The sequence below is a fragment of the Ixodes scapularis genome, unplaced genomic scaffold, assembly GCF_016920785.2.
Source record: "Ixodes scapularis isolate PalLabHiFi unplaced genomic scaffold, ASM1692078v2 PGA_scaffold13__105_contigs__length_92229423, whole genome shotgun sequence".
Taxonomy (NCBI): domain Eukaryota; kingdom Metazoa; phylum Arthropoda; class Arachnida; order Ixodida; family Ixodidae; genus Ixodes; species Ixodes scapularis.
In genome coordinates, this window is record NW_024609839.1 from 1,441,808 (window position 1) to 1,556,752 (window position 114,945).

The 114,945-nt window shown below is 47.2% G+C and overlaps 1 protein-coding gene across 3 annotated transcripts; it reads left to right on the forward strand.

The window, feature by feature from the left end:
• Positions 1 to 16,036: 16,036 nt before the first annotated feature.
• On the forward strand, positions 16,037 to 85,692 carry LOC115318171 (kinetochore protein NDC80 homolog). 3 transcript variants are annotated; one of them, XM_040217306.3, is made up of 15 exons: positions 16,037 to 16,414; positions 40,801 to 41,001; positions 44,187 to 44,295; positions 45,764 to 45,850; positions 49,400 to 49,579; positions 54,301 to 54,372; positions 63,832 to 63,919; positions 67,184 to 67,272; positions 69,833 to 69,977; positions 72,169 to 72,374; positions 72,973 to 73,221; positions 75,693 to 75,785; positions 76,780 to 76,910; positions 82,363 to 82,464; positions 85,494 to 85,692. In XM_040217306.3, exons 2-14 carry the CDS (start codon positions 40,811 to 40,813, stop codon positions 82,418 to 82,420), a joined length of 1,698 nt encoding a protein of 565 aa, XP_040073240.2. In that variant the 5' UTR covers positions 16,037 to 16,414; positions 40,801 to 40,810; the 3' UTR covers positions 82,421 to 82,464; positions 85,494 to 85,692. The 3 variants fall into 3 exon arrangements, with proteins under 3 accessions (XP_040073240.2, XP_040073241.2, XP_040073242.2); XM_040217307.3 differs by having other exon boundaries at positions 16,331 to 16,414; positions 67,187 to 67,272; XM_040217308.3 differs by lacking the exon at positions 40,801 to 41,001 and having other exon boundaries at positions 16,333 to 16,414.
• The last annotated feature ends 29,253 nt before the right edge of the window (positions 85,693 to 114,945 follow it).

Below are 114,945 nucleotides of genomic sequence, written 5' to 3' on the forward strand. Positions count from 1 at the left end.
GCAAACGTCTCGCAAGATGAAGTAATCGGATAACACTAACACTGACGTTATGTCAAACTTATAACCTGTATCTCCCTAGGTTTACCCCTAAAATTTACAAAACGTCCTAGTACTTACACAAGATAATGACTTCGGAAGGCATTTTAGGTGTGTTTTGCTACTTTTCTTTTACTTTACGAGCTACCTTGCGGATGTTAGTTTGGAACAATACAGAGGCGTGAACTTCAAAACACCAAGTAATCAAATGACTAATGCCGAACGTATAAATGCCGGAAAATTAGATAGAAGTATGTCGTGCTAAATAAAATAAAACAAAAAAAACTCGTTCGTCCACAGGTAACTTAAATCGATACATGGGGATTTAATTCCCCATGTGTAATTTGTTCGGGAAATTCATAATCTCGCGAGGGGAGTTTTTGCGCAATAAGAAGAATTGTTTTTTCATTTCCGCAGTTCAATATCGTAGCTTATCATCATGTATGTCAGCACAAATGACATTCACCAACCAAAACAAAATCACACTTTCTTCGGACTCATTGCTACATATTAAAAAATAATAATAATAAAAGCCAAAAGAGCAAATAATAATAGGCCTCGTGAACAATTATAGCAAACAACGAAGACATGATTTATTTTGTTTAATCTACGCGCTTCGATATACTTTGCACAATTCGGAAGGTGCATCTGGTGTTTCAGAGAAGAACGGTCGACCATATCCGGTGACCATTTTCAATTCTGACTAGAAAAAGCATCTTGCTGCGACAATGCCCAGGAAAACGGAACCGGTCGTTGTTGTTGTTGTTTTCTTTTTGTTTTCTTTAGGGGGGGGGGGGGGGGGGGGTTGCCTCCAAGAAAAAAAAAGTCAGAAAGACCTGGTCAATCTGAAGCGTTGTTTGCGGATTTCGCAACATTGACATTTCAAGCAACTTTCCCCCAAAATGTGTTGTGACTACTGGCCCAGAAATATTTACCGACAAAGTAAGTATGGGAATGATTGACCCGAATTATTTATCACGAAGTATCGACGTCGTTATTTTTAAATAAAAAATCGCGCAGACGACTGCACAATGAGCCGTACAACTTAAGTTTTATCTTTTTTTTCTCCGCATTTATTCAAGCCAGGATTTTCAAAATTTGTCAGCGTGTTGTCCTCTATTTGGCTAATCTTCGTGACAAATATTGTTGTCCTTGTTAGCGGGAAAAGTTCACGAAAAACGCTCAAATAAAGGCATTTCCGTAAATGTGCATAATTTTGAAAATCAATTTAAAAAGAAAGGCCATCTTCGATTTTTTCAAACTCTTCCAAGTTAGCGCCAGTGATATGTACTAACAGGATGTGCAAAAACATGTTGCATTATTTGTGTGTCTTTAAAGTTACAAAGCAAGAAAATCTGGCCAAATGGAGGCTACCGCGGTTGCCATGAATGAGGCTTGTGCGTACTCCTATTTGACAATTTCATTATTTTTACACAGCGTAAAACTTCTCCAGGGTAGTCAGATTGACAGCACAGAGGTGGAGGGTACTTTTGAAGTGATGATTCTTGATACGTCTTTTTTTGTCCTTATTATTTGTACAAGAGTCACAAAAATGCGCAGAAGCTGGAGCAATCGCGAGACGCTAGCCTGTCGCACGCTTCGCAGGGCCCGTTTTCCATAGCGGGCCCTGTTATCGGTGCGGCTCCGATAACAGGCGTTTAGGTAACACGATATAGGGCTCTAACACGATATTGAGGATAGGGCGCCGTACAACGGGGGCACCTTCGTGCGGCCTCGGCCGTGATGGGCCGCACACCGCAAAAAAAAAAAAAAAAAAAAGAAGAGGAAGAAAGATTTTTGTTTGTTTATAATGCAATTAAATGAAAAGGTGCAAGCGAGCTGGACAGTTCGTTTGTTTGAGACTTTTTATGCTCCCTTTTCATCACATTTTTGTCTTAGACTCATTGTAGCCGCTTCGCACTAGCCTGCCAGCAGGCCTGGGTGGAATCGAGCCTTTATTGACCGAGTGGCTTGTTTGTAGACGCTATCGTTCGTGCTACGAGCAATTCGTGTCGCAGTGAGTTGACGCATGTCTATACTGTCAGCAGTGCCAGGGTTGAATTCCAGGCACGGGATGGAGGGAATCCCAGGCTGTCGTTTTCATTTCAACTGAACTCCTAAAAGTCAGCCCTTGCTAATCAATGCCACGTTGGGTAATTTGGTGCTGAGGACGTCCACCATATCTGATGCACATTTCATATCTGATGTAGCCGGCCCTCGAAGGTTGTAAACAGTTGCATCATGGTGCTTGACGAGGCCTCCAATCCCATCGCAGGCGTTCTTGCCACCCAGTAGCGGAAACTAGCCACTTGGCCTACAGGTACTCGGTCTTAGCGAGCTCATGAAGTTGGTGCCTATTCCTGAAGTAGCTTGCTCCGCCGTCACTGACCCACATAAAATGTGCGTAGAAAGGGGCAACGTCCTCAAGCCACTCGTGAATGTTCCCAAGGCCGTAGTATGCGCGGGCGGAATCGTGGCTGGTGTCATCACTGATTGGAGCGCAGCTACAAGTCCCTTTTTTTGGTTGTCACTATGCATGACGTCGCATGTGAATATCTTCTCTAATAATATATGGCAACCGAAGAGGTTGTGCCCTCTAATGGTTTCGCCTCCCCTCCTTTTCCTTCAATCAACGCACCCATTTTTGTGACGTGGTCCTTCGGGTGACCAATTAATCAAAAACACGAAAGATGCAGCTACACTGCCTAAAACGTGGACGGGAAGGAAAATACGACGTTTCGGGCGAACGTCCTTCTTGAAGTGATAGATACGAAACACGGCGAGAAACAAAGAAAGGGTCGTATACCTCACAAGAAAAGGGGGCTATACATTTGTTACTCACCGATTTTTTGTTCACGAAGATGGGCGTCCGCCCGAAACTTCGTGTATTCCTTCCCGTCCACGTCCTATTTATTGTAGCACAATAATATTTCTTTTGTGATTACGTGCCGAAGATGATTGTTCTCGGCAGCCCCATTATCTTACACGCGGAGATAAACATCTGCTATCGGAACCACTTCTGTTGATTCCTTTGCTTGGCGTACACAGAGACGCTACACGCCGACTACCGAAAACGTACCCTGCGAAGCGTGCGACAGGCTAGCGTCTCTCGATTGCTCCGGCTCATGCGTACTTTTTTTTTTTTTTTTTTTTTTTAAATCTTGTACGAAGAAAAAATAACTTGCTAAACATTATGACTTAGAAACTATCGCCCACCCCTGCGCTGCCAATCTGACCACCCCGAAGCACTCTTACGGGCTGTAAAAATTATGAACTTGTCAACTACGGGTATGTATAAGACACAGAAACAATGGAATAATATTTTTGCAGATCATGCTCATAGATACTATTGGCGTTATTTTGGAAGAGTTAAAATATCAAAGATAGCATTTTTTAAAATTGATTTTCAAAAGTATGCATATTTAGTAAAATGCCTCGATTTGAGCGTTTCTCGTCAACTTTTCCTGCTAATCACACTCCCAAGAAAAAAGGGTGTTAAAGGGTGTATCGTTACACCCTTTGCCCCATATAATACACCCCAAAACTTCATTTCGACTTACAGAGCCCTATAGTCAAACAGACGGCCCCACATTTTACGAGGGGCTTGATAACGGTGCGATATAACTTTTTAAATAGCTAAAGTACGTATCAAAGACCACACAAAGAAAACACCGAGTTTTTACAGTAGGGCCGAGAAAACTCCGATTACTTTTTTTGTAGTCAGTAAAACGTACATTAGCCATTTTAATATGTTGTACCACAAGGCTATCAAGCCCCTTGTAAAATTTCGGGCCGTCTGTTCGACTCTAGGGCGCTCTACGTCGAATTGAACTTTTGGGGTGTATTATGTGGGACAAAGGGTGTAATGATACACCCTTTTACACCCTTTTTTCTTGAGAGTGCAGGACAACAATATTTATAGCCAAATAGAGGACAACACGCTGGCAAAGTTTGAAAACGGGCTTGAATAAATGTGGACAAAAAAAAAAGTTAAAACTTTGGCAGTATTGCTCAATGTGCCGTCGTCTCAGCGATTTTTTTATTTCAAAATAACGACGTCGATACGTAGTGATAAATAATTTGGGTCAACCATCCCGATACGGGCCAGCAGCCACAACACATTTTCGGGGAGAGCTGCCTGAAATGCCAATTTTGCTAAATCCACAGACAACGCTTCAGATTGAGCAGGTGTTTCTGACTTGTTTTCTTGAAGGTAACTTTGTTTTTTTTCCTAAAACAAAGACACGCGGTTCCGTTTTTCTGGGCATTGAGGCAGCGAGATGCATTTTTCTGGTCAAAATTAAAAACTGTCACCGGACACGGTCGGCCGTTCTTATCTAAAGACAGAGTCGTCCTAGAGAAAACTGCCGCGGCATAACATAACAGAACTGCATGTATATTTGACGCACAAATATCAGTAAGCTAGGTGGCCTCTTTACGTTTTATTTATGTAGAATACGCTTGCAACATCACATTTTAATGCTTTCGTTCAGTGGGTAGAGGAAAATCGGACCCTTCACGTAACATATTTTTGTAGATTTACTTTTTCGAGTACAAAAGAGGGATTTTAGTAGTGGAGGAGAAGTAACCAAACTTAGGAACGACTATAGAGACACGACAAGAAATGTAGAAACGAAAACTGGTGGTCAGTCAAGTGCAAAACAAGCACCCAGGAGATTTTATTCACATTGCGTGGTCGGATTTTAATATTGCAATTATGAAATTCGTCTAAATTTGGAAAATAGACGCAAGTGGAAACGTTCTCAATTGAAAGAACGCATGTTGTTCCTTTCCTCACTCAGAATACTGTAGCGGGACTTCGTTCTTCCTCCACAACCCCAACACAGTGAAGACGATGACGAGTTAATGTTTCAAAGGCCTGCGCATAGAATGATAACATCATGTCCCTTGATTGCAGATTAGCGCAGTCTTCAGGCACGGGTCCGCCCAAGTTGAAGGACTGGAGGCGGTCACAAACTGGAGTCGATAAGACTGTTTGCCGAGCCGACCAAGTCTTGCGCTAGAACGTATAAATAGCAGATTGGTTAAAAGCAGAGTCAATAATTATGTTCAATGCAGGACACCAAGTAACAGTTGCGAGCTTTCATGAAAATTTCAAACTAGGTAATGATAGCGACGTACTTCGTCCCTCGAACACATCCGAATCTGGAAGCAATCTGTTTACAATAGAAGCTATACGTTTATTTAGTGTGTGGTTCGCACCAACCTGAAGTACACAAAGTGATTCTCAATCGATCGTGGCAATCGCACCATTCTGATAAAGGGAAAATGTACATCACTTGCGACAGAAATCATTACTGAATGGGGACGTCATAAAAAAAATTCTTACCTCTTGATTTCGGTTTTCTTCGGGAAGGCTAGCCGACTGACATATCGCGACTGGAAAGTCTAGGCCTCCTAAACCAATAATGACCACAACGGAGCGGTTGTGCGCGAACAGCCGTCACCGCCGGACGGACAACATATCGGCGTTCAGAGTTCTCCGAATCCTCCGGAGAAGTCACTCCCCGCGAACACTTACGTACCGCACGCGGCACTCCGCACCCCTCTAGCCCCTCGGGGCGACTGCCGGCCGCGGCCCGCCGCCGCCGCTGCCGTGGGCGACTCGGCACGAGCCTCACAAACCCGCGAATCCGCTGCGAGCATCGAATGCGACGTCATCACGTGTCATTTACGTCACCCTACCTAAGGAGAAGTGAAGCGCCGTCCGCGAATTTCTCGGGGCACGGAAGCACTGTGAAGGCTGTCACTAGCGGCGTTTTGGTTGCGTTTCGACTACACTGAAGGAAATGCAACTGTAACGAACCAAAATGTGGTTTACGTTCTTTCCCGACGAGTTTTAAGGAACACGAGCTCTCATTTCGCTGCTAGACCCAGATACGTTACGCACTCATTCGCCTCGGAGGGAGAGCGCCTTTTCACGCCTTCGACGCGCGCGCCATCTGGATTCTTGAAAAGTTCCTATCGGAGATGAAAATCGAGGAGCGCTCCCTCTTAACATTTTCGAAGTTGTGAGCGGTGGGGTGGACCGTGGACCGTGGTGCGGGGGAATGTGTTCGGTGCTAGCCGGTCGTGGCTTCGTTGGTGGCAGGTTCTCTTTATTTATTTATTTATTTATTTTAGTAGTAAACGTTACAGGTCGAGCTGGCGCAGGTACTCTGCCCCCTCCACGGTAGTGCGTTGGCTACGCAATCAAGCTCACGGCGTCTCTATCGGCCTTCGAATTCTCTAAATAACCGAATAGCCCCGCCAGCTGACTTACCACGGTTCCGCCATTTGTAAACATATATGCGTACTCTTGAACCGGAGCGCGAGGTGGCAGCGATTTTTGGTCCATGTCATGGATGGCATGGGTTTGCCTTACTATCCTAATAAATAGTAATTAAAACAAATTTCAAACAAGTGCAAGTATATAACACAAGCGACCCATTTGTATTTTAAATTAATCTAAAGCCGGATATGACATCAGAGTAACAATATTATTTTGTTGAACAACTAATGGGTTCTTGATGACTTAATAATATATTGACATTAAAACAGTTTATTAGCAATATAGTACGTAAACGTTTTGCGGCCCATGCGTTATAAAAAACCGGATATGACGTTTTGGGTCGACGCAACGTTTAGCGTTGCGTCGACCGGGTCGACCCAACGCCGGCCTTTTGAAATTGCTTGTATGGCTCTCCGGCGTGTCGCATTGAAATACAATTTTGATATCTGTTAATCTAAAGGCCAAATGAACGCAATTCAAGCGTTTTTTCTCAAATGTAGAAGTGCCCCATCTTCCTTTTAAGTTAACGCGCTCGAGCGCGCTCCAGCGGTCAGAGTACGACATCGTCTCACTTCCGGTGCACGGTGGCGGAGCGCGCTCCGCGAGCTCCGCCGTCGGAGATGGTGCGCGGCTAGTGCGCGGGAGCGCGAACAGGTCGGTTTCCGGTGAGATGACGGCGTTTCCGCTCTCGCGGCCAGTCTCGCGGTTACTCGCGGTGACAGTGCTTTGCACGGTGGTCGTGGTTTCACCGGTTTCACCGGTTTCACACGGTGGTGCGGTGGTCTCGCACGAGACGGAAGAATCATCAAAACCCTCGCGTTTTGGGCTCCGGACACTCCGGACCGGGCCGCCGGGCCACTCTGGACCAGAGGCGTCGGGTGTGCGCAATCCGTGGCGAGCGAGTTCGCTTCCGAACGCTCCGATGATGCCACCGCGCTCGCCTTGCCGTGGCCTCGCCAAACTTCGCCGACTGCGACCGCACCAACCGAACCCCGCGGCCGAAAGGCTCCGGCCTAGCCAGGAACGGCACCGAGGTAGGCCGGTCGTGGGTAGGAGCTGCTCGTTCTGCGCTACGATGCAGTGCTCGGAGCTCTCGGCGTCGTTCGTACTTGCGCCGAAGTCTTTAGGGACTCCGTCGGACGCGCAAGTCGCGCCTGCTTGGATGCGTGGATACTTCGACGGCGATCGCTTGGCAGCTCGTGTAGTCGTTCCGTCATCGTGGAAAATAAAAAAAAAAGCATGGTGCTGGTGTAGAAAGGTATGCATACATCCTTCAAATGCTTGTCGAAGTTCTTCATGTCATTCTTTAAGGCTTTTGGTAATTCTGAAGGCGTTCGGCGTACCTTTAATCGCCGCACCAACAGCGTGCAGCATAAATACAAGCTCTCGCTGTTGCCGCCGTCTCCGCGCACTTATTTCATCGAAGTCGTCGTCGACCAAACACTTTTTCGATGTTTCGACGGGACGGGAGCCATGTGCAAGCGCGCGCCGGAAAGCCGGAACCGGAAACGTTAAAAAAGCAGGCGTCAGATGGCGCCTCGGTACCAAAGTGCGCCGTTAAGCTACGCTCCGAACCCGCGCGCTCCAGAGCCGTTTATGGCTCTGGCGCGCTCGAGCGCAGATGTCCGGAGTCTGGAGTAGACCTGTGCGCCGGTCAGAAATCGCCGGCGGCGGCGCGCCGGTGTTTGTACCTCCGGCGGCGGCGTGTTGACGGCGCGGGGATCAACGGATCGGCGGCGGCGCGGCGCGGAAGAGGGAGGGGAGGGGGGTGTGAATTAGGGTGTGAGGGGGAAAGAGGAAGGAGTCGTTTGAGTTTAGAAAACAAGATACAAATACCACAAAAAGGAACACGCTTTTTCTTTTTTTTTCTTGAGAGTTACGTTGCTTTCGCTGTGAAGAGTGCGTCCGTTAGAAGAATCAGGTACTCCGGCGTCTTGTTTATTCTCTTTTGTAAGAGAATATGCCGCCGGCCGCAGCCGAGGCGCAAGATCCTCCGCAAGACTACACTGTAGCAAGACGAGGAGTGACGACAACAGGTACTTTATTACCGCGTTCGACCTCACCACTCGCTTGTCGCGCGCCCCGTGCCTGACAAGTCGACCGAGCACGTCTTCCGATTTTTAGAACTCGTACTCTCATTCGGTACGCCGCAAGCCGTCATCGCCGAAAATGACAGGGTCCTAACCTCACGTTTGGCTTCGCGGTACTTCACTGACAGGCACATTCAGAACATCCTAACAGTACCTTACGCTCCCGAAGTTAACGGCTTTGTCGAACGCGCCAACGGAGAAATCCTTTCATGTCTGCGAAAGAACGTCTACGGCGACATCGACCATTGGAGCGCCTATAACCAGCTTTCAAGTGAACGAGCAGCCGCACGCCGGACTCCAGACGTACTGTTCGACTTTGTCCCACGTCGACCAATGGAATTTTCCCGGCTTCCCGACCAGGTCGGCGACGTCCACGCGAACCACGACGCTGCAGACGCGAACCTCGCTTACTACCTTCACGGCATGAAGCGTCCTACGATGCTAAACATCGACCAGCTCCATACAACGTCGAGGATAGGGTATGGTACACGAACGGCCTTCGTACCTTGAAACTTGGCCCGCCTTTCCACGGACCGTACGTTATCACCACCAACGTGGACAAGCAAACCTACACCAATTTCCAGGTTTAACCCGCATGGCACACCGGACTGCCGCCAAACTGCCGCGCGACAACTTTTTTTTTTTTTTTCCCCTATGAACAACCAGCGATTGACGTCGATTTCAGCGCAACTCGCTTTGCGCCGCGCAGATCCTCCGGTTACACGCGCTTCACGCCGACGGCGCCCTCCACGATGGCTAGACGCATAACAGAGGATCACAACAACATTAACAAAAATATGCGAGGACGCAAAGATTATGAGCTCGGGAGTGTAAGCTAATACGCTGGCGGCAAAGACCCGTAAGGAGAGCCTCCCCGCCTCGACCGGATGGGAGCCCGACTGCAGCTCGACTTCGACCCCCGATGCTGCATCCCGGCGTGGGAAAAAGCAAGGAGAACCCTTAGGTGCACAAGATACGGAGCGATAAAAATAACGGACAAGACAAGATGTCTCAAACACAGCTTCTATACCCGTTTTCACGTCAAGAACCCTAGTAAAAAAAAATAAAAAAAAAGTCCGACTTCTCGCGAACCATTACTATTTTTCACCTTTATGTGAAGAATTAAGATATATGTAGGTGAATTCTACTATATATATTATCCAGACGTACACGTTTCAGCGCCAAAATCATCGCTTTTTTCCTCCGACAACCAAATCTCGTAAGACTTCGCGTCGTGTATACGAACAATGCTCAAAACTTTCTTTTTTTCTTGAAAAAACGGGTATAGTTTATTTGAACAACGAACGCTCTTACATATACCTCAAGATGCTCGCCACAAAAATAAAAAAAAAACAGCAAAAAACTCCACTACAACCTAAAAAAAAAGTGTATCACCTTACACCCTTTTGTCCCATATAATGCACCCCAAAACTTTAGTTCGACGTACAGCGCACTATAGTCGAACAGACGGCCTCAAATTTTACGAGGGGCTTGATAACGGTGTCATATAACTTATTGAATAACCAAAGTACGTATCAAAGACCACACAACAAAAACACTGAGGTTTTGCAGTAAAGCCAAAAAAAAAACCCCGAGGTTTCTTTTTTTTTTTTGTAGTCAGTAACACGTACATTAGCTATTTTAATAAGTTGTACGCCACGGCTATCGAGCCTCTCGTGAAAGTTAGTACCCAAATCGACGTCAGTGCGCTGTACGTCGAACTGAAGTTTTGGGGTGCATTCTATGGGACACCTTTTTTTTTCCAATGTAGGTCACTGAAAGCCGGACACTCAGACACATACAAATGATTCATGGTCACATCAACCAGCCACCCTGACGACCTCGCTTGATGAGTGACCAGACACATGCGATAACAGGCAACTCCGTCACAACCCTTACTATAATATGAATATGATACACGCGTGACGAGATGTCCCTACAGCGTGCAATTCGCTTAACGAGTGTCGATGAAACGATCGTGTCGACAAAACGTGTTTCCGGGAAACGTCTGCCCATGAAAAGTTGTCCACGATACGTAATTCCACGAAACGAGTTTCGACGAAATGAGAGGGTCCCGTACACCACTCCTGCCTGAAAAGTTACATCTGGGTTCTTATGTTTATTTCTGGGAGCCCTGAGGACCACCAGAAAGGGGGTTAACCTTTCTAATTTGTGATAAGCTTTGAAAAATAAATTTACACCGAACCTCTTTGCCGCTGATATAAAGTTATGAGAGATTCCATGGTTGTAAGGCACACACACAGCATTCTTCACAACCGTTTTTTCCACAGGAGCCGGATTAAACTCTCAGCACCTTGAGCACGACTCTAACAATTACATCGTGGTGGTGGCCCGCTTCCAAACGACGCATCTTTTGCAACTCAACTAGCTCTCCAACCTAAAGTACACGAGATTTTTTACAGGCGTTATCTTTCGCGGACGCAATTACACCACTCTTAACTATTTTTAAGTGACAGCTGTCAACTTCTAACATAGACGCTGCCAACAGAGGTTTTGCTGATTCCTTGCCCCACCTCCAGCACAGGTCCTTTTCCGTGTGAAACAGGAGGCCTATAAGCACTCAATTCGACTGTTGCAACCGCAGGGTTATGCGGTCCAGTCAGTCTACAAGGACGGCACAACCGTGTCAACGTGAACATCAATCTCGTTTTAAAAAATCTCGGACAACATTGGAGCAATTCACGACCCGATGCACACTCCCTCTTTGTGAATAAAAAGAGAACCATCAAAGTCTACGGCAGTGGACTCTAAATAAAACTCTATAATGCTCATAAAACTATCTATACCAATCCCAGAGACAGACTGCAACTTCACTAGATTATCATCACACCACCTCCTGACCCTTATTAACAGCTCCGACTTATCCATAGAGTAATGGCATTGATGTCTACAGGTGTCCCATCACACCTTCTCCCATGATGCGGATTCAATATTTCAATCAATTGCTCAGAGTTTTTGAGTGACAATTGACTGTTGCTCCGCTCCTATCAGGCATTTCTGGATAAAAATCGACGACACCTTCTGCCAAGCTCCATTTTGTTTCACAACTATTCTAACAATTACACGAGGATATATGATTGTTAGAGTTGTGCTCAAGGTGTTAGGAACGTTTAATCCGGCTCCTGTGGAAAAACCGGTTGTAAAGAATGGTGTGTGTGTGCCTTACTATACCTTGGAATCTAGCTCTCTTAACTTTATATCAGTGGCAGAGAGGTTCGGTGTAAATTTAGTTTCCAAAGCTCAGCACAAATTAGAAAGGTTAACCTCCTTTTCGGGTGGTCCTCAGGGGTGCCACAAAAACACGTTACAACACGTGCCGGAACTATTGATGGCGTCCGCCTAAGTGCCTAGCGAGAACAGTGGAAGAAGCAAATAATGGTTTGCACACGCAGTCATGCGTGGCTTCAATTGACTTGGCATAAAAAGAGACAGTGTATTTGCGGCCTACGGCGGGGCCACGGATTGGTTGAGATGTGGTGCGGTAACGCAGTGTGTATCTACACTGAGGATCTTGGGTTAAATCAGTTGAAAGTAAGCGCTCCGTGGTGTTCTTCCTCTGTCTATGTCTTAAAGCGCAATAATGTTTTCTCACGTACAATACCAACTCGCCCAACAATCAGCAATGGTAGGAGAGTTCTAAGGGAGACCATGCGTATTTCGACCTCTGGTAATTGTGTAAGCACATTGTCCTTGGCATTGGACGGTGATATGAAGCGTATTTTGTGTCTCTAAGGTCTTGTTTTGTGGGTTTTCCGAAAATTGTAAGGGCTCTGCTAGAGCTGGAGTTGCCTGTTATCGCATGTAGCTGGTCAGCCCGCAAGCGAGGTCATCAGGGTAGCTGGTTGGTGTGAATCATTTGGATCTGTCTGAATCATGAACCATATGGGTTCTGTGAGTGTCCGGTTCTCGTTGCCCTAGTTAAGAGGAGGTGTTTCTTTATTGGTGGTGAGGGTCTTGAGGTATATATAAGAGCGTTCGTTGTTTAAATAAACTAGCAACTGTGTTCGAGACGTTGTTTTGTCCATTTCTTTTATCGTTCCGTGTAAAGGAGTAAAAATGAAAGGGAAAAAACATACGGACACCGGTGTATTTATTCATTTTTTATGCATAATATAGTAGGTGAGACTGATACAGAAGCAGAAAAAAAGAAACACCAATGCTACGCACCCCCCCCCCCCCCCCTTAAAAAAAAAAAAAAAAAAAATTGGCGGCGCCGGCGGCGCGCCGGATTTTTTGCCCGGCGGCGGCAGCGGCGTGCTGGCTCTGGGGATTCCGGCGGCGGCGCAGGGCGGCGAGAGCAAAACAGGCGGCGGCGGCGGCGCGGCGAGGCGGCGCACAGGTCCAGTCTGGAGCTCACTAATAGCGAGTTCGTTTCACACGCACTGGCACCGTTCGAGTTCTCTCCCAGAATGCATCGCACTCACAGAGTGTTGCACGGAAAACTGGACTAAAACGAACTCGCCAAATGCACCGAGTGCAGAAGACTGATGTTGCCGCCATCTATGTTGTAGAAAAGGTACCGACTTCAAACCGAAACTAGCGCCTTTCTGTTCGGAGTGATGCGTGGGAATGCGAGAATGCAGTCTGCTACCAACGTTTATCTACAAACGTTGGTCGCTGCAACCTGTAGTTTATAGTTGCGATGACTTCAAGCAGCTCGGCTGCCGTAGAGATAGTTACAGACGGCGTAAATTTCCGCACCCAGTTGTGTACGAAGCAGCTGGTTGCGATCTTTCAATTCTTATAACCGTTTACACTGAAGAAAACTGATGATGCTGTCCGAGCAGAAGCTTGATCCGTTTGAGCATGGTATTATGCGTGAACCACTGAAAGAGTACGGCTTAAAACTAGCCTGTTGGAATATCCAGCTGGGACTTTCGATTTGGATCGTCATTATAGGTGGATCAGATATTAGCCTTGGTGAGGGCGTCAAGAACGAGAGCTTTCTCGAACAAAATACGACGGGGCAAGTTAGCTGACGTAGGTAAATGTTAAACATGATGATGTTGCCCAATCCTCGGGTAAAGTTACCATCTTTAGCTTTCTCTGATGCTTATTGGGCAGTCAGAGGTTTCTGCTGGGGGAGTTTTGCCGACAAATGTTAAATTTTTCACCCGCACACGGATGATGATAGACATCTCGGGGGCCGCTGTTACGTTTGTTCTGAGCATTTCTTTACACACTGGTATATTTCAGCGTTTGTACGGCAACAGAGCGATTTAAAACCTGCAAATAAATCACGGGTTGTCAATTGCTTCCTTCGGGAAATAGCAGACGCCCACAATTCAAGCTCGCGTTTGATTTCGTGGCCCGCGGGACGCGATTTCTATCAGAAAATCTACTTTTTGTTCCGTTCGGTTCCGCGACGCATCGTAGCAGACGAACCCTCGTCGTCTGCTCCCGCTCCTCGCCGGCCCCGCCGGAGCGAGGCATGACGGGATTGCATTTTGGCGCACTCCCGATTTTCTCGGTGCAGCGAGTGCATGCACGCGTGGGGTATTAGCGCTGAAACGAACTCGGAGAGTGCAACCCCTCGTGGAGTGCCGGCCGAAACGAACCCGTTCCACGCTGCGAGTGGGCACGCGTGGGCACGAGTGCCGTGAAACGAACTGCCTTATTTTTGTAGGGTGGTTCGGGTGGTTCTCGTATGGATCGCTTCGGGGTCGCGCTGGAGCCTGGATCACCTGGATCCAGGCTCCTGAGCATCACGCCCGGTCCCGGTAGTGCAATAATAGGGACTTTTAACAAACCGTGTTCCGCGTATCGCACTATCGGAGCCTTTGAAGCATGCTTTTAAGTGCGCGCCCCGCTGTCACGGTATCACTCCGGGTGCGCGCCTATAAAGCATGTTTCAAAGGCTCCGATAGTGCAGTACGCGGAACACGGTAACAGTTCGCTAAAAGCCCCTAACGTAATATACGATGTGCGATTTCGCTTTCAGCTGTATAAGGTGCGTAGTCATGTGTGTTCGTTGTTCTTCTGTTTCGAGGCGTCCCGCCGTCCAGTAAGGAATCCACAGCTGCGACCGAAATATTTCGAGGCACATTTATTGCACAGATGCTAAAACGGAATTAAGTACAGCACTGCACCTGCATACGCGCAAAAATAAAACATTGGCAAAATCATTTCGTCAACTTCGCCCACAGCTGCAGTTGCACATCGCCAGCACCTCTCTGTCATCTGTGCACGATCTCATCACTTCATTATTACATGCTTGGCCGCACACCTTCTTGGGAACGGGCTTTATCACTAACTTTATCACTATCACTTCTTGGGAATGGTCACTAACATATATCTTTACAAGTGTACACATTGACCCACATAATTACGCATTCAACATGCCAAGTTGGATCAGCTGTTCACTGAAAGTAAAGTTGTTCACTGATTTAAGAAATATAAGCTACTTAGGTGGCCCCCAGCAATCATTACCTTCATTTTTACATATTCAAAGCTTCTCACGCAAGCAAGATGAAAATGTGAAATAAAGCTTCGAAAAATGTTGGCACTCAACAGGCTGGATAACTTGTTGGGAACCACGAAGTGTCCGAAGCTTTCTTCCTCCTTGAGACGACGTTCAAATGCTCGTTCTATATGTCCCAGCATCTGTAATGACAATGTGGTCATGATGTTTAAAATTTTAAACTGATTTAAAACAAAACAAATGTCCATGCATCTACAGCGAACAAACTAATGACATAATGCCATTGTCGCACCCGGAACCATGCAGAAATAAATGAAACTTCAAATTAATATATAGGAAGCCTCATTCTTTTGTTTTATTATCCTCCGTCTGTTCGAGGACCGCCAAAGACCATTTTCAAGATTAAACCCAATTGTTACACTTTAAATAAGCAGTTGTGCACAAATCGAAGTGGAACTAGGTGTATACCATTAACTTCATTAAAACCGTACTTGTTCGGGGGAAAGCATATGTTTTTACTGCGAGAACGAGCCTGCAAACTAACAGCTATGGGCAGCAGAAGTTTAATGGTAAGTTCGCTGAGCAAATAAAACTGAGTACGGGAGATACATACTCACCTGCCTTATCTTGAAAAAAAAAATGAACAAACAAAAACTTGTGGTCTTGGCATTTGCGCTGTTCGTGCACCATCGGGATATGGCCACGTAAAATGCACCTCTCAACAGTCTCTGAAAGTTCGCACCAAAATATCCATCGAGTTCGACAGGCGCGCGGAACGCCGGAGCGCGAAACTACGCTCGCACGACCCTTGGGTAAACAAAACCACGCGACGCCGCCGTCCGCCGTTACGAAGTTTCAAATTTGGGCGAGGGTAGAGCGAAGGGGGGGGGGGGGGCAGCGGCGCCTTTCAGGGCACCGGCGAGGCCAGCGGGTCGGTTTAGAGTTTTGGTTTTAGACCGAAAACAGAAAGAACAGAAAGAATTATATAAAATAAATTGCATTTTATTTTCATGGTGCGGTGAAGACGTTTTGTTGAAATTACTGTTAGCGGACAAAGTTTTATATTTGTATTTTTGTATTAATGAGAGCCCACCACCTAAGCGCTGCTGCCGGTGGCGACGCTATGCACAGCGCCGCTGATGGTGGCGACGCTAATGCCAGCGCCGCGAAACCAGCGAAACTGGGACCCTGGGACTGTGACCGGGGGTTGCCGCAGAAGTCAACGGACAGGGTAAAGAAGGACACAGACAGAGCGCTGACTCGCAACTAATTTTTTAGTTGCGAGTCAGCGCTCTGTCTGTGTCCTTCTTTACCCTGTCCGTACCGCAGAAGTCAACGGACACGGTAAAGAAGGACACAGACAGAGCGCTGACTCGCAACTAAAAATTTAGTTGCGAGTCGGCGCTCTGTCTGTGTCCTTCTTTACCCTGTTCGTTGTCTTTCGCGCTGTTTTAACCTTTTATTTTCTTTTTTGTTATTTTAACCTTTTTTTTAATCTTTTAACTGAGTGCAACATCTCTGGAGGCCGTGGGACGCCGAAAACCCGGCCAACATGTAAGTACACCCTTCGCCTCGACGGATGTTTCTCGCGTGCTCTAGCGCGCTTTTCCTCGCGCCGAAGCGAACCCTTGCAGCGTAACGATCCGAGCGAAAGACCACGGAGCCCGCTGTGACAGGGGCTCCAAAACCGGGGGGGGGGGGGGGGGGGGGGGGGGGGGCAGGGCAGGGCAGGGCAGGGCAGGGATGCGTGCGTTGGCAGCGTTCGTTGCCAACGAACGCTGCCAACGAGCGAGCATACGGCACCGAGAGTCAGCGTCTTTAGCAGACAATCTTTTCGACTCAAAAGCGGCGCACGTTCCGCAGGCGGCTACAGTCGCAGAAACAAAAACAGGCGCAGTAACAACAAGGAACTGCAGTTCCTTGTCTGCTAATGGGCCAGCTCTCGGCGTCGTCTGCTCGTTCGTTGGCGGCAGTTGGCGTCGCGACCGCTTGCGCCATCTCTTGTCTCCCGTGCGAAACGGCGCCGTGTTGTTTGAAGACCGGTGGCTTCGCTGTGTTTCCATAGGAGCTAAGCCTTTTTCTTTCTTTACTTTTTCCTCAGGTAAGTTCGCTCTTTGCAAATTTTACAAAAAAAATGCACCATCTGTGGGCAATGCTGCACAAAGTCGTAGCGTGATAGGTTAAGAAACCGAATTTTGCAGTCGATTTAAAGAGTCTGCCGTCACCTTGTTTCCCCCTGTAGTTCAGCAAGTCGCCGATGTCATCGGTAGACTTCTCACTGATATAGGTTAGTTCTTCGGATACAAGTTCTGATGGAAGGAGCGCCAGCCTATCTAAACTTCCGCACAGCTTTCTAAATTGGTCATCTGTCTTGTACTTGTCCAAAAGGTCCAACTCCCGTCCCATAAACATATTTTTAAAAATTTGCGATTCAATAATTTGTATATTACTGTCTTGCTCCAGTTTCCCTTTCGTACACCCTGATCAAATCCTCCATTTCAAATACATTTACGATGCACAATGATGTAAATAATTTAATTTTCCTTTCAATTCACTTGAACTGTTACCCTGAACCCCAAAAAACCTATGCATCAGTAATGAAGAGACATTGCGCCTAACCTTTATGTGCGCGTTTAGCGTGGCATAAGGCATAAGCACAATAGAAAAGCGAGGTCATGGAAGTGTGACTTCGCTTCTTTGGTCACTCCTCGGGTTCAAAAAATTTGGTTCACGAGGTTTCTCGGGTGTGGCACAAGGTGCCCCGGCATACCTTTAATAGCAGACTGTAAAATAAATAAAAAGCATTCATTTGTTTGAGCTGTACTGCACACTATGCGGCACAAATAATGAAACGCACTTCCCATCGTTTCAAAAGTTGTGCACCAGATGGCGCCACGTTTGAGGGGCAAACTTCAGTGCTAGTTTCGGTTTGACGTTGGTACTTTTTCTACAACATAGTTTGCGGCAGCATCAGTCTTCTGCACTCGGTGCATTTGGCGAGTTCGTTTGAGTCCAGTTCTCCATGCAACACTCTACCTCGCTGAACACTCTGCGAGTGCGATGCATTCTGGGAAAGAACTCGAACGGTGCCAGTGCGTGTGAAACGAACTCGCTATCCCATGGCAAGGGGGTTTTATAGCCTCACTTTCTTTGCACTGTGGAGCGAGTATAGTTTTCACATTTAAACATTCTAAGCTTGGGGGAGAAAATTTTGGCTTAAAAAGGCGGAAAGAATCAAATGTTTGTCTTTTTTAGACTTAAGCTAGGTGACGCAAGCTACCGCCCGCTACTAAGGGTATAGCCAGTAACATTGAGAGGTACATATATGGGTCTGAGTAAAATATATCCATCCATCCATCTATGCACTCAGGAATCGTATATAAACAACTTTCCGTCGTTTCGGCGGTGCATTCAAAACATGGCGCTAAAGGTGTCGCTCCTCCTGCTTTGGTTATTTCTCCTCTTGTGCGACGGAGCTGACGGAGCCAGACTCAACGTCCCGCGCGTCTTGCTGCCGTATCGTCAAGAGGTGGCCACCAACTACAGCCTGGAACTCATCGACGCCAGCCCAGGCGCTTGCTACCACTGGAGGGCTATGTTGCGCTTTTTGCACTCCCAGGAGACTTGGAAGAGGGAAGTGACGTCAACGACACAGCAAACGCAGATTGGATGTTGACAGAAGAAAACGAAATCAACACCCAATCTGCATTTGCTGTGTCGTTGACGTCACTTCCCTCTCCCTAGTCTCCTGGGAGTGCAAAAAGCGCAACATAGCCCCCCTGGTATGTGGGCCACGGCTGCCCGGGCGTTCCTTCCCGTTGCGGCTTTCTCGACTCTAGCACTCGGTGCGGGGGGACGGTCGGGTCAGTTCGTGCGCGCAGGCACACTGATCGCTTGTCGCGTATCGGATAAGGCAGCATCGCTCGTATTTCACCATGCAAACAAGGCTATGCCGGTACCGTCCATCCACGTGATCGGCTGTCATCGAGGGTTCCTCCCACGCGCTGGCCGAAAGGCAGTCCTGGCCGTCCTGGCCGTCCTGGCCCTTCCGAAGTTTCGAGGCTCCTGGCGCGCCGACTCGAGTTCGGTTTAACCGCCATAGCCACTGACAGAATGAGAAGGGCAGGGCGCGTCTTGAACGCCCGGCCTCTAACACGCGCTCTACGCCTTCCGCCTTCCTTGATTTGGCAAACGCCAGTGTTGTCGAAGGTGGGAAGCTTGCGCTGGAAAGGCGGGGCAACTGAAGCTTTTCCCTGCCGTTCTCACATTGTGAGCGAAATTTGAAAGCGCAACTGCCCCATGTTGCGGAAGGACTGGAAGTCGCGCGGCAGCGTTTGACTACCTACGTTACTGTGTGTGACACGACCGCAAGCCACTGGGCTGCCCATGTTTCATATGTTTCGTGCAAAGCTACTCCCTCGCCATGCTTTATACGAACCGCGTATGTCCTCGTGACTCGCGGTCGTAACTCGACGAAGCCCTCGTAGCGTGGTCTGCCGTATGGATGGGCCTTTATTATTCAAAGGTTGTGGACCGAAAGCGTAGAGCGAGAGCGTGCGGGGCACGGAGCACCCGCGGAAATTCCCTACCGCGTGCAGGACCTTGCACTCCTACTCGAGGGAACATCCCCGCAGGGGGCACCTGTGTTAGGTGCTTGGTGCGTGGCGTCACCACGAACCAGGATCCATGTGGGTTGATACACCCACGCCTGGCTGTACGTGGCTTAGCCCCCCCCCCCGGGCAAGGCAATATACAACTTTGGCCCCTGCTCCCCGTAGACGAGTGTCCTGGCTTCGCCCAACCAGGGTGGTGCAGTCAGTAGCCTCCTCTACCTTCTTCTCCCTCCTTCGACTTCTTTCGACTACGGTCTCTTCTCTCCTTTTCACATTCTTAGGTGGCAAGGGCCAACCTTAGTTGGAACCAGGTCCTGCACCTTCAACTACACTTGGGTATCGTACCTGGGCAGCACTGGTATAGTAATTGCGTCAGCTAAGCCATTCTTGCTATGGCATATTACAACCTCTTGATCGGGCTCTGAAAGGAGGTGGCACCAAAGTTCTCGCTGTAGCCACAAAGAACCTCCTATCTTTTCACATTCCCAGATTTTCTTGTTCTGCACTCTGGGGGCAAAAAGCCACTTGTTAAACTTCCCTCCTTTTTAGTGTCCAAAGTGCTCGAAGGGGGTGTCGGTGCAAACTTCAGCGCCAAAACAATCGCATCGGGCAACTTTCTCATTGGGATAAAAACAAGAAAGCAAAGGGAATCACTTCTAGACCTGAACTTTGCTCAGTAATGTCATTTTGACCATCGACTCTGATTTTTCCAACTATTGTAAAGGCAGGCTACCTTCAATATTGTGCCCTATGTGCCAAACCCTCAGCGGTTCCTTAAGTTCAGAAAATTTGGCCATGTGTTCGCTAAACTGTCGGGGTAGGAACACCTGCTCCAAGTGCCCTAGTAAGGAGCATTGCACTGATATATGTATGAATGAAGCTTGATGTGCCAACAGTAAGCATCCAGCATATTCCCGATCCTGCCCTTTATGGAAACAAGAAAAAAAATCCTTGAAGGCTACTGAAAACATTTCTTGCATTCATGCAAAGAAGCGCTTCGCCTTTGTTTCCAAAGGCTCTTATGCCCAGGCCGTGCTCAGGGCATCGATTCGGCCAGTGGTTTCGACTGAAACACGGACATCTCCGGACGATCTGTCTCCCATCGCGGTCTCCTTCAGTGTCCTCCGGAGTGGTGCCAGTGTCACAGTTTCGGAATTGCAAGGTGGATGCTGCGTCGTCAGCATTCACCCCGGAGAAGGGGATGACACCTTCTGCTCCACCTACCACTTCGACCCCTCAATCCTCTGCTCCCCAGAGGAAGCCCGGGAAGTTGCCGAAGCAGTCTATCTCTAAGGGTCAGCTACCGGCGGCAACAGTAGAGCCCATGACTGAAATTGGGCTCGGGTCTGTTGAGGATGCTCCCCTCTTAGCATATGAGTCCTCTCTTTCTGTTGCCAGAGACCCCAATTGGAGGCAAAAAGATCCTCCTAGAAAACGGAGCACCCTGTGTGTAAAGATAGATTTTAAACCTTAACAAGCATCTTTTTTATGTCGCTATCATAGCATATATATTTTTTCTTCTCTAAATTGTAAAGAACTATAGTATCATGCAATTAAATTGTTGCGGCCTTTTTTCTAAATTTTTTCTCAACGAGTTTGCCCTGTCTTCATATGCATACCTGCCAAGTCTCCTTTATTACCCGGGAAATTTCAGTTTTGACCAGTTTGTATGGCTGTACGTTGACAGAAAAATCTCTCGGAAGACTCAAATTACGCCCCCCTCACGATCGTTTTTATAGTTTTCCTTCCTGTGCATAGAAAAAAACAACAATTTTTAGGCAGAATTTTTTTTTTTTTTTTTGTTTTCAATTCCATTACATTATCTTTTAGTATAGAAAATGCACCAACTAAAGACACCTTTATGAAAAGTTTAATTGTACTTGGTTCATTGGCCGCGGGTGGCGCTTGCAGCGCCATCGTTCCGGCTATGGCTCCGGCTTGGCCGCTTGGTCAGCTTGGCTCCGGCCGGTTCGCAGCTGTCGCCTGCTAGTTACACATTTTGTATTCACCTTCAAACACAAATCATGTCGTTGGAAGTTCGCTGGAAACAAATAATTGTTTTTGATGTATTTATATTAGTTATGAAGCGTGTTGGGGTGCCTCTATCTGCCGGCCGATTGAGGCACCCAACGGAGCTGCGGATCTAAGCGCCACCTACATCGTCTTCTAAGGAGTGGTTGTTCCCAATGCATGGTGGAGGCTACGCGATAACCACGCTACCCCCTTTAAGCCACTGTAGTGGGGCGGAGGCGCGAAGGAATGAAAAGAAACAAAGCAAAATGATAATAATGATGATTACATGCAGCTAAATGAGCTAAATGGAAAAAAAGGGCTAGCATAGCGTCATCTAGCGGTAGGACTCGGGAATATTCAAGTAGCGCTGCCAAACCAAGCCAATCCATTTGCAGCCAACATAGAATTCAAAATGGCCGCTGTTCAAAGGTGTTTCCCGCTGCTCGCTAGCGATGATTTTGTCCGAATAATCAAACTTTCTCACTTCAAGCTGTCCGAAACATTGGTCGTGAATATGCACTATTTCTATGGGATAAGTTACGGTTCCTCCTTTAGGTCCGAAATATCGAACATGTCTGAATTGTCGGAGTCCGAAAAAACGGTCGGCGACTGTATATGAACTTTTCACGCCCAAATATTGCTCGGAAACACCCTGTAGAGGGTGCGGTGTCAGATCTTTCACAGCAGAACTGAAGCAATTGCAGGTGTCGGCAGGATTGCAGCTCCTTACATTGGCCGAAATTGAGGCCGCCTCGATCACCATTCGCCACGCCTTCTTGGGACGCCTGCGGGCAATGCTGAATGTGTCACTTGAACTGGGCCGGATCCGACTGAGTAACAAGGAGTTGTAAGCCGGCACAATGTCGCCGCTACTCACACCATTTCACCCCACCTCCCGCCTGCTCTGTCCCCAGCCCATCCACAACTTCTCTCCTGAAGACCACCGATCACTGTTCTGCGACTGCACAACCCCAAGAAAACTGAGGACATCGGCTACGTCATTTTTGCCCGGGAACAACCAGAAGCAAGACGGAGCTGTCGGTTGAGAATCCACTTCTGTAGCGCACCACATGGAGGGCCCCTCGCAGAAGCGTGCCGCAAAGCTCAATCCTGCCTACCACCAAGAAGCTTGAAAAGAAAAAAAAGCAGTGCACAGTCTAGAGAACAGTGTTGCGGAATGGGCACCCCCATTCCATTCCAATTCCATTCTGGGGAATTAGAGTTTTCGATAATTCCATTCCTTTCAACTCCTAGGAATGGGGACACTGGGCCCATTCCCACTCCTGGAATGGCTGAGTCGCTCCATTCCATTCCTCCAATTCCTAAACGTTAAAAGTGTCACTTGACAGCCGCATTACGTTGCAGGGTTGGGCAGAAATATTCATAAATGTATTTGGAAATACAAATACTGGGATAGATGGAAATAGTTGCTGAGATACTGATACTCAAGTCTCAAATATATCCATAAAAATGTATCGTGATACGTGTCAGAAATACATTTTAAAAAGAGGCAAAAAGTCTTTGGAAATACAAATACAAGAATACATTTTAGGGAGGGAAGAAATATAAATACTGATAATACAATACATTTTTTCAAATTTCTTTGAGACGCCAACTGAGATGAGGCTTAAGTTTGAAGTGGGAGTTTCTTTTTTTTTTTTTGGTCCCGAAATTACTTTTTCGCAGGCTTGACCCTTCGCCTTGAAGGTAGTGGTTCCGGACAAAGAGTCCTAAATGGGTTTAAAAAACGTTCCATCAAGGATTGACCGCGGTCCCTTCCCTGTCATCCTGTCTGACTGACCAGTGATGCGAAAAGACCGACCTCTAAAATAAATTCCATCAAAAAATCACCACTTCCCTGTCCAATAAGGGCCCCCTGTCAGCACTGCATCACGTCACGGTGGGATGAACCAGTATTCTTGAATCTGTAGGTGTTGCCTAGAACATGAAACTTTACCCACGCTGCTGTATGAAAGGACAATACGTACTTTCGTTGTAGCTGACCTCGTTGAAGACCATGCAGGCAGTTGCATTTAGAATTTTCGAGAAAACTGGACCACCTGAAGCATCCTGAAGCGCATGTATTATCTTCTGTTACGGTTGAAAAGTCGATACGGTGGCATCCCTGTTGTGACGGTCCTTCCTGCCCGAAACATTGGTCGTGAATATGCACTATTTCTATGGGATAAGTCACGGTTCCTCCTTTAGGTCCGAAATATCGAACATGTCTGAATTATCGGAGTCCGAAAAAACGGTCGGCGACTGTATATGAACTTTTCACGCCCAAATATTGCTCGGAAACACCCTGTAGAGGGTGCGGTGTCAGATCTTTCACAGCAGAACTGAAGCAATTGCAGGTGTCGGCAGGATTGCAGCTCCTTACATTGGCCGAAATTGAGGCCGCCTCGATCACCATTCGCCACGCCTTCTTGGGACGCCTGCGGGCAATGCTGAATGTGTCACTTGAACTGGGCCGGATCCGACTGAGTAACAAGGAGTTGTAAGCCGGCACAATGTCGCCGCTACTCGCACCATTTCACCCCACCTCCCGCCTGCTCTGTCCCCAGCCCATCCACCACTTCTCTCCTGAAGACCACCGATCACTGTTCTGCGACTGCACAACCCCAAGAAAACTGAGGACATCGGCTACGTCATTTTTGCCCGGGAACAACCAGAAGCAAGACGGAGCTGTCGGTTGAGAATCCACTTCTGTAGCGCACCACATGGAGGGCCCCTCGCAGAAGCGTGCCGCAAAGCTCAATCCTGCCTACCACCAAGAAGCTTGAAAAGAAAAAAAAAGCAGTGCACAGTCTAGAGAAGCCTTAGCGGGACCAAAGCCGCTTTATGCGGCGACCTGAGCACGTTCGCATTCAGGTTTAGATGGCCGTCTGTTAACAGGGTATCAAGGTGCCACCTTTGATGAACCAGTTTCAACAACGCCTGGAAAAGCGGATCACCCGGGGCCTGTGCAAGCTGCTGGGCAGGGGCAAGTCGGGGTCCGAGGCCGCCATCAAGAAACGTCTGCTCCTGCAAGCAGACCAGAATAAAGGGGCAAGAAGAATGTGACCACAAGTTGTCTATTGGTATTGTGGCCAGTGGTGTGGCACTATTGGGGATGGTCACTTCCCCCCCCCCCCCCCCCCCCACAGGGGGAATGATGTGGGATTTCTGAGAAAATAAAGACGTTCCAAGACACGAGAGGGTTTGCATTTGGAGCATCTGGTTAGAATGTGCTAGTGCTGCAAGTGTGCCGTTGATTCATTGTCTCTACAGTACTGATTGGGACAGCACACTGTAGGCTCAGTGTGATGTGCCATTAGCTTTACTTTGTACAAGGCAGGATAACGAGCGAGTTCCTTGGAGGAGGCTCGGAGTTAAGTGCATGGTCCTGCGTGGGCATGCAAAGGTGAGTTTGCAGATGCCCTCATGCCTCATGCGCTCCTCACACAGCACTTCAGTACACAACCCACCTCCCCCCTAAAGGTAGTCGCGCAAGTACTGAGGACGACGGACCTCTCACTTGGGGCATCGTGAAGGAGCAGTGCTCGTAGCTAAACCTGAGAAGTGTGAAAGCGGTGTTGATTGCTCCCTCTGGAGGTTCTGTTCCGCACTCAACACGGCATGTGGCTTGACTATTTGCTCTGTAACTGTTGTGATGCATCGGTCGGCTTCTGGGTATGCGTCACTTCGGATGTGATCAACAGGCTGCTGCTGGTAATGCCTTGTACGTTAGGTAGAGGTCAATGGCTGATACTAAAGCACTGGCTAAGTTGCGGAAGCCGCTACCCAATTGAAAGGGCTTGACCTTTTTCATCCATCCATCGATGTTGCACCGTGCTATAGAACACCTGAATTCAAACCCACTTCATGTTGATGATAGGACTCGGTCCAGCAGTGAGATTTTCGGACAGGGTTCCCAGGGGCCTAGGTGTTTCTAAATTCGAGTAAGGCGCTTTTGGTTGTTCATGGATGCACACAAATGAGCCAGGCACTCGCTAGCGTGCGAATTCTTGCCAACAGCCTTTAGGCTTCCGCAATGCTCTGTTGTAACAATGCCAAGAGGGAAGAAGCCCTTTGGCTGTCATACGAGGAAGGTTGGTGTTCCCTGGGATGGACAAACTAGTGACACAGCCTAGGCGGTGGGTGTTTTTGTGGGAATGTTGCACAATGAAGTGTTGCTTGGACAATATCAGGGGTGGAACAACTGTGCCATTTTGCACCAGACGCATTTGTCTGCGCCATATTGCAGAAACTGCGCCCCAGCCAATACCTTGCGCCATTATGCACCAAATCGCAAAATGTGCTCCAAAAGTTTTGTCTTGGTCTCGGTTTCTATTGACTTGATTGGCAACAATGCGCGCGTTTAGCTTGGTCGACCTTGCAATCCTTTGTTCTGTTTATTCTCCCTGTATATCCAGAGTCAGAAGCGTGCGAAAAAAAACTCGGGTATCTCATTCTAAGCGCTACAACACCTGCTAGTGAATTGTTATTCTTCAACCATAGGCGATAAGCAAGTCGGCCGAGGTGAGGTTGAGTCGTTAAGCGTCAGATTGTCGAATCCCGGAGAAAAGCCCACCACAAAACCAGCGGATGCGGAGAAAAGCTCACCGGCCATTGAGCGTTTGCAAAGAAAAGCTCAGATTTTTTCTTCCTTTTTATGAAGGCTGTGGGATCATGCGTAACATATATCAGTTTATTATCAATAAAATTCGTCAGCTTTGTAAAAAAAGAAAATGTACTTTTTTGCAATATTTATTCAGCTTATTGGGTATATTGCTCCCAAATTAATAATTGTGGGCGAATTTTTTTTGTGGTATACTCTCCAGGCAGCGAAAGCCTAACTGAAAACTTTATGAACTCGAAGAACAGGAAAACGTTTGAAAACTTAATGTCTGCCTAAAACCGAAAAAGCAAAACTGTAAATGCCGAAAATCCGAAAGCGCATGCGCAGCAACGCGGTGCTTGAAATTCTCTTTGTAGCTTTTGCTAACCTTTGAAGACAAGATAGGACGATCAGTAGGATGCTGAAAATTCTTTCTTCCACAGACATGCACGTTTTCTAGCCGTTCGTGCTGGTGTTTTCATAGGTTTCCTTTGTGTGGTAATGCCCTTCTACGGCGAGCCACCCATGGCCTTCAGAGCTGCACACTGTCACCGTTGTTACTTGTGGCCTATACAAGAACTAGTCTTCTGTAAGGTAGCATACTGGGCGAGTTGGTAAATGTTATACATGATGAAAACCGTTCAAACGACGAAAACGGTGCAAAGCTGTTCTCACAACTAATGTTTTATTAATTAAAATAACAGAAAGAAAACAGCTTGGCCGACGCTGATTACATCGACAAACACCTACTTATTAATGGGGCACCAGACAAGCTTCGGAGCTGGAATGGTTCACACACCGCTATTCATATTAGCTCGCAAAAAACAAACCTCTTCATCTGACAGCCGACGGCGCACTGTCAAGCAGTAAATTGTTTTTTTTTTACGGGTGTTCGATGTTCGGATTTTATTCTTGCGGAGTCATTAATATGCAGAATGGGTGATTACTAATATCTGAGGAATTAGTAAATATGCCCAATGAACTTCAAGAATATTACAAAAAAGAGGACAAATATTTTTGATGAACTGACAAATTCTAATTTATTAAATTGCCACTTGTGATGCACAATTCGCTAAGCTAAGAAAAAAAAATTGGTGAGCTTTTCTCCGCATTTCCTCAAAGGCTGGTGAGCTTTTCTCCGCATCTGCCGGTTTTGTGGTGAGCTTTTCTCCGCCGCCCCAGATTGTCTGAGGCTCTGCGACGCGGGATTCGGACGTCAGCCGGTTGAAAACAAATGCGCAAAATATTCCTTTTAGTACTTCATCATTAGAAGTTGGAACCACATTCCCACAAGATAAATCATGATGTGATAGAACTGAAACGCGGTCCGAACCGAAACCTTGCCGGCCAGCAGCTCTCACGCGAGCGGTAGATCTGCTCGGCGTACTTTAACCTTTGTTTCTGCTTATCGCTTCGAATACGATAACTCCGTTAGTCATAGTCGGCTGCCTCGATATTGAGTTGCACAATAGGATAAACTCACAATTTGTTGCCCTGTTCCTCCGCGCAACTGCACGTCTGTTGCTTACGCACGTCACATGGTTCGCACATATAATTACTATGTCGAGCACATGTGGGTTGTGCACTAGGCAGCAGCTGAAAGCCACTCAGAAAAGATTAAGAACACTATGTTCAGAAACAAATGGTACTTACTTTTTGGTTCTCATTAAACTTCACGATGTTTCAAGTTTTCGCATCTGTTGCACTGTTATCTTGTCTACCTAGATCCCTAACCACGCATGTTCAACTGTGCTGCTAAGCACCATTAAAATTGCTCCTGTGCTTGTCTAAGACACAAGCTGAAGTGCAATGAAAACTGATCTGAGCTGCTCCTAGCCTGCTCCAGAACGTAGGCTCCCGTGGCTGCTCCCAAGTACACTTCATGAGTTCCACCCCTGCAATATGCTTAGAGTTACAAATAGCTATGCCTTAGCCTCATTCTTCCTGGTCTTGAAAGGACACCTGTGGACTCGTAAAGAATAGAAGACTCTGCAGACGGACAACCAATCGGTGTTCAAGAATGGCGTTGTGAAATGGTATTTGGTTTGAGTGTTGTATACTTTACATCAGCATACTAACGCAAATGGGAAGCAAGAGAAGACTGTAGGCGTAGAGAAGCAACGGTCCAGCAGTCATGGAGGCGTTCGTAGGCCAACATGTCTCCTCAATTGGCTTAGATCTAGCCTGTTGCTCAGCTGGAGTACTTTTGCCTTCACTTTTTTTGGATTGAACCTCTCCAAGCAATTAAAATTCTTGTCTATGGAGACGTGTCTCCATAGACATGTCTCCATGTCCATGTCTGCTGGACCTCCTGCTTCAATGTCTGCAGTTAAGTATTGTAGGAAATCGCGTATTGCCGCCGATTCGCCATTTCCCACGTGGTCCGTCAACAAACCGAGTCCAGCCTGGTTCTTTCACGGGAGCGGGATTCCGCTCCCCGTTTATTCGTACAATAAAACACAACGCTACAAAACACTTAATCTAAACTACAAATACACACGACATTACACAAATATTTATAAATGCATGTTAAGCCCAACGCTAAACACAAAGAAAGCCCTTAGGCCTCGCGTCCCACGATATCGTAGATCCGGTCGCCACCTGCCTGCCTGCGACTCGGTCTCGTCCGCAGTTCTCGGAGGCCTCTTGCCCCCTGCCCCACCGAGTATATATCCATCGATGGGCGAGGAGGTTTCTCCTCACCCGCCACGGGGGTGCCTGCAGCGCCCTCCAGTGGCTAGGAGAGAAAGCGGCGCGTCGGGAGCCGAACTCGAGATCCCGATCGACCCCGCGGCGACACGACCCCGTGATCGTGTCTGAGGCGAGGCGGCTACGCAGCTGCCTGGCGGCCAAGGATTGGCAGAATGGTTTGATGGGCGCCCTCGTGAATGCATGGTGCGCCATAGTGTGCCTAAGAGCTAGAGAAGACATGTTGGCCTGGAAAAGCAATGACTTCTACAGTTTAACAACTTTTTATTCATGTAAACCTCGCCATACTAGAAAGAGAACGGCTTAAGTATTTTTGTGCACTTGATGTTGATGAACCTACCCCCTCGCACCTCTGCTCCCCAGAGGAAGCCCGGGGAGTCGCCGAAGCAGACGACCTCCAAGGGTCAGCTGCCGGCAGCAACAGACGAGCCCATGGACGAAAGTGGGCCCAGGGCCGAGGAGGACGCTCCCCTCTCGGGATCGGAGTCGTCTCTTTCTGTTGCCAGTGACCCCACTTGGAAACAGAAAGATCCTCCTAAAAAGCAGAGTAGCCCACGTGTAAAAATAGATTTTAAACCTTAACGCATCTCCCTTTTAGGTCACTTTTATATATATATATCTATGTTGTTTTTTTTTCGCTTAAATGGCAAAAAACTATAGTATTATGCAGTGGAATTGCCGTGGTCTTTTCCCTAATATTGATGACATAAATTTTTTTCTTGATGAGCTTCGACCTGTCGCTATATGCCTACAGGAGACTCATTTCAAGGACACACAAACAAATGTTCTACGTCGTCATCAGGTTTTTAGAAAGGACCGTGCATCCCATAGCAACTCCTCTGGTGGACTAGCTGTGGTTGTGCAGAGTGGTATTGCCTGTGCTTCTGTTCCTCTCACAACCTCTCCAGAAGCAGTGGCAGTTCGTATTCTTCTTGACCGCCTTATTACGCTTGTTTCACTTGCCACCAAATATTCCACTGCATTTACATGACCTGCATAGACTTGTAGCGCAGCTTCCGCAACCTTTTTTAATCTTGGGGGATTTTAACGCCCACCACCCCATGTGGGGTAGTGCTTGCCAAGACTCCCGTGGTGGTTTCATTGAAAGATTTTTATTGTCATCCGGCCTTTGCCTTTTAAATGGACATGATCCTACATTTTTTAGTGCAGCACATAATACTTTCACTTCCATCGATTTGTCTCTTTCATCCCCAACTTTACTTCCCTGTTTTTCTTGGAAGGTTTTTAGATAACCCTTTTGGGAGTGACCATTTTCCTGTCTTTTTAGAAAGTACTGTAGCACCTCCATCACTTTCAACACGTATCCCCTGGTGGAAATTAGACAAAGCTGACTGGGCTCTTTTTGCATTGGAAGCAGTGCTTGACCCAGCCGAACTTTTAGCTATGACTCCGGAAAATGCCACCTTGTACGTTACTGACCGTACCATAAATGCTGCTTCTGCCTCTATTCCACAAACATCTGAAAATCTTCCTAAGCGCTGCAAGCCTTGGTGGACCAAAGACTGTTCTGTTACGCTTAAACGTCAGAACAGGGCCTGGGGCACTTTCTGCCGCTACCCAACGGTCTGGAACAAGATCGAGTTTAAAAAATGTAAAGCAAAGGCTCGTTGGACAAGGAAACGAGCTAAGAAAAGCTCATGGATGAAATATGTTTCCAAGGTGAACAGTTTTGTCACTACTAAAGAGGTGTGGGACCGAATGAGGAAAATTCGGGGTAACTACCTCCCTTTTAGATCGCCTCTTTTTCCCTCGGCTTCGCCAACCATGAAAGACCAGGCAAATGTTCTTGCGGAACATTTTTGTGAAGCGTCTAGCTCATCTAATTATTCGGCAAAATTTAAGAAGTTCAAAGCTGTCGCAGAAAAGCAGCCAATTGCTATGTCAGGATCAGACACTCTTGTATACAACCAGCCTTTCACAATGTGCGAACTCGAGGTGGCCCTTGGGTCAAAAAAGCAGTCGGCACCTGGTCCTGACAAAATCCACTATGAAATGTTGCGGCACTTGTCTCCTGAATCTCTAGGCCATTTGTTAACCTTTTTCAATCATTTGTGGATGGCTTCTGCCTTTCCTCAGTGCTGGAAGCGGGCACATATAATTCCTCTCCTAAAACCCGGTAAAGACTCTACTCTACCAGCAAGTTATCGTCCCATTGCAATGACCAGTTACCGTTTAACTCTAGCGACGCTAAAACGGCTTGAATTAGTCGTGTCACAAATTTAGAGTTCACGACCACCGCTAGGGGCTGTTTCGCGGCCTGTGGTTGGCCCCGAGATGCTCGCCTATTCAAACCAATGTATGGCGAACGGCTCTGCGCTACTCTGCTCCGAAAGGTCCACCGACTTCCCGGCAGGGAGGAAGTGGCCGAGTGGGCTAACGCATCAGTTGGCTAACGCGTCTCAGCTCGGAGCGTGGAGCGAAAGCTTGCGCTGGGAACTTCGTGGGTTCGATCCCCGCCGCCCCCGCCCGTCTCGATCTGGATGAGTTTCGTACCGGCACGCGTTCGTGTAATCACTACTGCGTGATGCACGTTAAAAATCCCAGGTTAGCGGTTGTACCGCACTGGTTAAATTTCTCATCTACAGCTAAGGGACCGATTACCCGTTGAGGCGCATCTCCACCAAGGCTGTATAAACATAAAGAGCAAGCCAATTTTTTTTTTACTTCCCGGCGCCAGCGGCCAGCGCATGTCGAGGAGCGAGGCCCGGGTTCGGAGAGAGGGAAAGCGCGCCCAGACACGTTGAAAGAGTGAAAGAGAAAGTTACGATAACAAGCTTCAAAGCCATTCACACCTTCAAAATAACTTCACCTTTATTTCGCTTTATTAAATATATGACTCATATTTATTTAAAATAAAATAACAAGTGCCAACAGCCGCTGGGAATGCGGCAATCGGAAGCAGTTCGCCGGACCGGACAAACGTCATAAGTATACGCAGCGGGACGGAAGTAGCCGAGAGCTTCACCCCACTGGGGGCGCTGCGAGCGCTCCGGGCAGTTTCATTCTGCTTCAAGGGGAGGACGCTCACTCGAGGCTCAGCTAAAGCGCGCTCCTATCAGTTTGTGCTGAGCTTGAGTGAGCGTCCTCCCCTCGAAGCAGAATGGAATTGCCCGCAGCGCTCGCAGCGCCCCCGCCAGCCACCGCCTCGGCCACGCGCTCCCAGTTGGTCTTTCATATCGCCGGAGACTGTACTTTTGGCCAGTTCGGGCAGCAGCTAACACCTGAGCGGCGTTGTCAGTGTCCGTGTCAGCGGTGTCAGTATCCTGGTAAGTGTTGAGACCACTGATTTCTAATTGTCATAAAGACCAGTTCAGTGGTTGAGACCACGTTGAGGCCGTAATTAGCGCAGGCCTTGGGGAACAAAGCAGCTCGGTAAAGCGTTTTTGTTTGTGCGCGTGCGACTCACGGCTAGCACGGCCTCAAGCGGTAGGCCACGTTCGCTGCCGTAAAGTCGGTGAACCCCCCCCCCCCCCCCCCCCCCCCTTTTCTTCTTCTTTAGGTATGGTTTTAGAGGTTTGGGTATGCAAACGCATGTTCGCGTTCGGTTCCATGGATTCACAAGCCACCGTGACTGGCTTGACAGGCCTGTCACAGTGGCTCTCATTCCTCGTGGAGTCGTGATGTGCATTCGCGTTTCCTGCCCATACACCTCGAATTGACCATTTACCCCCGCCCCCCCCCCCCCCCCAAAAAAAAAAAAAAAAAAAGGTTGATTTGTTTTTGAGTTAGCGAGAAGGAAGAAACCGTAGCGGCCGTGTTACGATTGAACTTTGTCGTTTTCATTCAGCAACTGACAAGACGCGCAGCCTCACCTCTGGCCACGCTAGTGACATGTTCGGAGGGCTCATAGCTCACCACCAATCGCTTGCAGTCTTTTCTTGTAAATATTATGTAAATAGACCACCACTTAGCACTGGTGAAGAGGATGGACTTGAAATGATCGGGAACCAACCTGGCGGAGCACCTTAGCTTCTATCCATTTCGGTTGTCCCGCGAATCTCTTAATAAAGGCGGCTTGTGAATTTGCAGCCTTCTTCACCTTCCTTACCCCGCAGACATCAATTCTGCTGGTGTTTTCCCAGTTGTTGAGCTTGTTGTATGATGCTTAAACAAGAACCGTGCCAAGCTCAACAACTGAGAAACACCAGCAGAGTTGATGTTTGGAAGCATCTGCGGGGTAAGGAAGGTAGAAGGCTGCAAAGATGCTAAGTTGAGCAATTCACAAGCCGTCTTTATTAAGGGTTTCGCGGGATAACCGAAATGAATAGAAGCTAAGGTGCTCCACCAGGTTGGTTCCCAATCATTTGAAGTAACAACTTCAGATGGAAGAATACAAAGAAGGCACATCAACGACATGCGAAGTCGGTTAGCCCAACATTCGGAACAATGCAGTTCAACATCGTCTTTCAAGTTATCCAGTTTTCGACTCGGATCCCGATGGGAAAAAAGATGTATGTGCTCCAGGCCAGGCATCTTCAGAGACGAAATCCTCTACGGCGAACATTTCTGGTGCGTTTTCCCTTCCAGAGCCTTCACCCATCATCAGGGGGCTCTGCAATGCCGAATACTTAACCGACATCATAAAGTGCTCCTGAACTATCCTCCTCGTCTGTTCCGGCTCCTCTGCCCAGAACACACCCCAAGTAAAGAAACTAATTAGTTTTATCGGGGCAAGTGTTACGATGGGACTTCATCGTCTTCATTTAGTAACTGCCAAGACGCGCGGCCTCAGCTCGCTCCAAAAACACACATGTGAGCCCAAAGCGTTTTCCATCCACAGTGGCCAGCTCTCAATGTGTTCGGGTGCTTGCAAATGTCTGTAGGTCCCGAAAGTCGTGAGTACAAACCTGTTTGTCGCCATTGGTTTATGAGCCTGCTCCCAAGTGACTTGCTGAATGCAAAAACGCTCAAAACCAATAGCAGAGGCTGGCAATGAGCAAGATAATTGCGATAGTTAATACTTTTAGGAAAATACATTAACAATGACCGGAACAAGCTCACACACCAGTGTGCATGACGTCAAACGTCCGGTCTAGTGCATAGGAAATGCACAGCCTCCGATTTTGTTTAATTTTGAATATTTCGATCACTACCTCAGAATTGAGCTCTGAAAAAAAATGGCAAAATCGGCAAAACTATGTTCGCGTGCCCAATTTCAAGTATGTACGTTTGGAATTGAAATTTTCCAAGGCCTGCCAAATGTTTTGATTCTTACGTCCACACCCTCTTTACAGCTTGCAAGGGTCGCCATTGCTGGGTACTGACGATTATTTCTACTTACTGGCTTCTTTGAATTACAACTTCTGTGTAGTGAAACTTGCACACCGAACGCTGGCGGCGCACACAAAACTGGCATGGCCGCGAATGACGTGACATGCAAGTTATGTATATCCACTTTTAATATATTTAGGTTGCATTTCTATTATACATTCTTCCGGTCTTTCACATTGCTGAAAGGCGTTTACAATGCCGCCTTTATGGTCGCACCTTGCAGGCGCTACCATGAAGGCCATGTTAGATCGGTCTGTCCGAGTACCTTGAATTTCTGTCATCCTCAATTCATTTGTCATTGAGGGCCTATAACTTGTGGCCTTCTAGTTTGGATACAACCTTGTCAGGTGCAGTGTTCGGAAACCTGCTTGGTTGCAGCATAACCTGGCATTTCCACTTTGTGTTATGTTAATGCTGCTGCCTTCTGTAGAGGGTGTCTGTTGAGGTAGTCGATTATTTGTTAGTTCTTTTCGATTGGGCCACATATTTTTCTGGTTGTCAGTAACTCCCGGGAACCAAATGAAATCATACTGCTGCCTTGATCTTACAAAATAAGATGGTACAAAAAACTGAGGCACAAGAAACGGGAAAGGCACAGACAAAGTGCTGTATCTGTGCCTTTTTGTTGTACCTGAATTTTTTGTTTTTGCGCTGTTTTACCTTGTAAGATGATCACCCAACTCTCCCAACCCTCTGCCTTACCTTGAGTGTCTCGTCACTTACCATAGGCCCCGCAGGGGGCACCTGTGAAAGCAGGTGTTTGGAGAGTGGCGTCTCCACGTACCCCGAGCCCCGCAGGGGGCGCCTGCACCTTAGGTGCTAGGTGCTTGGTGAGTAGCGTCACCACGGACCCCAGCCACGTGGGCCACCATACCCGCACGCAGGGGGCACCTACTTTAGTAGGTGCTTGGTGAGTGGCGTCACTACGAACCCCGAGCCATGTGGGTTCGCCCACCCACGTCTGGCTGTGCGTGGCGTACCCGTGTCCGGGGAAAAGGGGACCCTGGTGGTTGAGCTGAGCCCGGGGTATGTTTGGACCCTTCGGGGCCCCCCGGGCGAGGCAATACACCGCTTCGGCCTCTGCTTCTCGTAGACTGGTGTCCTGGCTTGGCCCGACCAGGATGATTCAGTCAGTCGCCTCTTCTACCCTCTTCTTCCTTCTTTCACTTTTCCTCCCACCTCTTTCTCTTTTCTTCTACATTCTCTTCCTTCCTTTTTCACCTTCTTAGGCGGCAAGGGCCAACCTTGAGTGGAAACAGGACCTGTCCCTGCAACCACACTAGGGTATAGTGCCCGGGCAGCACTGGTAGTGTAATTGTGTCAGCCAAGCCTTTCTTGCTATGGCACATTACCTACCCCCTTGTTGGGCTCCGTGGTGGGTGGTGCACCCGGGCACTGAACTTTCTTTCCCATCTTTATGGGTCTGCAAAACAAAACTTTCCTCGATCGGGCTCCGAAAAGAGTCCGCACCGAAGCACGTACACTTGAAGTTCCATTAGTAGCTACTCCGCAGTATCCAAAGTTTTTGGTGCTGCACTCAGAGACTGAGAAACCACTAAGTAAACTGTCCCCTTTTCTTGTCGCAAAAACTCTAGAGGGTGTTGTGGGAAAGACCTTTCAGGCTAAGAAGATGATATCAGGTGACCTTCTCGTAGAGGTTCACACCAAGATCCAGAGTGATGCTCTACTAGCATTGAACTCAATCTCTGATTACAAAGTCACCGTAACCCCCCACTGCACACTAAATACAGTACAAGGCGTAATTTCTGAAGACGACTTATTAGAAACTCCAGAAATGGAAATCGTAGAGGGCCTCTCCAGCCAGGGTGTGATCGCCGCACGGCGCATCACACTTCGACGCGACGGCGTGGAACACAAAACAAAACACATCGTACTGACCTTTGCAATGACCACCCTTCCACAAGCTGTCAAGGCAGGTTACCTGCATTGCCGCGTTCGGCCATACGTACCGAACCCGCTGCGCTGCTTCAAGTGCCAGCGGTTCGGCCACGGCTCACGGAGCTGCCGCGGATCTGACACGTGTGCGAGGTGCTCTAGCAAAGAGCATCTCGCAGATCACTGTGAGAACGAACCAAAGTGCACCAATTGCGAAGGGAAGCACGCTGCATATTCTCGGTCTTGTTCTCTCTGGAAGCAAAAAAAAGAAATACTTACATTGAAAGTCCAAGAGAACATTCCATACCATGAGGCAAAGAAGCGTGTCTTGTTTGCCTCACGTGGTTCATATGCAGAGGCTGTGCACAGGGGACCTGCACGGCCGATGGTGTCCACGGGGACGCAGACATCTTCTGATGACCTGCGTGTCCCGTCGGGGTCCCCCTCCACCTCGGGAGTGGTGCGGCAAACACCACCTCGGAGCACTAGGAAAGATGTGGGCGTGCCCACACCCAGTAAAGAGCAAGGCTTGGCGACCCTTGCTCCTCGCACTGCTCTGCCCCCCAAAGGACGGGGTATGGCACCCCGCCCTTCTGGTACCCAGACGATCCCTGGCCTGCCAACCAAGCCAGCGACATCCAAGGGTCAGCCATTGGCGACAACCACCGACGAGCCAATGGATCAAAGTGGGCTCAAGTCCGACGAGGACAGGTCCATGTCAGGGTCGGAGTGTTCCCTTCCCGGCACTGGTGGATCCACCAGTGAGCAGAAGGGTGCCACTAAAAAGAAAAACACACCTCGTATAAAGATTGATTTTAAGACCTGAAAATATATTCCTTGTCTGTATTTGATCTTTTCTTCATTTTTACGTTTTTAGCTTTTTAGATTTCACTCTTTTAAATTATGGCCTGCTTTATGCAATGAAACTGCAGAGGTCTTTTTTGTAATTTAGATGATGTGAAGCTCTTGTTGCAGAGGCATGAACCCTCTGCATTTTGCCTCCAAGAGACTTACCTCAAACCACCCAACAGCAACTTTCTTAGATCATATCAAGTCTACAGGAAGGACCGCGTGACTGCCTCTGGCGCTGCCGGTGGAGTTGCTATTGTCGTAGACAATGGCACTCCTGCATATGAGGTCCCCCTTGACACGCCCCTGGAGGCCGTTGCGGTGAGGTTACTACAGCAACGCCGTATTACAATTTGCTCCATTTACATCCCCCCTTCATTTGCCCTGGAGCTCGCCCAACTTGAAACTTTAGTCGATCAGCTCCCTGAACCTTTTATTTTAATGGGCGACTTTAATGCACACAATCCCCTCTGGGGTAGTGTCCGAACTGACACTCGAGGGGCTGTTGTGGCGCGGTTTTTATCTCTCGGAGAAGTATGTGTACTAAATACAGGCGAACCAACATATTTCAGTTCTGCTAATCACTCCTTTTCTTGCATTGACCTCACTATTTGTTCCGCTGCACTTTTTACAGATTTTATTTGGAATGTATTGGATAACCCTTATGGAAGCGACCATTTTCCGGTGAATCTTACTGCCTTAGAAGTCCTGCCCAGGCTGCCTTGTCGTTCCCCCTGTTGGAAGATCTCTTCAGGAGATTGGAACCTTTTTCAGTCAAATATCCCCTCTTCCCTGGATCTTTCGCAAGCGGCCTCCGTGGACGAAAAAAATGCTCTCATAACAACAGCAATTGTTGAGGCAGCCCGTCTGTCCATCCCACAGACATCCGGCAAGCTGCCGAGACGTCCTAAACCGTGGTGGGATAATGAGTGTAAAGAATCCCGAAACCGCAAAAACTGTTCTTGGGCAAGATTTAGGAGGTATCCCACTTCCATAAACCTCCTGGCATTTAAGCAATTACGTGCAAAAGCCCGCTATATTAGGAAACGGGCGAAAAAGAGATCCTTTTGCTCATATGCATCTTCTATTAATAGTTTCACACCAGCGAAGATTGTCTGGGACAGAGTAAATAGAATGGATGGTGACTACCATCCTTTCTCAATCCCCTTGCTGTTAGACGAGAAGGGAGAAGCATTTTCATCATTATATGAACAAGCCAACACACTGGGTAGACACTTTGCACAAGTCTCTAGTTCTGAAAACTACACTGCAGAGTTTCTGCTGTTTAAGTTCAAGCGCGAGAGAATTCCAATTCGTAGGTCAGAAGATTGCACTGAAAAATATAATTGTCCTTTTTCCCTCGTCGAGCTTCGTCGAGCCCTTGCTGCTGCAAAGCCTACATCCCCTGGGCTTGATGCAATTCACCCTAGCATGCTTTCTCATCTACCTGAAACATTTCTAGTCATTCTCCTCCAGTTTTTTAACATCATCTGGGCTAAAGGAAAGTTTCCTAGCACCTGGAAACAGGCTATTGTTATCCCCATCTTAAAACAAGGAAAGGACAGAAGTAAAGCCACGAGCTACAGGCCAATTTCCCTTAGTAGCTGTTTGGGAAAAACTTTTGAGCGGCTGGTTAACAACAGGCTAATCTACATACTAGAAGAAAAGAATTTACTAAGCAATTTCCAGTGTGGTTTCCGCACTTCCAGGTCTACTGTTGACCACCTTGTACGTCTTGAGACGACGGTCCGCGAGGCTTTCATAAATAGGCAATTTTGTCTGTCTGTATTTTTCGACCTTGAAAAAGCTTACGACACCGCCTGGCGATACGGCATACTCCAGGACCTTATGTCGATGAACATAAAAGGGAGAATGTTCAACTGCATTGCTGACTTTCTGCAGGATCGTAGCTTTCAGGTACGCCTGGGAGCTACAATCTCCGACCCTTTCCCCCAGGAGAATGGCGTGCCGCAGGGCTGTGTCTTAAGCGTCACTTTGTTTATTATAAAGATAAATTCTCTATCTCAAGTAATTCCGCCCACAATCACTCATTCTCTTTACGTCGACGATGTCCAGATTTGTTTTTCTTCATGTAACTTAGCCATCTGTGAGCGACAAGTTCAACTTACAGTAAACAGGATGAGTAAGTGGGCTGACCAGAATGGCTTCCGGTTTTCTGCCGCGAAGACTGTGGCTGTTTGTTTTTCTCAAAAACGAGGAATGTCTCCGGAGCCATCATTGTATATTAAATGTACACCCATTCCGGTTAAATCGGAGCATAAGTTTTTAGGCCTAATATTCGATAGTAAATTAACTTTTGGCTCACCTATAAAGGAACTAAGATTAAAATGTCAGCGAAAGTCGAATCTTCTTAAGGTCCTTGCACACCGTTCTTGGGGTTCCGACCGTGTCTGCCTTTTGCGAATCTACAGGGCCTGTGTTTGCTCAGTTTTGGATTCTGGAAGTATTGTTTATGGTTCTGCCAAACCCTCTACACTTAAAATGTTAGACCCAATTCATCACCAGGGAATCAGACTGGCAACCGGAGCCTTTCGAACATCCCCCGTGCCCAGCTTGTATGCCGAGTCAAGTGAGTGGTCGCTTGACAAACGTAGATTTTATCTTAGCATGCAGTACTATTTAAGACTCCGTACTCTTCCACAGCACCCAAATTTTTCTTTGATTGAAAGCATAAAATATGAGCAGGCCTTTCAAAACAAGCCATCCGTAACGCGTCCCTTTGCACTTCGTGTGAATGATGCTGCAGCGACTTATAGTTTTGACATATCTTCTTCTGTCATGGAAACTGAACAAAGACTTGCTCCTTGGGATGACCTTACTATAACATGCGACCTCTCTTTGACAAAATACAACAAGAAAGTGTCCACCGCTAGTGTTATAAAACAAGAATTTTTTGAGATTGCTAGTCGTTACGAGACGGACAAAAGCTTTTTTACTGATGCGACGAAAGGTGCTGGCTATGCTGGCTGCGTACCAACGTGTTATTCGAATTAACGCGAATGCATCTGTGTTTACAGCTGAGCTTCATGGACTCCTAGTGATTGTAGATGAAATAATCAAACAAAAATACAGATTATCTGTGATATTTACAGACTCGCTCAGTTCCCTTCTTGCCCTTAACTCTGCAAGATCCTGGAAGCATCCCCTGGTTTGTCTGCTTCGTGTTAAATTAATGAATGCGATAAAGCAAAACATCACTATTCACTTTTGCTGGGTTCCTAGCCATATAGGAATACACGGCAATGAGGAAGCCGACCGAGCCGCAGGTGCATGTGTAAACAGGTCCATTGAAATTCACACCCTCCCAGTGACAGACTATAGAACCACACTACGAAATAAAATCAAAGATTCTTGGCAATAGAGTGGGACTCTGACCCTCACAATAAGCTATATAAAGTTAAACCTGTTTTGAGTGAATGGCGCAGCGCCAGACATCGAGAAAGGTTCTATGAGGTCATCTTATGTCGACTGAGGATAGGCCACACACACCTGACTGACAGCTACCTTCTAAGAAACGACGACCCACCGATGTGTGACTACTGCTCAGAAACTTTAAGTGTACTTCACATCCTTTTGGTGTGCCCACAATTTGATAACGAACGTCGCTCTTGCTTTTCAATCTTTTTCAGAAAACAAATCCCTTTCCACTTGGCACTTTTGCTTGGAGACGAGCCTGTTACTCCGTACAGACAAGTTTTTAACTTTTTAGAAAAGTTTAATATTTTACATCGACTTTAAACTACAGTTTTGTTTAAGTGATATTTGATATTTTGACCCGCTGCAATAATAAACTTTTAGCGTTGTGATATTTCCTTACCCAGTGTTTGGTGCACTATGGCCTATGTTGCTGCTGCGCCAGAAAACTCTAAATTCATTCATTCATTCATTCACTTACCATAGGGGGACGCCTCTTCCTTCAAAGTATGCGTGCTGTTGCTTTGCAGAGAGTGCAGGATGAACCAAAAGTCTGGGTTTGGTTTACGCGGCAGGCGCAGCAGATCCGCAAATGCCTTGCTACCTCGCTCATTCATACCAAGGCGATCATCGTCTTTTGGGGATCTCCAACCCTCCGGTGGCGCTTCCCTAGCGCCGGGCCCAGGAAGTAGGCACTATAATTTGCGTGGGAACCGTGGCACCATCGGGAGGTACATCGAAACTTTGTCCTTTCATAAATGTTCCTCTACTAATTTGTGCCAGGACAGTACTGAAACCACAGGGTTGATTGGAGCATCAGTGTGACAGTGCATTGCCAGCATGTTTTCTTGTGGGCCACTTTTGCTTGCATTGTCATGCCACAGAGTCATTGCTTTACAGTACAGTTGGGGGATTCTTTCTAGCTCGCAGCTCTGCTTATGGACATTACTTAGTCGAGGGAAAGCCCCTCCCCCCCCCCTTGCAGCTACACCACTGATACAAAGGGAACAAACGAAATAAGCCGACAGATTAAAAGACAAACAAGAATCTACAACAGTAAAACAATCTTCACCTGGAACGTCGAATTTGACATATTTCCCTTCGACAAGTTGCCCTTTCCCTCCTTGATAGACATTTTTCAGTTCGACGAGTTCACTTTCGAATTGGTTTTTAACAAGTTGGCTGGATCTCAAGAAGAAATACAAGCTGTGCAGGTTTCCTAATTTTGGGAAATGTTTTTGGGCAGATTTTTTCATTATGCCTTCATATAAAAAGATCAAGTGTGCAGAGTATGACACTTAGCATGAACAAGCCATCTGTAGTTTCTTCTGTGTTTCCACCCCAAATGAAATGCTCTCCTTCGAATTGTGAAAAGTGCTCACCTGGGGCACTATCTTGGGTGCCCCAAACGTTGGCTTTCATGTTGTCTGATTGTACACGGCCGCTTTGGAACGGCACTTTCATTATATAAAGTAGTGGTTCTCAAATGGGGCTTCGCAGAACCTTTGGGGTCCATGAAGGCATTCCAGGAGTCCGCAAAGCCCTGCCTTATCACTCAAGCCCCGCAATAAAGGTTGGCTTTTTTTCAGATTGAGAAGAAACATTGCAATTTTCGGGGAGTTTTCTCGTGTGTACGTCAATGAGAGAAGTCTGCTTCACACTAGCCCATAGTTATATACATTTATTAAATCATATCATAATTAACCTATACCTTTAACTTCCCCTCACCACGAACGGGGTCCTCCTTCATCTCCGTCGATCCACATGGGGTTTGCAAAACATCAGTGGTCGAGAACCACTGATATAAAGATGCAGTTGCACGTGACTCAGCGGCACACACAATGTCCGAAGGTTGAAGATGCTTCCTGCCCATTGGACTTGAGTGTAAAACCTACATTTGACGGACACTGAGTGAAAAAAAATATGTCCCACCCCAAACCCAGACCTCCGCATGGCCACTTCCACGCAAGTGCTGTAGTCAAATTTGGCACGTGACCCCTTTTCTACTAATGAGGAATTGGCAGCGAAAGGAAAGGGAAGGCGATACTCCAAGTTACTCCATGGTGGTCGACCCCTAAACACCTCCTTTTTGATGCTTGAAGCGTATGCTCCGATTTGATTGTTCTTTGAATGCATTTTATAGAATCTGTCCCCTCAAAAAACATTTAGTTTTTAATGTGAAAGCATTAACTGGTGTCATGGAGCGGGCCGACGTTATCGGCTTTGAAACCACGCCAAACGGCACCTTAAATCCTTTCTCCAAGTGAAGCCAGCTCCCAGCTATGAAACCATGTGAAAAGCCTAAACTACGGCACCTTGTTTCCCGATCTCAAAGGAGAAAAGTAAGGCAGACGGATTTTGGCTTCAGTCCCATTGGCTGGTGTGCGTCGATAAGGCCCCATTGGCCGCTGCGTGTCAGTTTCAGCTGCCGCTACCCCACGGTGCTGCGTGTCCGCGGGGCAGCGGCTCCACAGCTCCACGCCCGAGGACAGCGCGCGCGCGCGACCGTCGACAAAAGAAGGGAGCGGAAGAGCGGCGTGCATGCTTTCGCATTTACAACTCATTAGAAGTGCTTAGGTGTACCTCAAGCCTTTTTTGTTTGTTTCCTATTGAAAAAAAAAAATTGCGTTACCGAATGCTCAATATTTGCCCAGATGTACCTAGCGCTGTCAAACTTGACCAGATGCAAAAGTTTCAGAACTATCTGTTATTTTAATATAAAGCTTAGGCATTATTTTAAAACTTTAAATTGGAAAATGGGGCACTTTAGAAGTTTGGTGCACTTTTCAAACTAAAAGGTGTCTGAAATACCCAGACTCAATCCGAAATAAGCCATCAAATTCTGTTCTTGCGCAAGGCAATCTAAACTTTTCATAATTGCTGTATTTTACAGGTCAGTTTTATCATGCAAAATTACAGTGTAGCTCCCTTGCTGTAAAAAAAAATGGGCCAATGAATTTGCCAAAATGAACGGGAACACAGACGACAGAGTCGAGTGGCGGGGCACATATGGCGCACTTATTGACATATGGCATTGGGAGCAGCACTGGAAGGTTTAGCCCGCCGGCGAAAGAAAGGAGACAACATGCAGACGAAATCCATTAACAGCAAGAGCGCTGTTGTCGCTCTCAATATCCAGCCGCATTTTTTAAAATTTTTTGTTACTTCTACTTTTGCTGTTAATGTCCGCATTTAACCAAAGGTACATTACAAAAATATTATGTTCAGCTTGATAGACCACGGTCGTCGTGAGCAGATAAGGAGGTAGCGTCATCTATCAATACGTGCACCAAACGCACCCCGCTACACGACTTGGTTGTTTGCATTGCTGTCCTCCGTTGACCCTGGCAAGATTTTTGCCCTATATTTTACAGGAAGGGGGCTACGCTTATTAATTTTACAAGGTAAAACCGACCTGTGATATATACCTTTGACAAAAAGTTTCGATTGCTAGATGCAGGTGCCAATTTTTATGGCCCATTTTAGATTGAGTCTGGGTATTTCAAACACTTTATAACCCGTGGTTCTCAGCCACTGATGTTTCAAAGACCCCTTGTGGATGGGGGGAGATAATGGAGAACCCCGTTCGTGGTGAGGGGAAGGGAAAGATATAGGTTAATTGTGATTGTGAGTTAATAAATGGATAAAACTGAGGGCTAGTGTGAAATAGACTTTTCTTATTGACATATACACGAGAAAACTCGCCCGAAAATCTGAACATTTCTTCTCAATCTGAGAAAAGAACTTTTATTGCTGGGCTTGACTGATGAGGCTGTGCTTCGCAGACCCCTAGTATGCCTTCGCGGATTGCAAAGGGTCCACGGCCCCATTTGAGAAACACTGCCCTATACTATAGATGTAATACTTGTCTTAATCACAAACTTTGACCTTCACAATTTCACAATTTTTTTGTCAGCGCGGCTTCGAGTGGCCGCTTCAGTCGTGGTCCCCGGAAGAGCGTGAAAGATGAGAGGCCACTTGCAGACAAAACTTACCAGGCAGAGTGTGCAGCGAAGCTCTCCGAGGTAAGAATTTTAATGCAGCATTCTGTCATGGAAGTTTGGGTGGTTAATGGGGTTTGAGCGCACATACCTGGTGGAAACAATTTTCCTAATCAGCCACTATTCGAATTTGGCAGGATTCATACCTTTTTGTTCTGAGAGCAAAGTTTGAGAGAAGGAAAGCACGGGAATGGTCGACTCTTGCACGCATCAAGATTTCTTCATCCTAATCAGGTGGAGCATACATCTGGTTTAGTACAGGTTGTCGTGATTTTAGATTTGTTGGCACTAGGTAATTCCTCATCTTTAACTGAAAATTGTGATTGGAAATTCTAGTGGCATCCTAGACCAGGGGTTCTTGATCTTGAGGAATGCCTATCTGTTTTGAATGACTCTACCAAGCAGCTCCTCCTTCCTTTGGCATCTTTAGGCAGTGCAGGAGCCTACAGACTTTGATAACAGTAGTGCACACACTGGGGACTGTTTGGCTCATAGTTGTACCTTATTGCATGGCTCAGGAACACTAAAATACTGCCTAAATTGGGTAAACACTTTATTTAGGGCAAGTTGTAATCGAGAATTTGGGGTGCTCCCGGGGTGCACATTGGGGCACCCATAGGTTAATCCAGTTCAGAAAGTTCTTTAGGCCTACATTTGGTGTCTACAGGGAGTGTCTAGTACACTGCGTTTTGACGGGCCAAGTTCAGGCGAGCCTTTTATTTTTGGCGTCAATTCTTGGCTTTTGAGACACTTTTCGTTACCAATAGATCAAAGGAGGCAAGAAAACTGAACGTTCCCTTCCGACAGCCGGGCTTCCCGTTGATGTCTAGGGTTGAGGTTCTATGGCACGCGTTGTTGTTATCCAAACAACTGCTGTACCTATTCTCGGTGTCATCTCTTCTCTTGAGGCATCCTGCTTGTGAAATCCACCGAAGAGGGTAAGAAAAAGCATCAAGTAGCTTACTGTTCTGTACAAACAGTTGCTTGCTTCTCCACAGTGTGACGATTTTAACCTAGCTTATATTATGCTGGCAGCCCACACACGAAAGTCATAAACACTCCCAGAGAGCTCTGGGAGTGTTGAATTGGTCTGGAGCAACATTATGTAATGTTGCACTTTTTCACAAGGCCATCACTGGAGGACCCCCGCAGCACCACCTAGCTAACGTCTTGGTGCAAGTCCTTGCACCATCTTGACAATGCTGGTGCATTGCAGTACCAAGATACCTGCTGCTTTGCCACATTCTTTAGTTGGACTTTGGCATATTTGCCGCTTGGGACAGGTTGTGGGATCTACTAACTATAATGTAATGGGCAAGCTTCGTCTGTTAGGTGCCTCAAATGGGAAGGACAGCCATATCAAAGTTGGACTGCCGAACTTCGGGCGGCCCATCCAAGTGTTGCAACCAGCAAGGATTGTGCAGGAACTCCTCTTTGCTTTTGCATCCTCCACCTCACAAAGAAAGTTTTATTTTATTTTTGTATTTCGCAGTTTCTGCAGGTTCACGGGTACGCCAATCGGTGTACTTCGAAGCAGCTGCTGAGGATGTCCACCAAGGATTTTGAACGAATATTTCGAGTAAGTCTGGCTGTTTTTAGGCTTTGTTTTCTTTTTTGTCATTTGTAGTGATTTGAAGTGCGTCCTCCCTCGACCTCGACCCGACCTCTGCTTTATAAGCATGCTGCGACTCACGTAAGATGCTCCATCATTGAGAACATGCCACTGGGGGCCTGAGATAGGAACTAGAATTGTCTTTCGACTCTGCAAGCAGCAGGGCAACATGTCTCTGACATCTCCATGTTGGCAAGCAATAATGGGAATCTCTGAGAGTGATTTGATGAATGCAACTGGGAATTGTAATAATGAGGTAATGGTTGACAGCCCAATGGGCAAATGTGCGTTTAATGCTGTTTTCTTATAATTTTTTCTTTGTTGTGTTGTGGCTAGTTTCATATAGGCACCTTGCACTGATGTCCCATTGCATACTTTTGAACACCATAGAAAAGGAAGCTGCTTTTGTAAGACTTTTAAATGGCAGATTAACCTTCTGTAATCTCCTGGGAGGAGAATAGCGAGGCCTGTGCAAATCCGGGAGGCTCCTGATAAGAGGGGAGCACCTTTTCTTTGGAGGTCATCGGAAATGACGTCAGGTGCCACGTATAGGCTCCTTGCATTGACGTCACATCGCACACATTTGCACACCAAGTAAAAGGAGGAGAGGGAAGCTGCTTTTGTAAGAATTTTGAGTGACGGGTTAATCTTCTATAATCTTCTGGGAGGAGAATAGCGACACCTGTGCAAATCCGGAAGGCACAAAGGAGGGTCCTGATAAGAGGGGAGCTCCTTCTCCCCCTCTTCTCTGGAGGGTATCGGAAATGACGTCATGTGCAAGGGGCCTATTGTACAGTAAACCCCCTTTAACTCGAACACGGATATCTCGAAAGATCGGTTAAGTTGAAACTTCTGTGCGTTGCGAAATGAATCCCCATTGGCACCATGTATTTTGACTTGGCTTATCTCGAAAAGTTTTCGGGACGGGCATCGGATATCTCGAAACTTCGCCTGCAAAAATAAAAAGAAAAATTCCTGAAATGACACTGAGGCCCGACAGAGAAAGTTTATCTCCATCGCGGACGAAGCGACCGCAACTTAAAAATAACGCTAACAAAGAGAGAGAGAGAGGGTCTTGGGAGAAAAATAAACAAAAGAAGGAAGCGCCGGAGAAACATAATCAAAAGAAAGCGCTGGAGAAAAATAAACAAAAGAAGGAAGCGCCGCGAACGCGTTCCGGGCGCACTGAACGCGACGAGCGTTCAAGGACGTTTGTTTTCTTGCTTTTTGCTCTCTGCCCATCTCCCGAGACTTTTCTTTCTCTTTTTTTCTCTACGCTTGAGCTGGCTTGTGGCGTTCTATCAACTCTCCCGATCTCGTGGTCGCCGTAGTCGCCAGGCCATTGTCGCGTCGCCTTCGTTCAACCCTGTCCACATGGATGACGGCGGCGCTCTTTGAGGAATATGTGCGTGCGCTGGACCGCTGGACGCTTGTTTCTAATTCATTTTTTCTCGTTTTAGTAAGTGATTTCTTGCTTAAAACGAAGCTGATTGATACGATTTTCGGAAGCGCTGGATTTTCGAAATCCGCGGTCGGTACATCGGTATACATCGGAAATTTCGGTACTCCGCTTACCTCGAAATTTCGCTTATCTCGAAATTTTTCCCAGTTTTTATGACTTCGAGTTAAAGGGGGTTTACTGTATAGTACTTGTTTTCACATCAAGAATTGTCGTAAAAAAATTCTCGTGGGCTGGTTCCAGTTTCCACCTTTATGTCATAAATAGGTCAACTCGTACTCAAATTTAAAGTGCAATCCCACTCAGTTCTTAAAATGTTGTAACATTGCTTGATTTTAACACATAAAATTTTTTTCGTACAATTTCGCTTTAGACACTATCACAGAACCGAAGCTGTAACAGCAATGTTGACTCCGTGTTGTGAAATGGCACGCTCATGTTATGTAAGTGCAGAGTGCAAGTTTGTGTTGTAAGCAGTGATGGAGTGCAGGCGAGCTGGTAATGAATCAACATCTTGTAAACCCTGAGATAGGGAACGAATAAAAAATGCACAAACACAACGAAAATTCAAACACAGCTGCGTTTGAGATTTTGTTGTGTTTGTCCGTTTTTTTTTCTTCGTTCCCCATCTCGGGGTTTACAAGGTGAAGTTCTTTTGCAGGGGTTGTGGTGACATCAGAACACTGAGCTCTGATTGGCTCTGATTGAAGGATAGTGAGTAGACCTCAAAACACTATCCTGGCTACATGCCTGGCTGACACCATCTGCGGAGTTTAAATAGTGACGCCTTTGACACAGTTGAGATCACACATGCCCTCTACCAGCAGGGTTTGCTGACTTGGTACCTGTGCAAAATTTGTTGGCAATTTGAATTAACATATAGATGGAATTACGTCCTAGTATGCGACTCGTGCACTTTCTAGGTGACATTAAAGACAACTGCAGTGTTTGCTGAATGACAAAAATTGAGTGGAGTTGCCTATAAGATTGGTTATTTGTTATTTTATTAGCCTGGGCACATTTCAGACACATGGAGTCTGTTTCCCTCTGAAAACCCAATCTTTTAAGCACCACCTTGCACAGCTCATGAACTACTATGCATAAAGCTTGCTTTTTTGTTTTGTTTGGGTGACGATTATATTTGCTCACATGAAAATCAGACCACTCTGGTTACGACATGTTTGTCCAAATCTGGTGGAAAACACTTCTAAACAATACCTTTGTGCCAAGTATGTCTTTTTCCTACCTGCGTCCTCCTCGCTACCTACCACATTATGGAAAGGCTGCCACTAGCAGGTGTTCAAGAGCACTTAGATATTTCCTTGAGTTTTTGTAGCAAGCGGCACACATGCACTCGTTTAGAGCACAAACATTGGCACTTGTGCCGGACACAAACCCTTTAGGAGGGTTTATATTTTTGCAATTTTTTCCGCTGTGATAGCCTATCGTTCTTTGTGTAATGCTTGCGGTGTCCTTGGAGACCTTGCTCTTTTACTAAGTGTTCTTTTTGCCTTCCTTTTTGTATCTCACCCATGCCTGGGCTACCAAGTGATGGCTGGCAGTGTTTCTAAATTAACACAAACGGCTATGGCTGTTATAGAGACTTCCCAGCTGCATTATGAAAATAAGAAGCGCAAAAGACGAGGACAAGAGGGAGACTACACGGGACAAGCGGTTACTCGTAACTGACGTTTTAATTCGGAAGATGAGGAAGACAAAGACAATTAAGACTTTGTCGACTTTGTCTTTCATGGTTGGCAGGGGATGCCATCGCCTGTTCCTCACCGTAAAACTCAATTTGCATCTACTATCGAATGTAAAGCAGCACTCGTAACGGTCTCGATTTAGTCTTGGGCAGTAACGTTGGCTCGTATGCAGTGTGTTCTCTTTCCCACTTTCTTTAGTGACCCCAAGACTGCGTTTCGTGTGATCGAGTAAATAAAGGGACGTGTGTGAAAGTGGGCATCATTATGCGCAATAGCAGCTATCGCCGTCACTTCTTTGCGCACTGTCGTAAAAAGCTGCAGATTTTTTTTTCCTTTTTCCTGTTGTGGCAGTTTTTGGTGACACTCTTGGACCCCAACTTCAAGATAGTCGGCAAGTTGGAGGACGCAGCGTTGCAGTGCCTCAAGCGCCTGGGATACCCATACACCCTGTCCAAGAGCATGCTCATGGGGATTGGGTCCCGCCTCCCCCAAGCGTTGGCAGTCATCATGTGGCTGTACGACATCGTCAGTGTAAGTCATTTCTACGCAGAGTTTGCAATGTGAGATGGGATGTAGGCAACCTGCCCTGCCGGATTAGTAGTAAACTTCTATTGCTCTGTCACGGTTATAAAAGATTACCCTTGCAACTCGGTGACACTCGGTCAAATGAGCGTCACCTTAAAAATCGGTGGACGGGACGTGCCAACAAAAGACTCCAAGGAGACTAATCTATCCAACAGCGACAGTTGGGCGGGCAAGGTTGGGGCCAAGGCGCGACTCCAAACTGGTGTGTACAATACAAGGGTTTTTTCAAGCTCCCGATGGAGTGTCACCGTAGAAAGGCTGAATGCCTTTCAAAGGAGTCTAAGTGACCCCTTCAGGTCACTTAGTGCCAGACTTCATCTTGGGTTTCAGTTTGTATTTACTGCTAAAGCATTGAAATGGCAGATTGACGCGGGTAACAACTTGAGGCAGAATCGGCATATTATTTCTAAGCAATTTCTTGGGCACAAAAGGTCGTTAATCCCCCTTTAAAAGTCTTTTTTATATAACTAGGAATTATGAGAGACGTCAAATAAGGTCTAAACGTTTGCTGATCTTATAGTACAGGCCAGGATGACGGGACTTTTCTTGCCGTTCATGGAAATTTGTCAGATTGTTTCTAATACTCTTCAATTTACTTTGTTAAACCATTGGCTACCGTGCATGTCGCGGGCTGCCGGGCTGTCCGTATTGCGCATATTTTCCCCTAAAACGGGGCCACTGTAGGCGTGACTGTTTTGCTTGTGTAATAAGCTTTTACAGTAAAACTCTGTGCAAGAAACAAGAGAACATGTTTATTTACATGCTTAAGTGGTTAGTTAGTCTACAAATTACTAGGCACTCACAGATTTTTCCTCGTATGAAAGATCTTGAAGCACTTGGGCATGTACAGCACTGCACCGCACTTCTCGCACTCCCATCGACTTTCACTTTCCCTACCTTGTGCCTTGCACACTTGGCACTGTCTGGATGGGTTTTACTTTACGGGATTCGGCAGAATCTGACGGGGAAGTATGCCCACTCTGCGGCATCAAGGCACCTCGTCTCCGGCATGCGGGAAAAGCTGTCTCCTCGATAATTACTTTGGTGAGGTCCACTTTCCAGTCAGTTTAGCTTTCCCTCCTATTTTCTGCGCACGAAGAATGTAGGCATTATACACAGCCATGTCAAGGACATAGAAGCGACGCATGATTGGAAAGGATGCAAGCTTTTGGTCTTGCAGCTCGACATTTTCCATCCCTCTGTTGTACTCTTGCATGGTTAGAGGCTTCAGTGCTGGTTCCTTTCTTCTGTGTCATCTTTTTACAGTGTCAGTGATGTCAGCAGCACCGTGGCATGTCGAAAACATGGCAAGAAGCTTTCGATCCTGCCACTGAATAGTAGCCATGATGGCATATGTGAGAATGAAGTTTTACATTCGCCCTTGGCCAGCTTCAGTGCTTTGAGATATTTTGGCATGTTTTTTCTGTTCGTTCTGACTGATCCGACAGCGTTGGAACCAGGAAGAGACACGGTGATGAGTACCAATTGACTAAAATGGTTTGTCCACCACCAAAAAGTTCTCTAAGGAGGTCGATAACAACTGCTTTGCTGCATAGCATTGAAGCGGTTCCGTCTGACTTTGTCTTCTTGCCCGTGTAAATAGATGGAGAGGTTGAGGCAGTAGCCGTTGTAAGATTCACAAAGCATGTAAAATTTGATTCCGAAACGAGCACGCTCGGAAAGGTTGAACTGGACGTACCCCAGGCGTCCACGGAACTTCATGAAGCTCTTGTCCACGGCAAGGTTTATATCAGCAGAGTAATTGCGAATTCGGGTGGTCAGTTGCCGGCGAGACCGAGCAAGACCAAGCCGCCGGCACCGGCAACCATAAATGCGCCAGCTGCACACTACGTGACCCTCAGGATCCGAACATGAAACTCCAGGTGGTGGCAGTTTACTTTGCCGCTTGCCCTCAAGACACTCCTAGCAAGAGGCTGTCGCCGCCGTCACCCGTGTCCCCCATTTTTTTTTGTGGTATTGTCCTAGTGGCTTGTACTGACTTGAGTATTGGCTGCTGAAGTGATTTCAGATCAGTTTTGTTTTTTGCTCGTTTTTTCTCACTCGCCACGTTTCCCATTTCGGAGGTGACGACACCGGATACAGTCTGTCGTCCGGCCGGTTGGAGCTCGGGCTTAAAAAGCGCTGTTGCCAGTGCTTGCTGGAGAACCACCGCTCGAACGGTGCGCGCCGGCTGGAAACGCGCAAACACCTGCCAGATTTTCGGGCAAGATAAGTTGCCGACGATTGACGACCCCGAAATCGCCATAAGCACTTGCATATGCTTTCAGCATGTGGTCGATGATTGGATGCAGCTTACAAAGCCTGTTGTCAGTCCTTGTTGCCTCCACATTACACAAATGAAGGTACCTCGATAGCATCCAAAAGCGCTCTTTCGGCATCACTGATTTGAAGAAACGGGGTGCTGATCACTCCTTTGTGACCGGTAGGCGTTTATGGAACTTTTCTTCACTTGGCTCATCAAGATGCCCGACGCAATGTAGATTTTGATCTCTCCTGGTGTCGTAGGGCACCACGCAGGGTTTGGTTCAATCCGCTGCTCCTTCCTTGCAAAGGCATTTGTGTAGTTCGTCACCAGTTCCCAAACATCTTATCCAAAGAGCGCATTCAGCGTTTCCAGAGGCGAGCAGCTGTCATCTAGGACTGCGCTCATTTGCCGCTTGAATCCGGCAGATCCAGAAAAGGGAATTTTACCAACTTTTTCAGCAGTGTTGTCATCAGCCCAGGTCCATTCCTGCTTTCTCGGTTGCTTAGGCGTCGCACAACCAGGGCTATTTTGTCGTGATTCTGACTCAGAAGTGCTGTCGGAATCGCTCCCGTCACTAGACGTCCCGTCGTCATCGCTGCCAAAGAGGATATTTACGATTGCATCGTCAGAAAGGCCACGCCAACTGCTTGAAGCTGCCATCTTCTCCAAGCAAACAGCGATCGAGCGGGAAAGACGACACATCCAAGGAACAAGGTCAAACCAACACAGCGAACAGAACGACTCTTGCCATCTGTTGGCAGTGTATCTAACTACACTAAACAAAGTCTACATTGCACGCTGTCTATTAATAGGTTTTAGGGCCCAAGCTCCTTAGGGGCTAGCCATGTCCCTCTGTATGTCCGTCCAATGTCCGGCGTCGGGTGCTCGTACTCCTGTGCCCGTAAAAAAAAAACCGCATCTCCACGTAGTGAATGATGTTGATCGGGGCAAAGCTCTTGTAGTGCTTGTCTGCGTAGACGGTGAGCCGCAGCGTGCCGAGCCTTTCGTTCGTTTTCATCCATGTCAGAAAGAGAATGTGTGGTATGGAACAAGGTTATATACGCATTTGAGCACTTGACCGCAGCGTGACATGGATGAAAACGAACGAAAGGCTCCGCATGCTGCGGCTCAGCGTCTACGCAGACAAGCACCACCAGAACTTCGCCCCAATTAACGTCATTCACCACATGGAGATGCGGTTTTTTAAAACAGAAATATATGGAGCCTGGCAAATCGCCAGCTTTGGCAATATAGCTTCTGACGGCTCGCCCGGCGATTCGCCGGCTTTGGTAGCGAATGAGTTAACTTAACCTTTCTCTCCCAAGTTATATAAGTAGGGTTTGTGGTTTATTCTTTTTCCACGGATTAACCTGACATCTGTCTGGCAAGAAATTGGGGTCCATCTTTCCAACCTCCAGGAATCGGGAGGCAAACACTTGGAGAATGCCCTGATACCGATAAAGGAAGGAAATGAGACATTGGGTCTGCTTTTAAAAAAAGAAGGTGCTTTGCAGACAGTTCTGTGGGGGCCGTGTTTCGGGTTAATGCAAAATACAGCTGTAGATAAAGATTTTCTTCCTGTGAAGCTTGACTTTTTCTTCTTTGGGAAAATCTCTAATTTGGGGTCTTTCAGCTTTGCTCGATTTCAATAAAACCGGCCCAAGAGTCACTTATTGGGGCGTATCAGAATTTACTAAAAACACTGAGCACTAGTTATAAAGCATTGTTTAATGTTTGTCTGTGTGAGGCTTTTTGTATGTCTTCACTTTTCTAAGTGATCCTTTAGGCACCTCGAGAAGTGATTGTCCTTATCTCCACAAAACTTTTATCTCTCTCAGAAACAGGTTCTGAAGGACAGTGAGCCACTACCCTAAGGACATTTCTACAGCGTTGTGTAGGGGTAGTGGGGTACTTCTGGGGGTGGCAGGTTCTCGAATTGGAAGAAAATGCCCTAGGGTGGCTAGTGGAGATTGTGTGGTTACGAGCACTGTATTCTTCAAACGCGTCTCTTGGCTACTATAATGCAACAATTTTCATAACCATGCAGTAACTAGATGAGTGAAGTAGAGCCGAGCCGTGTGTTTTCGTACCTCGGTTTTAGAGCGCAGCTCTTAGGCGCCCGTTTCCGGCCTGAGCGGCGTCGGCGTTGCCGTCGTCATAACCGCGCGGTGCATTATGTGTAAATTTCCACGCTAAATTTAGCAGGAAAATTTCCCTGCTAAATTTAGCATTAAAGTTTCCCTTATATGGGAGGAGAGGAGGAGGTGGCATAGCCTCCTCTCCGTACCTTCCCCTCCTCCTCCTCAAGAGCTACGCTCTAATTTGGAGTTACAGGGGATTGTAAACTTCGTTCATTTTGTTTTCTGCTAGTCTTTTATGTGGTTTTTTATTTGTTTGGCAGTACTATGCGGAGGTGGACGTCATAGATCATCTTTTTGGAAGGCAGCCAGGCTCTGGAAATGATGATGCCCCGGTAAGTTGCTACTGTGGTTTGCACAGTGGGGTTTCCTGCTCTTGTTGTAGCAACTGCCATCTTTTTCATTTTCTAAAAGGCCAATACAGCATTTTTAATGCTTTATTTTTTGGTCAAGATTGCCACTGATTGCGGTTCTTCTAGGATTTTGAAATACTGTGTGGTGGCAGAGTGCAATTCTGAATTTTCAGCTACAAATCTTTTTTTTGTTTTTTTCGACATTAGTTTTTTTGTATTTTTGCAAACACGGAAATGTAATTTGCTGTATGAAAGTTTTGGGCACTGGGAAGTTAATAGAGTACAGTATGCAGGTAGCCTAAATATGACGAAGCTTTCTGGGAACAGTGGCTAAAGGCCCTATCCGCGATTCCGCGAAAAAACCCAGAATTGATGTGTTTTTTTTTCAGAAGTGCGAAAAAAATGTTAAAAACCTACAGAGAAACTCTTGCTTCCAAAAGGTGGTGCTACACGTCCCCAAAACGAAATATTAAATGAAAGGTGGCAAAACGTGACGGTAAATTAGTATTGTCTTATTAGTTAATGGCAAAAGGGTTTCTATTGGCTCATCATCTTTTGCTGTTGAAGAAATTAAATTTTATATTCTAAACCTTATCAAATAAAAAAAGGATTGCTAGGTGGCACAGCCGCCATCGGAATCGAAGGGCTCCAGCCGTAGCCGTAGTCATCTATCCATCCAACGTTTGCGTAACAGGACGCAACAGAAAGTGCGCCATTTTTTTGTTTGTCTTTGTTTTCTGAGTTGGTGATTGAGATTGCTCCCTCGGGATCTTGTTTAAGCAAAAAGATAGTCAAAGAATGCGCTCGAGAATACAGGCACGCCAGCTTTTACGAAGTTGGAGGAGTCCTCTTTTGCCGAGCTTGCGCGAGAGCTGTTGACTATCGGCGGAAGTCAACTATTGACAAACACTTTGAGAGCAACCGGCATCTTAAAATGCCGAAACAAGAGATTCCAGGCAAAAAAGGGGCAAAGAACCATCAGCAGACGGCATTGGTGGTTCAGAAACGCTGAGAAAGCAAGGTCAATTGCAAATGCTGGAATCCGCAATGACCGCTGGTGAAGCAAGGCACGACATTGTGCTCGAATGCCTGGATGCGTTGAGATCTGCAAATATTCCCCTAGAGAAGGGGGACAATCTGAAACTGAGAATGTTTCTGCAGACACATGTTCGGAATGGCGGGATGGTGCCTGGTTCGAGAAGCATGAGACAGATTTGGAAGCTGTGTTTTAAGGTATTACGGTGTTGGTAATTACTGATGAAACCACAGATGACCAATCAAAATCGGTTGTCAACGTGTTGTTCATCCAGTGAGCTAGTGAGCCAGAAGATTTAACTTCCACAAGTACAGTCACAACCTGTACTTGTGGAAGTTAAATTCGTGGATGAAGTGAACTCGTCCGTGATAGGCCGCATTGTAACGAGAACACTGACGAGGTATGAAATTGAGTTTGAGGACGTAACAGACCTTGTAAGCGATAACGCTGCTTATATGGTGAAGTCTTTTAAGGAGTGCATAAAGCGACTTTGCGAGGGTGCTGTTGACATTACATGTGTAGCCCATAGAGTAAACATTGTAGGCAGTACATTGCAGGTATCTTTCCCCTTAATGGACAAATTTGTCGCTTGTATCCAGAAGGCCTTCCGTCTGTCAAGTAGAAAGAGCTTTCTACAAATCTCATCTGAAAAGTGTGGGGTTTAATGTGCCAAAACACCTCCAGCACCGGTCAAAAGTAGGTGGAATTCGTGGATTGAAGCTGTTAAACAGCGTTCCGCTTACTTTGAGTACTAATCTTCTTTGCTAAGGCAGACCTATGAAAAGTATGGAGAAGCAGCATGTGTTGATTTTCTTGCATTGCATTGCAGTATCTGGAAAAAAATTTGCAAGCCTGCTGAAAGCAGCAGAGAATCCTCATGTAGCCTGTCATAAAGCGTACAATGTTTCGTTTACACTGTGGGGATATTTGGAAGCAGCTGCACAAGAAGGGATTTTGAAACACAGCTGACGAAAGAAAACATTGCACACGACGGGGCCCATCGAATTGCAAACAAAATGAAGGCTGCAATGAGTAAAGCGGCTAGCGAAGCGCTAATGTATTTGGAGAGATCTGACACTTGGAAGTTCTTCAAGAGTGTGAGGTGCTTGAATCTTCTGCAAGTCGGGTGTCTTTCAGAGAAGAGCTCAGAGTTTGCAAGTGTGCCTGGACTTGGGGAAGGATCACTAGCCCTAGGTGCTGAATGGCAAGTCTACCTGAAGTCTGCCCAAGAACTCAAATCTAGTGGCAGGGTCTTAGTGCCATTTCTTTCTAAACAAGAAAAGCCAGGTGTAGATTTTGATATACTGGCTTTATGGGCAGGGATGGAACACCTCATTCCAATACTTTCTTCAATTGCCCTTAAATACCTGTCAATGCCAATCAACTCTGTTGACGCAGAAAGATCATTCAGTCGCTATGGTGACATTGTGTCCCCTAACCGTCATTCTCTTAGTGAAGAGAGTACATATTGAAATCGACAGGTGCAAATGTGGAAAGGGAAACTGGGTTACCATATTTGCGTGAATATAACGCAACCACGAGTATAACGCGAGGGCAAATTTTGATGCCTTTGAAAAAAAAAAAAAATGTTACTGTTATACCGCTAGCCGAGGCCGCGTCAATTTCCCGCGTGGGCATAGCAGAAGTGAAAAGTCAATGGAAATGGAAGAAATATCAGTTTATGTTTTGACTTCACTCATCCTCACTGCTTTGGTTCTTCCTTTTGCAATCCACTTGGCCGCTACGCAGATAAGCAAGCAGCTCGGCACCGCTTGTCTGGTAGTTCCTTTTTCTTCAGAGTGAGCTCCTCGGCAGCCCACAATCCAAGCAAGGCATGAAGCAGAACCACCAACACAGGAACACCAGACCACTCTGGAGCAGAAACTAAAAGATGCGCAGGCAGAAAAAATACTGCTGAACCGATACATAATCACACTTCTCTTTCTGGTTCCTCCGCATAAACAAACACCTCACGATTGCATAAACCACTGATCTCTATGTTTTTTTGCTGGGTCGTTTTTGACCAGCTCCGCCTATGGACGCGAATGCGGCCACGGTCGGCCATCTTTTTGGTAGAGTTATATTATCTCTAGCCATCATAGTAATATGGCGGAGAGCGCAATGGCGGCAGGCTGCCATGAAATAGCTGTGGATCTAGTACACTGTACCGTGGGTGATATTTCGTGCTTGATTGAAGTTGCTCGACGAAGCAGATTCTTGAAACCCGGCGTGAACGGTCGCCCCATCTTTGAGGACACGGTGAAAGTTATACGAAAGCGCAGCACCGGGGGAAGGCAGCGCAGCTCGCATCGAAAGCACACTCCGTACCAGCGTCTGCTTTTGATGCTTCTTTGGATACAACTTCTGATGCGTGCTGCGCTGCTTTTCCCCGGTGCTGCGATTTCGTGAAATTTTCATAGTCCCCAGAGATCGGGCTACCGTTCACGCCGGGTTTCAAAAATATGTTTCGTCAAACAATTTCAATCGAGCACGAAATATCACCCACGCTATTTTGAAAAAGTACAACGTAGACTCTAACCAATTTCTTCAATGTGCCCGACGTTTCGAAGCCAGCTCGGCTCCTTGTTCACGGGTGACTGTATATGGGCCCAAAGCTAGCAACCTGTCGTTGTTTTCTTCTCTCTTAGCTTTGTTTTCTTCTTCTGTTTCTGTGTGTGGCGTATTTTAGCCCGTGTATATAGCTGCTTGGAAGCGTTCCGGCGGATCTGTGCAGGTTGTTGCTTGTATTTTGTATGTGCCAAGATTCTATTAAGAGTCGCTTTCTCCAGTTTCTTTCTGTGTCGAAAATGGAGCTGCTTTCAAAGACAATGACGTGGCCGGTCTTCTGAGCATGTTCCGCCAGCGCGCTGCCTTGGATGTCATTCTTCTTTACGTCATACTTATGTCTATGCAGACATTCGGGAAAGTTCTTCGTTTCCCCTACATAAGAGGCGTCGCATTCGGCGCAAGGAATTTGGTAAACCAGGCCTTGAGCTTTTTCTTTTGGTGGACGATCCTTTGGAAGAGGAAGAAAATGGCCCAAAGTTGAGACAGGTTTATGCGTAACTGCAATGCCGTACGGTCCCAAACGCGGGCTAGGACCTCGCTCGTGCCATGGAGGTACGGGACGCACATGCGGCTGGAGGTGTTTTTGTTCTTGGATGTAGGAGGGTGACGAAGTTGTTTGTATATTTTGTTGACAAATCTCGTGGGGTAGTTGTTTTTCCGAACGTCTCGCTTTATAATATCGACTTCCATCTTGAGTGACTTCTTTGTTGAGCAGACCGTGAGGGCGCGTCGAAAGAGCGCCGACGCTACAGTGGATTTGTGAGTTGTAGGGTGGTCTGACGAGAAGTTTAGGTAGCGACCGGTGTGCGTTGCTTTCCTGTATACTTGGAAGGATAAATGGTTCCCTCTTTTTTCTACTGCCACATCCAGAAATGGAAGGCACCCGTTAGACTCATGTTCAACCGTGAACTGAATGTCTGGATGGATGGAATTGAGATGTTTGTGAAGGCGATCGACTTCGCTGGACTTGGCAACACAGAAGCAATCATCCACGTAACGTAGAAACAGAGTCGGTGTGGGAGAAAATGTGCTTAAGGCTTTTTGCTCTATGGCTTCTATTGTGAGGTTGGCGACAGTGACGGACCTCATTCACCGAGAGGTGTGTTCTTTCAGGTAGTCGTGTCGGCCTTGAGTGCCGTTCTGACAACAGGCACCGCGAGTCGAATGGCAATACTCGTGAAGAGAGATACCACATCAAATGAAACAAGGCACTCGTCGTCGTTCAATCGCAGGTCCGAAGCGAGTTCGATGAAGTGGGCAGTGTTCTCGACATGTGTATTGGTCTTTCCCATCAGTGGAGGAAACAGACGATGGAGGCTTTGAAAGCAGCTCCATCCTCGACACAGAAAGAAACTGGAGAAAGCGACTCTTTATGGAATCTTCGCACATACAAAATACAAGCAACAACCTGAACCGATCCACCGGAACGCTTCCAAGCAGCTATATACACTGGCTAAAATACGCCACACACAGAAACAAAGGAAGAAAACAAAGCTGAGAGAAGAAAACGTCGACAGGTTGCTACCTTTGGGCCCATATACAGTCACCCGTGAAAGAGGAGCCGAGCTGGCTTCGAAACGTCGGGCACATTGAAGAAATTGGTTAGAGTCTACGTTGTACTTTTTCTTATTACTTACCTAACCAGGCAGAGTTCCGCCGAAATGTTTACATTTAAGACGCTATTTTGATGGCAGCCTGCCACCACAACTGCCACAACGCTGTCTGCCATTGATGGATGATAGTGGCTGCAGCAGCTGTACCTTGGCTAGAGGTAATATAACTCTACCAAAGAGATGGCCACCAGTGGCCGCGTACACGGAGCGGGCAAACGTGATCCAGCAATTGTCATAGAGATCAGTGGCATAAACGCGGTCGGTGGTCTTGGCTTCTGTTGACTTGACTTGGCCTGGCTTGGCTCGAATTGGCCAGTGCCCGCATGGCACGCATGCTGAGTTTCTGTGGCGTGCGTGTGTTGTACAAGCACAAAAGCAATAAAAATGCTCTTTTATGTTTCCTATTCGCCCCTTCAGGTGGCCCAGTAGCTAACAAATTACCTTTCACAGCCCCTCTTCTTTTTCCACCCGATCGCCTGCATTGAGCAAGAGGGCTTTCTCCTCTGGCTTTCTCCAGACTCGCGCGCCTCGTGCCTCAACTCGATTCTGAATATAACGCGAGGTGCGTTTTAGAGCACGTAATTCCGAAGAAAAAAAAACTTGCGTTATATTCGTGCTAATACGGTACAAAGCATCACCTGATGCTCGGCCGCAACAGCTTCCTTCAGTATAAAATTGATGCAAGCCTCAAAGTGTTTAATAAATAAACTGTTACATGTACCTTATGTCTGTTTAATGCTGCCACAGAACTTTGCTGATTCTTCTAATCTGGATTTGCAGAATTTCAAATTTTCCACCGCATCAAGTTGGGGGTTTTAATGGCTAGAGTTCTCAGTAATTGCTCGTTTCATAGTTTGCAGCACCCCATCACCTAACTGCTTGTTCCCATACTCATATACAACTTAAATTGCAACATATTACCTTGAAAGTTTATCTAATGTTTGATCGAGATTCTCATCAGCTGTTTTCTTTCTAGATAAAAATGTTTAGTTATGGAGGGCCAGGGGTTGGCACAAAAACACTCCAAATGTCTAGATAGTGTTTAATGATGTAAAGTGTGTCGCTGAGCGGGTGAGATGGGATGAAACAACTGCTGGCTAGGAGACTGGGAGGCCTTCTAAGAATTTCAGTAAGGAGCAGTGTTGATGCATCGGGTGACTGAGTCGTTGCTAAACGAGTGGTTCCATATCTGACTTTACATGAAACAAGACATGCGTGAAAGGGGGAGTATGTGTGGGAGACATGGGAACCTGTTGCATGATTTGCTTAACTTGTCCCTTGTTCATGCTTTTCTATTTTGCATGGTAAACTGTACTTACTTTTGCTAGAGCAACTCAACTATTTGGGCTTCTAATAATGTCGCAAAACTAGCTTTCCTTCTGTTTAGGAAGTGGCAACACGATTGGCTTAATGAAATAATTTCTCTATTGGAGTTATTAGAATGTTCAATATGATGCAGTTTTTCATTAATAATGTTGAATTTGGTTACTTTACCTCGTAACCAAGTTACGAGGTAACCGAAGGTTACCTCGTAACCTTCGGAGTTTATTTTTCGGGAAATTTGAAGCGTGTTTTTCCCAGCCAATTTTTCGCCATGAATTCAGGGTTTATTGGGGTTTATTTTTGTTACTTTCCCGTTTCTCCAAAATTCAGGGTTTAAATTTGCTGTGCTCGAAATTTCTGAAAGTTTAAAAGTAAAAGATTATTATCCACATGCAAGCATACCCTACATTCACCTGTATTAAATATTTCTTTAACTGGATACGACAATGGCACCCTTTCAACTCCTTGTTATATGCGCTCTTTCTACATCACCTTGTTTCTGCACCTCCCCTTCTTGCGCTTCCCACAAATCTCTGCTCTGCACGCATTCTCGCACCACTTGCTTCTGCTCCTCCCGTTCTGGTGTGTTCGGTCCGTAGCTCAGTCAGCAGCACACTCAACCATCCCAATTGCTGTTTTTTTTTTTTTTTTGATTGTTTAGCGGTTACGAACTTCAACTTGCACATTTCATGCCTATGCAACTCCTGAGGTTGGTTGACCCTATATAAAGCTACCACTTTAAAGACACAACCCACTCTTCTAAGAAGCCTAGATACATAGTATGGTCCCGACTGGAAACCAGAACAAGATTGAAGGTAGCGCTAAAGACTGTAATGTCTTTAGAGCTACCTTTTTTGTATAACCAACTAGTCCATCACATGGTCCTAGTGGAAGCCAGAACAGTGGCTTTTGCCGTGACCCAGAAGTGCAATACCCGTTTTTCTAAACGAACCTTGACGAGGTATATGGTAATCCTGCTTTCGCGATTAATACAACATCAGAAAGGAAACTGAAGTGACCTCTGGTTGGGACCCTGTGCTCTCAATGACAGTTTTTTTCTGTATTTTTGCAATTCTGAGTTTTTCGAATAAATTTGGTTTCACAAACATTTTCACGGCGAGCAGTCCCAGACGTGGACTAGCAATTTGTGGTGCCATAGCCAAGAGGCATTAGGTGTTGTCAAACTGCGGCTGCAATGCTCCCCTAGACATTCAAATCTAGGTGAAGTGTTAGTCACAGCCCAGTGGGAATGATTGTTCAGCACATAGTGTGATAGCTGTACAATGTGGTTCCAAGGTTATCGGTATATATGTCTGTAAAAGTGCAAGACAGAGACTGTTCCCGTATTAACTTTTTATTGGGACTTTGTAATGAATTTCACGGAAATTGCCAATTGCTTGTTGCGCTTATTGTTTTGACCAGGCTAGAATGATTATATATGGGGAGTACCATATTTTTTGAATATAAGTCTACCTTTTTTTTCTGAAATGTTGTCAAAAGTTAAGGGTCGACCTACAATCGTGATCAGAGAAATTCGACCTGCTTTCGTGACCAAATTTCGCGACCCCACGGAGCTAACGAGTCACCAAGCCGGCGGCATCGTAATACCGAGCCACTTCTTGTTTCAGAAAGCTTTTGGTGCACGAAAACAACCGAAACAGCAACAGCCGGGGGGCCGCCGCTGGTGCTTATCCCTTGGGTGTCGGGTTTTGCGCCTGTCCGTGGCTGCCGCGGCCGGCGCCGCTCACGCGTGATTCTCGCGGCACAAGAGGGGAAGGGGGACGCGACGCGCCACGCACCTGGCCCCCTCCCCTTCATTCCTTTCCTCCTTGCGGACGCACAGCAAAAGAAAATACAGAGGTTTTGCCTCTTGTTGCTCACGGCGGCTCCTCACGGCGTTGCCGATGCTTGCGGCGGTTCGCAGTGATGCTCGCGTCTTTATAGTTTGTCTTTCGTCACCTTGCCCATCTCCACCTTTTTTTGTTTCTTGTCGCCATTTTGCAACGGTGTCAGTGAGGTATTGTTGCGAATTTGTGAGGATGTCGACGAAGCTTCCGATGACGATGACATGTCCGGAAGTTTTGACGATGATGAAGTTTTTGGCATGGTACTGTGATTTAGCTGAGAGCACTGTAAATAAAGATTTGCTTCACTCTTTTGCCCAAACATTCCACTGTTCTTATAAAAAAAAAAGAAAGGTTGTTTTATTTTTGAATTATATATTTTTTTTATTCTCGGCGAGTTTAATATAAAAGCATCGACCTATATTCGTGATCGACTTGTAGTATTTGAGTAGATGCATACTTTTTCTTAGGTACTATTTCTTGTGGTGATTTCCGTTGGTATACTCGTTTACAACTTGGCAACGCAGTCCAAGGTATGGGCCCATGTGCCCAGTCCCATTTGGAGTGCTGATTAAAGCTGTGTGCAAGCTCTCCTCGGAAAAGCGAAGATTTCCCCGAGCATAGCTCCCGGGCAGTGAGCAAAATGTATAACGAGAAGAAAGTCCGCTCCCTTTGACACGCCACCATCTCGACCAGTGGCGGATGTTTCTTTCCTTTTTGGAAGCCCATATTTCCCAAAGACTGGCATGCACAGCGCACATTAATCTGCCAAAATATGTAGTAGGAATGGCTTCTAACCATTTGTGAAATATGTCTGAGCAGTACAACTTGAGCATGCCAATGCTCAACAGATTGACTGATATCTTGAAACTGGGGTGGCAGATTGACTACACCAAACATATCCTACTTTTGTCGGTCTTCATCCACCCTACTCTAGCGGTATTAGACACTGTTTTAAAACAAACTGATTACATGCAAATTTACAGGACTTGCATGAACGTCTGACGAAGCCAGCTGCAGTGTAGTGCCATGTGGCAGACGTTTCCTTCGTGTGCAGGGCCATTACGCTGCGGACCTGCTGCTCAATTGCCTGGACAATCCTGATGCTGACGACTCGGATTGCAAAAGGTTTCTTCAGTCGCTCGGTAAGGAATTTTCTATTTTCTGTGTGCGCACCGACAGATTCTTGCACAACTGTGGCTTAATGTTAGTGCTGTCTCGACTGTTCATAACGAAATGGCGGCTACGGCGAAGCGATCACTTTTTCTCATTCCCGTTTGCACTTTTTCGGTGTATTTGTGTCTGCTTTTAGCGAAGGAAATTGAGCGGCTCCAACCAAAACGGGACGCAGGTGCACTGCAAAGGCTGCGGCGGCAGCCTCTGCATTTTCGTTTGCTCCCCGCTCCTCATTCATGAAGCGGCTTTTCCGCATCGCACGCGGGGAAGCTGTCGTGGCGTGCGCTAGCGACAAGTACCGATGGTGATCACGGAGAGAGCCTAGATTTAAGAGAGGGAGCAACCCAAACCATTGAGAGCATTTGCAACTTAATGGCGGACGCCTCCTGGCCGCTTGGCGCAAGTGCGCCTAGCATTTGGTTGTCTTGAACCGTCGGAGAGGCAGACACGTTTGCAGACAATGAACACTTTTGACTCCTTGCAGGCTGCAGCTCGTTTTGCAAATGCGGCTCACAAACCACGTGACCCCGATTGAGCAGTTGCCCCCTCCTAATTTTAGGCTCTCTTCGCTGACGAAACACAAACTTGAGCCCCTGAGCACAAACTCGGTGCCGTGCGCGACTGTTTGTTTTTTGCTTCGTGTTCCATGTTGACGTCGCTGGTCGATGTTGTCGCTCTATGCGCAAAAGTCTAGCCTCGCTCAAGCACCGATGTGGCGACTCATTGCCACCCACCAATGGCGAGTCTCGGCACTACCGGCCCCATGACGGCAAAGATGAAGGCAAAGCGTGCCACCATCTTTGACGAAGTGTACATAAATGTAAAGAATGCCGTTCTCTGCGGCGTCTGTCGCAGCTGTCGACGCAGTCTGTACGTAGCTTGAAAGGTCTTCTTTCGATCGGAGCTTCTCGCAGTTGGCAAGAAGCGTTTCCGATCTGGCAGACATGCAGGGAAGCCCCAACCTCTTTTTGCAGGCACGATAAACATGTGCCTGTGTTGTCTTCTTTTTTTTTTTTTGCGTGTTGCTTTTATGGAGTCGAGATATAACGAAGAAGCGGCTATATCGAAGTGATTTCCGATTCCCGTTGACTTTGTCATAACTGGTCTCGACAGTTTAGGATCTAGATTGCTCCAAGTCTTTGGTTGCCCAAATTGAAATGAGAAATGTCTGCATTTGCAACTTTTTACGAAAAGAGTATAAGATGGTCACTTTTGTCACAATTTACTTATACCCCATGTCTGGTCGGGTACATTGCAATTTAAGGCTTCTAAGCAGCGGCGTTGGAACAGGGGGTGGGGTCTACGCCCCCGTCCTCCGCTCCAGACATGTTCAGCGTTTCTAATGAATATCTTGGGGGCAGAAGAAGGGAAATCCTCTCGCCCCCCACTCCCATTGCCCCTACATCTCCCGAACAATTTTGATGCCACTGTTGGTGCAGGGCCGCTCCAGCCTAAAAATTGTGATTGTAGGTCCTCGCGCCTTGCTCAATTTTACACATTTTAAATTACGCTGCCAAATTATCAAACCAAAATAACTTAAGGTTTCATCTAGAAATTAAATCGAGGAGCGAACATTTTGATACACAAAACTGTGGCGTAACGGGATACCACAGCCACTAATCGTGACGTGACTCCTCCTGCGGTTCCCCTCCTTACCCATGTCAAGCTTCTCTCAGAAGCCCCATCCCGCCAACAGGCCAGACGGCGAGGGAAGCAATGTATATAGACGGTGCGTTTATTGAACACGTTGCAATACAGGAATTTCTATAGGCATTTTATATGCTTTATTCTCCAAATGACGAGCTGAGATTTCGTGAACACTTCCATGAGGACGTCCTGGTACCCGTCGCAAGCTTTTTATACGAAACTAACGACCTGTATTTTAGGCTGAAGAGGCTCTTAAAGGGGCGATGCAACAATTTTTGTACTTTGCGCAAATACCGCTTAGAACGGATCTCTGACGTTAATGACCTACGGAACACGCGTTTGTTTTTCACCACACGCAATCGAAGTTGCAGAAAAAATGAAAGAGAAACGAGCAGCGTTCACTCCCTCAACTCGCAGCCAGAACAAGCGGCCACGTGATCTGGAGCTGATTATATGCCACCAGTGTTGATCATAGCCACGCGCCGGGGTTGGCAAAGCGCAGGACACGCGCTGAGTTCCAGGCATTGTTATGGCTCGCCTATTGTCGTCCTTGCAGCGATTGGACACGGACCACTACCCGAATACTTCTCGAGCTAGTAATTATCACGAGCCTAAATCGAGTGCCCACGTAATGCTCGGGTCCAATCTATGAACCGCATTCAAATATCGTCATTGGGGTGTACTATGATCCCCATGTTACGTCATCAAATTTTGCAAAGGAGAGACTGAATGAAAATGATCGCTTTTGTTCTTGAAATTACACCACAACAAAGGAGTTTCTTGGCCAGTGGCGTTGCGTGCGATAATCCTTGAGTCCCACTAGTGCCAATAAGCTTGTGTAAAGTGAAAAACATTCCAATTGAATATCGTTGCACCGCTCTTTAAGTGTCCTGCATATACAGTAAGGGTTTTTGGCGTTATCGTCTGGCAGGCGCGTGAGATACGGAGATGCTCTATCGCGGATGTAATCAGTGTGAACAGCTTGTTGCTCCTCTTTGGCATACTTGCCAGCTTTGAAAGAATCTTTGGTCCTCTCTAAAACTGTACTGCAAGATTTAGGTTTGTTTATGAACTCCTTTATAAATCAAGAGACGATGCACACCTAAAGTTTGTGATGGCTGCTGGTCTCATAGAAGGCCAAATAAAGTATTGCATCTCTTATTGTTCAGGGGATACCTGCTGGTTTCACTGTTTCAAGCACTGGCAGTTTAGAAAACTCCCACAAGGGTTGCAACAATCTCGGAGCGCCCGATAGACTGGTCTTGCCAGCCAGTCTTGTTATGCCGCCGTTGTCGCCATGCATTGTGGGAACTGTTTTCTTTTTGCAGACGTTCCGACCCTGCTGCGAGCAGAGCACGAGACTGCACAAGCGGTCTCGTGCACTGCCCTCGTAACTGTGAAGTACAGTTGTGGCGGCATTACGCATGTGTGGAACGCTTAGTGAGATTGGTCTATTGTTGTATCGCCAGGCAAAAATTCGGCATGCAGAGTGAAAGTTGCAATAAACATGCTTGTCGGAGACACCTTCCAGCCAGCGTAATGGATATATACCTCACCAGTTGATCTTGTTTGCTTGTCGTAACCAGCAGCGCAACAAGTACCACAGGAGGACGACAAACTCGACGAGGACATTCAAAGGGAGCGGAAAGTTCTGGCAGATATGGAGGCACGTGCGGTATGTAGGTCTAACTTGCTCCCATTTTAAATGATGCAATTTGGTTCCTAAAAATTCAGAAATGCGGTGGAAAGTATGTGGCAGCTCTGGCCGGAGCTCCTGTTTCGTGGCGTTCCATCGATTTGCGTTTATATTTGCATCGCTGCCTTTCTGATCGGTATTGGCAGGCAAGAGACCAGCTCATTTTATCATGTTTTACACTCCAGTTTGATTCAATGTACTGCCCTTAATTGATGTATCCTTGCAAATGTGTCAGCGAAAAATGGGTCGAAATTCAGAAACTGCTGCATCATTTTCAGATTGCCAGAAAATACTGGTGTATATGTAAGCAGGTTTTAGAGCTCTGCGTCACGAAAGGTGCACTATGGGCATCTTGTTTAGGTAGAGCTACATTTTCATTCAACAGAATGCATGTTTTGTCTGATGTGTAAGAATGCAAGAAACATTAATTATTTCTTGAGCATTCAGCTGTTCAGAATGCAATTTTCAATATTCAGCAAGAAAAGAGACGCTATGTTCTCTTTTTTTAATGTGAAAGCATTAACTGGAAGGGTCTATGGAGTGAGCCGACGTCGTCAGCCTTGAAACTGTGCCAAATGGCACATCTTTTCTCTATGTGAAGTCAGCTCCCAGCTATGAAACGAAAAACGGTCCCTAGTTTCCCCGATCCCTAAGGAGCGGAGTAAAGCTGATGGATTTCGACTATGGTCCCATTGGTTGGTATGCATCATAGTTTCGAGAAACAAGGCTACCATTGGCCGCTGCACGTCAGTTTCAACGACCGCCACCCCATGGCGCTGAGTGTCCGCAAGGCAGCGGCTCCACACCCAAAGTCAGCGTGCCCAGGAAAGCTATAAAAAAGAGAAAAGCCGGAAAGAAGGTTGCCCCTCTCCACTCCAGCTTTCTTACGTGTGTGCCCTTTTTCTCCTCGCCCTGTCTTTCCTATGTTGTATCTGACTATAGTGCCTGATTGTCACCCAAGTACGCTGCAGACGAAATAAGGGAGCGGAAGAATCATGTGCATGCTTTCGCATTCACAACTCGTAACAAGTGCTTAGGTGTACCTCGAGCCTTCGATTCCTTTAATCACTGAAAACAGGCCTGTGTACGTTTTGGATTTGCTTCTTTGAAAGAGGGGAGGACATAGTCTTCAATTTCTAACGTTCTGCTTCATGCCTGCAGTAGAACCATCCTGTAGTAAATCAGATATATGGGGTGATATGTTTTAATGGAAACAGTCTTTAAAAGAGATGCAAACTGCTAGTTGAACGCCGTCTTCCGTTAATGTTTCTCGAGTTCGGCGGACATGAGCTGAGAGGATAATCGTTATGGTAAGTTGACTAATTAACTTAAATCTGTAACTTTTAATCACTGCTTTTATGGGTCATGTTGCAATTGTGTTATTGGCAGATATTGCTATTAGAGGCCAGACCAATTCAAAGAAATCGCAAAAGTTTATCATGTTTAAGATATTAATTTATTAATCTTCATGTTTTTTTAACTTTTTTTGGAAATTCCACAAAAAAACGTGCTGCGAGCCCTGCCCCACAATCATGCTATGAAGAGTGACATACTCACTGTTCTGAGCATCATTGTGTGCAGCGCTTGCAACGGGCTTTTTGTCCACAGTCTTTATATTTGGCTATAAATATAAAATTTGATTGACTAATATCTCAATACCTAATAAAAAAATTTAAAAATGCTTTTAATGGATCTGGTCTCAATAGTAATTACGTTCATATCTGCAATTGCAACATGACCCCTAAAACCAATACTTAAAAGGTTTGCAGATTTTAGTGAATTATTTAACTGACGATTATTCCCTCGGCTAACATCCGCCAAACTTTTGAAACACCTAGCTAAAACGGCATTCAGCTATGAATGTGCTAGCTTAATGCCGTCTTTTTTTTCTAGCCCTGGGGCTTAGTCGGGGGCCTTGGGGGCCATTAGAAGAGAGATGAAATGGGTCACTTAAATCGATAATAAGCCTGAAACGCGATGGGCAATTTCTTGGGTCTTGGGGGCGGGCATTCTCTCGGAACTTTAAGGAAGTTTGATGTGAGATAATGAATTGATAGAAACATTTGTAGTGGGCACTACAAACCGAGAGATATTGCAAAGCTAGGAACATAAATAAGCAAAGTGTAAGTGTGCTTAGTGTAGTGGTGGAGGCACTTATAAGTTCTAATATAGTGCAGGTACTTGTATTAAAAAGCAATTATTTTTCCCGAAAATCTTTTTTTAGTAAAGAAATGTTCTACTCTTTCATAAATTCCCAAACGAAGTATTATAGATGAATAAGCATTTTTCAATACATCATTGTTTTGTAAGTAATGAAACTTTAGCCAAATCAGCTGTACATAGTTAAGCTGCTCCTGTTGAACAACAGAAAATGTTCAGCAGTGCTGAACGGTGTAATTACAGTGCGACTACTATTGTAAAGTGCTAGTGGCTTCAAGGTTTCTGTGCTTTTTTGTTCACGGTCATGTCGAAGCTGTCCGATGCTTTTTGTGGCAAAGGTGAAGAATTCCTTGTGCAGCTTTTGTTTCTTGTTTTGCAGGCCAAGTACGAGGAAGTCCAGATGGAGCTCAAAGAGACTCGGACCAAGATCCAAATGTATGACCTCTATTTTGAAAAGATGATGCAGCACTCCGAAGCAACGAAGTTTGGCACACAGGAGGCTTCTAAATCTCTCGCAGATGCCGGTATGTATCCTGGACAAGTTGCCATTTAAAGCGACGGCTTCAAGTAGCAGGTTATCGTTGATAGTCAAACGTTGGGTTAACCTGTTAGCAGATTAGGTTAACGTCAACGTTATCTCCTCCCTTCATCGTTCAACACCGGGCAAACCTGCCTTCGCTTGCGTCGTCACTGCCGCAGACGTCACGGCGTCGCCGCACCAAGTCTGTATTCCGTCCCATGAGTGAGCGCTAAGAAATCTACTGGTTTATGCGGCTCGCGACCGGCGTTGCGCCCATGCTGACTACCAACAAGAGGCTGCCCCGCACATACATGGCGATGTCAGGATCCAGAGGTGTGCGAGCGTGTTATAGCTATCGCTTTTACTTTTTTCCACATTGTAGGCACAGAGGGCATCCTTCTTTGAGTATTGCAGATTTCTAACGTGACATTTTAGCTTTGTTTTCTCCAATTTTATTCATTGATATTATTGCACCCTACGTGACGATATTAAAGTTTAAACATTCCACTCAACCACTTCCCAAAAATTGTGTCCCAGTGGTTATTTAATGCAGAATGTGTTCCATGGCTGGCTTCTAACCATATCTGGTCAGGCTCCATGCAATGGAAGGCGACATGCTGACTGCCAGCCGATCGCTCATGCAGCGCTCGTCTCCTCACCGATTGGACACCAGTGTCAGCCGAACCCCTTCCTAGACTGCCTCCGTGTCACTCCCAGTAGGAGTAAAACATGGCGTGTTCGGACCTACAGCGCTCCAGGCTTCCCCTGAGAAAGGGCGCGTAGGAGAGCGTGACAGAAAAGCTTGCGCTACATTAGACAGCTCCCTTTGCCGTAGCAGGTCAAGATAATCCGAGTGTTTTTTTCTGCTTTCCTACGAGCGGGCTCCAGGGGTCTGCTCTGTGCTGCAGAGAATGGAGAGTGAACAGAGGGCCTGTCTCAAACCAATGGGGAGCATTTGCAATGTGATGGCCACCACCTCCTGCGGACATTAGTTGCAAGTCTGCACGTGCTGCGTAATCGCATGGCGAATGGGAAAGCAGGCGGAGAGGCCCGCAGGCGATCTCCACTTTAGCCAAGCCACGAAGAGGCGCTTCAGCCGCCTCCTCGTGGCTCGTATTGCACACGCGGCGCAGGATTTACGTGACTCTGATCGAGCCGTCGGAAACTCTAGTCTAGGCTTTCTACGGTGCTGCCGTATTCCAATTGTTCTGTTTTCCGCACGGCCCGTCTACTGCGTCTCTCACTGCAGCAGGCTCTGAGAAGGTCACATTCACATTAGCACTGTCGATGATTGCCACCCACGAGTAAAACGGCAATGAAGGATTCACGCGCCAACCGTGCATGATACAGGGCTGCGAGGCCAGCCATACGCACGGAGCCTTCAGAGTGTGCTTCCAGGTCCTCAGTCGAGCGGACGACACACTTTAAGAAGAGCTGCAATCTCGTGGCGGCATCAAATTCCTTCAAGTGCCGCACGCGGCAACATGTATGCCAATCCTCGGCCACTTACTTCTGCCTTTCCTTCACACCACGTTCGCACTATCTCATCAGATTCTGTGTTACCACTGCCTTTGCCACACTAGTATGGCAAAGGGGTGACTTTTCGTCCATAGGGAGAATACAAAGAAAGTGTTGATGTGCAGGTTTTTTAAGGTGATCTAGCTGGGGTATGTGCAGTGCTTGCAAGCCGTCCAGATTGAGAAGCATCGGATGGAAACATTGAGGGCAAAAAGTTGCCGCTTTTCTTCGATTACGGTTTAATTTTGACGCATCTGCATCCGTGACATTTCGGTGGTCTCGGATTCCGAACCGACGTACGTTACAGAGCCTTTCCGTCGGACAAGGAGCTCTCGTTCTCAGAACTCGATTTTGAAAAGCGTATTGGGAGAGCTGCTGTTCCAGTAGTCGCTACCGTGAGAGCATGCAAAGCAACCATCGTGCGCTCATATCAAGCACAAAGAGTCCTATTTTGAAACTATAAATAGCCCCAGCAAAGCGAAACGGTGCTAATATCAACGTTTATGGCTCTCTAAAGACTTAACAGGAAGTAGCACCTCCTGGGGCGTGCTTGATTTCGCATTTAGGCGGGAACTTGGAAATGTGTAATTGCCACCATACGGCGGCGATTGTTAAGTCACGGGGCGGCGAAAAGCTGCCGCACAACCTATTCTCTTTCTCGTTTTCATTCTTTACAGAAGCAGAGAAAGTGATGCTCAAGGCCGAGCTCTGCGAGCTTGGGTCGGGGCTTCAGGAGAAGATTCAGAGGCAAGAGGACGAGGTGAGCTTCAACACAAAGAGGTCTGAGCTGCAGGACAACATAAGGCGCAGCAGGAACCAGATTGAAGCCCTGAAGGAAGAGCACATCAAACTACAGATGGGCTGGAAGAAGGAGCACGAGAAGGTTTGGATGCTCCTTTCCACGAACTCTTGCTAATTGTTTATTCTTTTGTACGACCAATAAGAGAGAAAAAAGCGAGTGAGCTGCTAGACATACCATAAAATACCGATATCCGACCATTCCATTCTAAGCGCCCCCCCCCCCCCCCCCAAATTTTGCAACATCTGAAAAAAATGTGCACAGTCCATATATAGGTAAAATTGATGACCCAATTTTCGCAATTATCTTCATATTTTGAGTGGGCGCTTGCTCTGCATTTTACGGTAGTTTGAAGCATAGTTTCCTACCAGCGTGAACCAGCAGGAGGGGGGGTTTTTGTGCCTTCGCATTGTCATGGTCATTAGACATGCAAGTGTGACTTTACACTGCATGTCCTCTGCTGGCGAGGTATACCTCTCGAGGTGACATCTTCTAAATACAGCCAAGTGACCCTGATATTATTTAGGATGCTGCTGTACTTGTTTAGCCTGTTTTCTAAATTGGGGCGCAACGCAATACGAGTGCAGGAGGGTTCGTTGCTTATAGGGAACCATGCAAGGCACATAACCCCTGGTTCTTGGCAGTGGGCTGTACTGTACGTTCATAGATGTCCTACTTTCAGCTTCAAGATGTGCGTGAGGATGGGGCAGCAGTGTTGAAGCTTCTTGAGAAGCCTGTGAGCAGTGTTCTGCGGGGCCAGCAGAGTGCAGTGCTTCGGGACTTTGACCTGCGACCAGTGTTCACCGAAGAAGACGTGCAGCAGCAGGAATCCTGCAACGAGGCTGCATCTGCTCAGCTCTCGCAGCTGATGACGCGGGTGGAAGAGAAGCTCTGTGCTTACATCAAGAATGAAAAGGAGCTTTTTGAGAAGGTGTGTACCGTCCGTGCACTCTTTTTGAATGTCTGGTTAATTTCAGATTTTGGACTCTGAACGACTGCTGAGGGATTGCTCCCTCTCCTTATGCACTCTTGGTACAAATTAGTACTGGTCTACATCCCCCCTTTTTAGAGCACAGTTCTTAGGCGCCAATTTCCGGGTTGAGCAGCGTCGGCGTAACTGCGTTGCGTTATGGGATGTTTCCCAAAATGGCACAACACGTGGCATTGAAATTAACGGAGTTTAGAGATGAGCAAGTGGAAGTTTGGGAGCAACATTCATGAGTACAGCTGGGCGACAGTACTCTTGCATAATAGCCCTAGTCGAAGTTTCTTCTTTAAATACACCAGGTCAGCTCATGCTCCACCCCGCTTTTGAAGTGTGCTTCCTTTTTAAAGGGCCCCTGAAAAGAAAAAAAAAGTTTTTTTTAAACAGTCTGGTTGGAACACGCGTGTCAAAAAATGAATTTTACGCGAAAAAAAAATTTTTTTTGGAGCAATATTGACGGCGAGAGATTTATTTGAAGTTTTGCGCGCAAATTCCATGGTCATTCAGCTCGGCTTCTCATTGGTAGCGATGGTCATTCAACTCAGCTTCTCATTGGCCAATAGAATGAGTGACAGCTTAGATGTTAGTTTTAAAATCTTCATGATTTTTTTTAAATCGCCCTTTTAACTACATATTTTTAGGTTTAAGAAACAATCCATCGAATGAATGTCGCAATTGTTTACAAACGTTTTACAAAATCGTAACTTCCGTTCGGATACCACAACAAAACAACAAACAAAAGCTTCGCCATTTTGTTTTCTGTCGTGGTCGCCGTCTTCGCGTTTCGCGTTCTGAAGAGGGCTTGTTGCTTGTGTTAGCTAGTCAGTCATAGTAAGTACTTAGGAAGTGGCGCGGGGTGACAGGTTTCTGTTTTTCTGCTCTTCTTTGCGCGATTCGTGTGTCCCGTTTACCTCATCTTTTGTTTGTTTTCTGGCGCGCGCCAGTGCCAATGTTTGTTTAGATGTCGGTTCCCGTGGTTCCCGTAAAGAGTTTAGTGAGGCACGCGGCACCGCACTCAACGTTTAATAAAAAAAAAAAATCAGTTACCACTGCGTGTCCTTGCGGCGGCTTGAAGGATCGTGCGGCTCGAACGAACTCGTCGAGGCACCCGCTTCGCCGCGGCGAAGCGGGTGCCTCGCGGCGATCGGAGCGGACGCCTTCCGGCTGGCGAGGCGTGTCCTCGTACGGACGAAGGCCCAGCTGCTGGCAGCGTTGAAGCAACCGACGCTTCAGGTCGGGGTCCACCGCGACGACTATGTACTGTGTGTACGACCACGGTGACCGCGGTACGTGCACGATACGACGCGGTATGTCGTTCGACCGGCAGACAGCCGGCCAGGGGCTGTGTTCCAAATCTCCAAATGGATCCGAGTTTCTCCGGCGGATCGTATCACGTGACAGCACAGATTGAAAAACGCTGTACGCGGGTAGCTTTTAGAATGCCAAGAGTACAAAACCCTCACCCTGGGGTAAGATCGAGTCAATTTTGGAACACGGCCAGGAAGTAGCAATGGCTCTCGTGCGGGGCGCAGCCAAGCCAGGAAAGCAGCCAAGCCGATCCACTACGAAGAGGCGGGGACTACCTCTCCTCCACGCGCCCGAGATGCCGAGAGAGAGAAAAGTGGAAAGGAGGTGACTGCCGACTAAATTGCGTCTGGCGCAGTCAATATTGCTCTAAAAAAATTTTTTTTTCGCGTAAAATTCATTTTTCGACACGCGTGTCTCGACCAGACTGTTTTTGAAAAACTTTTTTCTTCTTTTCAGGGGCCCTTTAAGCACGCGACTGCGATGTTTGTACTTTTCGAAGCGTTGATCACTGCGGGTTTGCCCTGTTGAGCGCGCTTGTTACCGAGCACGAGTACACTGCGGAGAGGCAACACCCACGCAAGCGAGCTTCGCGGGTGTTGTTTCTCTGCACTGCACCGGTTTTCGGTTCATCTCAAAGCGAATATTGAATAGCGTATTATTTGCAACTATTAAAATATTTGAATGTTTGCACAAAAATATAAATTTCAGTAACTTTCTGTTTATTTTTTTTTTTTTTCAGTTTTCAGCCAGCTTAATGTTTGCATGCTTTCTCTCTCGGCTTGTTGAGCCATCCTTGCTAGAATGGCTTTAATGCGGCCCAATGGGCTACACTACACAAGCACACAAAGCCTAGAAGAGTTAGCATTATACTCCGTTTTACCTATACGTCTGAACGCGGCGGTCGCTACAAGCTATCCTAGCCAATCCCGCTCCGTGGACGTAGCCCGTGGTACGGTTGCCGCTCGTTGCTGTGCCCCCTCTCCAAGGTCGCATGATGCCCACACGGCCTTGGATTGGCTACTGTGGCTCGTAAGATCTGCTGCGCCCACACGTAAGGTGAAGTGTAGTATAGTAGATGTGCTTCTTAGTCTAGTGCATTTTCTTTGCAGTACGAGTTCGACATAGAAAATATCACTATGGAGCTCAGATGGGACCAGAGGATAGCAGAGAAAAGCAAGGCCTGCGCAGAAGCTGTCGTAAAGGTGAGCAGATGTTTTGCTGTGTGCACATTTGGTTACCGGAAAAAAGGGGTCCAGAGCAAAATTCTCTGTTGCGAGATGTTCTTATCACTTGAAAGTTGGGCGATGTCGGTTGAGCGTAGTATGTCTTTGGGAAACTGAATGACCATACTTTTAGGAAAGGTTGGATTATAGTCGTGTAAAGGCCGGTTCACAAATGCAGTGCCGTAATTGGTAACACATTTATTGCTGAAGTTTATTTCCTCACTATAAATGTTTCCTTCTCGCAACTTGCAATGCCCATGGGTAGTTCGCTGCAGCGAGATCAATTTTACGAGATCCTACACGGACCATAGAGGCGCACCTGGTGTTTGTTTTTGTCCGCTGTCGCAACGGGTAAGCGACAAAATTTTTAGTATTGGGTCAAGCTTGGTACTTCGACGGCGTTCTTTGCACACATCATCGAACATCTTCATCCAAAAAGGGGAGCGGGTTGCCAGAACCTTAAGCACTGCAACACATTCTCGTAACGTCTCGGCTACGTAAAGCGTCTCTCATTGTCTCGGGCACGTAAAGTTTCCAGATCTGAATTAGCACCGGATTAGTGTGGTGCTGTATTTGTGAGCAAGCCTAAGTGTGGTACCATACATCCAAGAACCTCCAGCGTTCTCGAAAGGGGACTGGTTGAACTAGCCAATAAATAGGCCCTGCTTCGGGGGAACGACACTCATTGTTGCCAGCTATCTGAAGCTTTACCCGAAATTGCAGGAAACGTCCTTCCGTTTTTCAGGAGTGTGAGAAAAGACTGCCACAATCCAAAACAATGTCTGAACTCCCGACATCGTTTGAGCGCTCGAGGCATCTCATCTTCACAGTTTCAACGATCATCAATTACGCCCGGTCTGTGCTAAGCGCTGAAACGGGGGCTCCCACGAGATAGCTAGGGAGTACAGTGTTGATACTCGGAGCTTAGTTTATTCGTTGGCTCTAGGTTGAGCGAGGGCAATTTTGTGTGCAGCAACTCCGAGACGAGCAGGAAGCCGTCTACGAGCAGTTGGAGAAAGCCTTGGCCGAGATTGCAGAACTTTCCGCCGAGCAGAGGACAAGCCAGGCAACGCAGGAGGAGGATGTCGGCCACAAAAAGAGCATGTAAGATTGCATCTCAACATTGTTTCTTGAGTTGCAAGGATTGCAGTGATGTGATTGCTGCATCGATTGCGCCAAACTACACCAAGGGGCTAACCCTGCTACATCCTGCCAAAATATGGGTGATCTGTGCCAAACCTGCGCCAAAAAACTATTTTCGGTCGCCTTTCAAAACCAAAACTAAACTGAGTATTGTAATTGAGCATATGTGGTTTATGTGGCGGAAGCGGCCGCCTGACACAAAGTACCCTGCATGGTTTTCCCGCGGTCTCGTCGTGCCGTGGGTCTTGTCACGCATCTTTTTTTTAAAAACATTTTCAACGATAAACGCGGGTGTGTGCGGATGCTCTGACGCTAGCATGCCGGGTACCAGACATGCCGTCATGCTGTGAAACGAAACCATATTTTTGCGCGGTAGGAGTTACTTTGAGAGCTGAAGCACTCGCTCCTGAAAGCAACGGCCGTGGGAAAATTGTATATTTGGTCCCTGCCTTTCAGTCACTGTGGTCGCGCGATGTCGGGTCTTGCCGTCTCCACATTGCTGTACATATGACGCATTCTAAAATGAAACTAAGTATTGCCGCATGTTCATCAACATTCCTTTTCTTGTTTTAATCGTACGTTACAAAAAAAATCCCTCTTTAACTGAAAGACTGTTGTGTCGAAGTATTGATTACCTAGGTTTCTCTCGGTGGGTTTTCTTTCGAGAGCTTCCCCGGTACGTGAAAAATCAGCCGCAAGAGAAAGTTGGTGAAGCGAAGTGAGCTAAAGCAAAGAAGGCAATGTGTGCACGCTGAACCCACACAGCGCGCTTGTTTGTCGCGAGATCAGTCATTGCGCAAAGCGATCCAAGATCTTTTTACCCTCGCTCGCAATGTCTTGCATCGATGCGCTCAGGTTCTTTTTTGTGTTTAGCTTGTACCTTGTTTGCCGGCTTGGCAAGCACGCGCAGCTGGACTGTTTTTTCTCGTATGCTCGACAGTCAGACGGAGCGGAGTGGCATGGTTTCGGTTTCGATCGAGTAGCCATTGTCTTCGCTCGCACGACGACGCACGCGCAACTGCAAGCCTGCCGAAGTTGCCCTACGTGTATGCGAACATGATTGAACGACACAGGCACCAGCCGGGACGCTTGCAATCCATGTTTTACGTTTGCTTACTTTTGACGAAAATCTGGAGTGTCGGGAACTAGTTAAACGGCGGGAAGCGGTATTTCGGAATTGCTCGACAGTGCCTACAGCACGGTACACTTGTGGGATGTCTGAGCACTAAAAACACAAGCAGCGAGTTCCATCACAACACGTCACATCAGAACAGAACACAACACAAAGTGCCCTCTGTTTGTACAGCACTTAACACAAATATTTTTATTTTTCTAAGAATATCTGCTCCAAAAGCCACTTTTGCTTCTCCGAAACACTGTCTTGGTTGCTCCAAAGGCTACATTTGCTGCTCCAAAACACTGTTTTGGCTCCTCCGAAAGGTGCTCCAAATGGCTTAGGCCAATCACAGGGATTGGAGAGTTCATCTCTTCGATTGATTGGCTACCCTGGTCACCTGATACTCGAAAATGGGAGCACATCGGGCTAAGCAAACATGGCGTGAAATGCTAGACTTGTTTAGCTTGTGAAGTTCAGCAGTTGACCTGTTTGAGACCTTAATCTAACTGCATGGTGCCTACACTCGATCACTAGTTGTGTGCAGTGCAGGCAAAGGCAACGCCAGGTGAAGAGAAAGGGCGAGCATTGTAGTCTGTTGCAACTCAAGAAGTTAGGGCGAGGGTAAGACGGGCCAGGGAGGAGGAAGCAGACGGGAGGCTAGAGAGGTTTCCCCCTCTCTTCTTCAGCATTCCATCTGCTTCCTCCTCCCTGGCTTATCTTACCCTCGCCCTACCTTCTTGAGTTGCAACGGACTATAGGAAGTTTGTTAGGAGAGGAGGGCAATCGAGGCCGAAGGGAGAGCAGTAGGAACGAAAGAGAGCCCAGTTAAAAATTCCGATTAGGTTCAAACTGTAATTTTCCCATTGGTACCAGTAAGGTTTTCGGACGACCAATTGATCACTGCCAACAAGAACCAATGGGAACCAGTTGGAACGTATTCAATTTCCAACTGGAAAAATAATTTTAATTGGTGAGACCCATTGGCCAGTGTGCTTCCCGTTGGAACCACTCAAACCAATTGGTTCCAATTAAAACCAGTTGGAGTTCCAGTTGGATCTAATGGGAACTTTTTGCTAGGAGGAGAGGAAGTTTCTCTGCCCAGCCTTCTGGCATAAATCTACCGCTGCCAATGACTCCGAAGGCCTTTCAGAAAGTTGCCGCGAAGGTACACGATGCAGCTATCACAGCTGCCAGCAACGTGATGAGCACTGCCCAGTTGGTATGCAAAGCAGAGATGGCCAACAACAGGCAACATCTAGACATGTGCGTCATGTACGACGAAACTTGGCATTAACATGCCCACACGTCTCTCTTCAGTATTGGTGTCGCCATCGAACTCAAGAGTGATCTTGTGCTTGACTTGAGCGTCCACGGTCACTACTGCGAGCTGTGCACCCAGGGTCCAAAGCCAGTTAGAGTGGTACACAAGTCGATGAAAGATCACTTGCTCAACTGGCAGAGCCAGTTGCCATAAAAAAAAGCAGCCACAATTTTGTTTTGACGCTCAGTGGTGCAACACGGTATGCAGTATACGACCATGCTGTGTGATGGCGATCCAGCAAGGTCTTTTCCAAGGTAACAAATCTCGACCATTATGACAAGGAGATAAAAAAGGAAGGCTGTGTCAACCATGTCGCAAAACACGTATACAGGCCCAGAAGCCCCGAAAAAGACAAAGGAGGAATTCTGCTAAAAAGGGAAGCTAACAAACCTTAATACGAAGAAGCTGACCAACACCTCCCTTCTGCACTCATACTCCACTGACGAGGATCCAAAGCACATGGGATGCCCCACAGGCACAGACTCCAAGTGTTTCTACACTCAGAGCAAGGCCCCCGAGGCAGCGGGAGAACCACCTGTGTCCCGGCCACACAAGGGAGCCTTATCCAGGGAGATTGCGAGGGAGCTGGTACCCCTATACAACCGCCCGTCAGGGAGGCATCTGCTCAAGAGGTGTTCCCGGAGGAATACTCGGAACACCAACGGAAGCTTCAATGCCTTAGTGTGGAAGAGGTGCCTCAAGGTGGAGTTTGCTTCCCTCAGGACAGTGGAGCGTGCCGTGGCCCTTGCAGTCCTCAAGTTAAGCCTCAAGGCATCATGGAAGGTCTGTCAGAAGTGGGTGTCCAGCCACCAAGCGTCGTATGCACAGAGTCGTATGCACCCAGGTAAAGGTTGCGAAGGCCCATGTGAAAGCGCTCCAGTCATCGAAGATGTCCCACAAGAAAGAAAGATGGAAACTGTGGCCCAGGCGGAGAAGGACCGTGCAGGGGAAGGATATACCTATGCCCCATTTCAGATAAAATGGCACACCCTATCTAAAGATAAACACACATTTTTGAGCTCACAAAACAAGGCTGGATGGATAGGCGGGACGTCGCATCGATTCTCATTCCCTCTCTTCCTCGGTATGTCCCGTCGAGCTGGTCAACCGAAGCGAGGAAAGAAGCGAGGCCGCCTCCCCTCACTGTCAAATTCTCCAGGATGATAATGACGTTATAGACCTCGCTTGTTCGCCCTCTTCTTTTTTAGAGGTGCGGCCATCCGTTTGAGATATCGATGTACGAGTGATGTTTTGGAGTTCGTAGCGTCCCGTTCCACGTTTCTGCGGCCTTATTTTGGGAAATCCATATTTTGGTTCAATATTTTTTTAAGGGGGGGGGGGGGGGGGGGGGCGGGGGACATGGGCCTAAATTTCAAGTTTTATTCTAAAAGGCTCATTTTTTAATTTGATGTTTTCGGTTTTAGAAATTTATTATATACCCTTACACTAAATTTGATAACCATATGCCAAATAGTTCCAATGATATGAAATATTTTCAACACATTGTGAAGCAGTACCAAAGTAAAGCGTTCAATGTGTGAATACATTTTTCTCAGTTACTTTTTGCTGCAAATTTCATATGAAGGAATCTTTTGTTTAATGGTAAAATTATTTTGATACCACAATCAAGGTCTTTCTGAACTGAAATTCACTGGAGAATTGGGCTATCGACTTTACTTTGTTTTAAGTTGAAGTCTTCATTGAGGAAGAACTATGTTTTCGAAAATTGACATAGAACAGATATGCATCTCATATTTTGAGATAACTCTTCCTGAAATATTTACATTTGAGTTATAGAAACTAGATAGCTCGAAGACTCACATCTCCCTCTTTATATCCAAGCAGGCAAAAAGTGTTTAATAGCTTCATTTGCATATAATAGATTTCTTAACAAAGAGTGGCACATCTTCTTATGCAGGAATGAAAAATAGTCCTAGAGAACTGAACGTTTGCACAATACACCTACATTTGATGCTAAATATCCCCTGCAAATGTCATTCCAGTCCCTCGAATAGTTCTTTTAATTTAAAGGGGGACACTCTAGCCAGTGTCCCCCCTTTACATGCATCCTTCTCAGCTTTATGTTTTGACAATTTCGTCTTTATTACTCTAAATCTATTGTTGGATGACTGAGATGCCTGCATACCTGCCAGGCAGTTTTTCTATTGTTTTTAGTGAAATTTACTAGAACACTTGGCTATGTACTTACCCTTTCAAGATTATTGCTTTGACAAAGAAAATGCAATTTCGTAAGTGTAAAAATGAAGGGGAAGAAAAGCTATTCTTCAAAGTTCATTTTTCCACTACTACATATGTGAATAACAATTATTCCAAGCCTACTACTAATTAGCATCGTTACATTCCAGGAAAATTGTGCCATTTTAGTGCCGTTTCTGAACTATGGTCTTTTTCCTCAGCGCCACTAGTTGCACCATTTTTGAGAAATGAGGCTGTAACTTGGCACAGAATTAAACTAAGTTTGCACGCCTAGAATACCCTGCCAACTTCCTTGAAATAGCACAAATATTTAAAAAGTTGAGCCCCCAAGGGAGTGCAGTGCCTCCCCTTAATATCTTTGAATATTTCAATTTTCTTTTTCAGACATTGGAAAGATATAATCTGTTCAGCGAGTTTCACCGTTTTGAACACCACCTCCATAGCCTGCATAGCTGTGCACCGATTGTGTTTAGGTCATTGTTCCTATTTTTATTTTTGCTACAGCATTCCAAATTTGAAGGAGAATTAATATGGGCTTCTTCCTTTTTACACAGGTATAGAAGGCTCATCTGTAAATATTTCAACAGTGAAATTAAATCCCCCTTACTCAGTGTTTACTCTGTTGGCCTCCTTGGTGGCTCTCGGGCTGAAAGCTCCTGCCTGCCCTATAGGAAGTGATGGTAGTCTAATGTAAACTTTTTTTAATTTCTATAGTTACGGAGTTTTCACCCGGTTCCTAAAAATGTATCTTCCACCAGCCTGGACAGTGCCAAGAGAGACCTGAAAAGGCACAAAACGAATATGAAGACGGCCTAGACAATTGCCGGAAGAGAATGGAAAACACCAAGAGGCTGTCCAAGGTAAGGAAATCGGCCGACATTTCCGAGTCGGTAACCCTCGATACTTTGAATCCTGCTCATGTCAATAAAAGAGGATAATCAAATTACTTTAGAAAAAAATTTCCTCAATCTTGTTGACAGAGAATGTGTCCTGTGCGCCGCACAGGCGTGTGGGACACTAGCACAAACCGCACTTCATGCGTGGTTTATGCTAGATGTTCCATTGCACGCCACAGGTGTTTACCAGGGCTAACATCCGTGGTGCCCGAGCGCGCCGCACAGGCACTACCTTTGTATGGCTTGGACACATGGTACGACTAGCGGACACATGGTACGACGTCGCACTGCTCTCGCTGGCACGTTCTGGTGGGAGCCCAATCTTTCCAGAGCAGCTGTGCTACGCAACTGAGTGGGCATCTGACTGGCACTGCACCGACCCAACTCGAACTTTATATATCACCTCAACGTTGTGCAACCCTCCCAGGGTGTCGCTTATTCACGGCGCTCGGCTAGGGCATTCGTTCACGACTATTTTCTCATAGAAAATTACACGTAAAATATGTTCTGCGTTATAAAGAAGTTGTGCGAGGGAAAGGCAAACACACTTTGCATTTTTTGGAGAGGAAGAGTGCATGTTCGATCAATTTAAATTGGCACTCAAGCATATAGTCTCAAAACTTTGACTACATAGCCACGGAAAGTTGTCCCCTACTCTATAGTGGGCACATGCCCAATACTGTGTGCAGCACAGAGTTTCAAACCTGAAAGAACACAGAATAGGGTTAGACCTCGTTTTGTTTAGCAGGAATTTATTCTCAGTGAAATTTCTTCGGAGCATTTATTACTATACCAAGATGTGTAATCAAGTTTGTTATCCCCACAAACTATAATTCCTGTGGTGACCTTTGGTGTCACCACAGTATCCTTTTCTTGGGTATGAAATGGTCCGTTCCTGAGCGCAACACTTTTGGGTACAGTATACAGTGAAACCCGTTTAGAATGAACCCACGTACAGCGCATATTGTTCGTATCGAACTCGCGGAAAATCTGAATAAAAATGCATGTAAAAAGTTCTTTTTATAACGAACAACATATTGGCTATATCAAACTTTTCCCCCCCGGGAAGGCTTCCAAAAACTCATAAACAATCGTCTTCTAGCCTGTGTGTTTACCTAAAAAACACGTAAAGAAAGAAAATTCCAAAAGCTCAAGTTGCGAGCAAAGGTTTTGATGTACCACCACACCAAAACCTCACGGTTGTTCTGGGGCACTAAAGAAATAAAGGATTATTAATAATATTATTATTAAAATTGAGTGAAGAGAAGCGATATAGAAGGGGAGAAAGCTAAAAAATTCACTATGCATGCACGCACAGAAAAAAAGAAAAATTCTTTTCATCCCAAAGCTTTTGCCCAGGAAGAGAAGCGATTCAGAAGGGGAGATCAGCTAAATAACAAACTCTGCACGCAAGCAAAAAAAAAAAATCTTTTAGCGCGTTGTTACAAGGCGGAAGTGAAGAGATGAGAAAGAAAGAGAAACACTTGCCTTACAACGAACGCATCATGGAGGTTCGTTGTATATGGTTTTCGCTATATACTTGCTATATCAAACCAATCGTAGCGTTTCCTGCTGTTCGTTATAAACGGGTTTGACTGTAAACGAATCTATGATGTATCTCTGTACAAGCTAATGCATTAAAAAAAATTTGAGAACACCTAAGCACTTCTTACGAGTTGTGAATGCAAAAGCATGAATGTCGTTCTTCTGCTCTCTTGGTTCGTCTGCGGCGTACTGGCGTGGGCGGCCACGTTTCGCTGCTGCCGAGGAAGCAGTCGACGGCTGAGCGCGCACTCTCGTGAAGTGGCCGCGCTGAGCTCGGCCACAGCAGCCTCTCCGCAGTTTGCCCGTGCGGGCTCTGCGGCCAAACGCTGCCCCTTTACTGCCTACCAGGCCGCTGCGTGCGCTGCGCCACCATGGAAAGGGATCCTCTGGTTGCGTTCCTTGGAGTTATACTGCTCAAGAGCCAACGGGAGCCTCGTTCCTCGAAACTATGAGGTGCACCAGCCAATGGGAGCCATCAGATTTCTGCTACAGACGACAGGCTTTGCTTCATTGGGAAAGGGGAAAGGTGCCGTTTGGCGCGGATTCAAAAGCTTATGACGTCGGTTCGCTTTATGGGACAGTTGATGCATTAGAAAGAGCCTTGACTGTGGCTGCCATATTGTCCCCCTTGCAATCAACATGTAGTACTACTAGAACCCAGTCCTTTTAAATTTTGACAAGAAAATAAGAGGAACCAGGCAGACCAGAAGCTGTTCTGGGCTGCAAAATAAAGTGAGACGGGAATAGCAAACTCGAGGGCGATGCAGCTGTGGCACTAACTTTTGCTGCACACTCGCATGCTTGTCTGCCAGCCAGAGTCTTAATGATTACCGCAGGCTCGACGACTTTATCTGGCAGGCTGGCAACACTAGGGGAACTAAAGTCATGTCGTGTTTATATGGACGTGACCTCACGGTTACGCCGACAGCGACGCCGCTCGGAGGGAAGGGTAGCAGGCAGGGTGAGGGGTATACTTTCCCCTCGGCACCCTTCCCTCCTCAAGAGCTGCGCTCTAATTCGGGGTTGCAGGGAGTTTTAAACGGCTTTCACTTTTTATGCAAATTGCGTTTTCTTCAATGCGAACTTGTTGTTAAATGGAAAATGAATGCGGTACTCTGACCCCATCATATTTAGTTGCTCTTGGCAGCACTGATCAACTTTCTCTGACAGTGCAAACAGTTTTCCCCTAACTATATTTACAGCTGCGAGGAGTGGCAATTTTCTAACTTGTCCAATTTTCAAAGCTCTTGTAGAAATTCTGTGGCTACTTTGTGTGTCCATTTTGATATCTTGTCTTCTTCCTTGCCTATGTTCTGCAGTTTGGGATCATGGATCTTGACGAGTCTCTCGTCAGGATGCACTGCTGTACAGTGCACGGTCAATCTTTGCATAGCAGAGTCATGTTTTACTGTGGTGTCATTAGGGCTGTTTGAATGCATATTTTGCAGGAGCAGGCGAGAGAGTTCCTGCAGATGCTGGCCGACATCAGGAAAGACCAAGTTGCTGAAGAGCGTGAGATTCGGGCCATGAGAAAGGTTCTGAAGAAGAAATAAAGCCTGCACGTTTCATCGCACTGCAGGGCGTTCTCAAGCGATATTCGCGCGTAAATTAATTTGTATAAATAAACCAATGAAACTTTTCGCTAAAGTCTCTTCGGGTGGTGCATTTATCATACTATACTCCGTTTCACAATAACTTGGCGAACTGTGGAGGCTACAGCCCCACGACCTATTAAGAGTGTTCAAACGAGGCGCGCGACACCAGTGGTGGATCCTGGACGGGGGGGGGGGGGGGGGGATAGGTCTCCAATAGTAGATAGGCCTCTAACTAGTAGAGACCTATCACTACTATTTATACGTAGGTTTGAACTAAGATGCAACATTCCATGAGAGGTGTAGCGAGAGTTCCCTCTCTGTACCCCCCCCCCCTCCTTTTTTTAATCTTGAGGCCCCCCCCTCGAGGGATCCTCTGGATCCGCCCCCGTGTGACACTATGTCATGGGAGCGTTCGTGTCACTACGTCAAATGCGAAACCCGGAGGAACCGGCTGCCGTCTGCTCTCCAAGAGTCGTGTGCTGTGAAACGAACCAACTTTGGATTCGTACCGTCCACCACCTCAACACTGCTGTTCGCTAGAGTAACGAGCACTTCGGGAGCAGTTCATGAGACAAGCATACGGTCGATGAACACTCTAATTTGGGGGGGGGGGGGGGAGGGGGGGGGTTCTAATGCCAGGCGGATGTTTTGAGTGGAGGTGGTCGATTACACGGCTGTGATCAATCAAATATTGTTCAAAAGCCACATTGTTCTCGGAAAAGTATTGGTACGTATTAAGGAGCTGTGCAACGATTTTAACATTGAAAGAATTGGTATCTTCTGGTTTTGATATTGTTCACCTTGTCACAAATGACAGAAAACACCTCCTTTCATCGAAATGTTGCGATTCCGCCGCGTAATAGCGAGGCAAAATTTGGAATATTCCCTGACCCGCAGCCACGAGCGGCGGCCATGAGAAACACGCGGCGTGACGTCAGAGGGGAATTTTGTAGAAAGATAGCAAGTTGTGCGAATACCTGCTCGATAAAAGGTAACTTTTCTACAAATCTTGTCGTTCTAACATTTATATAAATGCGTCAAAAACCTGGTATCATCGACAAAACTTACTATACGGAGTTTTAGTGGCGCTATCTGTCCTAGGTCCACAAAACCGTCGGCTCTCTCTGCTACCGCGAACAGCCGCCAGAAGCCAAAGGGGGAGGGGGACAGGGCCGGACGGGCTATGTTCGGACCCGGATGAGACTTTCCTCCTTTCACCATATTGTTCGCGCGGCACCCGCCAGGACGTGGTCACGCGGTCGCGAGCGGAGGAGTTCTTGCTGCTCACTGACGGCTCTAAAGAGAACTTTTCCCGAACCCCGCGCCTACCCCCTCAACGTCGCTGCGCACATGACCCGGAAGACGACGTACGAGTTGAGAGGCGGCGAAAACTTGGATCTTTTTCATTTTTTTAAATAAAAGCTAGGGTATCCAGGCAAAATCTGTTTTCTGTAGTTCACTTCAGAAGTGTCAGGCTTCCACAATAATTTAAGCGAAGCCCTGAAATTGTTGCACAGCTCCTTTAAGTATTGTTGAAAGTGACATATCTTCGTCCGTCTTTAATGTCGTGTCACGCTGCGGTCAGAGGAGTCTGACACAGCTAGAAGAAAAAGAAGCCTAGAACTACTTTTTGTCGCAGACGGCGCTTTTGCTCTAGCAGTAACGAGGTCTCTGCCTCGAGATCGACCTAGAGGTGGCGCTACGGTCGCGCTATCATCATCATCAAAGCGGGGATACAACGGCCGCCCCATAGTCTCTCCACGTTTGTGCGCGGGACGGCGTAGATTCTTGCGTTTATTTTGTCGCATACCATCGGTGGGAAAACAATTCTAGCGGAAAAGGATGCGTTACTCTTCGGTGCTTCAGTGAAGATAGAATCGTGTTGCCAGCGTGCGGCCTAAATTTATATAATCGCTTCTGTGGGTGCGTCGTCTGCTCTAGGCAGACGTTGGAAAGCACGGATCACCACGAATGATGCCTGTCTGGCTGAACTGGAGTATTTATGTTAAATATTTGTTTCTTTTAAAATTGATGTATCGGTTCATCAACTTGGCAATAAAAATAATAAATTCCAACCCAGATAACATAATACTGGTACTGTGGGCTGTGAAATCGCAGCTTCTATTATTTTTTTTTTAACTTCTAGCTTTTGCAGTAATATAAATATTTAAAATGAAGATAAGTTAGCGCTGTATTGGAAATTACCATGCTATTGAGTTCCTCTGCCCTTTTACTGTGCCATAGTGTGGGTATGTTTTTTGGAGTATGAACAAATCTGCTGCGTTGCGATGGGGAGAGAGTGCCTCTTCTAGTTAAGATCTGCAAACTGCACGGTTGGCAGGACATCTGAAACAAGTGAAATAAACTGTTCTAATACATCTGCCGTGACTGTCATAAACGGGTATAACCGAGCAACGCAGCAATGTTGCTGTTATTAAATGCTTTTCTCGGTAGTGTGGGTTCACCCGCTTCAATTTTCTTGGTGAGGGCCGCGGATGTCAAGAGGCTAATGCTATAAATTTCTGGCTAAATAATCTTGTATTCAACACAGTAGACTCTGCAACCCCAACAAACGACGCGCACCACGACACAGACAGCATCGGCCGCAGTGATACTCTTTTACTGATGAGGGCTAGCGACCTTCAAGAGGCTTTCCGATCACCCTCCGCCCTCACCTAACGTGGCAGTTCATAGATTAACTTCCAGATTATTCAAGTAATGCTTTAATTGCATTTTTTTTTGCCGGTTAATTGGAGGCTTGTGCTGGAGAAAGTCAACATGGAGTAAAAAATGCCTGCTTTAATATTTTTGACGTCTTTATTTCTTTTGCGACACTGGCCTGCACGGTAAACCACTTCAGCGTGCTTGTCATTTCACCGAGGGTGATTATACTGTTTAAATAAAAACTTTAAAAAATACTTCATTTTAAAAGGCTTCCCGTGTTCATATTTATGTAGTACTCACAACGTGAAGTTTAGAATGGGAATGCAATATGCCATTTATGACATAGTAAAACCAGTAAACAAATGTGTATTTTTAACGTCTTGCACGCAATATGACCGGAGAAAAATCAACATACAGATTTATTGATTGATTAGTCTATTAAAGGATAGCGATCAGTCGAGTTAATTTTCTAATCAAACTATAGACCCACTCAACATTCAATGCTTTATGAATATACGGCTTGTGCGAGATAACAAAAATACGTAGGACCAGCGATTGTATACAAACCAACACACTAAGATTATGGAAGCTTCCGACTTAATAATAATCGCTTTGCTGAATTTCTACGCATGAAAAACGATACAACTCAAACTTTAGTAAGAAGAAACGGCAATAAAAACAAAACATTTAATAAGGAATATCAAGCTCAGCCTGAAACGGGCTTGCGTCGTCGAGATCCATGCTTCTGAACGTGCGCCCGTAGCAGACGACGCACGGCGGTAACCCCGCTTTCGCGCGTTTCCGATTTCGGCCGCACGGTGGCGACACGGTTCGATCTCGAGGCGAATAGGGTGTTTTCATCTGTCTTGCTCTGATGCTCTCATTGGATCGGGGGGAGGGGGCCATAGCCTCCACGATTCGTCAAGTTATTGTGAAACATATATAATCTTGCAAGGTTAGGTTTTCGAAGAAAACAAAAAGAACTCTAAAAAGAGCCAGTTTTTTCCTATTTAGAGGAAAGAAAATTGCCAAAACCTTGCTGAGGTCTGCTTTCAGAACAGTCTTCATTTCAATATACAGGGTTTCTTACCAACCACGAAGTATACAAAAAAGCACTCGAAGTAAAAGATTTCAGGATAAAATTGTCGACTGACAGATGTTAGGTTTACAAGTAGGATTCCATGTTTTCAGTAAATATGAATAAACCCTGAAAATTGACCCCAGAGTTGGTTTTATCAAAACTTGGAGGATGCTTAAAGGAGGTGTGCAACAATTTCAGTACTCTGCTTAAATAATTGTAGGAGTTGGTGTCTCGACCCTTCTGAAGTAGAGAACAAAAAAAAAAAAAAAAGCTTTTGCCTGCATGTCCTAGTTTTTATTTTTTTAAGAAATGACAAAGATTGAGGTTTTCGGCATGTCTCAACTCCTTCACCATCCTCAAGTCACGTGCATTTGCAGCCCCGGTGGCACATGACCAATCACGCATGTGCAGTCGTGCCTCTCCATCAAAGACTTCCATGTTGTCGGCAGCAACATGGTTCACGTTAATGGCCTGCATTGTTTGCCTGCAGGAACTCTGAGAGAACATCACCTGCATTATAAGAATGTGATTATGCACAATAGGAACCGTGCGGATGTAATTCAAGCCCCGACCAGGGCGCCCCTAGCGGCAAACGGGTCCGTTGCATCGGGCATCTTCTGCCAGTCGCTGCGTTGGTTGTGCGTTGTAGTGGGTTAGCGCTGTAATTTCTGAGATGGCTATTCCGCACCAAGAAAGCCGCAACAATTGCTGCGTGGTCGGCAAGATCGCGCACGGCACGAAGTACTACCTGGTACTACATCGTCCCTTCGAAGCCGTACGAAGCAGAGTACTGCGCGACCTGGGTACGACTTGTGCGTCTATTGAGGAGTTTCAGCGAATATAGGGGGCGCTCCGATCGATCCAACATGGCGGACGAGAGGGGGATAGATTTGCGGCGCCCGTAGACCGGTAGCGTATAAATAAAACAAAGCATGCCGTTCTCTGTTTGTTGCCGTGTGCGAGACGATCATCGTTTCAACCAAGACCTACCGTGATGCTACAGATGAAGTGTTCAAGCCAATCGAAGGCAAGAAATCTTGCCATAGTCAAGACATGTGCGCAAGTGTTCGACGTAAGCTCTCACGCTGGTGCAGCTGTCACGAAGTTGAACCGAATGTACGCGGGTCCAAAGAAAGGTACATATCAACAATGTTCGCGCGTTGAAATCATTACGCGTACTCTATCTAAAACTAAACTTATCGGTCTGCGGCGACAAACATTTTCGTTGACGTTGCTTAGATGATGTAACCATTCAGGCCTCGCATTAAAAGGTGTTGCGAACTCTTCGGTTGTTCTAGTTAACTGTGCTAAAAAGCGGTTGGATGGGAAGTATAACAACTACAGCATACAAGGGACGATTGAGGTCTTTATCCCGCGTTCTATGTATCGAAACATCGGTTACCTTGGTGTTATATTGCGATCAGCTGGTCGCCGATCGTCCTGTTTTTACGCATAATTTAAACAAGCCCCGGAAGCGCCAATCACATTTCGATGTGCTTGTGCACCCCCACAAGCCTCGTTTTGGCTCTTGTGGAAAGCTTTATTGTAATAGCAATAGTCTCCTGTTATTCGAGTTGTATGTGCCACGGTGATATCTGCTGTGTGTGTGATCTGCTGACAAACAAGTCTGTATTAAATGCGAGAAGGAAAACGAAGGTAAAGCTTTTTTAACTGTTTTCTTTTTACAGAACAGGGCAAAGCTTCTAAAACAAGAGCAACCTAAGCTGATCTCCGAGTGTGCTCAAGGATGAATGGCAAAAGGTGCTTATGCTAAGAGGTAAATGTACGCAGTTGATTTTCTCTTTGCCTCTGCATTGTAAATTGGAAGATATGTATCCACAGAAGACACGTGTCCTTTTGAAACTGTCTTCTATTAGGGCAAAAATAGGTTTTCATACACAACCGAAGAGTTCGCAACACCTTTTATTGCGAGGCCTGAACGGTTACGTCATCTAAGCAACGTCAACGAAAATGTTTGTAGCCGCAGACCGATAAATTTAGGTTTAGATAAGTAGGCGTCTTAGTTTCAGCCTCAAACACGCAACATTGTTGATATGTACCTTTCTTGATGACAACTGCACCAACGTGAGAGAGTCCACGTCATCGAACACTTGCACGCATATCTGGACTATAGCATGGCAAGATTTCTTGCTTGAAGTGAACATCATCTCACTACGACTAGCCACGACCACCTACCGCAGCGATGCAGGCGTCGAAGGGGTGCAACGCAGTCAGTCGCCGTCACCCGACGCTGCTCGTTTGGCATTCACGGCCTTCCGCCCAGGTGCTTCGTTCGTACTTGGCACCGAGTGTTATTTTCTGTGCTTGTGTGTGCTCAGTGGCTGGATATGGGCCTCAAGAGCAGTTCTTCAGGCTCAATAGTGTTTGCCGAAGAACTTCTGAAGAAAATACCACCCAGGAAAAACATGAAGACGCAACGCACCAGCTTGGCAGACTATGCACTGGGCGCGGAAATCGGGCCCTGCGGATTATACACCAAATGCAAACTATCTAAACAAAACAAACATTTTTAGGCTCAAATTGGGTTCTGTGGACTATACGCCTGGACACTGGTGCCTCTTATTATGCATTGTATATTCACTGCTGTTTCTTGTGGCTTGAGACTGCCTTCCTGTAATGATGCAGGGGGGTCCATTGAACCTTCAAATAAAGTTATTTAAGCTCATCTAGATGCAATGTCCCTTGAAGCCAGATGATCAGGGATAAGGTGTGCCATTACCTAATTTGCCAACAGCACACCAATGGTCAAGGTCAAAACTCACCGAGTCAATGGGCAGTTTTCCACCACAATATTTGTTGCCGTGTAGTCACCAATCTGGTCCATTAAACATCTTGAGGCTGTAGCCTATAGCACGTCCATTCTGGATCTGCAAAGCTTATGCTGTAGACATGCATCATCACATGAGCGTGTTTCTGATCAATCTTAAACGTAAAACGCTAGTTATGCAACGAAATTCCCATATCAGATTTTTAGCAAATTGAATGGTCCCACCTGTCACACTGTTAGCTTTGGAAGTAAACCAACTCACAATACCACCAGTGGCATACATCGTGCCAAGCTTTAGTGCCGCATGTGGCACAAAAATGTCCTAACTAGGGAAGCAAACTTAATCGATCGTGTTGATTAAAGCACTTAAGTACGGGAGAAATTATCAAAGATGGTCACTCGAAAGGGAAGTTTTCTCGCTGAACGAATATGATTTTTTATTGGGCGTTCCGCAATGTAAGGCCGAAGACATTCACTCCGTGATCGGTACAGAAGCATTTGCTTAGCAGTCGGTCGTCCGTGCGAAAAACAACAAAAACAAAGGTGGATTAGAAACGCGAAAGATTCGCCTTTGCACGGAGTACTTACACTCAAAATCGTGTCAACATAAAGCGACTATGGCCCACCATGCGAGCAGCAATCTTAAAATTTATCCGTGTAGTCGTCGCACCTGTGCACCAACCGAAAGCGTTGCTGCAAGCCCCTCCGCCGTCAACTTTGAGTAGCTGTTGAGTCTGATGAACTGCTCTATGAGGTCCATATCCAGCCACTGAGCACATACACAAGCACAGGAAATAATACTCGGTTCCAAGTACATACGAAGAGCCTGGGGCGGAACGCCCTGAATGCCAAACGACCTGCGTCGGGTGGGCGACGGCGACTAAGTGCGTAGTACACAGGTTGCGCTCCTTCGACGCCTGCATCGCTGCGGCGGGTGGTCGTAGCTAGTCGTAGCATATCGTGTCACCTCTGTTGCTCGTACCGGAACACTAGAGCCGCGTAATATTCTTGCTGCCGAGGTTTATAAGCCTACGTTCGCGGCCAACGCATTATTTGCACCAAGCCGACGCCCAGCGAACCTATCCCCCTCGTTCTCCTTCGGCGACCGGCCGCTAGGGCGGTGACACCGTCGCTGAAACTCCTCAATACAGGTTAGTGGTGTTTCTTACCTTCCAGTTTGCGCTTTGTTTAAAGGGATACTTCAACGAAATTTGAAATATTCCCGTCGTGTTCAAAAATAGGTTGAATATGATCCACAATATCCGTAAATGACAATCGCACGTCTGTATTTTGATCCTGGTGGCTGTATTTTTCGTTATAAACGGCCCACTCTGGCAAGCGCTCGGAGAGGGCCCAGCTTAGAGCACGTGACATCCAACGCAATCGTGACGTAGGTCGTCTCAAGACGAGCAAAGCTACGGCGAGGCTGACGTCGAGAGGATGGCCTAGTCGTTCCAGCCACCGAAGCGGCTGCTTTTGTACGAATTTTGAGTGACGGGTTAATCTTCTATAATCTTCTAGGGAGACAATAGCGACTTCTGCGACACACAAAAGGGATTCTCGGAAGGAGGGGAGTTCCTCCTTCCCCCCTTCACTCGTCGTGGCCGGAGACGAGACAACCTCCGTCACTAGCTGTCAAGGTTCCTAGACGTGCATTACAAACGAGGCGTTAGCGACATCCCCCAGGTGCTCTTTGCTAATCGTTTAATTCGTTTTAAAATTTCTTTCCGAGACTTTTTTAACAATATATTGGTATGTTCCATGTGATACTGCTCTTTTGAACACATATAGACCAAAAAATGAGCGCCGAAATTTCGTTGTAGTATCCCTTTAAGCTGCTCACGAATAATACAATTAACTTTTTTTTTCTCTTCTAGCGGCGATGGAACAGCGTCGACACCGACGGCGAACTCTAAAGTATGCACCAAATACTTCACCGGAATCGAGAAGCGGAATGCGGTCGCCCTCCTAAGCCTACCGTTGGACGTTTCCATCAGCCTACAGGAAGATAGTAAAGAGAATCGCGGAACTGCGCGAAAAATATCGCCCAGTTATTGTCAAGTTGATTCAGAAATAAACGTACATAATTACCGCGGTCCACTCAACGCCAACAAAATTTTTTTGCGGGAGCGCTTCATTTTGTTTGCAGAGTACGGCACTCCGTGACATCCACTTGTCTGTCGAAACGGACCTCCTTCACGCCGCACATGCGGCCAGATTCATGAAACAGTTTTCTATTCGTCATATTGGCACCATGGAAGAAGCTTTCTGGATTCGTAACCGCCTTAAACCCCGTCGTAATCACCCCGGGAACACTGTCCGCTGTGCTGCTAATCGCCACTGCTTCCCCCCGATGATTCTGCACCGGCTACCGAAGAAGCTTTCCGGATTCTTAGTCGCCCACTGTCCTCTGTGCTGTTCGTTGCTATTACTTCGCGATGATTCTGAGCCGGCGGCACCGGCTTCCGAAGGAACTTTCCGAACATGTAACTGCCTTAAGTCCCGTCGTAATCACGACGGGGACACTGTCTGCCGTGCTGTTCGTCGCCATTGCTGCCCGATGCTCCTGCGGCGGCTACCGCCAGGTCGCGGCGAACAGTAGGCGACCTCCGCGACACGGCCGGCTTGCTCGCTTCCTATTGAAAGCTGAGTCTTCAAGCTACTAGTCTGACTTCAATGCAAGGTGTACATTTGGGAAATGCTTAGCGAAAAATGGCTTCTGCCCAGATTTGTGTACTCTTTAAGGCTGCTTCCCAGCAGTGCTTGGACAATTTTTATGCAGATTCCATTTTCTTCAATGCGAATTTCCTGGCGAAGGAAAAATAAATGCAGTACTCTGACTCCATCATATCTATATTTAGTTGCTCTTGACAACCCTAATAAACTTCTCCTGGCAGCGTAAACAAACGGTTTTTCTCTATCTTCACGACTGCGAAGAGCGCTAATTCTCCTGCTTGTCGAATTTTCAAAGCTCGTAGAAATTCTTTGGCTACTTCGTGTGTCCATCCAGCCGTACGGCTTCTGTCAGCTCCTTGTGGTAGTAGATAGAGCCGACGGTTTTGTTGACCTTGGATAGATGGTGCCACTGTAACTCCATATAATACAAATTTTGTCAGTGATACAGAGTTTTTGACGCATTTATATTTATGTTGGAACAACGAGATTTATAGAAAAATTACCCTTCATTAAGCAGGTAGCTGCACAACTTGCTATTTTTAATGCGATAGGATATTATGCTACAAAAGATTTCCAGCTACGTATATTCTAGCCTCCTAATGTGCAGTAGGTATGAGCAGATAAATTCCAGCTCGCTGCTCGCACCCCTTTGTGCCGCTCGTATGTGGAACGGTAGTATGCACTCCTTCACATTCGCACCCTCTTAGAAGGACCTCACATCCTTGACGTCGTCCTAGACATCTGGGGCGAAGTTAAGAACAACGTCTAGGACAACCTCTAGGGTGATCTCCAGGACAACTAGGATTTAGCGTCGTCCTAGAGGATGATGCTAAATTCAGTTTGCCCACTAAATTTAGCAAGAAAATTCACATTACGACCTATGCATCAATTCAGTTTGCCCGCTAAATTTGCCGGTGTGCAACGATAAATGCTATTGCACTCATAGATAATCACCCCTGTGGTTTCTGCAAATTTGCCTCGACCATCAATTTGCTGCCCCGCAATTTTTTTTAACAAAAATTTGACGTCGCATTACGTGGTTCTCGTGGACGCTGCTCACGGCTGCAGATAGAGAAATGTTAATTTTTTTGCCTCGCAATGATGCAGCGGAATCGCAACACTTCAAAGGAAAGAGGTGTGTTTTCTGTTCTTTGTAACAAGATGAACAATGTCGAAAGTACAAGATGCAAATCCTTTCAACATTAAAATCGTTGCACAGCACCCTCTAAGCTTCGCCTTTAAGAGGGCATAGTACCCACAAACACCATAAAGAATACATGAAGATTTTTGACGTTTTTGAAAAATTCCTACATGTGAACTGCTCTTTGTGTTTGTTTGAAACTTTTACAATAAAGAGATTAATACTTAATTGGTGCATCGCTGCAGATCATATCTCAATATTTAGTGCATACACTTTTTTAAAAATTGTGAAACCGACTGAAAACAGCTGTTTTGACACTTTAGGGTTCAACGACATTTCACATAATCAGCTAATTTAAGAAAGAAAACATTTGTGTTCGCATCATTTCCTATAAAATGCAATACGGAATTGATTGGTAGAGAAATAATTAGTGTAGATTAATCCGTTTCGGAACTACGGCAATATTTCCGAAAGCAATTTTCCAACTAATTTTGGTGTCTTTTGCATTTTGTTCTCCTCCCGGTAGATGGTAGTCTCTGTCCTCAAGGACTGATAAGGACAAGAGATCGAGTAGTTTCGCCGTGTAGCTTGGTGCACACATTTTTTTTTGTATTCACACGGGCAAGAGCGGGCGCGCTTGAGTTCAGTGCAGCTGCACTCTTCGTTTGGTGCATTCGAATTTGGGTCGCTCGGAAGTGTTGCGTTCGCCTATGGCGTCATGGGTCGAAAGCAGGCTCCCATGGCAAGCAAAAGGTTTGGAAGTCCCACGTTGAGAATACTTGTAAGCGACTGTCTGTGGAAACTTAGTACGTTTAGGTTTCTGGTGAGATCAAGCCACCGTGTTCCAACCCGGAGGTTTTCGTTTGCGAAATGAATGAAGGTCGGTCAGTCGCGGGAAGCCGCGACTGTGCAAGGCTCGCCGTCCACGCTCCTCGGCGAAGGATGGTGAAAAGGCCGGCGTTATCCGCAGCGGATAACGCGGGCCTTTTCACACTTCAGTACTGGCACCATGAAGAAGTCGCACGTTTTAACCATGTAATGAGCCGCGCGCCATCTGGTGTCAAAACGGAGGAATAAGTAGCGGTATTGCACTTTCTTAAGAGTGGAATGCGATAGCGCTATCGGGCCCGCTCGCATCACCTTCTCATTCTTTTCTGCCAACGAGCAGGAAGTGCAGCGGTGTCAGTTGCGTGCCCGGCTCGCAACTGAAAGGTCGTGGGTTCGAATCCTGTCTAAAATTCAAATTTTTCTTTGCAGCAAACGAATTACTTTACAAGTGAAATAATTTGAGACATGCCGGGAACTTAAATTCACATAACATGTCATGTTTTTTTAATCACTTTCATTCCATTCGTGACGTCACAATTTACACGAGCGTCGTTCTTGCGCGATGTCACGTAGTTGCGACGTCATAACCCTATCTACCAATCATGATTTGCCCTTCACGCCACCGACGCCGACTTTTCTATGACACGAGCTCTTTAACAGAATGTACGAGAGAGTCAAAAGGCGACGAGGACAGAAAATTGGGGAGAAAAGCCGACAAAAAAGTGGAGAGGCCGCACGGTAAGAACTCAAATGGCACCCAAAGCTCGCGGGGCTCTCGTTAAGGCCAGAAACTGGTCGCCTTCCTTTTTAAAGGACACAGTGAAAGCAATGAGGCATTTTGAGTCGCGTGCATTATCGCTTATTCTTCATAACCTCGCGGAAGTAGTGATCTGTTCGGACCGATCAAATGGATGTTATTTATTTCGTTGTGTCTGTGAGGAGTTGGAACTTCAAGTTGATTTTGGAATAGCGCTTGTTGACATTAAATTTGAACCAGGTCAAAATAAAGGCTGTTCGAATGCAAAATCTCACCCCGCCCCCAATCCCCCAGTCTAAACACAGGGGGGAGGGGGGTGTTCGGTACCCCCTCTGATCCTTCCGCGGTTTACGGCACTGCTTAAATCGGTTGGGGGATGGTGAACTCCGTGGTGTTAGGGTGCTCTTACCGGGCAAGCGAAAAAAGCCTATCGACGAAAACGCTGCGAAAGTGGGCTTTTTCCTCACTACTAACAGGTGTGAGAGGCCGGCAGCCTTAACTTCGAAAAGAAGCGCCACTCGCTAATGAAAAATGCGCCGCATTTTTCATTAGCAGCGTACACGGTGAGCCGCGCGGTATGTTTCTGCAGAGGAACGAACACCGTAGGCACGACGTACGACATGGAGAGAATAGAACAACACGGTCACATGGCCGAAACGCTCTTCAAAAGCAAAAAAAAAAAAAAATATATATATATATATATATATATATAACCCCTAGTTTTGCCTAAAAGACCCTTTAAAGTTGTAAAATGTTGCTAAACTAGGCTGAAAGGTCCGGCCAGACGGTAGCCGACAATACACCTACGTGGGATAGAAAGAGACCTTGAAGATGGCGACCGTGCTGGTCAACGGTAGTGGTTGATGTCGACAACGTGGTGATCGACGCCAGCGCCCACTCGAAAAACACGTCCCCACGGTGTAGAATCTTGATCGGTATCCAAGCGTGTGAAGGCACAGAGGCGCAGCACTTCGGCGTGCCAAGGAAGCTTTGATCCCGCCGCGAGACCGGCGAAACTTGCTTTCGACGAGTTGTACCTTTTTTCCTGCGGCACTACGCTTTCAGAAAATGTTGACGTGTTCCCAAGAACAACAAGTCTCAAGGGTTACACAGGGTCTTAAAAGCCGTCTTCGGCGAATGACGATGAACGAGTACAAAAGTGGTTACAGCACGCTGCCGTCAGCTTCTGCAACGCTAGCAAAACCGCAAATCGTCTACGAGCAAGATGGTCGCCCGGTGGCTTCGCTCGCGCTGCAGCGGGGAAGCATGATCCAGTAATCGTCATGGGCCTCCTGCGCTGAAGCCGAGGAGGTTAGAAGTGCTAGGAGGGGGCACGTTGCAATATTGGTGAAGCCTAGCCATAAAAAGTTTAAACGATTTTGTGCCCAGCGTGACCGCAGATCTCTCTGGCGATTGATGCGCGTGACATGTCACGTGTGAGATGGATGGTGGATTGTAGAAGAACTCCTTGCAGACTTGCGCGCGCCCCTTTCGGTAGGTTTTATCAGATTGAAGGACAGACTGTGGTGTATTCTAGTACCCCATAGCAAGACGAAGGCTAGCTGTGGTCACGTGATGTGGTCACGTTGGCATGGTAAGTAAGGAGAGTAAGGAGGAAAATGAGAAAGAGGCGAGGCGTCAAGGGAGCATGGCTTCTGGAGGCTACGCGGCCGACCCTTCTATCCTCCTTGACTGAAGTCAGTGAAGATGGCAGGAGGGACAGTGTGCTCCGTTACCCCCTGCATGAACCGGACCTTGAAGGGCAAAAATCCTGTCATTCTTTCGGTTCCCTCCAGATCAAATCACGTAAGAAAACAACTTCGGCGTCGCGTTTCTCATGCTGACCTACCTTATTCAAAAAGTGTGTCTAAAACATATATATTTATTTACATGAATACCTGCAGCACCGCGGCATTATGCAGGGGGTACAGGAAACATTATGCAATAACAATAGATATTCATACAATGATCCGTGTTTGTTGAATGCTGAGCTGTATATATTTGTACAAAGTGTTATTGTCTGTGTAAACAAAGATCTGTGTTTGTTGAATGCAAACCTGTACATATTTGTTCAATGTGCAATAAATATTTTTTCAACAAAAGAATTGTCGAATGACATTTACGAGTGGAATCTCAGTTCGCACACTCAATTATCATTGTAAAAATGCTAAATAATCCAAACCAACTTTGTTCAAGGCCAGCATGGTCTATTACGACTAATGCTGACTATCCACAAAATAATAAAAAATTATTCCCAACTTTCTGAATATTTTTTTTGTTGCCTTGGTCTGCTGCAAAGCACCATCTATTTGCAATTTGAAAATAGCGAGAAATGAATCACTCGGTTAAATCGTCTCATATCTAATACACAGAACACCACTTAAAGGGGCCCTGCAATCTTATTTAAGCGTGTACCTTTTTTGCGATTTCCACGTCTCTTCAAGTTCGGGGAAGCCAGCGGGCACGGAGAGAGTAACTAAATATCAGTGCGTCATATTTTAACCGTACGAGGCGGAAACCTCCTCCACCGACGAGGGCGACCCGCGGTATCGAAAGCGCGCAAAATGTGACGTCTTTGGTCCTGGGCTTACTACTGGTCAGAGCCGCTAAAAGCTTCTTTTTAGTCGAAATACAAAATATAAGTGGCGCGAACCGTTTCAATTGTTTATAAAAGTAGTTTTTGTTCAGTATTTTAGATCAGAAAAGAAACGAATGCAGTTTATAAAGTACGGAAACAAGAAATCACCCGTCAACATACCCGCCACCAAGCGGTGGAAAAGGCGGCACATACTAGAAAGGAGTAGTGGGATCAGGCGCCGACACGGAAAGGTCCCGGATGTATGCGGTGGCGCTGCGGTCGTATGGACAGGAGGATCCGACCGGCTCCGAGCGTTTCGAAGGCCTTCGGCGAGAAACTTTGTCTCGCGGTTTGGCCGTTTCGCGGTATGGCAGCGCGAAGTGGCCCCATTCTGAACTGATCTTTACCCCGTGTTTGCTGTCGTTTGTGGCCAATGAAGTGTCGTGCCGAATCGGTGTTTAATCGCGCAGCAAATGCAATGAGCCGTTCTGGCTGCCCGGTGCATACAGCCTATCCGGAACATGATTTAGTGGCGCCCCCTCGCGCCGTTGACACGGAGTGCGGCAGCCGTGAGCGCTCGCGATGAGCCCACTACCCCTCCTCTAGTTCACGGCCACTCAAGCAACCAAGGACGTCATGAGGGTGGTTATTTTTTTTGCTTGATTTTGCAATTTTAATTTGTCTATAACTTTTAAAATAAAGCGAATTTCGAGAAAAGAAAAGTTTCACTAGTTACTCCGTTCAGTGCGCTCAGGTTCGGTGCGAATTAAAAACCAGTAAAAAAATTCTTGCAGTGCCCCTTTAATACACAGAACCCCACTCCTGATATGAGAATTTTGTGCCAGCCAGACATTATCGAAAACAGCACTTTGGAAAATTCCTGACATACTGAACTCGCAAAAATAAGGTCGTTTACTGGTGCCTTCTCAGGCGCTTTAGCGATAATCATAGTAGCAAATAGTTTGCGGTGCAGTATATGACAATACATTGCTGTGCCTGCTAAACGTGCTTCCTGTGTCGACATAGCTCCTTAATATTAGTTGCTCCGTACTGCTTGGAAGTGCGATTGCGACTAACCACACTTATTAGACAGCTTTCGAAACCGCCCGTACAAATTTCGATACTCGCTGATCGAGCTACATGCGTGCGGTTTATATAACAGAACGTAGACATAGAACTCATTTTACTTATACGCCCTTTAACTGAGTCACCAATAAAGTGTCCGCTGGTTTTTAAATTCAACAGAGGACCTACGCCGCCGCGACCGAACAGCGTGCACACACTGAAAGAAGTTCAGCCGGTAGTAAAATATCCCGCACCAAGAGACGGCGCTACTCACCATCCAATCATAAAGGGGAAAACCGCAATGCCATGACACATCCAACCATTCAAAATGCGCAGAACTTGTCGTCCCCGAGGCCATTGTATTCGCGGGGAGTGTCCCGAATTCCCCCTCGTAAAGTATTTGCTCCCACTCTCACGTTCGCCGCCGCTCCCACGGGTTTTCAGAGGAGTTTCCAGCAACGTTACTGGAGCAAGCTCAGTTTCACAGCTCCACCTGCGACGTGGGCTCAGTGGCGGTCACGAGAACTAGCAGCGCTGCAGAAGAGTCTTGCTTCCGGATTGTCTAGCCCGCCAAGTTTGAATAGCAATACTTGAGCCTGGGCGAGTTGTTGATTCGTACTAACACTTCACAGCGCAAGGAAACAGACTCACACAAAAATAAATTTCAAATACCAAAAGAAGGAACACTCACAATGCGCTGACTCAGATCTCTGTGGTGTATTACACTTCATCTTCATCATCTTTTTTTTATTATTATTATACACATGGAAGTAAAAAAAAAGGAAGAAAAGGAAAAGAAAAGGAAGCTCAACGCAGTGGTAGCAGACAACGCGCGAGACAGGGCCGACTTGAGGGCCGCTAGCTCTCGTGACCGCCACCTGGGCCACTCGCCTCAGCAGGCGGGAGCTGCGAAACTGAGCTTGCTCGAGTAACGTTGGTTTCCAGTGCGGCGCGGCTTGGATAGCTGTTCCAGTTTAATTTGAAATAACTTAATTACTCACGTTTGCTCGGTCTTCGGGAAGCGGAAGAAGGATTTTCCACCACATCAGAAAAACTGGTTTTCGCAGTGGAGATGGCTGGCACATGGCACGACTGCCATCTCCAAGTATACGCTAATGTATGCCCGAAGGCGGCCGGTTGATCAGCCAACGATGACTCATAGCAGACGTGACCGCGTACTCAAATAAAATCCAAATAGAAATGTATAACGAGCTTACACTCCTTAATATATTTATTAAGTATCAAAAAGTACATATGAAGATTTCGGATCAGAAACTCAATCGAAGGCGAACATAGGAGTTTATCATATAGCGAGTTCGTTTCACACGCACTGGCACCGTTCGAGTTCTCTCCCAGAATGCACCGCACTCGCAGACCTTTGCACGGAGAACTGGACTCAAACGAACTCGCCAAATGCACCGAGTGAAGAAAACTGATGCTGCGGGCCATCTATGTTGTAGAAAAGGTACCGACCTCAAACCGAAACTAGCGTCTTTCTGTTCGGAGTGATTGGTGGGGATGCGAGAGTGCAATCACTATACCAACGTTTATCTACAAACGTTGAACGCTGCAACCTGTAGTTTATAGTTGCGATGACTTCAAGCAACTCGGCTGTCGTAGAGATAGTAACAGACGGCGTAAATTTCCGCACCCAGATGCCTACAATGCAGCTGGTTGCGATCTTTCAATTCATGTAACCGTTTACACTGAAGAAAACTGATGATGCTGTCCGAGCAGAAGCTTGATCCGTTTGAGCATGATATTATGCGTGAACCACTGAAAGGGCACGGCTTAAAACTAGTCCGTTGGAATATTCAGCAAAACTTTTCGTGTGACTTTTGATTTCGATCGTTATTACAGGTGGATCAGATATTAGCCTAGGTGAGGACGTGGAGAACGAGAGCTTTCTCGAACAAAATACGACGGGGCAAGTTAGCTGACGTAGGTAAATGTGAAACATGATGAAATTGCCCAAGCCTCGGGTAAAGTCACTATAGCTTTCTCTGATGCTTATTGGGCAGTCAGAGGTTTCTGCTGGGGGAGTTTTGTCGACAGATGTTCAATTTTTTACCCGCACGCGGATGGTGATAAACATCTCGGAGGCCGCTGATGCGTTTGTTCTGAGCATTCTTGACATACTGGTATATTTCAGCGTCTGTACGGCAACAGAGCGACTTAAAACCTGCAATTAAAGGGACACTGACAGGGTATTTATGCTCGCCGAGGTTTTTAGTTGTGCGTGACATATGAGAGCTCAACTACCCAGAACAGAATTTGCGGCTCGAAATTCGGTTTCTTTCCGCCCGAAAACCGCCGATCAAGAACTGGCCGGTTCGAGTCTCGCTCACTCTCTTTTTCGCGGTCACGGGTCGTTTTCTAAGGTATCGATGCGACCACCAAATTTAATCAAAGTCGTGGGTCACTGAAGGCACACACTCAATATTAAAAATAGAAAAAATTATGAAACCCATTTTTTGTGGCTTCTAAAAAGCTGTAAATACGTTGATTGCAAAAAAAAAGTTCCACAGACAACCGGAAGCATTCTGTGCGTTCGTCGTTTCGGGTATCGTGGGACTCGCGGGGACGGCGATGGCAGCGGACGACGGACGTGGGACCTCTATTTCAGAACTGTCGTTCGCGGTACCGGCGAATTCTGTCTACCGTTAAAAAAGAAATTTGGGACTGATCAAAAGAATTGGTATTCATCCCGTACGACACGCCCGACCACCAAGCCGATTCGCACGAAGACGTCGCCGAGCCGTCGCTCCCTTCTCGTGGCTGAAGACGTCGCTCGCGCAAACGTCAAGCACGACGTGTCTACTTCGAGTTGAATATGCACGCGTACGATTTCTTTACTAGGTGCGAATGTCCCCAAAGCGTGGTGCTAAAGCACTCCCGGGTCTTCGACCCGGGAGTGCTTTAGCTAGACAAAAATCGACAGCAAACTTTCCAACTTACAGTTCACCGGCTGAATTATTACCAAGCAAAGAGATCCACCTCAAAAGAAATGCCCCAGTAGCTTAGTGGGAAAGACGTCCGGTTCACATGCGGTAGGTCCGGGATCGATCCCCCGTGAAGCTCTTTCTTTTTTTTCAAACTTTTTCCGATGTTCACATATCTTTTTATTTTTTTTTACAATCATCACTGAAGAAACAAACAAAAAAAAATAACAAACAAATGTTGTGGACGATACTTCGCTGAATTAAATGGTATGGGATTTCCGTTTCGACACCTGCGAACTCCATGTAATCACTTTCCACAAAATGCAAGGAGCATATAAATCAGGTAGCGTCCGCTTTCCGAGGTGCCCGTATATGTTCTACAGAAATTGCAGCCAGCCATTGGTCCCGATCCTGTTGATCTTTCGGAAACTCTGTGGCACAATGCCACTTTTTTTCGGATGCAGGACATGTGAGCCAGCTCTTCACGCAACATCTTGGGTGTATTCTTTTCGGAGCCGATCATGGGAATTCACCACGGGCATTCACTACTCATCTCCAACTCCTCAATGTACAAAACAACTCATCTTGGAGTACAGAACAACGAGTGGAACAAACATAACTGCAAAAGTATCGCACGGCGAGCAGTTCCCGCACGCCGCATGTCGTGTCGTCTGCTACGGAGAGGAGACAAAAAAAAAAAAGACAAAAAACGCACGGTCGGGTGTAGCCACGTGACTTCCGCAACTCGCTCTCTTCTCTCCACTCCACCGACCTCCGTCGGGTTTCGGTTTCGGTTTCGAGCAGTTGCGTCTTTCGGCTTTATTAAAAAAATACGCTACTCTGTTGCAAAATATTAATTGGGTAGTCCTCCGACACCACAATGAAGCGCCTGGCAAAAAATAAAAAAAAATTTTTTGAGGGGTGTCAGTGTCCCTTTGAAGCACGGGATGTCAATAGACCCTTTCCGAAATTCAGTCTGGCCACTTCAATAGCTATCATCATTGTCATCTTGACGGTGCTCAAAAGTGCGGCTGGCCACATTGTACAAGGAAGACGCCGCCAACGCCGCCATGAGCATGTGCGGCATCGCGAGTACGAGCACTGCTGCTGCTGGCAGTCTAACCGTCTAACAGTCTCGTGGACCACACGTTTGTCGCCCATTTCAGACTTTCAGCCCGGTCGAGGACAGCGCCTGTGGCAGCATTAACCCAGTCGTCGATGTTGCAATCGTTCACTACGCTGTCTTCAGTTGCGACTGCGTGGCACATGAAGTCAGCGGTGAAGTCTTCCATAGCGTTGACAGTGACGATTTCGCCGCTTGCATTGTTCTGGCTCGACGCCCCAGGTGCCGCGTGTCCACCGGTCAGATCGGCGAATGCGTAGCTTGCCTCTTCACTAGCGGGTTCGCTCACCACATCTTGACTGCTCGGATCGGCGGTTGCGTCATTCGTCACTCCGGCATCAGCGGCGGAAAACTTCGGCGTTGACGGCGGCGCCTGTCGTACTCGTGATTTCTTTCTGGGCGGCCTTTTCGCGACGTTGAAAGCGAAGATGCTTGGCACTGCTTCCTGTCTGAGGTGGCGACGTTTACTAGCGACGTTCGGAATGTAGTCACCCTGTCGAAAGTGTCCTGAGCAAATCTTAGTGTACTTCGTAATGGAGACTTGCCTTCGTCACGTTTTATCGCAACAATCTATATTTTTTTTTCGGAGAGCGGGGTCGGATGCGATGGCGAACAAAGATACCTGTAAAGAAAAAAGTATACAAATTCGCGAGAGGTCACACGAAATGCCCGAATGGTAACGTTATCTCGATACCCCAAGCCCAGCAACATCGCTTCTGTTCACAAAAAGAAAAGGGTGCAGGTGCATGCTCCCTTCCGTCACGCTAGCGCTTGAGAGGCAGCACGAGACGGCTTATATCATTCCATGCTAATAATCTGGCGGGATCTCTTCCGTTTCGATTGTCGCAGCGGTCGCGTGCGTGCACCGCCCAACCGCGAACCAGAGGCATCCTTGAGTCCCTTTTGCTTACACAGCGGCACACAGCAATGAAAAGGCATTGCAGAAGCAGCGTGTGGCGAAGTATCAGCCGCGCAACACCTTCTGTGGCCGCAGTGGTGGCAGTGGTGTCGGTGGTGTAGCGCACGTTGAGCAAGCGCCGATGCGACCATACATGCTTATGGCGGACGCACGCCGCACCACGCCCACCTGCGAAGCTTTGCAACCGTTCCGGTAGATGGCGCTGAATTTGTAAAAGGGTCTATTGCTTCCTTCATGAAATAGCAGACGCTCACGATTCAAGCTCGGGTTTGATTCCGTTTCCCGCGGGACGCAATCTCTATCAGAAAGTTTACTTGTTTTCCTTTCGGTTCCGCGACACATCGTAGCAGATGAACCCTCGTGGTCTGCTCCCGCTCCTCGCCAACCTCGCCGGAGCGAGGCATGACGGGATTTCTTTGCGACGCACGCCCGATTTTCTCGGTGCACCTAGAGTGCCTGCATGTGCGCTTCGCATAGAGTGATGCCAACTGCCTGTTTCCCTTTCCCACACCCTCTTCCACCGCCATTTTGTTCCCCTCATTGTTTCCCCGTGCGCCGGAAAGTGGCCTTTGTGTCCATCGGTAATTCCATCCGAGGGGGAAAATGCTAATCCTCTCTTCGTGGGTTCCACAACGCTGCTCCTAACTTCTGAGATAAGGTGCTTGTTTCCGGGAGGGTTATAAGCCCCACGGATTATCGCCGAGGAACAAAATGGCTGCTGGTTTGTCGGCGAGTGGTATTACAAAGGGTGGCATCACCCTAGCAATGCGCACATGAAGGCTCCCTAGGTGCACCGAGTGCATGCACGCGTGGGGTGCCGCCGCACTCGGAGAGTGCAACCACTCGTGGAGTGCCAGCCGAACTCGCTTTACGCCGTGAGTGGGCACGCGTGGACACGAGTGCCGTGAAACGAACTCGCTAATAGACGACAGTGGAAAAAGAACAACAAAGTTGCAGACGGCCCTCCAAATGTCCAGGCATAGCGTAGCAGACGAACCGGTGGTAGTAAGCGACGAAGCGAAGGAAAGAAAGTAAAAACTAAGCCAAACAAGGCAAAGCAAAATACGCGATGGTTCGAACGTCAAGTAAGCGCCATGAAAGAAAAAGAAAACAAGCAAAAAACATAAACACAGGAGGAAGAACGACCGCGGCGGCGTAGCATCGCCTCAAACAAAAAGAAAGTAGACTTTGAAAAATGGAAGGAAGTGCACGACCGTCCATCGGCTGTTCTTTTTTGTAACTAGGCTTTTATTAGTTCCAGTAATAGCGTCAGATTTGCATGTGCGCAATCGTCTTTTTCCAGAGCATACTGACATCGCAGTAAGGTACGTCGTTCGAAATTGCCTTTTGCTTCTTTATCCGGAAGCAGCGCGGCCGTGGCCGAACGGTTATCGCCAACGTTACTAAAACACTCAGTTGGGAAACTCCCATAAAGACAGCTTTGAAAAAGTGGCCCCAAACTGTCTCCGAGCACCGAGCTAATGACGAACACAACGCCACCATTTCTCCCGCAGCGGCCACTCGACAAACTGCAAGCGACTTCTATTTCGGCTTTAGAACAGATACAGCGGTAGAGGTTACAGGGGTGCCGGTCCCGTCTCCCCGGCGGACGCGCCGCGTTGAGTTAACGAAGTTAAAATGCACCTAGGGCGGGACGTGCTACCTGAAAGGCCCGCTGAGGCATGGTTGTATAAAAACAATATTAATTGTGCCGCAAAACCCTGAAAACTAAAGATTTTAAAAACATAACGCGCCCCTCTTTTGGTACTAAACTCCAATAAGTTTCATACAAAAAGAGTCTCTTTCGTTTGTTTTTAAGCAAAAACAGGCTTTCAAAAAGCTCAAAGTGACCACAGTACAGACAAATGATAAAGAGTGGCGCTGTTGTCGCATTTAGCTCGGTCTCGGTGGACGCCAGCGGCCCAGGTTTCGACGGCGAGTTTCCCAACTGAGTGTTTTAGTAACGTTGGTTATCGCGCTTGCCTCCCTCGCTAAAAGCCAGGGTTCGATTCCTGGCCGCGGCTACGCATTTTTCTTTACACTGTAATGTGATGTTCTGGTGAATTCGAGAACCGTCTAGTCGGTTGAAAGCTAAGAAAAAACCGGAAATGCCTCTCAGAGGAAAAGGTAATCCTACGCCGAGAAACGCCAGCCAATCGTTTTCATGACGTCACGATTCCGTGAACTAGTCGCGATCCTTTTGTAAAAAAAAAGTAAAGCTCAACATGGCTGCTGGCCTTAGCAACGCGACGCTAGTTTCTCGTGACAATTATTCTGCTTTTTTGCACCGTGTTTTACGTGCCCGAGGTTACGCCACGAAATCTTAATGGTATCGGCTTGCGTTTGCAGCAGTTTTTGCGCGACAACGTGAGAATCCAGCGACGCTATCGCCAACGAAAATTTCGAAGCGGGCGCGAGGCTTAGCACTGCTGAGAGGTGAGAAGCTACGCCGGACGTCGTCTGCTTCGTTAAATTTCTGTCGCACCACGTTGCTACTCAACATAGTACCGGCACCGCTGCTTCAATTCGCTGTGGTTTCCGCGGGGTGAGCTGAGATTGCCGTGCTTATTAGTCGCAGGCGAGGGGGCTATGTTGCACGTTTTCGACTCCCAGGAGACCAGGGAGAAGGAAGTGGCGTGAACAACAATGCAGATTGGATGTTGATTTTGTTTTCTTCTGTCAACATCCAATCTGCGTTTGCTCTAGTCGTTGACGTCACTTCCTTCTTCCAAGTCTCCTGGGAGTCCAAAAAGCGCAACATAGCCCCCCTGTATACCGGGAGCGCGCTGTTCCGTCGTAGAATGGACCGCATAAATCAGTCGGTCAACGGAGCGCGATAAAACTTTCCACGGAGGTGCATTTAGACGGTGCGTTTATCATACGAAATTTTAAAGGGATACTGCAACAAAATTTCTGCGCTCATTTTTTGGTCTATATGTGTTCAAAAGAGCAGTATCGCATGGAACATACCAATGTCTTGTTAAAAAAGGAACGAAAAGGAATTGTAAAACGAACTAAACGATTAGCAAAGAGCACCTGGTGGATGTCGCTAACGCCTCGTTTGTAATGCCCGTCTAGGAACCTTGACAGCTAGTGACGGAGGTTGTCTCGTCTCCGGCCACGACGAGAGAAGAACTCCCCTCTTCCCGAGAATCCCTTTTGTGTGTCGCGGAAGTCGCTACTGTCCCCCTAGAAGATTACAGAAGATTAACCCGTCACTCAAAATTCGTACAAAAGCAGCCGCTTCGGTGGCTGGAACGACTAGGCCATCCTCTCGACGTCAGCCTCGGCGTAGCTTTGCTCGTCTTGAGACGACCTACGTCACGATTGCGTTGGATGTCACGTGCTCTAAGCTGGGCCTTCTCCGAGCGCTTGCCAGAGTGGGCCGTTTATAACGAAAAATACAGCCACCAGGATCAAAATACAAACGTGCGATTGTCATTTACAGATATTGTGGATCATATTCAACCTATTTTTGAACACGACGGGAATATTTCAAATTTCGTTGAAGTATCCCTTTAATGAGCCTAGGTTTCCTAAACGAAAAGCGAGAAAAAAAATGCCGTAAATCCATGCAGACTGGGACGCGGTCCGCGTCCCAGTCTATCTGCCCATAGAGATTTACGGCTTTTCTTTTCTCGCTTTTCGTTTAGGAAACCTAGGCATGAAATTTTAGTATGATAAACGTCCACGAAGGTGGACATTTATCATACTAAAATGGCAACAGCAACTGGAGAACGACACGGCCAGAGAAACAGCTTAAAAATAATGATAGCAAGTTGAAGAAGGTTCGCAAAAGAAGAACAAAATGTGACGGAACTAACGAATCGACCCTCGCAGTCATGATAATGTTTTGTATTTCGCTTCTCATTCCTGCAAGGCGGAGTCACTGTGCATGCCACTGCTGTTAGCTCTTTTCAGTTTCATGTTGTTAACCGAATTCCATTATTTTGATCTGTTTCAAGATGATCGGTATAAACTGAACATACTTGAAATATGTTTACAGACGTACAGCGCAGATGTAGTGATTGGCGCAAGGGCAGCCCATGATCTTTGATGACGATTACAAGTCTACATGCTTTGGTCACGTTGATCTGGGTACCCCTCAGTCTTCGGTTTAAGTTGTTGAAGGTGTTGTTGTTGAAGGTGAAGTTGTTGAAGTTGAAGGTTGTGGGGACCCTCTCCCTGGCTCCTCCGCTCTCCGTGACCTTGCCGCTCCCTGCCGCCGTACTGTAGGGCGCTCCTTCGTTCCCCGTGACCTTCCCGTTTCCCGTCGCCGTCCTGTCGCGGAACGTCCGAGCTCTCCGGGAAGAACGGGGCAAGCGTCCCCTGACCCAGCGCTGACGTCGGAGGGTCGGCTCGCAGCAAGGTTCCCGATTGGACGGTCGGCGGGACAAGGACTTGGGAAGGTCTTAAGAGGGGTACGGAGACAAAGGAAGAGGGCTTGGGCTGCCGACTTCACAAGGGACCGGTCACGGAGGCGAGCTCGGACGGCGCTGGACGCTGGCGCAGGGAGTGCGGGCACTACGTCGGGTGGCGGACTCGACAAACGAACCGGACAGCGACCCTGGACGACGATGTCCCCATGACGCGGTGTGGACGACCACCGCTGGGACTCGGAGAAGCTGCTGTGGCAGCGGACTCTCCCCCGGCCTCGCTGATGACCGTCCCCCGATCCCGAAACCCCCCAGGCAATGAGTGAGTGAATAAACCCTTTTGCAGGGAGCGAAGTATTGCAGTGTCATATTCATCCGGAGACAGGGTCTGAGGGAGGCGGAGCTAGAAGATGCCCGCATAAACTGGCGCCCAACGTGGGGCCTGATTCTTGATCAGGCAGGCATTCCGATTTCTTACCTGTTTCCGGTTGAATTAGGGCACTGTTTCGCGCTCTTTTTGGGGGTCATCTTTGTCGCGGGAGCGCCGCACGAAGTTTCGTTGCGGGAGCGCCGCACGGAGGTCCTGACATTATCGCCTGTCTGACTAGGAGGCGCGGACTTTGACCGCTGTTTTAAGGGATTAACCCTTTTCCCCAGCCTGTCAGTAATTCGCCTATCCCCCGTAACGAGAAGCGCTTTGAGTGTTTGCTGTTCGGGGCACCGTTGGATGCTGGCAGTTTGATCCTGCTACGCAAGAGCGCTGTGTGCGTGGAAATGACCGCAGCTCTCGAGGCCTGTAGCGTCGGGCTTCACCCCACCTACGCCTCCGGCCGTTTACGTCTGCTGGGAAAGATGCCAGCTCACGGTTTGGGGAATGTGACGCGCCTAACCGCCTTTGCTCGCGTATCGATGTAATGTTTTGGAACACTTGTTACCGATCGGACGCGTTAGAGGGGCATCGCTCCTGGTGGAGAACGCACCCATTGCGGATGGCGGTTGCATGTACTGTGTTTGGAAATTATTCCCGCATTGCATTTTGTCCGGGAAGAGCCTAGCGTTTCGGTTTGATCGCATGCTATAGCTCCCAGTTGGCCTTGCTCGAGCTGCCGATGCGGTTTTGAGCGTCGTTAGTTGACAGCGTTTCAAGGTACGGATGCGCTCTTGTGGTTCCGACCAAGATCGCTTTGATCGAGTACCTTGTGGCCAGAGGCTACATTTAGGGGCTGAGCCCACTAAATTGTGCCGGATACGCGATGTCCGGTGCGTGGACATCGGAATCCCGAAAACCGCAGAGTTTCCGTTTTCACTTTATCAGTGGCTGTGCGTGTGTAATGCTCCGTGGAGTCCAGTGTGACGCGATGGGCATGACCCGTGCGTTTCTGGTTGTAGAGTCGTGAGGCTGATCCCGTTTAATTGTGCGCACAGTTGGTTCCGGATCCTCACACCGCCATATCGATGGTTGAGCCTCGCGGCGGGAGTCACTCTTTCATTTCGTTTTCTCCGCCTCCGGAGGAGCGGCGGCAAGCGCGCGCTTTGCGCTGCTGCCGGATACAGTGCCGGTTCTCGGCCGTGCCTGGGTTCGCGTTGGGACGCGAGGGCGTAGAGAGCGTAATTTGTCGTACAGAGACCTGGATTAGAGTGAAATTATAAATTTAAGGGAGAAAAGACAGCCAGGTGAGGAAAGAGCTGTGCTCGTGCAGTGGAGAGCTGCACGAGGGAAGTGGCGGTCTTGCGAGGATGTGACGAGTTGTTCATAGTTTTATCCTGTACAGATGCGTGGTTGGCCCGGGAAAACGTACGGTTCACGTCGGCGGGTACGTGCCCGGGAAGCCTAGAAATTATGGCAGCGGCATGGCCGTCGGCGGCCTATAACTGTTGTGCGTTGGGTCAGCCCGTCGCTGTACAAACTGCAGCCTTTGCATGAACGGGTAGCGGGTGTTGGAATGCGGCGGTAAATGCTGTAGACACTTCGACGCTGCGGAAGCTGTTTATGCAGAGCAAATATAGTTTATTAGCTCGTCCATTTCCAAGACCGGCCGGTTAGATTATTTGGCATTTTGGTATCGCGCTCGTTGCGCGGAAGTTGAGAGGTGCGTGTGTGGGATACTTACATTGTTCGAACCCTGGCTGTCCTCACAGTCGCAAGAAGACTTTTCAGTCATGCGGCGTGTTGACTTGGCTGGGGGCGAGCTTTGTGCGTAACTTACTGCGTTTGTATGTGGACACGTTGCTCGATTCGAGAACGTTGAAGAGTCGCGAGACGCGTTGTCGGCGTACTTTTATTGCTCGATCCCGGCCGGCCTTGACATCAGCTGGAAGACTTTTTAGTTATGCGGTGTCGGGGTTTGGCCGGGGGAGAACTCTAACGCGTGTCGATGCGCTTATCGCGGTTGTCGAGCCCGTGCGGGGTTCGGTGCGGACCGCCGTTACGCGCTCGTCGCTCCTGTTGGGTGGTCACCTCCGAGCGGTGAAGCGGTAACGTCTGGTGCATGCCCAGACGTTACGGACATAGCCGTGTAAATAGGCTGTCCAATGAGATCTGCTGTTCGCATGATCCAGGTACTGTTCCCTTTGTACTGGTGTAAGTGGCCGGTACCACGGAACAACGGCCTCTCAGTAAGGTGATTACCCCTTCTGATGAAGGCGTGCTGCGTAGCTTGGCTGTAGCGTGTTTGTAGCTCGGGTGTCGCGAACACCGAGTGCATGGGTGCCTGTCTTGGTTAATTACTACTGTTGACAGCGTGTTCCTTCCGAGTCGCACCTCGCGAACGGGACTGGATTTGTGACCGTTTCTGTTTCACGGAAGGTTATTCTTAGTTTTTGAGGTTTTGTGCGTTCTTCGCGAGTGTGTTGGAGATTAATATTGTTGTCAGAGGTGTGCGGTTCTGACGCTCTGGTAGATTGCTTACTGTTTTAAAAGAATGCGGTTGAGTTTTATAGGAGCAAACGTTGTATAGTGGGCGTAGGCACGATTTGGGTATGCAGTGAGTGCTCATACTTTTTAGTTAAGGAATGGTTTTCCTCTTATGTACCTCTTGAACGTGTAGCGTGACGTTTTTGATGACTACCTGCCTGTTGGTATTGAAATGAAGAGTTTTGTTTTTATTTCGTGTCATGTCCAACGATCGTGAGATTTTGGTTTCGTCGCGCTGTATGATATAGCGTGCCGCTATTCGTTTTTGCGCGATTCGCTGTCTGTTACATTAGGGACGGAAGCGAACTTTAAGTGCCGGCGTGTTGTGAGTGCCTGAGTGCCCGTCCGCGTTGTGAGCTGTGGTGCTCCGGACCAGTTCGTGGACCGTGCTCCGTCGGTCACGAGCTTCCCAGTGAATCAACGTTCACCGCTGACCTGCTTGGTTTGATGCCATCATCATCATCGAGGGTGCTCGTCGTCATCGGCGACACTCAGCTGAACGAGCTCCCTGCCCAGGGTCCTGGGGACCATGCAACCTCAAGCCCCCCGGGGTCCGAGCCTTGAGGGAGGGGAGGTGTGGGGACCCTCTCCCTGGCTCCTCCGCTCTCCGTGACCTTGCCGCTCCCTGGCGCCGTACTGTCGGGCGCTCCTTCGTTCCCCGTGACCTTCCCGTTTCCCGTCGCCGTCCTGTCGCGGAACGTCCGAGCTCTCCGGGAGGAACGGGGCAAGCGCCCCCTCACCCAGCGCTGACGTCGGAGGGTGGGCTCGCAGCAAGGTTCCCGATTGGACGGTCGGCGGGACAAGGACTTGGGAAGGTCTTAAGAGGGGTAGGGAGACAAAGGAAGAGGGCTTGGGCTGCCGACTTCACAAGGGACCGGTCACGGAGGTGAGCTCGGACGGCGCTGGACGCTGGCGCAGGGAGTGCGGGCACTACATCGGGTGGCGGACTCAACAAACGGACCGGACAGCGACCCTGGACGACGATGTCCCCATGACGCGGTGTGGACGACCACCGCTGGGACTCGGAGAAGCTGCTGTGGCAGCGGACTCTCCCCCGGCCTCGCTGATGACCGTCCCCCGATCCCGAAACCCCTCAAGGCAATGAGTGAGTGAATAAACCCTTTTGCCGAGAGCGAAGTATTGCAGTGTCATATTCATCCGGAGACAGGGTCTGAGGGAGGCGGAGCTAGAAGATGCCCGCAAGGTGTAGGCTTCACACTTCCTCGAGCGGCTCCACACCAGACAGGTCGCTCTCAGATGTGTCGTCTTCACCCAATTCCATGACGATCGGCTCTAAATGGGCACTTGTAGCACCGCCTCGTCTGTAGCCTTCCTCCACTCCAACGACATGCCTCACAGCATTGCGCCGGTTGTCAGCCGTGACCTTTTCGGCTTCTTCCTTGAGCAGCCTTTCAACGTCGCTGATCTTGAATGTTGTGTTCCTGGCTGCAAC

Coding starts and splice junctions, on each gene's coding strand:
- LOC115318171 (XM_040217306.3), top strand. CDS start 40,811: ATGAACCAAAAGTCTGGGTTTGGTTTACGCGGCAGGCGCAGCAGATCC. Junction 45,851..49,399: donor ATTTTGAACGAATATTTCGA/GTAAGTCTGGCT, acceptor CTGTTGTGGCAG/TTTTTGGTGACACTCTTGGA. Junction 49,580..54,300: donor GGCTGTACGACATCGTCAGT/GTAAGTCATTTC, acceptor TTTGTTTGGCAG/TACTATGCGGAGGTGGACGT.